A 144,179-nucleotide genomic window follows, 5' to 3' on the forward strand; every position below is an offset into this window, starting at 1 on the left:
GATCAAATCAAATGCGGCTCTGAGGTCTATGAAGACCACATAGAGATTACCCCTCCCCAGGTCAACATTCTTCCATTTTATTGACATGAATCTTAGGGCTTGGTCAACTGTACTCACTGCAGGTCTGAATCCTGCTTGTAGGTCAGACAGAGCTTCAGACTTCATAATCCATTCCTCAAGATGGAGCAGAAGATGCTTTGCATGGATTTTTTGGGAGTCAAGGAGACTAATCGGACGATAATTGGCAGGGATATTCGGATTTCCTTTTTTTAAAATGGGTACTATTTCAGCCCCTTTCCAAGTAGGTGGAGCGGGAGCCCCTGCTGCAATTGCATTGCAGATAAGGTTGAGATATGGTGCCCATATATCTGGTCTTGATTTGTATAGATCGCCTGGAATCTTATCTGGGCCAGGGGCCTTTCCCCATTTCAATGAGTCTCTTGCTGCTCTTGTTTCGGTTAGAGAGAATGCGATCGGGGTGGTCTCTTGGTTTATTGAGGCATCAGGGGCCCACAGAAATGCTTCAGATGGCCCTTCGTATAGTTGCCCAAAGTGCTCTACCCATGATGCTGAGAGAATTGAGGAGCCAGGTGCGGCAGGGGAATCACTACAGTCATCAGTTATTAGTTTCCAGAACCTAGATGTGTTGTTGGATTTAGCAGTCTCCAGAATAATAACCCATCTGGCCTCTTCCCAGCTTCTGCGTGCCTTGGAACATTCCTTCTTATAAACCTTTCTGGCTGTTCTTAACAGCCCAACATGGCCTTCTTTTATTGCTTCCAGGAGAGATAGTTGTGCTTCTCTGCAACAATTGGCAAACCAGGGAGCGCAGTGCTTTTTGTTAGGATTATTAAGAATCTTTTTTGTAAAAAGATGCTTTAAAGATTGGAACAAATCAGTGTGGGCTGCTAAAAGTCTGTCACCCTCCCCATTCTCGTTTAGCCGAATCATACACTCCATCTGGTTGGCAAGCAGGTTGTAAATAGATGCCAGGTGTTTAGGGGAAGAAATAACAGATTCCCATTTTAGGTTGCGTCTGTTATTAGTTAGGGCCAGCTGGGAGGCATGGATCTTAGAGTAGGGCACATTAAACAAAGGAAAAAGTCCTCTGGTCGATAAGATCAACGGGTCATGATCGCTCTCAATTTGCTTTTGGACCCTCATATCGAACTTGTGGCTCCACAGTCGGATGTCAAGAAATATATAATGAATACGACTGCTGTGCCCTCCGCGCCTAAAGGTAGCTTGCAAATTTGCATCCGAGCGCGAGCGACCGTTGCAGGCTCGGAGGCTATGGGCTAGTGTGATATCGGCCAGTAAGCGTGGAGATTTATTCAGCCTTGGTCTTTTGTTGGAGACTAGCTGAGGGATGCCCCAATGGGCATCCTCTTCCTTACATATTCCTTGGACTAGAGGATTAGGTTCGAAAGTGACATTAAAATCCCCTCCAATCAAAACAAAGAAGGAGGGATTATTTTTAAGAAAACTGTCCAAAATGGACAGGACATCAGAATCAGGGTGGGAGCTCACATTCCTGTTATAGATATAAATTAAAAGTAAAGGTCTCTCTTCAGAAATCATTATTAATAGGACTTGCAAATCAGGGCAACCCGCATCTATTTCTTCTATCTTGCACCTAAGAGAAGTATTGATCCACACAAGCAGCCCTCCCGATGGTCTCCCAGAAGATGACTTGCGTGCTGGAACCCAATAGCTTTTAAAGCCTAGTCTATATTTGGGTTCTAATGCCCACGTTTCTTGGAAGAGGCAGATCAGGTGATCATCAATGAAATTGCCCCACCCTGGGCTTTGTAATTTGCTTTCCAACCCTGCTATATTCCAGCTGAGTACCTTATCGAGATCCTCTGTTTTTATGGACCCTGCTTTATTCTGAGGATATTTCCTATAGGGGGAGGAACTGCTAGGAACCATGCTATTTCCCTCAGGTATATTAGGACCAGTAGCTTTCTCGCTATGTGCCTTGTAAACCTCGCTGGATGTGACCCCAGCTAAATTTAAATTTGGTAGGTTGGCCATACGGGTGGACCCCAGAATGTGTGGAACAATTGACAGGTTCGGAATACATTCCTCGCTTGCTTGGCTCGTGGTGCTTGAGGGTGATCCCTGATTAACAGGATCTGCCAAGATCGAAGGGGCAACAGAGTTAGAGATGCTGAGGGCAGTAGGGTGAATGTCCTCAGCTTCACCATTGCTCGGAGCCACTTCCGAAAGGTCATCTCCTAGTCAGTCTGTCTCAGAAAGAGATGACGAAGGGCATCTAGGGCCAAGTGCAGGGATAGACTGTGTGTGGATACTTGGGGGAGCCCCGTATAACGTTGGCAATTATCTACTCCAAGCTGGCATGGGAGGTGGATAAAACACTTGTAACCTGCAAAGAGAGGCTTTTTCAATTATAGGATAAGGTCTATTAGCGTTTAAAAAGAGCCGTTGGACAAGGTCAGGAGAATTGAAGTTGATAACTATGCAGTCCCCTGAACCGATCTTCGCTATGGAACCCACCCACTCTACCCTTCTCACCATCAGTATTGAGGGTGTCATGGAAAAAGCAAACCCCGCATTGCACCAGTACTTGGTAGACTCAGATCTGACCTCCCCCTAAGAATTAGGAAAAAAGGCAGACAAATGAGTCAGAACAAGCGTGAACAGAAAAGTTCATACAGAGGGTGACAAGGATGGCAAGAAGAAGGATGGTAAGTCTTCTTACAAGGGTGGGGGAAAGATAAAAAACATTCTGAGTCTTCATCAGGCCCACAAAAATCCTCTGGGGTTGGTGGGTCCAAATCCTCTTCCCACAATCAAAAGAAGCCATGGTGTTATTTATGTAAAAGTAAAGGCCATTGGGCAAGTGATTCCACATGTCGAAAGAAAAACACCAAGTCTCCCACTACCACAACCCCAACTGCAAACTCTAGTGTCCCTAGAAATAGCAGTGGTGGTTGGAAGTCTACTACAAATAGCCAATCAAATGGTGTAGCTGGGCTCACCATTGGTAGTGTAGGTGGGGTTGGTCTTGTTAGGGAGACCACAGAGGCTGTTTTAGTCTCTGGTGGTGGTATTGACTTTGCCACCTTGGTTGCTTGTCCCCTTAATATGGGTAGGTACAAGCAACTTCCCCTAATAAATGGTGTTGAGGTTGAGGCCTACAGGAATACAGGAGCCAGTGTCACTATGGTGATTGAGAAACTGGTTCACCCTGATCAACACCTACTTGGTCAGCAGTACCAAGTGACTGATGCTCATAACAACACTCTTAGCTACCCCATGGCTGTTGTGAATCTCAACTGGGGGGGAGGGGGTTACTGGCTGGTCCAAAGAAAGTTTGGTAGCCACTTATTCACATGTAGATTGCTTACTAGGCAATGGTTTGGAGACATCAGCTTGGGCTGAAGTGAAGTTGGAGGCTCATGCAGCAATGCTGGGCATTCCTGGGCAATACTTTGCTTTAACAAGGGCTTAAGCCAGGCCAAGAAGCAGAGAGGACAGGGACACTTGGATCCTGGAACAATGGACCAAGTGCTCCTAAAAGCTAGGGGTAGAAAAAGTAAATCCTTGCCCACTATCCCTCCCTCTCCAGAAGATTCCCCTTTTGAGGAGGAAGAGGAATCCTCTCCCTGTGCACAACCTATACCAGATGAGCTGGCAGCAGACACTGCTGAGCTTTAGGGTGCAGGGGGGCGTGCTAGGAAAGAGCTGAGGGTGGCACAGCAGACCTGTCCCACACAGAAGGTTTGATACAGCAAGCTGTCAAACAGCAGAATGGGGATGTTACTGATAGCCATAAGGTCTATTGGGAAGACAACCTCCTTTATACTGAGTCAAGGGACACTAAACCTGGAGCTGCCAGGAGATTGGTTATTCCTTTGCAGTATAGGGAGTTTCTTCTGACCTTGGCACATGACATTCCTTTGGCTGGGCATTTGGGCCAGAGTAAAACTTGGGACAGACTTGTTCCATTGTTTCACTGGCCTCACATGTCAGAGGACACTAAAGAGTTTTGTTGCTCTTGTGCGACCTGCCAAGCCAGTGGCAAGACTGGTGGCACACCTAAGGCCCTCTTAATTCCACTCCCAGTGGTTGGGGTGTCCTTTGAAAGGGGAGGTGTTGACATAGTTGGCCCCCTTGAACCTCCAACAGCTTCAGGCAATAGATTCATCCTTGTGGAAGTGGACCATGCCACTAGATATCCTGAAGCAATTCCCTTAAGGACCACTACAGCTCCTGCAGTGGCAAAGGCCCTCCTGGGAATCTTTTCCAGAGTGGGCTTCCCTAAGGAAGTGGTGTCAGACAGAGGTAGTAAATTCATGTCTGCATACCTCAAAGCTATGTGGAAGGAGTGTGGTGTAACTTATAAGTTCACTAGTCCTTATCATCCACAGACAAAAGGTCTGGTTGAGAGGTTTAATAAACCTCTCAAAGGTATGATTATGGGACTCCCTGAAAAACTCAGAAGGAGATGGGATGTCCTGTTGCCATGCCTCCTTTTTGCTTACAGGGAGGTACCCCAAAAAGGAGTGTGCTTTAGCCTCTTTGAACTCCTCTTTGGGCACCCTGTAAGAGGTCCCTTTGCACTTGTGAAGGAGGGTTGGGAACAACCTTTAAAAGCTCTAAAGCAAGACATTGTGGACTATGTACTTGGCCTAAGATCCAGAATGGCTGAGTACATGAAAAAGGCCAGTAAAAAACTTCAGGCCAGCCAAGAGATCCAAAAGCAATGGCAAGACCCCATTTCATTGTTGAGAAGAGGGGTGAGGTTACCTACTTGGTAGACCTGGGCACTGCCAGGAGTCCCATTGGGTGTTCCATGTCAATCGCCTAAAACCCTACTATGGCAGGGCTGACTTAACCCTGCTCATGGCAACTGATGAGGGACAGGAAGAAGAGAGTGACCCTCTCCCTGATCTCTTCTCTACCACTGAAGCTGATGGCTTAGTGGAGGGAGTGGTGCTTGCAGATTGCCTTACTGCTGAGCAGAAGAACAACTGTATAAATCTCCTAGGCCACTTTTCTGACTTCTTCTCACTGATACCAGGTACCATTACCTGGTGTGAGCACACAATTAATACTGAAGACAGTTTACCTGTCAAAAGTAAGATTTTTAGGCAGCCTGACCATGTCAGGGATTGCATAAAACAAGAGGTACAGAAAATGCTGGACTTAGGAGTGATTGAGCCTTCAGAAAGCCCATGGGCTGGCTCTGTGGTGCTTGTCTCACAACCTCACAGGAAGGATGGTAAAAGAGAAATGAGGTTTTGTGTTGACTACAGAGGACTCAATCAAGTAACCAAAACTGATGCTCACCCTATACCCAGGGCAGATGAGCTAATGGATACACTTGCTTCTGTCAAGTATCTAAGCACTTTTGATTTAACTGCAGGGTATTGGCAGATTAAATTATCAGAAGATGCTAAACCTAAAACTGCATTTTCCACCATTGGAGGGCACTATCAGTTCACTGTGATGCCCTTTGGTTTGAATAATGCACCTGCCACTTTTCAGAGGTTAGTGAACAGTCATGCAAGGTTTTGCAGCTTTTAGTGCAGCATATCTAGATGATATATCTGTCTTTAGCTCCACCTGGAATGAGCACCTGGTCCACCTATGTAAAGTTTTGGAGGCCCTGCAAAAGGCAGGCCTCACTATCAAGGCTTTAAAGTGCCAGATAGGGCAGGGGAAAGTGGTTTATCTAGGCCACCTGGTAGGTGGGGAACAGATTGAACCACTGCAGGGGAGGATCCAGACCACTATGGAATGAGCTCCCCATACAACTCAAACCCAGGTGAGAGCCTTTCTAGGCCTCACAGGGTACTGTAGGAGGTTCATTAAGAACCATGGCTCCATTGCAGCTTCCCTTAATGACATCCCTAGTAAGAAGATGCCTAAAAAGGTATTGTGGACAGCTAGCCGTCAAAAGGCTTTTGATGATCTAAAACAGGCCATGTGCTCTGCACCTGTCCTAAAAAGCCCTTGTTACTCCAAGAACTTCATAGTCCAGACTGATGCTGTTGACTTAGGGGTGTGGACAGTGGTATCACAGTTTAACACTGAGGGCCAGGATCAACCTGTTGCTTTCATCAGCAGGAGGTTGACTCCTAGAGAAAAGCATTGGTCTGCCATAGAGAGGGAGGCCTTTGCTGTGGTCTGGGCACTGAAAAGGTTGAGACCATACCTGTTTGGTACTCACTTTATTGTTCAGACAGACCACAAACCTCTATTATGGCTTAAACAAATGAAAGGTGAAAACCCTAAATTGTTGAGGTGGTCCATCTCCCTACAGGGAATGGACTATACAGTGGAACATAGACCTGGGAGTACCCACTCCAATGCAGATGGACTCTCCAGATATTTCCACTTAGACAATGAAGATTCATCTGGACAAGGTTAGCCTTATTGTCCCTCGTTTGGGGGGGGGGTTGTGTAGGAAAGTACCATCTTGCCTGGCATGTTACCTCCATTTTTACTTGTGTGTCAGTTTGTTTTTGCCTGTCTCACTGGGATCCTCCTAGCCAGGACCCCAGTGCTCATAGTTTGTGGCCTAAATGTGTTCACTGTGTGGTGCCTGACTCTGTCATTGAGGCTCTGCTATCCAGAACCTCAGTGCTTATGCTCTCTCTGTCTTTAAAATTGTCACTGCAGGCTAGTGACCATTTTTACCAATTCTGATTGGCACACTGGAACACCCTTATAATTCCCTAGTATATAGTACCTAGGTACCCAGGGTATTGGGGTTCCAGGAGATCCCTATGGCGTGCAGCATTTCTTTTGCCACCCATAGCGAGTGCCCATAGGTAGTGCCACTGCAGCCTGAGTGAAATAACGTCCATGTTATTTCACAGCCATTTTACACTGCGCTTACGTAACTTCTAAGTCACCTATATGTCTAACCCTCACCTGGTGAAGGTTAGGTGCAAAGTTACTAAGTGTGAGGGCACCCTGGCACTAGCCAAGGTGCTCCCACATAGTTTAGGGCAATTTACCCTGACTTTGTGAGTGTGGGAACACCATTACACATGTGTACTACAGATAGGTCAATACCTATATGTGGCTTCACAATGGTAACTCTGAATGTGGCCATGTAACATGTCTAAGATCATGGAATTGTCCACCCATCCCAAATCTGGTATTGTGGTGCCAAGCCCATGCATCCCCGGGACTCCAGCATGGACCCTGGGTGCTGCCAACCTAGCTCTCTGGGGTTTTCACTGCAGCATACCGTTGCTGCCAACGCACAGACAGACTTCTACCCTCCTGGGTGTAGGAAGGTAGCCTCTTTCTAGCCTTGTAACCCCCACTTTTGGCCTGTTTGTGAGTATATGTCTGTAGGAGGCTGGCCTGGCTTATAGTGGGTACCTTGTGGTACTTACACCTTGTGCCAGGTCCAGGTATCCCTTATTAGTAGAATAGAGGTGTTCTAGCAGCTTCGGCTGATAGAGGTAGCTATAGCAGAGCAGCTTAGACTGAACTAAGAGACATGCACAGCTCCTACTATACCACATATATCATATAGCACTATATCATAAGAAAACACAATACTCAGAGTTACTAAAAATAAAGGTACTTTATTTTAGTGACAATATGCCAAAAGTATCTCAGAGGATACACTCCCTTAGGACGTAAGTAATATACACAAATTATATGCACACAAACCAAAAACAGGTAAGTAACAGTTAGAAAAGCAGTGCAAACACTGTAGAATCACAATAGACTGCAATAGGGAGAAATAGGCCTAGGGGCAACACAAACCATATAATCCAAAAGTGGATTGCCACCCCAGACCTAGTGTAGTGTGTAGAGGGTCACTGGGAGTGTAAGAAAACACTAAGGGTGTCCAATATACCTCACCCCAAGACCCTGAAAAGTAGGAGTAAAGTTACCCTACTACCCCATAAAGACAGTAAAGTCAAGATAGGGGATTCTGCAAGGACAACAACTGCAGCAAAACACGGAAGACGGATTCCTGAACCTGATGACCGGTAAAGGAAGGGGATCAAGTCCAAGAGTCACGCAAGTGTCCAGGGAGGGCAAGAGCCCACTAAACCCCGGATGAAGGTGCAAAAGGGCTTCCTCTGGGTGGAAGAAGCCAAAGATTCTGCAACAACGGAAGGTGCAAGGAACTTCTCCTTTGGTCAGAAGATATCCCATGGCATGCTGGAGGATGCAGAGTTGTTTCCGTGCAGAAAGACCACAAACAAGCCTTGCTAGCCGCAAGAGTTGTGGTTAAGGAGTTTGGGTGCTGCTAAGGCCCAGTAAGGACCAGGAGGTCGTCCCTTGGAGGAGGAGACAGAGGGGGCACTCAGCAACGCAGAGAGCCCACACAGAAGCAGGCAGCACCTGCAGAAGTACTTGAACAGGCACTTAGAAGATCTGAGGACAGCGGTCGACTCAGAGTCCCAATAGAGGGTCCCACAACGTCGGAGTCCAACTCAGCAAGCTGGGCAATGCAGGACAGAGTGCTGGGGACCTAGGCTAGGCTGTGCACGACAGAAGTCTTGCAAAAGTGCACAGAAGCCCGAGCAGCTGCAGTTCACGCAGTACACAGGATTACTGTCTGGCGTGGGGGGGGCAAGGACTTACCTCCACCAAATTTGGACAGAAGGGCCACTGGACTGTGGGAGACACTTGGACCCAGCTCCTGTGTTCCAGGGACCACGCTCGTCAGGATGAGAGGGGACCCAGAGGACCGGTGATGCAGAAGTTTGGTGCCTGCGGTGGCAGGGGGAAGATTCCGTCGATCCACAGGAGATTTCTTCTTGGCTTCCAGTGCAGGGTGAAGGCAGACAGCCCTTAGATCATACTTTAGTTGGTTCAGTTGCTTTGGGGGTGATCCGTCAAGCAGGTGCTGAGAAAATGGGGTTCCAAAACACTTTATCCCCATTCTATGTCAAATGGATTAAAACATTTTTTAACACGACTACACCCTGCACTGCTGGACAGAATTACACCTAACTTGGTAAAAAGCTAGCTCTTCGTCCAGAGAGCATGGTTGTTGTGATTTGCTTTAAATCCGTTCAGTAGTTTTTAGAGATAATAAAGGTAAAAAATATAGCTATCTAGGGATGCAGATCCTCAGTCAATTCAACTGTCCCCGTGCTGATATCTGATTGGCTGTCAAAGGTTCATCAAGGAAGTGCCGGCATACATCTTGGGACAAGGCTTCAGTTGCGCTTCAGTTGAGTCGCAGACAAAAAAGAAAAAAAAGAAAAGGCGCCAGAGAAGGGTCACCCTGAGCCCCTAGCCTTGGTCTAGGGGTCCCTCACGGACCACGCAAAGGCTAAAAGGCATTTTTTTTTAATCTGTAGAATTTCCCAACATTTACAAAAAAAGGAGTCTCCCTCCACTTTTTTATTAAAAATGTCCCTGAATGGGCCAGGTCTTGGGGAGATTGGGGGATTGAAAGAGGAGGGGGCGCACAGAGCCCCTCTCCCAGGTCTTATATTAGCCCTGGGGACTACCACCTCCCTGGGAAAAATATTACTTTCAATTGGGGAGGCCTGTGCAGCCTCCACCACAGCCCAGGGGACCACCACCTCCCTGGGGCTAACTCTGAAGAGCATGCAGTGTGGTCCATGCAGCCCTGGAGACCGCTCCAGGGCAATTTAACTGATTGAAGGGGGGTGTTTGGTGCCCCCACAGCCTGAGAGACTGCCACCTCCCTGGGGCTGAAATGAAATAATGGAGGGGGTTCATTACTGATCCCTGGCCCCAGGCACAACCACCTTCCCGGGAAATGTATTCAATTAATGGGGGCGACATGGTGGCCCCCAGAGAGCGCCACGTCCCCAGGTCTGAAATTAAACAATGAAGGGGGTCCGTCACACATTCTTGGATGAGGAACACCAACTCCTTGGGGCTATTTAAATGTTGGAAGGGGGCCATTAGCCCCCACTTCAAGTATGCAAGAGAGGCATTCCGGCATTAGGAGTCCCAGAAAAGTGGTGGAGTGGAATCTATGAAATTCCACTGCACCATTTTCAGCATCATTTTTAAATACTGCCTAAGGTAAGTGTTTAAATGAGGCTCCCATTGTTTTCAGTGGGCCTCCTTTCACTTTGCAGGATTAGTGTCAAGTTTTTTATCAGGTCCTTTGCTGATGGGCTTAACTCAGAGATGTCCAGGTTGAAAAGCTTGATTTAAATTTGATTAAGGAAAGAGTGACATTTTCTAGCTAAAACCAATCTTTTGGTGGACCCAGCTAGGGAGGATGTCCACTTACATATTGTTTGAGTATGACTCCTCTATCATGTAAAAACATTTCTAGATAAGATATTCAGAAGACAGTCTTTGTACATTTTAAGGGACATATACAAGCTTTTGTTGGGGTTCTTCTTCATGCAAAATAGCAAGGTAAGTCAAGGTACATTTCTAGGATATAACATAACTTACCCCTAACCAGAGTCCAAATAGAATTGAACTTTTTTTCAGTGAAGAGCTTCACTATTCAGTTTTGAATGATTTGGCCAATGTAGCCCATTGACAATTAGGGGAGTGAGTGTGAAGAAATATTATAAAGTCAAATACTTATTCAACTAATAAGCATCTAAGTATAATAGGGTGTGATCTCCAGAGGGGATAGAGGGAGGACTAAGCAATCAATGTCAGGAAAGTTAAGACTGACCTTGAGGAGAGAAACAAAATGGTCACTTAAGCTGCAATTGGTATTTTATTCCTAGCAGTGAAAGAAAGTGTTGGAAGGTGATTTATTAATAAATGCAGGTAGGTACGCACAGCTAGCAATAAGGCCACAATCACATATAAGGTCCAGTCAGAGTCTCTATAAATTAATCTTTGCTCAACCCTTGGTAGCTTGGCTGCGAGGAGACAGGCTGTAAAGAATTTAAAAACACCAATACATTAAATAAGTGATACGCCACGCACGTCTTCACCATGCCGCCGCCACCCTCCGCGCTCTCAACACTGGCCGCTCTCCTGACTGCCTTCAAGCCTCCCCACAGACCACCCACGGACCCTTCTCCTGCCGGAACTGCACCTTTACCAGCCTCCACGTCAACAACCCACCCACCAAGGCAGGACGCAACCATCTCAGATGTATCCACCTCAACACCTGCTCTGTCCACAAGCACGCAGTAGAGGTATGGAATCTACTCGACTCAGCCTCCCCAGATGTTGCCTTCCTGACCGAGACCTGGATGAATCCCTTCTCAGCACCTGACATCACCATAGCCATCCCGGATGGCTACAAGATCACCCACAGGGACCGCTCCAACAAACCAGGAGGAGGCATCACCATCATCTACAAGAACACCAACGACCAACACTGAAGACACCCTCAGCACCACCAAACACCTGCACTTCCAAATCCACACTGACCCAAACACCACTGTCTGAGGGATCCTCGTCTACAGGCCACGACAGCAGTTCAGCCACTCCATTGCCGACATCATCAGCACTCACGCTCTCACATCCACTGACTACATACTCTTCGGAGACTGAAACTTCCTCCTCGAGAACACCAACGACAACAACACCGCCACCCTGCTCGACAACCTCTTCAACCTCCGCCTCAAACAGCTCGTGTCAACACCAACCCACTCCCCAGGACGCACACTCGACCCTATTTTCTCTGCCAGCTATCACGTCTCTTTCAGCCACACCACTGAACTCCACTGGACAGACCACCACTGCACCCACTTCTCCCTAAAGAAACCCACAACACACCACCACCTACAACGGATCCCCCACCGCAGTTGGAACAAGGACCAAATTATCGTGACCCTCTCCCAGAACCCACCCATCGACACCACTGACACTGATGCAGCTGCCCGCAACTTCAGGCAATGGGTCAACACCTGTGCCAATACTCTTGCCCCAATCAAGAATCCCTCCAATAGAAGCACCAACAGAAAGGCCTTCTGGTTTACTGCCGACCTCCCCGAATCTAAGCAAAGCTGCTGAAAACTCGAGAGAAAATGGCGCCAAGATCAGACTCTGGACAACCGCACAGCCTTCAAAAACGCCATCCACAGACACCACCAACTCATCCGAGCTGCCAAAAGAACCGCTTTCCAAGACCGAATCAACAACAACGCACACAGCCACAAGGAGCTCTTCAAAGTCATGAAGGAACTCTCCAACCCCAACCCCAGCTCCAATGTCAATGACATCCCACAATCCCAAGACCTCTGTGACTCTCTAGCCTCCTACTTTCACTGCAAGACTGCAGACATCCATGACAGCTTCAGCACCCAGACCCCCCCGGCAACCACCAACACCACAGATTCACCTCCGACCAACCTCCTGCTCTACTGGACTCCCATCAATGACACCGACACCATCAAAATCATGAACACCATCCACTCCGGCTCTCCATCTGACCCCTGCCCTCACCACATCCTCAACAAAGCAAGCTCCTTCATCGCACCCCAACTATGGAAGATCATCAACAGCTCTTTCGAGTCTGCCACTTTCCCGGAGAGCTGGAAACACGCTGAGATCAACGCCTTCCTCAAAAAACCCAAGACGGACCCAAAGGACCTCAAGAACGTCCGGCCTATCTCCCTCCTCCCCTTCCAGGCAAAAGTCATTGAGAAGGCCGTCAACAGACAACTCACCCGCTTCCTAGAGGAGAACCGCACCCTGAACCCTTCCCAATCCGGATTCCGCAGCAACAACAGCACCGAAACCGCCCTCATCGCCACCGCCGACGGCATCAGATCCATACTGGACAGCGGCTAAACCGGTGCCCTCATCCTCCTGGACCTCTCGGCCAGGTTCAACACCGTCTGCCACCACACCATACACTCACACCTCAGCAATGCTGGAATCTGCGACAGAGCCCTGGTTTGGGTCACCTCCTTTCTCGCGGGCAGAACCCGGAGAGTACGCATCACCCCATTCCGCTTGGAGACCACTGAAATCATCTGCGGCATACCCCAGGGTTTGTCCCTCAGCCCGACCCTCTTCAACTACTACATGGCCCCGCTCGCTAACATCGCCGATCCCACAACCTCAACATCATCTCATACGCTGATGACACCCAGCTGATCCTTTCCCTCACCAAAGACTCCGCCAAGACCTACCTCCACGAAGGAATGAAGGGCATCGCCAAATGGATGAAGAGCAGCTGCCTCAAACTCAATTCCGACAAGATGGAAGTCCTTATCTTCAGCTCCCTCCCCTCCACATGGGATGACTTCTGGTGGCCTGCCACTCTTTGAACCGCTCTGATTCCCACCGACCATGCACGGAAACTAGGATTCATCTTGGACCCCTCACTGTCCATGACCCAGCAAGTCAACGCCATATCCTCCTCCTGCTTCAACACTTTCCACATTCTCCAAAAGATCTACAAATGGATACCCACCAAAACCAGAAGAACAGTCACCCAAGCCCTCATCAGCAGCAAACTGGACTACGGCAATGCCCGCTACGCAGGAACCATGGCCAAACTCCAGAAGAGGCTGCAACGCATCCAGAATGCCTCCGCACACCTCATCCTAGACATCCGCCACCACTGCCGCATCACAGACCACCTGAAAAACTTGCACTGGCTCCCAGTCAACAAGAGAATCACCTTTAAACTCCTCACCCACGCTCACAAAGCACTGCACAGCACCTTGCCGCCAAAACGTGGAACACACTTCCCACCCACCTGCGCCAGACGAAGGACATCCTTACCTTCAGAAAACTTCTCAAGACCTGGCTGTTCGAGCAGTAGCAGCACCTCCCTCCCCCTCACCTTCTCCTCCCTCAACTCCTCAGCACCTTGAGCCCTCATGGGTGAGTAGCGCGCTTAACAAATCCCCTGATTGATTGATTGATTAATACAAACCGACACCAGTTTCTAAATATAGCTTATATTTCTATGAATAAAATGACACCAAAACAAGTCCAATGTAGGGAACTGGAGTTATGAATTTGTAAAGAATAGATCAAACAATGTGCTTTCTAGTGCCTAAAAAACAACACTGCCAACTGAGGACATCTGGCCACACTTAACTCGTACCAAGTCACAATTTGGACTCGGATATACGGAGCAGGAGGCCTCAGTCAAAGTTTTACCTTCGGACTTATTCGTTTTTCTGGAGCTCTTCCTCTCCTTTTGGGGTGAGGCTCCTCATCAGCCCAGGATTCTATACAACGTCATCGACTTGGCTAAGTGTGAGCTCCCGGTCAACTCCTGGAAGTCTCATTGTCGGGAAAAAGCTCTGGAGTTTGTGCGGGGTGAACCTGAAATTCAGCCAGGGTTGTGGCTTGCCTCTCCTCAACAGGTCCGTCACCTTATGCAGCCTTTTTCCAAAATTGCCCCACAATTCTGGGTCTCCTTCTAGAAGTTCTCCTTTGGGTCTCCAGTGGTCCACAACACCAACCCAAGGGTCTAGAAACTCTGAGATGGCCCTTGAGATGTTGGGACTACATTTCCCAGAATGCACCTGGCAAAAAGTCCACTTGAAGCTGGACAGCTGGGTCCTTGTTGGTGCAGAAGTTGCAGGTGACGGTCTTCTAAACTATTGCTTTCAGGGAGTCCACTCCTTCACTTCTGGAAGTCAGGACTTTGTCTGAGCTGTAGTTCCTCACTGTGTAGCAGGTGCAGTCAAGCAGAGTGCAGTGTTTTGTGGTTCAGACCAGGGCTCATGCAGGGCAGTCCTTCTTCCCTTTGTAGTTGCAGACAGTGATCTGAGTTACTGGGCTAGTCTCCCATACTTATTCAGTGTTACTGGGCTGACAAGCAGGGGGCACCCCTGGCCAATGGGGTGCCGGCTGCCACACTCTGGGGTAACGACTTCCTGTAAAGTGTGGCAAAAATCAATCCCGAAAGCACTATTCTTTCAAAATCCAAAATGGAGAAAGTCGTGCCTTGGCGTTAACCTATGGCTAAGCCAATCCACTGGTGTGGCCTAATTTCCGTAACGTTCCCCTTCCAGCCCCTCTGCTAATCTATTTACTGGGATCCCGTCCAGCTGGGGTGGCAGGACTTGAGAGTGATTCTGGGTCTTGTCCTAACTATGATCTCTACCCACCATATGTATCTTTGTCTCAATGCAGGCCACTTCACACCTCATTAAGGGACTGATTTAGGTCTTGTGAGAGAGAAATACTCAATCACAAACAGGACGGATATTCCGGCTGAGGTATTACAATCCCATTATCTCCTTTGAAGATCGTAATATGGTGGATGGGATATCCGTTATGTTTGTGACAGAGTATCACCTCTGCCAAGACCTAAACGAGACCTTACAGCAGCTTGGCCCAGCCTGGCAGAGGCTGGACAATCAAAGAAGAACTGCTGGAAGGCTGGATGTTGGTTCATCAGAAACGCAAGTTCTATTGCTTCTTTTCTGTGGTAGTTGTAAGAAATGTAACAGTTACAAGTTGTTGGATGTATTCTATCATTTTAAGTCTAATAATGACAGTTATAGCTCTTTCCTAGCACTAATTATACTTTAATAATGTATTCCCATTTTAAACTATGGAGCTCATGTACTACAATGGTGAAAACTAAATTGGTGTTTATTCGTTCACCAAGGCATATAAAACACATTTCATAATGTTCCTGCTCCTAGAGGAGACCTTAGGAGTGACATATATGCTGAATGAAATAAGGTAGTTTGAAACTTTGGAAGTACTTTAATTCCAAAGTCGAATTTGTATATAAATGTACTTTAAAAGCAGCCTGCTAAGCAAGGCTGGCTTTTAAAGTGACAGCAGGGCACACAGCAGTGCACACTAAGTGCATTAAATCTGCTGGGCCTCTAAACCTACACACCCTACTATATACTAGGAATGTACAGGTAGGTTGTCATGCCAGTTATAATTATGACTACTTTGCATATACCTTTAATCAGAGACCAGGCCCTGGGTCTGGTTAGCAGAGCCCAGGGAACCCTCAGAGTCAGGAAACCAGCATATAGTAGTCAAAAGTGGGGGCAAAAAGTGGGGGGACACAGCAAAAAGCTCTGTTTTCTCAAACATAGATTATGAGGTGGCCCTGGAAGAAGAGTCTAAGTGCTACCAAAAATATGTGGTCTCCCAAGTTGATGCTGGTCAGCAATCAAGCTTGTCCTGCATGATTTAGTAAAATTAAGCAAACAAAGAGAGACGGTTGGAAAGACCCAGTGAAATGTCTCAAAAGAAGCCATGAAATATGACAGGGTGGGAGTGTGTTACTAGGACAGGTAAGAATGGATGGCAAGTATGAGAATGAAGCAGAGGTATCCCGACGTGGATGAAGAGGTTGTGCAAGTAAGTAGCAGTGCAAAATAAAGTTAAAAAACAAATATATTTAATCACTAAAAAGTGAAGGAAACAGGAGCTGCCATGTGAAAGTAGTTAAATTGAGGTAAGGGAGTCTCTAAATGCCTAATCTAAGCATAAGTGCACAGGCAAATTACTTTCGTGAAATCTGTGCATTTTATATTGTCAAGTAGTCATGTTTTTCTTTTCTGGTATGATCAGAAATGCAATAATGCTTATTTCAGTTCTTGCCATAAAATCCCACATGAGAATCAATGATTTCTAAGTATGGGATTAAGCAAATGGTCAGAAGATATCCTCTTTTGTATTAATGAATGCAGTTGGTCTTTGAGGGGCACATGGTTTGCTGCTGCAGGAAATAACACTCTCATATCTTGTGACATACTATGATGTATTTAAATATGTATTGAGTAGCAGATCACAGCTATTGGGGCTTCCAATCTAGCCCTAAGGAAGGGGCAGTTTCTAAAGTAAATCCAACAAAACATATGTCACTACATCCGGCATAATTCAGACAGAATGATTGAAATAGTTTATCCAGAGAGAAGTCCTTGCTGCAAGAGACTTTTAGACACTAAGGCTGGCTAAGTGTGGTGGGTTTGGGGCAGCTAGTGAATCCTTTACAATGATTTTGCTGCAGAAAATGTATGCTTAATCCCTAACAAATAACAATCCCGGAAAGTAGAAAAACACACACCATCCCACATACATTAGCTGCTAATGCAATTGATTACTTAAGAAAACAGGGGGTAGAAAGAGAAAAATAATACCATGTCTGTTTGTTTTTAGATTTAATTCCTTCTTTGACGAATAATCTGTTATTCCTTATGCATAAGTGCTTTTTCCACAGGGAACAACAAATATAGACACGAAAGTCACACCTGAGGTTTCCTATTTGAAAAGGGAACAAAAGTGAGTGAAACAGGCACCTTTTAAATTATCCTCACTTGAGCGCATTGGCAAGATTGAATCTGATAAAGTGGTCATTTGATCTATGGTGTGATGTTCTGGGAGGACTCAGAGGCGATGCTTCCAGTATAAATGTAGGTGCCCTGCATTGATGGATTCACCAAGAGTTGGAACAGAGTATTGCTGCCAAATACTCAATATCATCTCATCTCTCAGTCATGAAGATTGCTGTGGTGTTCCTGCTGGTGGGCGTTAGCACTTGCTATGGTAACTAACTTATATTTTACAAAGTGCTTTGTAATGGTAATTAAACAATGGTCTGCATTTAATTGTCTTAATGTGTTAACTGGCACCTTCTTTCACCTCCCACGCCTGCAGTTCCTAACAGAGTAGATTTATTGAACTTCCAAGGAAGTGGCATCATGCAAGTTGAATGATGGGAATTCGAAACATAGTAAGCGGGGGATACTGAGATTCACACCACCCATAGCATTACATGTTCACCAGTACAGCTCCCTGTAGTTCAGGCTTGCTGCCAGTGTCTGGTGCACTGGGGGTGAACTGTCAAGGGTTGCGCCCAGAGAGAAAGGGTTCCACATGCTGCAGGTATTTGGAGGAGAAGGTTTGCAGTTTATTTCCCATTTCCAGGAGTTACTTTCTAAATTTCAAACAGGCAGCAGATTTTCTTGAAACCTGTCAGAAAATGACGGCACGGTATAATTGTCATAACTGCATCCAGACCGGAACAGACTGTATTAGTCCGTACTCTGCAGCGTTCTGTTTAGAGGTGACGCAATGCACCAAGAAACATATATCACAGCCTGGGAGAGTTACTCCAAGTAGACAGTTCTTTGGTGAAGTCTGTCCGAAGGTGGCAGTCAGGATTAGTATACATTTCTAAGCCCGTACAGACATTTTAAGCCTAGCTCCTTGCCCTGACGCCACCAATAGCAAATAAGAGGGAGATCAAGGGCAAAAGGTAGGATGAGAAGTCAAACGTCCGATGTCAGGGATTAGAAGGTGTGTGATGTCACTTCATATCTAGTATTTTGGTGAATTGATATCCACGAAAGGGTTGCATGTGTTCATGAAGAAAGTATGTAGTATTGAAAGGGCTAATAGCAGATTCATAACTAACTTGCATAGAAACCCAATAAACATAAGGCCCCAAAAAGGCACATATACCAATTTCTGAGCCAATAAATTTGAATCTGATTATATAACGAAAGGTCCACATGCTCCATAAAGCCATAACTTCCAATATATTGAATTGATTATTACTAATTCTATAAGGATGCTAAAGTGATCCTAGAACTGATAATGGATAGTATATCCAATGCTAAACAGCTGCTTTTATCATTAGGCTTACTTCTTACCCCTCAAGCTTGTTATTAACTCTCGCAGCCCTTGTTACACAGGATTTGACTGAAAGTGGAGTTTCCAACTGAGTTCCATGTTACCAATTTCAAACAAATTCAATAATATTTTATGGACAATAAACAGGAATAATTCCAAAAATGTTGTTGTACTTTATGGAATCAAAATGAATGATCTGCATGCACAGTGTCCATTCCCCGATAATTATGATATGAACTGCAGTTCAGAAGCAAATCACTCAAATTATCTCCTAAAGAATATGTTATCACTACAGGCTCTATAGAAGTATCACTTCTATTCAATCATGCATCCTTTTTACATTTAGAATAGCTTTAGCAGCTGACTGTTACATACATTGTTTTCAAAATAATGTTTGTGTTATAAAGAATGTTTTAAGCCGACCAACTGATGTTATGACTTGACCTCTAATGCTTTTAGAAGGATAATGCTGTTTATATTCTGGAACAATGTGTGTATATAAAGATTGATACATCAATTCTAAAAGTAAGTGAGTGAATGTGTGAAAAGAAAAATATATGTTGTTAACTACACAAATCTATTTGCGTTCGAGTATTTGAACAATACCAGTAGCAACACATTGTAGACTGAAGTCTTGTGTTTATATTTTTGTTCTAGGTTTTGTTCGCCAACATGGTGGTCATGATTATGTTAATCAAACCGAGGATAGTACAGTTCATAGCATAAAGTGTCTTGTAATAATGACTGAGGTCCTCAAAGTAAATGCATGCACTAAAAATAAAAATCTAATCAAAATCATATTAGAAGGAAGTCACTAAAATGATCTCTTACAAGTTATTGTGTCACTGTTGGTAACACAGAAGTAGCTCTGTGATCCAGTTACACGTGCTTTGTGCACTTAGAACAATGTTTTCAGCTGAATGTTAAGTCTTTAGAATAGTACATTTGGTGTTCAGTCATTCCTAAACCCATAAAGTGGAAATGGAGAGATTGAAGAATAGTGTCAGAATCCCATATTTTTTTATGTAGTGTGGGATAGTTCATAGATTTTATGTCTGGCAAATGGGGAGGCTCTGTTGTATAATTTAGGCTCATTCTATTTGGACATAACAATCTTATGGCCAATATGGCAATTACCCACTTGTCCTACTAAGTAATCTTTGGTCATTACTGGTAATGACCAAAGATTACTTAGAGGTGTGGGACTTTTATAACTTTACTGCTTCAACGTGATCTTGATATTGAACAATGTACTGTCTGTATTGTTTTAAAGTATATCCAAAGCAGTATCTGAGAGAGTGTAGGTGAAAGGAAAATATATAACGTGCTTACAAAAACTGTAATTGGCTTTATCCGACACTGCAGCATATTTCTGAGAGAGGCACTTACACGCTTTTATTATTGTTTCAGGTCATGTACGCCCACCCAGTGGTGGTAATGTCCCCAACACAAACTGTCTTGAGATAATTCTGGTAAGTTCCACCATTGAAAAGGTGTTGCTGATAGCAATACTTGAAAAAAGTGAACATTTTAAATTAGTGTATTGTGTGTTAACTAATTTGTAGCTTCTATCGGGATAAATTTTTGTGAGATTTTAAGTTCTGAACTGTTCAAGAGATCATTTTATAAGTAGCTCCATGCAAAGAGGGGAGTGTTCAGCGAAGCCTATAAAGTGCTATCACATTTGCTAAGAGTAACTTCAATGAATAACATTCACTGAAAATGAGGATATGTGTCCTAATACAACATTCTCAAAAGTGAGATTTTGATGTAGATTTCCATATAAAGTGTAAACCCTTTAAAGGTTTTAGGAAGGACGTATTTTACCTAATGTGTCACATATGCTTGCTTCATATAGGAAATGTCACTGTTTAATTTCGAATTCTGTTGTATATTGAAATTCTAATAAAAAATGTTTATGAAAAAAGGTGTAGTCGGGATATGCTACAAAGATGCACACAGAGACACTTAAGCATCATATTAACACACATTGACACATTAACTCCATCCCCAATAATGTTATTCAAACATTTATAATTTAGACATCAGAATGATGCATTAGTGATGATCCTTGGATTTAACATCAAAGACTACGTTATATAGTATGACACTATGCATCCCTATGGGACCCAGTAGAGAAATCCAGATAGACCAGATGACTAATGCATGATAAATAAACTACTTTTACATATTTTTTTAAAATTCTCTTTTAGAAAAAAGATGTGAAAAACCTTCTGGCAGCCCTACAAAACCTTTTCTGCTCATACAAAAACTGCAAGGTAAAGATATTCTCTTCTCACATTTTGATTCATAGTTACTGTTCACTATTTCCATGAACAGCTCCTCTGGAACTGTGCTGTCTCCACTCAGAGGTTTCAGTGTCTCTGGGGACATTTACATATATATTTATATATATTTATATATATATATTTAGATATATCACTGTCTCCCTGAGGAAATGCTTCCCACAGAGGAATCCACACTACATGTCATTACCTTTCTCTGTAATGGTTGTTAGTCTTCTATGATAGCCCTGTCTGGAATACCTAACTAACAATGAAAGAACCACATCAGTGCCCACTTCCTGAGTGCTCCTTCCCACATCCGGTATTCTTTCAATATTGAATAATCAAGTGTTTCTTGGTGCCTAAGTAATTCCTCTGACAATAATAATCATTATCGCAAGCTCATTAATTAGTGATGTGTTACATCACTGAGTTGATTCCTTTTCATAAAAAAATGTTGTGTGCATTTTAGTTCAACAGCTTGAATTACATCTTGTCCATTGAAACTTCTGTCATCCCAAGAGAAAAAAATGGAGTACCCTTAGCACACTGGATTCTATTACTAATTGTTATTTCAGCCCTATAAAATGCTAGACTGGCAGGATTACCAATTAGTAACAACCCTGATTAGTATAATTACCTCTGGCATTCTTTCAGCCAAAATTCCAAATCACTGCTTTCAGATGAGTTATCCTGATATCTATGCCTTATCACTTTCCACATGAACAAAATTCCACCTAGTATGCTAAAAGATTTCTTCAGTTCTATTCAATTCTACTCAACGGTGAATAATTGTCTTCACATAACTCTCCCTTGTAAAGTCTCCTTTCAAAGCACCAAGTGCTCCAAAACCATGGACTTTCATTTTAGGGGCTAGAGTCCACAAGTCTGACCTACGCTGAATTGTGTGTCACTTTGTGTAACCTCTGCCAAATTATTTTCCATGCTGTGTCCCCTATATCTCACTGTTTACCACCTGGAGTTCATTTCACCACTCTTCATCCTCTGTTCCTTTTGTGTGCCCTGAAACTCACTGCATAGCTGGGTGTGCCAGACACCTTATCGCTAACCACATTTAGTGCTTTGCATCTCAATTCTGGCCATTCTGTGTGTTCTACACCCCATTGCACACAATTCCAGTTTCCCCACAGTAGGGCGTCTCCCACTTTATGTACTCTAAAAACCAGTGCCTTAGACATGATGTACCCTAGCAGTCAAAAACAATAATTGTTTGGGCCCTACAACTCAGTGGCTGTAACTCTGTGCCCCTCTACCAGAATGTGTTTCCTGCAACTAAACATACGGATCCATTAATCTGTTTACTCTGTTCACAATGTGAACTACATTATTTAACATATGTATAGTTATTCACAAATCTGTAAAACACTGATGTTAGTGTGAATCAGATAGTATACCCTGCATATCCGAGCGAACCAATGGATGCCTGACACTTCACCATGTTAAAATCAATTTATGAATCCAATAGCAAATGTTATTATTTTTAGCTCATGAATGATAACCAACTGTGAACCCTCCTCAGAACCCAGAACTGATTAAAAAAACTCTAATTGTTTCTGTGGAGGGTTGACAAGATTTTCCCTATTAATTCATAACAGTAAAACATGTTGATGGCCTTATATAAAATGAAACAATACAAACATATTCACAACTATGATCGCTTTAAAGAATTGATGTTCAGAATTTATTGTGAATAGCCACAAAAGAACCACAGGCGCTTTGCTTTGTAATTAAATTTGCAATACTTTTGCTACAGACGAAATGATCATTCTTTAATGCGAGAAGCTGTACTAAGGGACCCCAATTCCCATCATTCTTTGCCAGGCACCTGAGGAGGTGAGCCCTCCAGCACGATATAATACAATTGACATCTCTGCAACCCATGATGTGAGAAGCTGCACAGTTGGACTCCAAGCCCCACCACCCTTTGCCAATGACTATAGTGCTATTGTGTAGGAAAGTTGCCTTGTTCTACCTTGGCCACCCCCACTTTTGGCCTGTTTGTCAGTGTGTTTGACTGTGTCTACTGGGATCCTGCTAACCAGGACCTCTGTAGTTATGCTCTCTCCCCTAAATGTAGTTGTTGGTAACTGGTATCACTGTATTTCACCCACAATTGGCACACTGGTGTCCCATTAGAATTCCCTAGTGCATGGTGCCTAGGTACCCAGGGCATTGGTGTTCCGGGGATCCCATTGGGCTACTGCATATATTTTGTCACCCATAAAGAGCCCAAGCAAAGGGTTCTGCAAGACTGCCACTGCAGCCTGCGGCCTGCGTGAAAAGGTGCAAACACCCTTTCACTGCCACTTTTCACTACACAAGGTTACTTATAAGTCACCCCTATGGCAGGCCTTCCAGCCCAGAGGGCAGGGTGCAAAGTACCTGTGTGTGAGGGTACCCCTACACTAGCAGAGATGCCCCCACGAACTCCAGGTCCATTTTCCAGGACTTCATGAGTTCCCGGACGCCACTTTACACATGTACTGTTGGAATCATACCCCAAGGCTTTTGCAAGCTTTGGTTGTATGACTCCATGCACTCTGGGAGCGCCTTAGAGGATCCCCAATATTGCCATTACAGCCTTCTGAGGGATTCCAGGCAGCCCAAGCTACTGCCGCCTCCCAGACAGGTTTCTCCCCTCCTGTTGCTTGAGAAGCTCGAGCTCAGGAAGGAAGAACAAAGGATTTCCTTTGGGAGAGGGGTGTTACACCCTTTCCCTTTGAAAATATGTGTTGCAGGCAGTGGAGGAATATCCTCCCAGGCCACTGGAAATGCTTTGAATGGCACACTTGGTGCCCTCCTTGCATAAACCAGTCTACACCGGTTCAGGGACACTGAGTCCCTGCTCTGGCGCGAAACTGGGCAAAGGAAAGGAGAGTGACCACTCCCCTGTCCATCACATCCCGGGGATGGTGCTTAGACCTTCTCCAGAGGGTCCCTGGGTTTTGTCATCTTGGAATCAAGATTGACAGGGAACTCCGGGAGCATCTGATTGGCCAGTGCCAGCAGGTGACGTCAGAGCCCCATCCTGATAGGTGGTCACTCAGCTAGGTGACCAATCCTCCTTTCAGGGCTTTTTAGGGTCTGTCCTTTGGGTGTCTTCAGATTCGGATTGCAAGACTCCAGCAGGCATCCTTTGCACCCTCTACTTCTGACTGAAGAAACTGCATCTGGACTCTTCAGGACCCTACGAGCTGCAACAAAGAAGCAAGACGCCTTCTGCAACATTGGATCTCTGGGGTCTTCCAGCAACTGCAACATTTCCCTAGTCGTGCATCCTCTGAGGACAGTTCTTCTTCAGCCTGCATCAGAAGGAATCTCCCTTGGAGTGAAGATGTCATTCCCCTGCTTCTGCAGGCACCAACTGCCATGACAACCGGCTGCCTGGATCCCCTCCCCTGCTGAGCTGCATGGATCCTGCATCACCGGTTGTAGACTGAATTGGTCCCGACCGTCCTCTATTCCAACTGTCCAACTTGGCTGAAGGTAAGCCCTTTCCTGACCACGTAGGACAGTACCCCCATGCACTGTGTCATTTGCAGCTGCCAATGCTCCTTGGTATTCTTCCTTCAAGATCTTTGTACAACTTGAAGCTCCAGCCCCAGCAATCCTTCCTGCGACACACAGCTCCCTGAGTGTTTCTCTGGCGGCGTGAGAGCCTTTTTTGTGGTGCTGCACGGGCCTCATCTGTGACTTTCTTGTCACAGTCCTGTGGGACTTCTGTGGGTGCTGCCTGGTCTTCTGTGGACTCTCTGTGTTGTTGAGGGCCCCCTCTGACTCATCTCCTGGGTGGAGTCCAACTGGTCCTTCCTGGTCCACTCACAGCAAGCTTTGAGTGTGCTAAAGCTTGTTTGCGGACTCCGATGACACAAACCTGACGGCAATCCTCCATCAGGCGTTGGACATCACCTGCAGCCTCCAGGAACCCAACTTCATCTTCTTGGGTGCAGTGCTGACTCTTCTTTTCACCAGTGGTTCACCTTTTGCCACTTCATCCAGGTTGGTACAGTCTCCTGCCCTTCCTGGACTCTCCTGTGGTTCTTGAACTTGGTCCCCCTTTTCCACAGGTCCTTTGGTCCAGGAATCCTTATTGGTGGCTTGCAGTTTCTTCTGGGTTTTGCACTATTCTTCTTTACTTCTCTGTGTGTTCTGGGAAACTGTGATTTACTCCTGTTTTCCTGGTCGCTGGGGTGGGTCGTGGTACTTACCTTTGGCCTTTCCTAGTACTCCCAGCTCCCCTCTACACACTACACTTTCCTAGGTGGGCGACTGACTTGTGCATTCCACTTTCTTAGTATATGGTTTGTGCTACCCCAGGCCCATTTCTAACTATTGTGATTTTCACTATTTGCTTTGTTTTCTAACAGTTTTTTTGGCCTATTTCTGCATACTAGTGTATATATTTGTGTATTACTTAGGAGAGTATAGACTCTATGGTATTTTTGGTATTTGTGCCACCAAAATAAAGTACCCTTATTTTTGTAACACTGGCAGGGCAAGAATGACGGAAGCACCGCTAACAGGCTGGCGGTGCTTCCTACCCCATTCTGATGGTCGCACCGCCGGGGCCGGCGGTTTCCTGCTGTTTTTACCCGGGTGGTGATAATCCGCCAGGGCAGCGCTGCCCTGGGGATTAAGACCCCCTTACCGCCAGCCTGTTTCTGGCGGTTTGCACCGCCAGGAAGAGGTTGGCGGTAAGGGGTGTCCTGGGGCCCCTGGGGGCCCCTGCACTGCCCATGCCACTGGCATGGGCAGTGCAGGGGCCCCCTAACAAGGCCCCGGCCTGCTTTTCACTGTCTGCATGGCAGACAGTGAAAAGCGCGACAGGTGCAACTGCACCCGTCGCACGGCCGCAACACCGCCGTCTCCATTAGGAGCCGGCTCCTGTGTTGCGGCCTCATTCCCGCTGGGCCGGCGGGCGCAAACTTAGTTAGCGCCCTCCGGCCCAGCGGGAATGTCAGAATGGGGCGCGTGAGTGCGGCCGCATTGACGGCCGCATGGCGGTTTCCGCCAAGGTTGGGATGACCCCCTGAATGTTCTCTTTCATGTGTGTAAGTACTAAGTGTTAAAACAGTGCTATTGCATGAGCTTTGCACGTCTCCTATATAAGGCTTGGCTGCTCATCCACAGCTACCTCTAGAGAGCCTGGTTTCTAGACACTGACTACACTACACCAATAAGGGATTTCTGGACCTGGTATAATGTGTAAATACCATAAGTACCCACTGCACACCAGGCCAGCCTCCTACACATTGATGTCCCTGCAGTACCATGGCTACACCTGTACAAAAGGCAGGGTCAAGGGCCTGCCTGCCCCTGTTAAAGCCAGGATAAGGGAGCGCATGACTACTAGTTCCCTTGGAAGTGTTATTACATCTACTTAACAATGGATGATATTTGCTCCATAAGGTACTGTTTGATTCCCCCACCTCTACTATAACAGGTTTCTTCCCCTAAATACTGTGTTCTTGGTACAGTTTCTGTGATTGTGACTGTAACTGGTTCTGCAGCTACGGTAAAAAGCAAAACAACCTTCACCCTCAGGATCTTCAGGAGCAGGAAAAAGACAAATAAACACACTGCAGAACAATCTGTAGCGGAGGTTATAGATAATTTACTCAAGGAGGCAGAATGGTTGTTGAATGAGCATTGTGTGATGGCTGACAAAGATATTTGAAAATTAGAGTCCCCAAAGCCCTTCCATCTCTACCTCTAACTAAGCAAACCTTGACAGAACTAGCCAATGACAAATGATTACAACCAGTCTACAGAGGGCCCAAAGACAATTTAATCAGATGTGGAGGATGCCTATCTCTAATCCCATACATCGTTTGTACTAACAGGTTTTCACCCTTGCAGAATGAAGAGTGCAAAAAACCCACAGTTTAGGATTCAGCCCCATGCCAAAACTACATACTCTAGTCCTCCATAGAAGTTGGAGAACTTGACAAGCCTTTAGAAAAAAAAGAGCTGACTTAAAGCAAACTATGGTGATGTTGATTGATTTATTTTGTAGTCAGACCCCAGGCTTAATATTGAATGTCCAATCTACAATTGATACCAGTAATAGCAAATGCTTTAATACTTCTGTGCCTAGTATAGATAGAGCTTTACATAGCCAGAGAATGATGCCTGAGAAAGCTAGCACAGCAGAACATGTGCTTTATACAAATGAGAGAGGAATAGTGGGTAGCATCAATACCACACATGATACTTGAATTAGATGCTAACAATGAAAAGTCTCTGGTGATGGAAATGGTAGAAATGTATCAGATATTTATGACCCCTCAGGGCTCAACTGCATTACACACCTATAAACCCATTGAAATGGCCCATGATCGCTAAGACCCATTTTTTATGCACTGATAATGAAAGGAGCTTGAGGAATGTTAACAGTTTTAATTGTTATTTATCTCCCCTCATTTGGATTCACACACCTAGAGCTAGCAATGCCTCTGAGAGTGAGGTCTATATTATTAAAGCCCTTAAGCAAGTTTAGTTGAAGAATGAGGTTTTCTATCATTTAATCGGACACAATTGGTGTGAAACACTATCCACACCCTAGTGGAGGTTGGGATTATATCAAGATGAACCTTGCCTACCCTAGATTAGCTAAGGGATTAGTCACGCGTGGCCTGAGGACCAATCCTCCAATTTAAAATGGCCACCAAAAGTGACAAACTCCCTCACCGAAGAATGCTTTGAAACCCTCCTGTCCAACTGCTGACACCGTAGAACAGGTCCCAGGTGGAGCACACTGATTTATAAGGAAGGGGATTACCACATCTAATAATGTCCATCTCTAATGTCTTAGTTGTACCGCAGTTGGGAAGTACGTACTATTGATGATTTATTTCAAGGAAATCAATCCTGTGACTCGAAAATGGTGTCTAAATTAATGGGTACCTCTTCTACACCCTTAGCATCAGATTATTGCACCCCATGCTGATGATGTGGTATGTCCAAGTTTATATTTTGAGATTAAATATATTCATAACCCCTCAATCATTAACGGTACTCCTTTTGTTCAGTCTAGTGTGGGCAACGTTGATACTGTTGATATTATGCTGGATAATAAAGTGAGCAGATTAAAATCCATAGTGGTCTCTCAATGTGTAAAACCTAGAAACATCATTATGATAAACTGGAACGTTGTCAGCTTAAAATCAAAACGGTCACATTAAGATTGAGGACATTTTACATCACTATGATAAGATGGAACATTGTCGGCTTACAATAAAAACTGTCACATAAAGATTGAGGACATTTTACAGGTAGCTTTGTTTTCTGTTTATTCTATGAACTATGAGCTACTGATAGTGCTTATAGGTTGGACTATGGAAACTTCCAAGTTGCAGATGAATATTCAAGTGCAGCCAGGTTTCTGGTGGTTTGGGCATGTGTCTGAGAAACTCCCTACATTGTGATATCTGGAAACGTTTACTGCTCTTCAGAGATACTGGGAAGAAGATAATTAATAAAGACAGTTGGATTACACAAAGAAAAGCTCTGTGGGTGGCTAAGATAATTTGGGATATACTTCATGGACAAATTGGTGCAAGAAGCCAAGGATAAAAATTCTAAGCAGTTCTTGCATCTGGACACCCATGGAGGAAAGAGGGGCATAATAAGCAAGAGGCATTTGTGCTAGCTGGTAAGCCGTTGGCTCACTTCAGAGCGCTTTACTCCAAGGAATATTAAGAATTTTCTTGCTCCATCTTCTGTGGGCAATCCTCTGATCAATCCCCATCTAACACTAAACAAATACTTAATTTTTCCCTAGGTGACAATGCAGCAGCCCTCATGGCCCACAAAACATGGTCTCACAAAGATCTAGGAAACTATCAACCCATCAGCTTAATAGACAACGTGCAAAACATACTCTGCAAGCAGGTCTGGATAAGCCTATATCCTGAATGTCTGTGTACTCAATGATAAGCCACCTCCAAGGCTTTAGATCAAAAACTAGCATGATAGACCAGGCCTTCTTAATTCAACTGATTAGGTGTAAAACCGTGAATATGGGGAAGGGTAGCCTATACATCACCTTTGTTGATTTGCAAGCGATATTTGATACAGTCCAAATGGCCAAGCTTTGGCAGGTTCATAGTGATATGGAGATTCTGCTAGACATGGTAACTAGGCGGTTATACACTGGCAACTACGCATGGGCCTATAGTGACCCTAATAGAGAACTTACAAAGAAAATAGAAATCAATCAAGGGGTCCAACAGGGTTGTGTTTTGGCATCAACAATATCCACCTCTCAAAATGACTCTACAATGATGGATGGACTGAAAATCCAAGCATTATTTTTGTTGATGATAGAATTTTGATTTCAAAAACACAGAAAGGCCTCCTTACTTTGATTGAGAGATTTAGGCAGTTTTGTGGGACTAATGGCTCTGAATTAAATGCCTTAAAAATGAAACTAATGACTTTTAATGTTAAGGATGCACGCAAGTAGATAATACGAATGGGTACTAATTTAGGAAGATTCAACAACTTTGGTTAACCAGGTATAGGACTGTCTGTTAAGGACAGGTGGGGTGAGCAAATTGAGAAAACAGGTGTTGTTTAAAGCGTAGGGCAACCGCCATTGTCAAGTTCTTTAGGGATTGTAAAAATTACCCAGACCCCCCCATACTAAAGGTTTGTAGAGCTCAGGCTGTTAGTGCTGTGATTAATTGATCTGAAATGTGGGGCCATTGTGGAGTTGAAGCTCTTTTACCACCAGAGAGTTCCTTTATGCATTCCTTATTAAGGCTCCCACAGAGCTGTCCTCTCTTCCACTTGCATTTAGACCTAGGTGTTCAGGAGATAAATGACCACACCAGATTGAAACCCGACTTGTACTGGATTTAAGTGTGGTCTATCAAAATACTAGCTCACCACAGAGCTAGACTTCGCAATGTGATCAGTAGAACCCAGGTGTTAAATATCCCCTGGCTAAAGTACATACAAAATTGGATAAATAATCTAGCCTTGAGAGAGCCATGGGAGATTCTAACCTCCATTACCCCTAGTACACGCCTAATTGTAAAAAAAATTTTTTAGAAGATGCCCTGAACAGAAGAGTGAACACTCCATCTTGGGGGAGTTTAACGGACACTTTTATAAATATGAAGGTTGATTTTTATTTTGAGGAATTCCTAGATTTGTTTTTATCATCTCTATCTAGGAAATAGCATATCCAGTTAAGGCAGGGTACACTTCCTCTGTCCTCTCTCACAAGATATTGGTTGAACCTAAAGTTTAGCAAAGGTACATGCTCTGCTTGTAATTTAGGTCAAGAAAATGTTAAACCCATTCTTTCTTTTTTTGACCTGCGTATAGCTATCGGCAGTTAAAATGTATTAAATGCTTATCGTTGTCATTTTGGCTTAAGCAGTACTGGGAGTCCTAGAGGGTTGTAGAGCAAATACAATCCCAATGATTGTGATCCATGACTTCAGCTTTTCCTATACTGCATGGTTGGTAAGAATAAAGCCCTTGGAGGCACATATTTACAACCCCCTGCTCAACCATGGAGTCACCTTTTTGGACGCTCCAGCAGCACAGACTGTAATCCATATCTATGAAGCCATGCAAAACCACTTTGCTTGGCTTTGACTGGCCTCATAGATACTGGAGTAAGGCAAGGAAGCACAAGTCACTGCTTGCCTTAATCTGCACCAGGGGGGCGTTAAATGAGCATTGCATTGTGTTTTCCCACACAACTTCCATGGGTTTTGACGCATTCCCTGATTTTACAAGGACATAAACCTGGGAATATGTCAAAATCTTCCACCTCCCCAGGGCAGGAGTAATGAGAAGATATATTTTATTTCTTGTTGTTGTTTCTTCTTTCTATGTGTGCTACATTCTGCAGCACAAAGAGAAGTGATGATTTCTTTTTGAAAAGCAAGGATGACCTTGCACTGTGATAGAGATTGGGAATGTTAGCATTGGATGTTTTTTTAATTCATTTTAATCTAGTATTTTCCACCTGTCTTTTATCTGTATCGAATTCTATGTTGCTGATGAATCTGTGAAATTCAAACTGGCAAATTAATAAATATACTGGGATCAAACTTACATTTTCTTTAAATAATATTAAACTTTTTTTCCTAATTAATATCTATTGCAGTGGTGTAGCATTAGTCCCTACAGCCTCTGCGGTTGCGGGGGGAGGCAAGATCCATCATGCCCAGGGTGTAACAAAAGCCGGTTAAGCCTGAATATTTCTAAGATATATAAGGCTAAGGGGCCCCTCATCACATTCTGCAGCGGGCTCTATCATTTTGTGTTACACCACTAATATACTGCAGAAGCATGAATAAGTATCCAGTCTCTACCTTTACGTTTGCTTGATAGATTTTTAACCTTTTTAAGCAAGTATTGTCTTATAATTATTTGGGGAGACTTCAATATGTCATTTGAACCATGTGTGCTGGTAACAGATTTAGCAAAGGATGAGGATTCCTATTGGGGCATCCTGGAATTAACTGCACCTCTGAAGACAGAACTTAACAGGTCAGCACTGCTACTTGTTGAGCTCACAATATTATATGGTCTATGGGCTTACAACGGCCATTTCCCCTCAGAGAGGCACATATAGTTGCAATATTATTTTTTACTTCTTGATGTATGCCTAAGGCAAGAAATGGTTGACATGATGGTCACATGAAAGTGGCCATAAACCTGGGTCCTCCATTTAACTGTATCTTTGATTGATGATTTATCATACACTGGGAACTCTGGAGGCAATGAATAAGTTATCACTAACAATAGAAGGTATGTAAAGTGGGTTGATATAGATGGCACCCCAATGGTCATTATATCAATCTATGAACTTGTAATTTACATTGCGTCCCTCTACCATGCTTGTGTAGGCACAATAACCTGAAATAAAGTTTTTGAAAGATATCAGAACAGGGACAGTAGTAGTTTGATTGTGACTGTTGGACAACTAAGAGCCTATTGGTTACTGCTATTAAGCAGGTGATGGGGCAAAGGTAAATAGGAAGTAACAGGAAAGGCTTACAATTTTTTTTTAAAGGAGCAATGTTCACATACATACAAAAATATGTTGAAACCTTTTGGTTCACAATAAATGCAGTGGGGGGCATAAGAATGCTATGAGATAAGAAGTTCCTATCCCGTGAAAAGAATGGGTTGTGCATCTTAAAGCTCTTTATAGTGATTATTTAGAAGCGGACATTCATAATGCTCAAATAGAATTTCTTTATGGCCAGCAAAAGAACACTTTTACCTTTGCTATTACTTTGATATGTTCTGAAATGTTATCAGTTGTTACCTTATTTAAATGCCCTCTCAAATACCATAGGAACAGGCGGTCTGGTACCACACTCATGGAAGAGTGCAAAAATAGTACTACCAATTTTTATACAAGGATGTTGTAATATACCTGGCAACTAGCAATCAATCAGTTCGTTTGATAATATGCAGTAGATATTCTTCAAGCCTGTTCTCAATAGGCTCATAACCTGGATTATTGAAAACGAGATTTTGAATCCATACTAGGCCAGATTTAGACCAAAGACAAGTATGGTTGAATAGATCTTTTGCTTCATTTTGGACTAAATGAAGGACTGTGGACATTGGCCTGAGCACCTTATATGTTGCTTCTTCGATTTACAGGCAGCTTTTAACATGGTCATGGCCCCAGAGTCAAACTATGGAGGGTACCTGCAGAGACAGAAGTTTCTTCAGACTTGTTGGATTTTGTAAGAAGGATTTACACAGACAATTATGCTCTGGTCCGGCAAAATCAATCAATCAATGAATCAATCATGACATTTGTAAAGCACAGCGATATCACCCCTAAGGGTATTAGGGTGCTGAGGGTGCCATGCCTCTGTCAAAAATCCACGTCTTGAGTCTCCTTTTGAAGTCTGCCAGGGAGGGAGCTTTTCAGAGGAGTGGGAGCAGGCTATTGCAGGACTTGGCTGCTGTGTAGGAGAAGGAGCTGCCTCTGCTGCAGCTGCAATGGATGCAGGGGGTTTGTGAGAGGTTTGGCAAGGTGGAGCTTAGTTGTCTTGCTAGGACGTAGAAGTGGTTGATGTGGGATGAATAGGTTGTGGAGATCTTTGTATGCAAGTGTAAGGATTTTAAATTGGCATCTCTTCTGGATGGGGAGCCAGTGGAGGTTCCTGAGGTGTGGGGTGATGCGTGAGTGCTTGGGGAGGTTGAGGATGAGCCTGCCTGCAGTGCTCCGAAGAGTCTGGAGTTTTAAGCAGCTGGGAGGACACTTGAGTGTAGAGAGCATTGCCATACTTGAGGTGGCTGATGACCAGGGCATGCATGACTGCCTTTTTGGTATATGTAGGGATCCATATGAAGACTCAGCGGATCATATGGAAGATGTAGAAGAAGAAGGAGGCAACTTAGTTTACTTGTCGATTCATGGATAGTTGGCAGTCGAGGATGATGTTGAGGCTTCATGCGGGGTCTGATGAAGATCGCATTGGTTGGAATTCTGCTGCCCGCCAGTTGTGGTCCCATATGGAGGTGTTCTTTACAGAGATCAGGAATTCTGTTTTGTTGGTGTTTAGTTTGAGTGAACTGTTTTTGATCCATGTTCCTACGTTGGTCATGGCATTGCGGAAGTTGGATTTGGCGCTCTGGGGGGTCTTGGATGAGTGAGATTATTGGAGTGTTGTCATAGAAGGAGACTATATTGAATCCTTAGGATCTGACTATGTCTGTGAAGGAGGTCATGTAGTTGTTGAAGAGGGTTGGGCTGAGAGAGGATCCCGGGGTACACCACAGGTGATTTATTTTGGGTGTAGAAGTGAAGGAAAGAAGGTGGATGCTCTGCATGAGGCCTGAGAGAAAAGAGGTGACCCACTTAAGGGAATTCCATTGAATGCCTATGTTGTGGAGTCTGTTGAGGAGAGTGTTGTTGGAGAGTGTATTGAACACTGCAGAGAGGTCAAGAAAGATCAGAGCTTCTGGCTCTCCTTGGTCAAGGAGGGTCCTGATATCGTCTGTGGTGTCAATCAGTGCAATCTTCGTGTTGTGGTTGGCCTTAAATCCTGATTGTGAGGTGTCGAGAAGGTGGATTCATTCGAGGTAGTCGGTCAGCTGTAGGATGATGGCTTTCTCAAGCACATTGGCCGAGAAGTGAAATAGGGAGCTCAGTCTGTAGTTTTTGAGGTTGCTGGGGTCATCAGAGGGTTTCTTTAGGATGGGACTGACTTCTGCATGCTTCCATTCGTCCGGAAAGGTTGACTTGGAGATGGAGGTGTTGAGGATAGGGGTTTGTTCCTTGCTAATAGCAATGGCTCTGAGGTTGAAAATCCATCGTGCTCTTTTTGCTGTCTTGATATGGTGGTGGTAGTTGTTGAGGGTTGCCTTGTAGGTGACTCTGTTGGAGGGGACGTTGGTCACGTGCATTGTTTCTCAAGTTGGTGGAAGTCACATGTGGAGATTTGAAGTGTACCATCTCACTGGCTTGGCTGTATTGTTGGGTTTAGTTGGTTTCATTGGGGCGACTCTGTTGGAACAGTTGGTGGTCCGAGAGGAGAGGTTTTTGACAGCCTAGTTGGGATGGAGGTATTCCATGGGCTTGGGTTTAGTGGTGCCTATGGCCTGTGCCCATCGGCTCTTAGTTACCTTGTCACAGCTTCAGTGGGGGTGCTAAGGTGCTTTGAGGTGGTGTTCTGGGAAATGGAGATGGTGAAGCAGATGATAACGTGGTCGGTCCTGGTGAGTTCAGTCACATGGGTGAAAATGATCTGTTGCTAGAAGTGAAGATGGCATCCAGTGTGTATCCGGCTTTGTGCCTGGGTTTGGTGACCAGTTGGGTGAGGTCGATGTTGCTGAGGTTCTTCATGAGGGAAGTGGAGTTGGTGTCGCTGGGATCGTTAAGCTGAAAATTGAGATCGTCCAATAGGAAGCACTGAAGGGAGTCAATGGTGAGGTAGGCAGTGAGGTTGGCAATGGAGTTGCAGAAAGCTGGGCGTGGTCCTGTCGCCTGTATGCGAGGCTGCCTCACCCCCTGGTGTTAGTATCAGTCTGCAGTTAGATCATTGTCGGTGATGGTGCATTGGATGGTTTCCTTGAAGATGATGGCGATGCTCCTGCCATGTTTGTTGGTGCGATCTCGGTGTACTATGTTATAGCCATCAGGGGTAGCAGTGGCAATGTCTGGGTCTGAGGAGAATGATTGCCATGTTTCAGTGATGAAGGCGATGTTCGGGTCGTTGGTGGTGATGGTGTCCCAAATTTACATGGTGTGTTTACATAAGGAGCAGGCTTTCAGCAGGATGAAGTGGAGTTGTGCTTGGTTGTTTGTAGTCTTCTGTGTAGGTGCAGTGCAGGCGTTAGTGAGTATAGGTGGGTCCGTGTTCCAGAAGAAACAACAAACTGTCCAAAAGGATAGATGTTAGAAGGGCTGATTTTAGCTTTTACCCATATCCTCTTCATTAGTTTACTCTCTGATGATGATTCTTTATTAATATGTAGATCCCAGAAAGGGCTTCAAATTTTGGTACAGAGGTTTGCCACTTTTAGTAGCAATGATGTCTTGCAGATTAACACACCGAAGACTACATTTAATCCCCATAGAAATTTCAGAACTAAAACGAGGCTGAGAGCGATCTTTTTGGAGAAAGTGATGGTGTTCGATTTTGTTGACATCACACTTTCCGAATCTCAAACATGGCCTGCGCAAATTTAGGAAAGCACATTGATACTGAAACATAGAGGATATGCAATAGTCATGTTTGCAAAGCACACAGCAACTTTCACTGTATTTTCGTCTCTCAAGATTATAGAGCAAAGGCAGTTAATTCTGCCATGTATCATTCATATTTATGGTGGCATAGTGCTGCAGAGTCCCTCGGGAAAACCCAAAAATTATTTTGTGAGATACTGGTTGAAACTTCCCCATAACTCCCCGCTAACTCCCCGCTATTGCCATTGTGATTAGACTGGGACTTAAAAACAATAGATAGAGATGCTAAGTTAAGGCACATTTTATATTGGTTTCAAATCTTGTGAGTGAAGAGATAGAACCATATAGGCAGCGGCTGTATGACGTCATTTCAAAACCACAAGAGCTCAAGATACTTTGGCTGATGCACATAAAAATAGTTTAGAAAATCTTGGGTTGAGTGAGTCTTCGACTTCATCTATTACATCCAGAGCCTACAACATTGTGAAAGAGAGGTTCTGGTACTTGGTCTCTGAGAAACAACAGACCTCCCTACCCCTAGGCAGATAGACTAATTGTTTTCTATCTCAGAAATGTGACTATATATTCAAAGCATTTTTGGATTATATAAATTCTTCCTCATCCAGAACTTGGTACATAAAGTTTAGATTTGGCATCCTTCTCATAGTATCCTTTATGTGTATGTTGATGCCCTCTGAATTTCAGTGTACCCTGTGTCTTGTTTTTCACCAATTTCAGAAAACAGAGGGACATGTTTTAAGGTTTTTTTGCATGGACTATACAAGACCAAGATCTAGATGGGTTAAGCCACTTTGCCTGGTGCTGGGATTTAGGAACTACCAAGATGCTATAAGAACATGTATGTGTGATCAAGTCTGTGTGCGGCTTTATTCCATCTCAAATTTTCTACATGCGGCTTGGCAAACAAGAGCCAAAGTATTACAGTTATGATAATAATTAAATATTGAACTCAATGTATAGATACTAAATTGATAATTTTGAAAATGTTTTTTCTCAGCAAATTGAATGTCATTTTATATTGAATGTAAATATGTGATTTTATATGTGTCATGTATGGATCATTCTTTGATGCTTTTCCTGTCACATATGTGTTTTACTACTGATATTATCCATTGAGTGTGCCACTGCTGGAGTCAGGGAATGATGCCCCTCTTGGAGATACTGGAACGCCTCTACCTTTAGGGTAGAGATGCAAGCAGGCAGTCAGTATTGTGGCCCTTTATGAGTAAAATATCCTAACTGCAGCCTTCTCGTCTCACTCAGACATGAACTGTATATGCTATTTGTAACCAGTTTCTGAACATTTCCCCCAGACCAAAGAATGCAGCCTGGAAGAATGGACACAACTTTTAGCTGAAGTCAAAGAAACCATGGTACAGTGTTGCTGAATTAATATTTTATTAACTGCTATATTTTTGGATGTGTTTGAGGGTAATCTTCTACTGCCAATAAAGGAACATAATTTCAGTGTATTGTAATATTGAAATAGTACATCAATGAAAGTTTTACAGTCTTTGATCTTTTAAAATCTACTCAGTAATGACAGCTTTGTATTTATTGTTTTAGTTGTTCACAACATACAGCATATAACATATGCAATTTTCCAATACTGGCTTATTTTCAATGTTTATGGTTATAAGAATATTTTGCATTGTTTTATTATTTCCAGAAAGACACTGGATGTGTGGTTGATCACCTTCTGTTAGGCGGAAATCCAACAGTGGTAAGTTCTTAATTTTTAGCTTGTGCTGTTGTCTGATTCCAGAATTACCGTTCACATCTTATCCCTGATTCAGAGATATGTTCCTAATCCAAATTGTCTGTCTTCAGTAACATCTCCCCTGAGCACCTCAGGACAATACTTAGTGGCTATCTCTGGGGATGTCTCACATCAGTACAGTTCTTGTTGTCTGTCTCTGGTTATGTCTCCCCTGAGAGTCTCAGAACAATACTTAAATGTTTGTCTCTGTGATGTCTCCAACAAGGACCTTAGTTCAAGACTTAGTGGGCATATTTGAAGGGGGGTGGGATACTCTTGAAGATTTTATCATCACTCCAGTGTAGCTCTTTGATAACACTAATGAGGCAGTACCAGCTATGTGCAGATGAAAAGCCTATCTCCCTACCCCAAAAAGTTTAACCCCAAGTTTGGATCAGCTACAACATTACTCTAGTTTCACCTCCGGGCATAACCTGATGTAATGGAGTGGGTATGATATACCAAGCAAAGTAAATGTTTACTCACACATCCTGATGAAAATGGCACAACAATCAAGCACTTTGTGCAAATATTGACCTAATTTTAGATTTTGGTGGTTGGGTTATTCTGTCACAGCGTTGACGGATATCCCTTCAACTGAAATATAAATCCCATTTATGTCCCTGAGTTTTATCTTTTGGTAGATGGGATATCCGTCACCCCTGTGATGGAGTAACCCATCCTATGAAATCTAAACCAGGACCATTGTCTGATTTTTTTCTTTTGAGCCTAGTACTGGGTAAAGTGACTACAAGGAAACTGAACATGTGCTTGATGTTCCTGGAGGTTTTTCACCTGTCTACCAAGATGGTTTCCAGTGAAAATAGCAATGTGTTGATTGTCATTAGACTTTCTTAAATCTTCTGAACACTTTCAAATAGTTCAGCAGGATCAGTATGTCATGTTGTTGTGGTCAGTGCTTAGGATCATTTAGATTTTTAGAGTGGAGGGTCTCTATGAAAGACGCCAGGCTGATACGTCTCCCTGTTTTTCATGTTAGTAAAAGCCAACATTTTGTCCATCATATTTTTTGCCATGGTTATAAGGTGAGCCCTAGCAGTGCTAAATGAAGATAGTTCTCTGCCACAGTTTATAGCTAACTGATCTGTTAAAAAGTTAAACCGCAGAAGTATTTTCCCACTTACACAGTGGTAAATGGGTGTTTGACACTGGAAATTTAAAAGAGTGTTCCGCCTTTCGCTGGAAATGTAGCAGAATGTGCTGATGTAGCTAAGCTAAACAACAAAACATAGCACAGTGGCATAACCCAAATCCAAATTGGCAACACAACTGACACATAAAGGGATCAGAACAATACAACAGTCAAAGGTGAATACAACACAGTAAAACACATCAAAAATACAATGTCATGCTAGAGGAACAAAACACAGCAGCACAAACAACAAAATAACATATCATCATCATTAGAACATGCAGCACAACAGATATGTACAAATATTCTTCTCACACAGTACCAGCAATAGAAATGTGTTTTATAAGACAGGGATAAAAGGTGTTTGCACCAAGAACTTCCAGAAATATTTTCACGGTCATGTAATAGACCAGGCCAGAAATGCTTTGTGATGCATCCCTATGTGTTTCATTTGTGAGTCTAATGCACTTTTAATCTTTTTGGATTTGAGGACAATCCAGGCTCAAATCATTAACAGTTTGTCTGTTTTCTTCTAGGAGAAAATTGCAGCCAAAGTTGGAAAGGCTCTGCAACAACTTCGTGACCCTGTCAGAAATCTTCTGGTAATGCTAATTCAGTTGGGGTGAATTTGTGTTATATGCCTTTTTCAATGTATTGTGTGACACACTCACATAAACACACCATTTCAGGACTCTTTGAAATACAAGGTCCATCTTAAGCAAACAATATACAAACAAAGTTAAAGAGAAGGCAGGCCCGTCCCTGGAAACCCATTGTAAAGGCACAGATTGTTGACTCATAATATAAATATATATAGTATATGTCTAAGGTTTCTCCAGAATGATCACGCATGGGCTGTCTACAGGACCACCTCCCTCATCACTAACCTTTTAACTTCCTAATAAAGATATATCTCCACTAAATACCAGTGCAAACATGCTAGCATTCTTGACTGTACTGTGTAAGCGAAGAAAGGCTCCCTTAAAATACCACGGTGTTCCTTGAAAATGAAACCATAAGGGTTTTGAAGTCTCATTAGAAGTCACTCAAAAATATAATACCATTAACACATGTAAAATGGAAGACATCCATAGCTCCATATTAAGGAATGCTATCAGTTCAAATACATGGCCAGATTTAGAGTTTGGCGGATGAGTACTCTGCCACAAACCTGAGGGATATCCTGTCCACTGTGTTACAATGTCCATAGGATATAATGGAATCGTAATACAGCAGAATCCTTCACGTTTGTTACGGAGTAACCCCATCTGCCAAACTCTATACCCTATGTCCTTGTCCAGACATATGTCCATACAATTGCTCCTCATAGTCTCTCTCAAGATGAAAATTCAACCCCACTGAACTCTCTTTCACTCATCCATCAAGCCAGGTAATAACCCTTATCCTTCAAGTTTTCTTCATTTGGAGTCCTCAGATTTATTGTTTTTGGGTGAAACCTTCTAAAACTGTATTTTTCACACTGATAGATACATGGTGCACATGCATGACTTTGTCTTGAGGCCTTAGTGATATGCTGTGCCTCACAAATCAGCAACAAATTAAAATGGAGTAAGTAAGCCTATGCAATTTTCCCAGAGGTGGCTGATCCTTGCAACTTTGTCCACACAAAAAAAATGGTTACTAATACAGGGTATTCTGAACCCGTTGACATGCTTGATACCATTCATGACCAATAATCAGAACCTATGGTGATCTACATATGGTGACTCTGTATTTAGAGTGGCATAGTGAACAATAATATGGTGAACTGGAATGAGCCCCAACATAATTACCAGTGGCTGAGTTTAAATCAAACATACTACTTCTTATTTTTTCGTTTCTCCAATTTAAATGTCCGACCATTTTCAGTTTTTAAAAAGTGCTCATATTTTCTGCTTGAAATAGGGCTACACAAACTAAAAAGATTTATAAGATGGAATATGACCCACCCTGTGTGTGCGCAGAAATCCTTTCCATTTCTCAGAGTTAGACAATATTAATTTCAGTGTAATTGGAGAAGTAAATGGAGAACCACAAATGGAAGATAAAATGAGGTCTGCCTGAACTGATTTATGTGGAGGTGGCCACCAAGGTGATGTAAGTCTTTGCCAACCTCCCTCAGATTTCACTTTTAAGCTATGGTTGTTGTAAGAAATTGCCTCTTTTGACCTGGCAGACCCCCATTTTATGCGTGGAGAATTATTTGATTTCAAACTGTGAGTGCCCTGGGCACCTGCTAAACAGATTCCCAAGGCCAGATTTTGTTTCCCAACATTGGACTATGCTTGACACTTGAGCCACCTTTGTAAGTCCCTTGTGAATGGTACCCCTAGTACCTAGTACATGGGACCTGAAGAGGGCCCCCCCACAGAGCTGCACCACCAATTGTGCCACTCTGAGAGGCCCCAAACCAGTCTCATACAGACTGCAATTGCAAGTGTATAACAATGTGTAACCAAAGTTGCAGACTTGACGTGGCGCTCACCAAGAGTGCCATGCCCAATAACAATGCTTGCAATATAGGTAACTCACCCCTCTGGCAGGCCTTGCAGCTCTAAAGGCAGGGTGCACTATAAAGCATATGAGGGCATATGTGTGCATGAGCAAATATGTCCCTACTGTGTCTTTGCTAATTCTTAGACATAGTAAGTGTACAGGGAAGCCATAGCAAAAATCATGTGCAGGACACTGGTCATTACAAGTTCCCCAGCTACATGATGGCATCTCTGAACCCTGGGTTTTTTGGTATCAAACAACTCAGAATAATAAACCCACACTGATGTCAGTGTTGGATGTATTATAAAATGTACCCTGAGGGCACCTTAGAGGTGCCTCCTGCAAAACCTAACAGCCCTGGCATGGTTGCTGACTGGCCCTAACTAGTCTGCCACAACCAGACATGATTTCGGACTCCTGGGATGAAAGGTTTTTGCTCTCAGGAACCAGAACACAAAGCCTTTCATGGGAGGAGGTGTTGCACCTCCTCTCCCAAGCAGGCACTCAGGCATTTTGCGGCAGCGGGCAGCTTTAAAGGCGATGCTGCATTTGAAATCTGATATCTGCCTCTGCTGCTAGTAGTAGGTGGCCACCCAATGGTTTTACCCCCACTTTAGCTTGGAAAATCAGCTGGGACCATAGCAAGAATATGAGGAGTAGCCATCCTCAGCCTGCACCACCCCTCAGGTGTGGCAGGTGAGGTGACCACTCCATTTCATTTTCCTCCATTTTGGATATCAGGAAAATATCAAATAAGGGTTAGGGATGTGACCCCCTCTCACAGGAAGTAGTCACTTAGTGGGTGTAGCAACCTTATGGTAGGTGGCCCATTGGCCACTACCAGGTACTCCCCCTAGCACACCCTAAATACATTATTAAGAGTGCATCCTTGGAGCAAGACCTCATATTTGATGGACAGAAAGAAGACCAGTACAATGAGGATCCAACGCACAAGAACTGAAGCCCTGCTGCACAAAAAAAGACACCAAACCCTGCTTGCTGCTCCAAGGACTCGACTATTGCCACTGAGGTTTCGCCTGGAAAGCAGAGGGACTCTACAAAACCCCAGAGCACCTCTAGCCTTCTAAAAATCACCAAGAACCTCGCACTGAGTGAAGGTTTCACTCCATGCACCCAGCAGGCAAGGAAACCACAAATTCCGGTTGAGTGGCCATCTTCTGCCCAATGACTCAGAGCCAGCAGCCAAGCCAAATTCCGTGCAACAGCCCTTGAGGGCAAGATCTGCCATTATGCCAAGTTTGGTGGCACTGTAACTATCCAGGGCTTTGGCATACCACCATCCGTGTTACCAGACCCCCACCATTGAACACCCAGAAGCAAAGTCCCCTCTAAACTCCCAAAAGCCCAGACGCAAGCACCAGTTGAGGAACTTCAGGACACCCAAGAACCAACCCCAAAGTGTCCCTGCTGACCTGCAGTCCACCCTCCAAGTGACCTACTCCTGACTCCAAGGACTCCAAGATTCACGACTCATTGCTGACCTATCTGCGCTGCATCTGTCTTCCCTGGCCTTTGCATCAACAAACCAGCTGTGCTGTAGGGGTCCTTAACCCCTTGTGATCTCCAGCCTCCAAGGGGACCCACTAGACTTATCTTTAAGTCCATCTTTGCAGTGGCTGCCATCTCCTTTGGGCGCCATCTCTAAGACCATTAGCCAGCTGCTGCTTCTGTTTGAAACGGGAACTGCCGGATGTTCTCTGGCTGGCCCTTTGGACACTTTGATGACCTCGACCTAAAACTAGAAGGTGATTTTTGTGAGAGCATTGCCTGATTTTCTATGCATTTTTAAAGTTGTTCCCATTGATTCCTATTGAGCTTAATTGAGCACAGAAATGCAACATTTTCTAAACTTTGAAAAATCATAACTAAAAAAGTACTTACCTTATATTGGTGTCCTTGGTCTTGAAATATTTTTAAAAACCTATATCATTTTTTAAAATTGGCCTCAAGTTATTCTTCCGAGTATGATACTGTACAACAAATGCTTAGCACATCTCCTGGATTATCCTAACTGCTCACCCATTCTACAACAAAAACAGAGCATTAGGTGGTCTGCTTTTTTGTCTCTGGATGCCAAAGTGGGGTTGCAAGGACTCTCTGCACATGTCACATCTTTTTAGTATGCTATATAGAGAGCCGGCCTCCTACAATTGTGATGTACTAGATGCCTTGATAAAGCAATGCATCTGAAGCCTGAGCAAGAACCTCTTGGAAGTTCTTGACAAGTTTTGACCAACCTGAATTGATACTATAAGGAAGTTTGAGTCCACAACTTCTCTTGGACCTTTGGTTGATGGAACAGCCTGAATAGGTGTGTGGAGTCCACAATAATGGCCACCTCAGTAGAGGTGGGACAATATGGCATGCTACACCTGGAGACTTAGAGTGGCGGGTAGGAGACTATAAAGGCTGAAGTGACTACTTTATACTTGCCGCATTAGTACAATGCTAGCAATGACTCCTGTCTTGTCCCAACATTTCTATTGTCTTTCTTATGCTCCTGCAACCTAACGGAAGAGTAAGCGCATGCCTTCCAAATGTGTCTTAATTGTTCTCTCCACTATATTTTATCTTTTCACATTATGGCTTCTTATACATAGCTCTGGTGTGTTGCCGGACCACAGTTTAGTTATATGAGTGCACTTTTATGATTCTGAAGGGGAGAAACTGGGAGGCAAAGTCATTGCTAACAGACAGGCTAGCAGCGAGGTTGATGTGTTTGCATAGGTTATAAGTATTGCAATTTCATGGTATTCATGTTTTCCAGTCCTTTATAGATGGTCCCACCCACTGACACGGGCAATACATTTCCACAGTGATACACACCACCCACTCTAGTTACCAGCATCAGCATGCAAAGAGCTGTTCCATGGTTCTATGAAGGTGTAGATGGACCCATGGCAGCACAAATTGCTGGAACAGCCCTTGTATTGAACTTCAGCAGCGATGGTTCTACTGACAAGCTTGTGCCTCATCTTTTAAGGCCTGGCATTAGCCAAAACCTTTCAAGTTTATCAAATTTATGTGCATATATAATGTAGCTTTTGTACAAAGTTGGAGTATAAATTGATGAGGGTGACTACCCACCTCAAACAAAAATTCACAATCCTTGCCAGGATGACCTGCTGGAGTCACTACATAAACCTAAGCCTAGCCCGGTGGGAACATTGTAATATGACCGGGGGGAGGTAGCCTGTATGATGGCTGCCTCCTCCCCACAGCTTTGGCGGTCGGAGCTGTAATGAGGCCCTTAGTCTCTCAAATGTAAGTCAGAAATCTTTAGTGGGGCAAGACAGCAGGATATGGACAAAAGGGGCTCCACAATGTCAGATTGCTGTTGGACGAGGTCCCAGTGAAGTGTTGACTTTTGGCTGGAAAGTTCTGAGCAGTTGTTCAGACTTAGTTTCTTTTCTTTGGACTTGGATTCCTCCAGCAGGGTAAGGCTGTAGGCTGTTGCCGAAGAGGGCCCCGCAAGGCCAGATACATTCCAATCGAGGTCCTGCTGAATCAGATTAGAGGTCAGCTTTATAACCCTAAAAGACCACATATTTGTCCTGGGTACACAAGACAGCATGTCCAGCCCTTCATTGCCCTTCTCAGGTAACAGACAGCAGGTTTAGACCCTTTCTGATATTTCCACAGGTATAGTAGTGCCTGGCAACATCTTCGTCCAGCAGTGCCTGGCAACAGTCTGTTGGTAGGGTGATTCCTGGCCCCGCCCCTAATGAATAGGGCAAACGTTCACATTGGTAAGCAACATTTCCTGTCTGCCCTCCTGCAGACAATCCCACAGTGCCCCTCTCTGCATAAATCCAAGATGGTGAAACCCTTCTCCCCTTGTGCAGAGCCTGTGTGCCCACCACATTGGTGAACAAAACCTCCTCTGTTAGCACTCTAAACCAGTTCTGAGGACAGCTCCCCTCCCCACACCCAAGGCCTTTGCCTCTGCTCTGAGGACAGTTTCCCCACATCATCAAAAGGGTATTCAACTGCTAGGTGACAGACGGAGCTCATGCAGACTTACTCCCAGAGATATTAGGCAGGGTAAAATGTAACTTTCTAAAAGTACCTTTACCTTAATAATTAATCAAAAACAATTTTACCATTAAATTGCATTTTTCATAACTATTAAAATGAGTCCTTGAATTAGATTTCTGGCTGCTTCCTAACTGAAAGCATCATTTTTAAATGTAATGTAATAAGGTTAACCACTGTTTTCCTTTGGAGTAGTCAGCCTTGCCACAGTGAAAATAGCTTTTGGGACCTTTTTATCCTTGTTTAATATTTAACTTTTACATGTAATACTTTTAATACCACAACATCTGCCTTATAAGGCTTACTAAAGGGGACATGTAAGTATTTAAAAGGAAGGTTTTGACCTGACAAACATGGTTATGTTGACAGGTCAAATTTGCAGTTTTAAAACTCTTATTTGTACTATCACTGTAGTAGATGGCACAATAGTTACAGTAGCCCAGTAGTGACATTTAACTTACAAGATATTGGTACACTTTGTACCAAATACTACAGTCTTACGGGTAAGTTAAATGTGCCAATTACGAGCATACCAATTTAATCATGTTGAATGAGGGAGCACAGGCACTAAACCACTCATTTACACGGGGTAAAGTGCACAGAGTTCTACAGCCAGAAAACACAGATAAGGCAAAAATCTGGGAAAACATGATGCAAAAGATGGTCATATAGGAGGTTTCAGTAATCTCTCATCATCTGTTCATTTTTCACATTTTTAGGGTTCCCACCAGAAGGTCAGCCAACTATAGCCATTGATTTGCCTCTCTGTGAGTGACAACATTCCAATCTTGCACAATGTGCACACACCCAAAAAGTAGTCCACTTCTACAGTATTACAAAACCATTCCTGAACATTAGCAACACCAAACATTTGGCATGTAGCACCAGACCTGCTGACTTTACCAATGCTTGCTCATTTTGTAAATTGGATGGAAGCAATGAAGCCTGTACCAGGCAACATAGAGATCCAGGGTCACCAGGTCAGTCAAAGGAAGTAGACAAAAAAAACAACCATGATCATAACTAAACAAAATGACCCAAAAACATTTTCCCTTACCTGATGTTTGACTAATGAATATTCTTAAACTGGCTTCTTTGACTTTCACAGACTTTTACCTTGTTCACTTTGTCTTGGTCATTAGTATCTCCTGAAGCCAGTATAGTTTTTTTGTTTACCTCTGTCCGTCTAAAAACATTGCTATTTTGAGTGTATGCTCTGTCTTTTTGAGCTGGCCTTATGACCCCTTGTAGGAAAGTACCATCTTGCCTGGCATGTTACCCCCATATTTCACTGTATATATGTGGTTTTAGTTGTATGTGTCACTGGGACCCTGCCAGCCAGGGCCCCAGTGCTCATAAGTGTGCCCTGTAGGTGTTCCCTGTGTGATGACTAACTGTCTCACTGAGGCTCTGCTAACCAGAACCTCAGTGGGTATGCTCTCTCTTTGCTTTCCAAATTGTCACTAACAGGCTAGTGACCAATTTCACCAATTCACATTGGCATAATGGAACACCCTTATAATTCCCTAGTATATGGTACTGAGATACCCAGGGTATTGGGGTTCCAGGAGATCCCTATGGGCTGCAGCATTTCTTTTACCACCCATAGGAAGCTCTGACAATTCTTACACAGGCCTGCCATTGCAGCCTGAGTGAAATAACGTCCACGTTATTTCACAGCCATTTACCACTGCACTTAAGTAACTTATAAGTCACTTATATGTCTAACCTTTACCTGGTAAAGGTTGGGTGCTAAGTTACTTAGTGTGTGGGCATCCTGGCACTAGCCAAGGTGCCCCCACATCGTTCAGGGCAAATTCCCCGAACTTTGTGAGTGCGGGGACACCATTACACGCGTGCACTATACATAGGTCACTACCTATGTATAGCGTCACAATGGTAACTCCGAACATGGCCATGTAACATGTCTAAGATCATGGAATTTTCACCCCAATGCCATTCTGCTAGATGATCAGCTAGAGACATTAGCTTGGGCAGAAGTGGAGTTGGAGGCTCATGCAGCAATGCTGGGCATTCCTGGGCATATTTTTGCTTTGACAAGGGCTCAGGCCAAAAAGCAAAAAGGACAGGGTGACTTGGATCCTGGAACAATGGACCAAGTGCTCCCTAAAGCTAGGGTTAGAAAAGGTAAATCCCTACCTACTATCCCTCCCTCTACAGTGGATTCAACTTCCGAGGAAGAAGAATTTCCACCCTGTGCAGAACCTTCACCAGAGGAGCTGGAAGCAGACACTGCTGAGCTTTTGGGTGGAGGGGGGCCTGCCAGGTAGGAGCTGAGTGTGGCACAGCAGACCTGTCCCACGCTAGAGGGTCTAAGACAGCAAGCTGTCAAACAGCAAAATGGGGATGTCAGTGACTCTCACAGAGTTTACTGGGAGGACAACCTCTTGTATACAGAGGCAAGGGACCCAAAACCTGGAGCTGCCAGGAGATTGGTTATTCCCCTGCAATACAGAGAGTTCCTCCTAACTCTAGCCCACGACATTCCCTTGGCTGGACATTTAGGGCAGATGAAAACATGGGACAGGCTTGTTCCCTTGTTTCATTGGCCTAGAATGTCAGAGGACACAAAGGAATTTTGTAAGTCATGTGTCACCTGTCAAGCCAGTGGCAAAACAGGTGGCACCACAAAGGCACCCCTTATTCCACTGCCTGTGGCTGGGGTTCCCTTTGAAAGGGTAGGGGTTGACATAGTTGGCCCCCTTGACCCTCCTACTGCTTCAGGAAATAGGTTTATTTTGGTGGTAGTGGACCATGCCACCAGATATCCTGAAGCAATTCCTCTAAGGACCACTACAGCTCCTGCAGTGGCAAAGGCCCTCCTGGGAATCTTTTCCAGGGTGGGATTCCCAAAAGAGGTGGTATCAGACAGCGGTAGCAACTTCATGTCTGCTTACTTAAAGGCCATGTGGAAGGAATGTGGTGTAACATACAAATTCACCACACCCTATCATCCACAAACAAATGGACTGGTTGAGAGATTTAACAAAACTCTCAAAGGAATGATAATGGGACTCCCTGAAAAACTCCGGAGGAGATGGGATGTCCTGTTACCTTGCCTCCTTTTTGTTTACTGGGAGGTACCCCAGAAAGGAGTGGACTTCAGCCCCTTTGACCTCCTATTTGGGCACCCTGTAAGAGGTCCTCTAACACTTGTAAAGGAGGGTTGGGAACAACCTTTAGAAGCTCCTTAGCAAGACATAGTGAACCATGTACTTGGCCTAAGATACAGAATGGCTGAGTATATGAAAAAGGCCAGCAAAAACCTTCAGGCCAGCCAAGAGCTCCAAAAGCAATGGCATGACCAGAAGGCTGTTCTGATTCAGAACCAACAAGGACAGAAGGTGTGGGTCTTGGAGCCTGTGGCCCCGAGAGCACTCCAAGACAAATGGAGTGGTCCCCACATTATTGTTGAGAAAAAGGGAGAAGTCACCTACTTGGTTGACTTGGGCACTGCCAGGAGTCCCCTTAGGGTGCACCATGTCAATCGCCTAAAGCCCTACTATGACAGGGCTGATCTCACCCTGCTCATGGCAACAGATGAAGGACAGGAAGAAGAGAGTGACCCTCTCCCTGATCTCTTCACTTCCACAGAACAAGATGCTCTAGTGGAAGGTGTAGTTCTGGCAGATTGTCTTACTGCTTAGCAGAAAGACCACTGCATAAATCTCCTGGGTCAGTTTTCTGAACTCTTTTCTACTGTGCAAGGCACCACTTCTTGGTGTGAGCACACTATAGCTACTGGAGACAGCATACCTGCCAAAAGTAAGATCTATAAGCAGCCTGACCATGTCAGAGACTGCATAAAACAAGAAGTTCAGAAAATGCTTGAACTGGGAGTGGTTGAGCACTCTGAAAGTCCATGGGCCTCTCCTGTGGTACTTGTACCAAAGCCTAATTCCAAAGATGGGAAAAGGGAAATGAGATTTTGTGTAGACTACAGAGGTCTCAACCAGGTAACTAAAACTGATGCTCACCCTATACCCAGGGCAGATGAGCTAATAGACACACTGGCATCTGCCAACTATCTAAGCACCTTTGATTTGACTGCAGGGTATTGGCAGATCAAGTTATCAGAGGATGCTAAAGCAAAAACTGCATTTTCCACCATTGGAGGGCACTACCAATTCACAGTAATGCCCTTTGGTTTGAAAAATGCACCTGCCACTTTTCAGAGGTTGGTGAATACAGTCCTGCAAGGGTTGGAGGCTTTTAGTGCAGCATAACTAGATGATATAGCTGTCTTTAGCTCCACCTGGGATGATCACCTGGTCCACCTGTGGAAAGTTTTGGAGGCCCTGCAAAAGGCAGGCCTCAATATCAAGGCTTCAAAGTGCCAGATAGGGCAGGGGAAGGTGGTTTATCTGGGACACCTTGTAGGTGGAGAACAGATTGCACCACTTCAGGGGAAAATCCAAACTATCATAGATTGGGTTCCCCCTACAGCTCAGACCCAGGTGAGAGCCTTCTTAGGCCTCACTGGGTATTACAGGAGGTTCATAAAGAACTATGGCTCCATAGCAGCCCCTCTTAATGACCTCACTTTAAAGAAAATGCCTAAAAAGGTATTGTGGACAGCTAGCTGAAACAGGCCATGTGCTCTGCACCTGTCCTAAAAAGCCCCTGTTACTCCAAAAAATTAACTGTCCAAACTGATGCATCTGAATTAGGGGAAGAGACAGTCTTATCACAACTTAATTCTGAGGGCCAGGATCAACCTGTTGCTTTTATCAGCAGGAGGTTGACCCCTATAGAAAAGCGGTGGTCTGCCATAGAGAGGGATGCCTTTGCTGTGGTCTGGGCACTGAAGACGTTGAGGCCATACCTGTTTGGCACTCACTTCATTGTTCAGTCAGACCACAAACCTCTACTTTGGCTAAAACAAATGAAAGGTGAAAACCCTAAATTGTTGAGGTGGTCCATATCTCTACAGGGAATGGACTATACAGTGGAACATAGACCTGGGAGTACCCACTCCAATGCAGATGGACTCTCCAGATATTTCCACTTAGACAATCATCAGGTCATAGCTAGTCTTATTGTCCTTCGTTTGGGGGGGGGGGTTGTGTAGGAAAGTACCATCTTGCCTGGCATGTTACCTCCATATTTCACTGTATATATGTTGTTTTAGTTGTATGTGTCACTGGGACCCTGCCAGCCAGGGCCCCAGTGCTCATAAGTGTGCCCTGTATGTGTTCCCTGTGCGATGACTAACTGTCTCACTGAGGCTCTGTTAACCAGAACCTCAGTGGTTATGCTCTCTCTTTGCTTTCCAAATTGTCACTAACAGGCTAGTGACCAATTTCACCAATTCACATTGGCATACTGGAACACCCTTATAATTCCCTAGTATATGGTACTGAGGTACCCAGGGTATTGGGGTTCCAGGAGATCCCTATGGGCTGCAGCATTTCTTTTTCCACCCATAGGGAGTTCTGACAATTCTTACACAGGCCTGCCATTGCAGCCTGAGTGGAATAACGTCCACGTAATTTCACAGCCATTTGCCACTGCACTTAAGTAACTTATAAGTCACCTATATGTCTAACCTTTGCCTGGTAAAGGTTGGGTGCTAAGTTACTTAGTATGTGGGCACCCTGGCACTAGCCAAGGTGCCCCCACATCGTTCAGGGCAAATTCACCGGACTTTGTGAGTGCGGGGACACCATTACACGCATGCACTATACATAGGTCACTACCTATGTATAGCGTCACAATGGTAACTCCGAACATGGCCATGTAACATGTCTAAGATCATGGAATTGTCACCCCAATGCCATTCGGGCATTGGGAAGACAATTCCATGATCCCCCAAGTCTCTAGCACAGATCCAGGTACTGCCAAACTGCCTTTCCCGGGGTTTCACTGCAGCTGCTGCTGCTGCCAACCCCTCAGACAGGTTTCCGCCCTCCTGGGGTCCAGCCAGGCTTGGCCCAGGAAGGCAGAACAAAAGACTTCCTCAGAGAGAGGGTGTTACACCCTCTCCCTTTGGAAAAAGGGATCAGGGCTGGGGAGGAGTAGCCTCCCCCAGCCTCTAGAAATGCTTTGATAGGCACAGATGGTGCCCATCTCTGCATAAGCCAGTCTACACCGGTACAGGGATCCCCCAGCCCTGCTCTGGCGCGAAACTGGACAAAGGAAAGGGGAGTGACCACTCCCCTGACCTGCACCGCCCCTTGGAGGTGCCCAGAGCTCCTCCAGTGTGCTCCAGACCTCTGCCATCTTGGAAACAGAGGTGCTGCTGGCACACTGGACTGCTCTGAGTGGCCAGTGCCAGCAGGTGACGTCAGAGGCTCCTTCTGATAGGCTCTTACCTGTGTTGCTAGCCGATCCTCCTTCCTAGGTAGCCAAACCTCCTTTTCTGGCTAGTTAGGGTCTCTGCTTTGGGGAATTCTTTAGATAACGAATGCAAGAGCTCATCAGAGTTCCTCTGCATCTCTCTCTTCACCTTCTGCCAAGGAATCGACCGCTGACTGCTCTGGACGCCTGCAAAACTGCAACAAAGTAGCAAAGACGACTACTGCAACCTTGTATCGCTGATCCGGCCACCTTCTCAACTGTTTTCCTGGTGGTGCATGCTGTGGGGGTAGTCTGCCTCCTCTCTGCACTAGAAGCTCCGAAGAAATCTTCCCCCTGCAACCGCAGGCACCAAAAGACTGCATCACCGGTCCCCTGGGTCCCCTCTCAGCATGACGAGCGTGGTCCCTGGAACTCAGCAACTCTGTCCAAGTGACTCCCACAGTCCAGTGACTCTTCAGTCCAAGTTTGGTGGAGGTAAGTCCTTGCCTCCCCATGCTAGACTGCATTGCTGGGTACAGCGTGATTTGCAGCTGCTCCGGCTCCTGTGTACTCTTCCAGGATTTCCTTTGTGCACAGCCATGCCTGGGTCCCCGACACTCAAACTGCAGTGCACGACCTCCTGAGTTGTCCTCAGGCGTCATGGGATCTTCTTTTGTGATTTCGGGTGAGCTCCGGTTCACTCCTCTCCGTAGTGCCTGTTCCGGCACTTCTGCAGGTGCTGCCTGCTTCTGAGAGGGCTCCTTGTCTTGCTGGGCACCCCCTCTGTCTCCTCACACAATTGGCGACATCCTGGTCCCTCCTTGGCCACAGCAGCACCCAAAAACCCTAATCGCGACCCTTGCAGCTAGCAAGGCTTGTTTGCGGTGTTTCTGCATGGGAACACCTCTGCAAGCTTCTTCACGATATGGGACATCAATCCTCCAAAGGGGAAGTTCCTAGTCCTCTTTGTTCTTGCAGAAACCACAGCTTCTACCATCCGGTGGCAGCTTCTTTGCAACCTCAGCTGGCATTTCCTGGGCATCTGCCCACTCCCGACTTGATCGTGACTCTTGGACTTGGTCCCCTTGTTCCACAGGTACTCTCGTCTGGAAATCCATCCTTGTTGCATTGCTGGTGTTGGTCTTCCTTGCAGAATTCCCCTATCACGACTTCTATGCTCTCTGGGGAACTTAGGTGCACTTTACACCTACTTTTCAGGGTTTTGGGGTGGGCTATTTTTCTAACCCTCACTGTTTTCTTACAGTCCCAGCGACCCTCTACAAGCTCACATAGGTTTGGGGTCCATTTGTGGTTCGCATTCCACTTCTAGAGTATATGGTTTGTGTTGCCCCTAAAGCTATGTGCTCTCATTGCAATCTATTGTGACTGTACATTGCTTGCATTGCTTTCTATTGCTATTACTGCATATTTTTGGCATTGTGTACATATATCTTGTGTATATTTGCTATCCTCATACTGAGGGTACTCACTGAGATACTTTTGGCATATTGTCATAAAAATAAAGTACCTTTATTTTTAGTATATCTGTGTATTGTGTTTTCTTATGATATTGTGCTTATGACACCAGTGGTATAGTGGGAGCTTTGCATGTCTCCTAGTTCAGCCTAAGCTGCTCTGCTAAGCCACCCTTTTCTATCAGCCAAAGCTGCTAGACACCTCTTCTACACTAATAAGGGATACCTGGACCTGGTGCAGAGTGTAAGTACCCCTTGGTACTCACTGCAAACCAGGCCAGCCTCTTACACCCCTCCTCCCCACTAGCTCTGATTCAGTATATAAAGTTATGTAGGATTCTTAATGTGTTCCAACTTGAGATTTGGGATATTTCCCATTACTCACATTGAATATTTCACAAACTAGACTATTTTCAGGCTAAACCAGTTCTACCACTCAAACACGCTGCTATGGAACTATGGAAAACTCCCAACTACTGATGAAACTTTGAATTGTATGCTGCCCAGTGCATTTTTTGGGCACCACATTTTCTACTCTTGTCCTTCTGTCTCCCTTCTACCTCCACCTGCATAGATCATGTGGCATATAGAGCGGTATCCTGTCTATGCCAGCAGTGGCACGTCATGTTTACAGCTCTGCAATTTATAGCTCATATGTTTTTTTTGCGTTCGACCGTCTGATATTTGATATTGCTTCCATCTTAATATCATCTTGCCATTTTCTAATAGTTCAAACTTAAACTGCTTTGGAATACTGACAAAAAGCAAGATGCATTATTTTGAAATAATTTCTTGAGAACTTTGAATTAAATGAAAGGTTTTCCAATTTTTTGTTAAAAATCATTTCTCCCATTTACAAAATGAAACATTATATGATCATTTTTTATTAAAAAAATTAATTCCAGGTGAGAACTTAAAGACTGCAACCCCGTAGAAAACAGGGTACTCTTTGAAGGGATGGCCTCTAAGACTGTGCTGTATACTTACTGCACATTCAGAAATAATTGACCTGACAATCTCTACCCCCCCAGGTTCAAGATGGGGGCTGAACTGGGACCGATGAAAGACAAAGACCGGGAAGCAGTCCTAATGCGTCATCAGGAAGTGATAATAGAAAATATCGTGAGACTTAGGCTACTGAGGTTCTGCACAGAGTCTATTATCACAAACACTGGTTGTGTAAGATGGGGAGGGCACAGGCTCCAAATTATTTATAATGTAAGAATGGAAGGGGTAATTTTATCTTACCGTTGGGGAATGCTGCCGTAATAAATCATACTGGAAGACATTAACCTCAATGTTGACCTGCGTTGTGGGGATACAGGTCCCTCACACCTCCCACTTCCTTATATTATGTATACCCAATGCTGTGGACCTACCCAGGATACAGCATCTTTTCAGCACACTAGGTTTTTGCCCTGGCAAAATGAGACATAGCCAGAAGATGGGGTAGGACATCTCTTTCACTGACTTAGTGAGCAATGGGCATGAGACAATATACAACACACTATATAGAGATGGAGACAGCAGTCTATAGTGCATCAAGCTTCCAGAATAAAACGGTGTGGGGACCCTGGAGAGCTATTTTTATCTAGACTAGTATTCCAAAACATATCGAAATACCCTGATGGGGAGCGATATCCCCCTATGGGAGGAAGACCCCTCGGTGCCTCTCGGACAATGACTTGAAGATTGCTGTGGATGGAGCAGGAGAGGAGGGCCTGTCGTCGGCTAGACCATATCCTTTTGTCACTGTCTATTGAGGCTATATATTACTTCAAAGCAGGATTGCTTCTGTACTTTTATCCAATGTGTGATGATTGTACAAGTCATGGTGTTTAAGTTTTTACTGTTGTAACAAGGCAAAAACCAAATAAAACAGATTAAAACAATAAATGGTTGGAAAGCAATGCATTTTGGCATTCTGTCAAAAACACATCTCACTGTGATTGCCTTTCTACTTTTCAGAAAAACCTTAAAATTGAGGAACCAGTTTTTGATCTGCTGTGTGAACTACTGGTAAGTCGCTCCTCTTTTGGTTTATCTGATGGTTTCCTAAAAGGAAAGAACATTGGCCTGTCACTTACTTTATATCAGATACCTAGGATGTCTGTTTCATCAGCGATAAGGGTTCTGAACTCCTCTGGCCTATTTATTGTAGTCCTTCTGGTTCAAAACGTTCTGCAGCAGCTAAAGTTTGTGTTTCTGTGCTGGGAAGCCACCTTAAAATAAATTACAGTTAAACCACTCACCTACTTGTCTGGCTTTGTATTACAAGTGAATGATGGAATGTCCTCTGACACACACTAAAGACAGTAGTACTTAACTATGATTGTACTTTAGTAAATAATGCATTATCTTATGATAGCACCAAGTCTCATTGCACTCAGCACGGAAGAAAAACCAAGGGCTAGTAAGGCATGCCCTTCATCACAAGGAGCTCTATCCGAAGTCAAAACAGAGTAATTCCACTATATGTGTTATGTATTATATGAACAACAGTAAATTTCGGCCGCCACAGGACTAATCACACTATATCATGTGAAGAAGGCTTACATCTTCTAGCCAATAAAGAAGGCATGTGTTAAGGTCTAGGCGAGAGATCTGATGCATCAGACAATTAATTGTCTTCATGATAAATGATTATTTTGTTGTCAAGCTACGGATACGTTATCAAAAGGAGGTTTCTTGGAGTCATGACTGCAGAAATATTGGGTGAATATTTGTGCCCATGTTCCAAGACAATGAACAGCTCACTAGTTCTGATCTTCTTGTAGACAATGACCCTTATTGACAAAACATCCAACTTGGAAGCTGTAGCCATCATGTTGTCTTTTTGATCTATGACCTGGGATAATTTGTTGTATTGTATGCATTCCTCTCCTTTAGAACATTTTCTGCAACACATTTTCTCCCATCATTAATCACCCTTGCATGCTTTAGACATGTGGAGGTCTTTGCTGGATTTTGGACACATAGTGGAATATAGTTTTTTTTGAGTGGGCATTCTGTACCTACAATACAGCATACATCATTTTAGTTGGCAATTACATTATTAATCAACATTTTATGGCAAGACCCAGAAGCTAACATTATGCAAGTTTAATGCTTTTCTAATAAACAACTTGCTACAGTCACAACTGGTTTTAAGTAAAATGTCCTAAAAGTCACATAATTTGACCAATTAACACCATGCAGAATATCTTGCAATGAAACTCCCATCATGAAAGCCATAGAAACAGCCTCTTCTCTCACTGAGTGTGCATCAAACACACTAATGGCCACGACTTGCTCTACTCATTATCTGTTTCACCGATTTTGCAAGCATTGGAGAAGAAACTGCTTTAAGTAACTCATACACTCCATGCGGTCTCATCTGCACCCTTCTCTTTCATACTTCTTTACACACTTAATCACATATAAAGTCTCTTCGTCTTCAAAAAAAGGATGTGATATTGAATATTAATTTATTTTTATTCTTTTAGTTAGATAGTAACACATACCCTCCGGTGAATAAATTCTACTTGTTATATCAAGCACTTTCACATCAGTAAGCCTTTTAAATGAAACCAAGCACAACAAAATTGTCAATTACGTGGATACATCTTTTAGGGGCAACAACTCATTTGACTCACAACCAATCAGAAATTCAAAAATTTTAGACACATCTCATACTGAGTTATACTGATAAACTGGAGGCTTTGCTAGTCTTATACTTCTCATCAACTTACGTACTACTATATCTTGTCCTACAGAAGATCCATTAACCAACTGATGCCCTGCAGCAATTGATGATCTAAACACATTCACTGTTCTATGAGACAAGCCATCCTCAAGCTTCTCAGCCAAACAGTTTAGCACCTCCACTGAAGACACTTAATTGGGATCACAGTCTCTCTCCATGCTCCAGCAAACCTATTTTGGTATTCCAATCTATATATCATTCTTGTACCAGGAGCCCATGATTCCTTAGTAAGTGATGAAACCTGGTCTGAAAGACATGGCACCACCCATACTCTCCGGAAATTCTCCATGACATTAACCTCAACTGATGTGAGATTACCAGCTCACAAAACCCTCCTGCAGGACCCTTTAGGAGGGCTGGAAAGCACAGTAACATATTTAGAACATCCACTGACACCTCCAGCAGAATAGGGTACCATACCTGAGCTCTCCAGAGTGGAGTTATGTAAGCAATATTCTTCTAGTAGAAAAGAAAGGCAAAGCATGATACCAGTTATAAATCTGAGATATCTGAATGATTGGGTAGAGTACCATCATTTCAAGATGGAAGGGATGCATATGCTGAGAGATGTTTTACAGACAGGAGATTGGCTGACTCGTCTGGGTCTGAAGGATGCTTATCTGACAGTCCCAATTTGGAACCACATAAAAAATGACTACCGTTCAAGTGGAATGGAAAGATTTGAAAGTTTGTCAATCTTCCTTTTGGGCTATCTTCTACTCCATGGTCTTTTACAAAGGTGCTTTGCTCCCTGGTGACGTACTTAAGAGAATGAAGTGTGCATCTGCTGATTTATTTGGACAACATTTTAATAATGGATCAGGACAGGTTAAACGTGGAAGTCAAGTGAGGATGGCTGTGCAGTTGTTGGAGGATCTAGGTTTGCAGTGAACAAACAGAAGGCATGTCTGACCATGAACCAGGAATCACTGTTTTTATGATTTTTGGTGGGTACAGTCGAGGGTCAGTTGAATCTACCCAAGGAAAAATTAAAAAAAATAAGAAAAGAGATTCCAAAAGTGTTCAGTTTGGATATGATTTCATGAGAAATGTTAGTGAGAATGGTAGGTCGGTTGTCTTCCATGATTCAAGCTATTTTTCCTGGACCATATCTGTAGAGGCATCCTCTATCCCTGGAGAACTCAACTTTGGGTGTTTCTCCATGGATTGCAGTGGGCCGTATTGAGGTATGTTAGATCGTCAGCTATATTAGTGGGTGCACAAAGAGACCCTGTATTGTTTTTCAGACCATTTCCCCTCTGGTGAGTGAAGCCCAGTCCTGGACAATTTAACTATCAACTTAAGAACGTTAAGGGTTGAACTTGCCTTGTTGGAGAATAAACATTGGGCAGGGAATGAAAAGGTACATTTTTTGCCATGAGGAGTTATCTCTGTAAAGGCCATTACCAGCTCTGCGACCACTCTGAAAATTGCTCTACCGTTCCATGCCTCCATATTTTTCAACTACCATCTGAGCACATCCCTCACCTCTGATTTCATTCCCTTTCTTAAATGTACCACTTATAATTTCTTAAGAGCGCAGTAATTCAAAGGAGCAGGTTAAATAGCCTGAATTGTAGATAACAAAAGGTCATCCTCACAAGCCTACATCCTCAAAAAAATCTAATCATGTTTTAAAACGTTCTGAATTTCTTTCCTTATCCTTTTTTAGCTTTTCTTTTAGTAACTTCAAAACCATTTCCACAACATTCACTGGAAATTCTGGAAACTGAGGTGGTCATTTTGAATTTTGTGGGTGGTGGAGGCAGCCCGCCAAACTCAACCCACCACCTGACTGCTAGTGCTGCCGGGACACCGCCTGCCCTATTCCAAGTTCACCACAGGGACGGCAGACGTGAAAACAGTGTTTACGGCCACCGCCCCTGCGGTGAAGTGGGGTGGCACTAATGTGGCAGTGCAGGGGGTGCAGCAGCACCCGTCGCGCATTTCACTGCCAGTAATTCGGGTATTGAAATGCACAATGGGGTTGTGCATGCAGGGCCCTGCACTTCCCATGCCAAGTGCATGGGCAGTGCAGGGACCCGTAGGGGCCCCAGGCACTCCCATTCCACCAGCTTTTCCACTGCAATGTAAACCGCCATGGAAAGGTTGGTGGCTGGGGACTCGAAATTCAGAGCAGTGCTGCCCTGGGGGATTACAACCTTCGGAAACGCCAGACTGACTGCAATCTGTTGGTGTCGGCAGTTGAACAGCGGCAGCTCAGCCTCGGTCAGAATAGGGCAGACCGGACCGCCATGGTCTCAGGTCCGCCAGACCCGGAATGACTCCCTGAGTCTCCTGTCATGGTACTAAACAAGATTTTTTCCTGTTGACCACAAAATCTAATGATTCTAGAAACTGACAGCCATCTGCGCAGCCATCTGAGTATGTTCCTTCACATTGCTCTGATCCATGATCAAAATATCTTTTAGATACATAATCAATCAAATCCCTCTCTCAGATAAGATGCTTCAAGACATAACATCATTATGAAACACCACTGGGCAGACAATAGACCAAACAAAGGCAAACTAATTTCCAAGTCTTTCCACCTGAACATAAGGTACTTCTGGTGAAGTTCCCAAATCAGAACCATCCAATAAGCATATTTCAGATCCAGTCGTGTCATCCAATCTGCTTGTAGAATGTCCCTTAACATATGCATCCCTTCGATTGGTGATTTCACCACTCAGTCGTTGGGACTGCTCAAGTTTATCACCAGTTTCATTCCCTTGTCTTTCTTTTCCACTAAGAAAATATTGCTTACAAAACCTCCATGTTTCTGGCTCAGCTCAACCCTACCTGTTCTGGACTGAACTGAACTTCCTTGGGAACCCAACTTTGAACTGGTTCCTCTGAAAATCCATGCAATAACCTTGCACCATAAGTAACACCCTTGGGTCTTTGGTCACTCAAAATCAGTTGTGATAAAACTGGGCACGTCTGCTGACCAATTTTACAGAGATAACAGTAAGGGCTAACCTTACCTGATCCTCTGTTCCGATGATAGCTATCCCCTCCACATCCTCTTGGATGCTGACATTGTGGGTAGAAGGTTGATTTCCAAGAACAATTTATGGGTCCATATCCAGAGGTAAATGATGCTCTCATATTTCGCAATCCTCAGTTCAAAAACAACCCCTTGTTCTTCCAGCCCCACTAAAAAACATAATCCTGAAATACTTTCTTAACAGCCCTCTGTGACTTTTGGATAGAGGAATAGGCTCCTACAAACTTAGACATAGCTTTAATGAATTTCTCTCCAAATAAAAGCCCCTTTGCTGAACGACCTGCCTCATTATTCACCAAACCTACCAATTTGGGTTCTATAAGCAGTATGCCTTTCCTACATTCCATAGAGAGGGCAGTATTTTCGTTTCCTAAAACACATACCACCCCCTAAGACCGATTGAGGAAGATCCTCAATGTCCACCATTGGATTTTTAATATGTGCCTCTTCAACAATATCAAAAATCTTTGTCAGTGGTCCAACAACATCTGAAAGGCAGTGCTGGCACATTTTCAGTCCTTTATCTTAACCCCAAATGCAGGTTACGCCCCTCTTTGCCAAAAAAAGCCAAGATTTTGGGATCCAATGTAGGAGTCACCAAAACTTTATCCTCTAAACAAGGTCTAGGACGTTCCAAACTTAACCTGACCTCATTAGGAATTTTTTTTCTCATTCAAGCATGCAGATAGTTTCCAACATGTTCCAGAGAGGACCACTCTGGTGAAGGAGGATGCCTTATAAGGAAAGGAACAAAGATTGAATCAAACATGAGATTGAATAAACCGTCACTAGAAGCATCTTTCCCCGTTTTCATTTGTCTCCTTAATTGTAACTACATATCACTCTCTGACTCAACTGATTCAAAATTAGAAGAGCAGCTTATTTCAACTTCGGCACTACCCGAAGATTTGTCACAATGTACCATCTTATGTTTATGACCTTTCTTCTTATTTTTAGTTTCTCTGCTTGGGCCTTTATATTGCCTCCTGTGTGTGTCCTCAACACTCTCTTGGCTCATGTAAGCACAACTTCCATGTTCTGCCAACATAGTTTTCCTTTTTTAAGATTATGAAAACTCTTCAAACAGGTGCTTTCTCTTTCTTGACACCTTTCCTTGCTTAATACTGTGGGTGGTCTTACCCGCAGACCAACATTTTTCCACTTGAGGGGTGACTTTATAACATGACATCATAGCCTCAATTTTTTTCTTCATTTCTGAACTTATGTCTAAGGAGACTTTCTCTAAAGCAATCTTTAACTTGTCTTTCGGCATTGTCTCCTCATCTGCCTAAAACCTGTCCTCACTCATAATGCCAAATTCAAATTATTCTAATAATAACTTTAATCTAATATCTAAATATCTCTGCAAGCATAATATCAGCTTTTCTCAAATCTATTGACTTCAAATCCTGAACACCCACTGGCAGTTCTACTAGATGCAACAGATCTCATTCCATTAGTAGTAACTGCCATTTATAAATGTCATCTTAAAACTCCATGTTTTTCCAGAAAGACATCCAGAGTTTCCTAATCTTTAAATATGGCTGCCCTAAATGATCTTCAGCCAATGAAATGGAATCTACTCTAATAGATTTCACTTTCAGAATCTAAACATTTAGTTTGAGTGCATTAAAGAAAAAGTGTGGGATGCAACTCATAATGGCTTTTGAAATCTACTCACTAACATCCTAGCGGCAAAACTCTCACTCAACATCCAAGCGGCAAGAGAAGGAAAATGCCAACTGCACTTTCTTCCCAGTCATAACCAACCATGAGGAATAGTGCATATAAATATTTGCGGCGAGATTCAAGAGCCACAGAAACCTACGTGGCTTGCAGGAGGACAGAATTCAAGAGACATTGTCATAAGTCAAGAGTCCCCTCTGCAAGCTCTCAACATGGCAAAGACAGCACAGTCAGCACCTATTTAGCATAACACTGGTCTGCGTGAGGTCACTCCACAATGAACCGTCCCAACGGATAAAACATGAAACACAGTAAATATCAGAAAACGTCAGCACTTTAGAAACATAGAAACAAATAAAACATCCTAAATGTCCATGCCTATATAAATCGAGAAACATTTATAAAACATACAATGAACCATTTAAAAGGATTAAATGAATTCTGTGATGAAATGACTGCACCTTGAACATAATACTAAAAAAACATAACATATAGATAGAAAATATTAATTAAGTAATCACTCAATCCATTTACCATTCACACCCCACTCATAGTACTTAACTGCAGGAGCAGCAGCAAAAAAGAAAACTGAGGATTGGGGGGTTCTCTGGCTTTGTTATATTGGAATTCTAAGTTCTATATTCTCTGAAGGAGCTGCTGTGAGTGGTGGCAATAGAGAAATATGCATAATGTTAGCCTCCGGGTCTTGCCATAAAATTGTCATTCAAATGTTGCTTCTGTCCACCACAGACTAACGCTTGGGGTAAGAGATCAGCCCAATTGAGTAACTGGCTTTACTTTATGCAAGCGATGACAATTTACTTGTGAACCATGGGCATATCTGCCATACAAATAGCACCTTTCAGTTCTAGGGCCAGTTGGAAAATGTGTACTTTCCTTTCTAAAATATTTTTTCTTTTAAAATATTTACTTCTTTTATTTATTTTTTTGATGACCTGGAAGCTCCACAGACATTCCTAACAGGCTCTCACTGCCTCTTTCAGTGCACACACCCATTTACTACTTCTGGATGTGAGCATCAAAGCACATACCTTTCCGCTATTTCTTGAAAGTAAAGTATTTAAAAATTAAAGTCAGAAATCTTTGAATGTTTTTTTCCATATAGTACAGTAAAAACCATTCCAAGAAGTGTTCCCCTAAGAGCAGATGCAACAAACATTTGCTGCCTTCTTTCAATGTTTTTGACATACTTTATTATTTTATACGATTCCACGATGGCCAATGCCGTGCTTCCAATGCATCGGACATCTTCAAACAATAAAGTAATAATAAAGTAATGACATGGAACAAGTATCTGAACAGGACTTCTCCATGATGCTTAACAATAAAAAGTGGCCTGCGTGAAATTAATGTTAATGTTAATGTGACATATTCAAAGCATCTTGAACATACTCTGTAGTACGCTGCAGTAAGTCCATCTAGCATGTAACAAACATGTATAGCTGTTTTAATCAATCACTTTCCATTTAAGTGAATGGTCTCCTGGACTTTCTCTCACAATTATATGAGTGTCTTTCCATTAATGATGTTATTTATACAGTGGTTTTAACATTTCCACAGCAAAGCTCAAAACCAAAGTTTTAAAACATTCCATTACTCATAGAAAGCCTACATAATGTATTTCTGCTATAGATGTTTTTCCATCTTAGTGATGTCTAGTTGAGCCATATATAGGGGGGAGTTTAGAATTATTCATATTTGATGTGTTCATCAGAATTCGAATGCTGTGTGGTTGCCTTAATCATGACAATTTGCATTTCTAACTATATTGTAACTGCATTTTCCTCTCCAGGGTGATCTTTTGTTAAAGGTTGGAGAGCTTCTGGTAAGGCCAAGTGAACTGTAATTTTGGTACATGCACAATATCTTGGATAATATGTATTCTGTACAAGTGAAGAATTTGCAAAGTTACCTCCTGAATACAATGTACAACAAAAATATCAGAGTTGCTTTTTTTTTCCAAAGCAAGACGTCATATGATTCTGTAAGACATAATTGTACAAATACAGTTGCATTACATAAACAATACATGTGATCATTGGATGTTACAGAACATTTTTCTTCTTTTCAGTACAGTCACAATGTAATTGTTTTTTTTAGACCAACCTCACTGACGAGCTAAATCTCGGGGTAAGTCATTTAACTTGTTTCTCATGTTGCATGGTTACCTCAAATAAAAATAAAATACAGGCTTTCATTGTAATCAAAATATCAGCTCATTTACTTATAATGAGCTTTCCAGACTGACAACAGTCTGGAAAGATAGGGGTGACACACACAGTGGGTCCTCTGACTTGAGACAGTGCTAAAGACATCTCATTGCCTCTCTCCCTCTGTCATCTTGCATTCTCCAGTCTCATCTTCCCTCCATCACAGTTTCTATATCTCTCCCCCATGAACCTCCCCTTCCTCTAGTGTTTAATACTTTCTCACTCAGTGTGCTCGTTCTCTACAGTCTCATCTTCCCAGCTAGACAAACTTTATCTGGCCTTTATTTCAATTCTCAAATATCTTTACAAGGTAGAAGTGATATTTAAGTGACTGAATGTCTTATTTTTATGAAGTAACTAGCCTCAAATATAAAATTATATTACCCATGTTTACCTTTTGTGCTATCAATCTAAATAGTAGGTCACCTTTTTGATGTTAAACTAAAATCTATAGGATTTGTACATATTTTCCTTAAATAATAACATTGATTATCATAATGAAGATGAGGATGATGCTATAATTATTCATATTTTCTGACTTCATATTTAATGATTGACTTTCTCCTTGTCAACACGATGGACCCAGTATTTTAGAGACTATTGTGAAACATTCTTAAGCAAGACATATTTCCTTGCTGCAGAAAGTCCTATAACTCTTTTAAGCTTATAAAAAACTTTATAAACCCTTGTTACTTCTTCTAAAACGTGATATTCTAAAGAGGTCTTCATGGGATCTGAATCTGACTGTGTTGCTAAGGTTATATTTACACTTTAATGGTGAGGAAGTGCCTCAGGTAGTAGAACACTCTAATGATGAGTGTATATACAACAATACTTGATTAATGACCAACTTCTCCGATGACAGATCTCTAACTCTTCTCCATACAGATTGTAAGTGTTGTTTGAAGGCAGTGGACAAGTGTTGTATTTGATGAGGAGTACAACACTATCCACCATCAATTCTATCATCTCTACAATGAGGTACTCGCTCTGTAAATAATTAGTCAGATTCTCACACTAACATAGCCAGGATTAGTAACACTCAATACAAAAACAATTCAAACCCCAGCAGCACTGAATCATTCTTTCATTTTTTCAAGCTCATTACTATTGAGCTGGATACTTACCAAATCTAATATTCAAACACATTAAGACATTTCACAATGGAGGTGTCTTTATCATCATTATTATACTGAATTTCACCTCTATTTGAGTAGTCAGTCACACACACTACACCATAGTATTCAACTAAAACACACAGCTGGATCTCAGCTTTCACATTGTGAATTATTATGAATGAGAACCAGGATGATTTCACCCTCAGCTGGTTGATAATGTTTTGTTTTCATGTATTGCATTTTGCTGAAAAATACTTCTCTTTAATAATAAGGCATTTTCTTTTCAATACAAGGGCATCACTGGTGGCCTTCTCGGTAGTGGTGGCATTCTCAGTGGCGGTGGCCTTCTTGGCAAATGAATCAAGGTAACGCCAACCTCTGGTTTCTATACATTCATCCTTCATGATGATGTCAACCCTGCAACGCACCTCTTACCACAGGGGCTGTCACAGTTCAACTCCTTTGTGTGATGAACAGGTGGTACAAAAAAAGGCATCAGCTTAAGCCATGGACCTAATATAAATGCAAATCTTCAGGAAATACTGTACTTTTCTTCAGTAATTCCAAAGACAATAATAGGAATGTCTTCACATCACCACCTTCAAATAAGGAGACTCAGAGACTAAAAACAAATACAAGGGTTTTAAAAAGAGGGTCTCTAGTTGGCAGAGGTATGCACCCTGTCTGCGTAGGGAACACAATCCTAGTCTGGGTAAGTCACAACACAACCTAAATTATCCTGTGCTTACCCTCCGATAGCTTGGAACAGAGCAGGCATGCTTAACTTAGAAGGCATTGTGTGAAGTATTTGTGGAATAACTCATTCAGTAACACAGTGAAAACACCTCAAAAAGTACTCCAAACAATAGATAATATTTATCTAAATAAAATAAGACCAGAACGACAATAATTCAATATGCATAAGTCAAGATATCACTTTCTGAAGGTTTAGATGAGCCTCAGTTCTTAAGAATCAGTGGGTGTATCCTTTTAACACAAAGTACCTGGAATGCATCTAAAACTATGACGCGGAGGGCTACAGAGGAGGAGATGTGTCGGAAAGTTAATAGATGCGTTGGTTCTTCCGGCACTGTGAAGGTGATGCGTCATTTCTATTCACGCAGCGAGATAATGCGCCGATTTCTGGGAGGTCAGCCTGGGTTCCTCACTGCAATAACGGGATATTTTGACCCACAGTGGCGATGCTTGGAAAATCCAACATGTGCTGTGGATGAGTAACAGGTGCTGCATCGATCTGGCAGGCGATGCAGCGATTTTTCAGCTGCAAGACAGACGCTGTGCCAATTCTGCAGGTGTTGCCTTAAATTTTGCTGGTGTTGCATCAGTTTTTCCGGCACTGTGAAATTTCTCCTTCAGATGAAGTATTTGATGGTCCTGGGACTTTAGATAAATGGGGCAAGCTCAGTCCAGGCCCTTGTGGAACACTTGTGGGAGGAAGGCAGAGCCAGCTGCCAGCAGGCAGCAGGGTAACAAGCAGCAGAGTAATCCTTCCAGAAAAGCAGTCCAATAAGGCCTTTGGGCAGCACGGCAGTCCCTATGACAGAGACAAGTTGTAAGTCCAGAAGTGGATGATTTTAGGGGGTCACAGACCCTGTATATATACCCAAAGGTGCCTTTGAAGTGGAGGAGATTTCAAAGAGTGGTTCTGAAGTGCACAAGTTCCCCTTTCAACCCAGTCCTGTCTGCCAGGTTATCTGTGGGGGGTTATTAGTCCTTTGTGTGTTGTCAGGCCACTAGAGTTTAAAGTGCAATTGAGAGCCCCTCCACCCTTCCTGCCTTAGAAGACCCATCCGTATGCAGTTAAGAGCAGATGCAGATGAGTGGCTGCGTTTATGGCTGACTGAGTGGAATGCACAAGGGGGGCTGTCAACCAGCACAGACCAGGCGTGGATTGGAGATAGGCAGTAAGGCACAGAGAGCAGTATGTGCAGAGAAATGCCTACTTCGTAAAAGTGGCATTTCTAAAATAGTAATGTTAAATCCACCATCACCAGTCCGCAGGATTTCTGACTGCCATTCCAACCATACCAAACATGACAATGCCACTCCTTTCAAATCAGAAATTACAACTTAAAAGTATATAAGGAAATTTACAAGCTGTCCCATGAGAGGAGCAGGTTTCACAGTAGTGAAATCTGATTTTTGTAGCATTTCACTACCTGGACAAGTAAAACTTCCAAGTACATGTTCTGCCTTTACTTAAATAACACTCTGCCATTTGGGCTTCCTAGGGCCTACCGTAGGTGTGATTTGTATGTAATAAAAAGGGAGTTTCAGGCTTGGAAAGTAGTTTTAAAAACCAAATCAAAGAGACAGTGAAACTGCACACAAATCCCTTATAATGGCAGGCCTGTGGCATGGTTAAGGGGCTACTAAAGTAGGCTGGCACAATCAGTGCTGTAGGCCCACTAGCAGCATTTAATTTACAGGCCCTGGGCACATGTAGTACACTGTACTAGGGACTTACAAGTAAAGTAAATATGCCAACTGCATATGAGTCATTGTGACCAAGTTTTAGGGAGAGAGCACATCCACTTTAGCACTGGATAGCAGTGGTAAAGTCCCCTGAGTTATGAAGCCAACAAAAATGATGTCAGAAAAAGAGGAGGAGGAAGGCAAAAATGTTGGGGTGACCCTTCAGAGAGGGCCATTTTCTGACAAAGGGCACCCCATGTAATTGCTCCATCTACAAATGCACGTGATATCTTTATGAACCCTTTATAAACCCAGGTAATGGTGCCAGGGCCACATGTAGAAACAATGGTGTACTTCCTGAGTACTCACTGCCTAATTAGCAGAGCAGTTTACAACAAAACATAATTTATGCAATATGTAAATCTGTGCAGAAATTCTAAAACATTTAATTTGGCACCTAACCTATGCTTGTGGCACTTATGCAGTGCGTCAATACCTACCTTTGGCTTGAACATAGACAGTTGACAAACTAATTTCTATAATCCTCCAAGCATTTGACTTACAAAATGTTTTAATTAGCACTGTGTTGAATTATAATATTTATAACATATAACACAGAGAACAACACAATTCTTTCAAATTTCTAATCAGTCAGTATGTGCATTTCTTTAACAACTCTCTTACCCAGGCATAAAAGTTACTTTCACTTGGACAAAGCGTTGTTCATTAGCCCTCTCACTGGTACTGCTATACCTGGTTAGCCTTTCCTTCAATACAGATTAGGATCATGCTGTTCAGGGGTTCTTAGCATGTGCCTGCACCACACCTTATAGCTTCAGCATGTACAGGCTCGAAGGTTGCAAGTCACAGTGTTGCATCACCATACCGTGGCATGCAGGGAAGTGAAGTTGTTTTCTCCTCAGTGAAAGATTACTTAGTGGTCTCTAGATAGGCAGACCCAAATGACAGTCCTTGGAAAACATTAAGGCCCATATTTAAGAAAAAGTGGTGCATCAGATCAGATACACCACGTTTACCGCGCCCCCCTATCAGCACCTAATGACACCATGGTTGAGCAGTATTTAATATATGCTGCACCATGGAGATCATTAGCGCAATAGCATCAACATTTTTGACACTATTGTGGCGCTTTGCTACATTAGCGTAATTTTTTTTTAATCTAGTTTGGCAAAGTGCAAGGAGGCCCGTAAGTTTCTATGGGAGCATCATTTTAACACCTGCTCTGAGCAGGTGTTAAAAATGACGTTAAAAGTGACGCAGTGAAGTCCATAAAACTTTGCTGTGCCATTTTTGCATGCCTTCTAGCTCAGGAAGGCCCCTTAAATTCTATGAGGTGCTGGATGCAAAATACATGTTGGGATTAACCAAGCCATGAAAATCAAGATGAGTAAGGATATGCATGTTATTTTAGTAGTGCTGTCTTGCGTTACCCAGCATCGGGGAGGCTTTACATTGGTACAGCATGGACATTCCTGTCCATCTGCCCATGTATTCTGATGGACACCTATGTTTACTTAGCTCAGTAAACATGGGTTTGAAGCAATATAGTACACCTGCCTGTGGCTGCCGTAATGAGGAGAAACATCTTTATTTGCACTTGTTACTTCCTCTTTGAATATGTGCAAATGTGTTCTGGCACATAAGCCTCCAACAATAGCTTTTATGCAATAAGGTATACCTTGTTACATACAACTACACTGACTACAACTCAGGTACTCTTGCTTCATTGCACTAAGCAGTGCACCAGCATCATAGAAAAGCAGAAATATGCTATATCTTAGTAGACATTGCACATTCCTGCTCTCTTTCTCTTGTGACAGGCCTCTTTGAAGTTAATAAAGTTCCTGAGCGTCCCCTAACTGTCTTCCTGCAGGGAAAATAAAAACACCGCTAGGCACCCATGCCAGTGTCTCTCCTCTATGAGAAGTTTTCACACCACATTCAGGCCAAGTACAATCTGTACAATTGAACATATGTAATGACATTTTACTTCGCCATTAGATTGGATTTTTATTAAATATACAAAATAATCTTTGAACGTCTTTGAATGTAGTTTATAGCTACAGTAAACATATTTAGAGATCCAAACTAGAAGGGTAAACTTCCACTGAAAAAAGTTTTTTTGTTAAAAAAACCCTCACCGACCAAGGTTACCCCATGGTGGCATGCTTCATCATTGGGTTTCCTCCCCTTCTGCTGCAGAAAGAGGTGCGCTGTGAGCGATGGAATATGTGGGAGCACTGTTGGTATCAACAAGGTGAAATGCTAGGAAAGGAAAGAGTGGTGGGACCTTGGCAAGTTAAAAATACTACCCTCTGGATGATACTACTAATTTAATATGTCTCACAGTATTGTTAGGAGGGTGGGTATATTATGTACCTGTCCTCCTCAGTGGTCTACATGTTTCGGAGTTTACCCCTAAACTCCTCATCAGGACCAAAGTGATCTCCCCAGTATCACTCCTTGTGAGCCTACCACTAATGGAAGTACTATTACTATTCACTTTGGTAAGGTGATATATACAATTAAATTAAGTACTACCTATCAGCGTCAATGTTCTGCTGGGCAAATCTGTGGAAGAAAGAGGGAAAAATAAAATACGTAAATGCATCTCTCATGGGTGTGGTGCCCTTGTCACCATCATCCAGCCAAATGGCACCAGTAAATATACATAAAAACTAATAACAAGACGTACTACATAACACTACAAAACACTTAAAACATGTGAGGCACATCTAAGAAAACACACGTGCATGTGTGACCTACTTTCAATGTTTATGGTAATGGCATCATAGGTCCTCCGGGAGAGGGGATGTGCTTGTAGTCACACACAGGAAAATATATATAAATACAAATAAATTAATATGCGGTGAAAGTCAGACCCAACAAGCGTGTTGCTACCACTGTAGGTGTTCTAGAGCATAGTACACACTTACTTCTTCAAAGCGATACTATCGCCAATAACTTACTTCTCACCTCACTGCGGCCTGAATTCTACCGCAATCCCTGTAGGGATCCAGTATTTGTAATGGAGAACTACTTGTGCGTCCAGGCTTGTCGGCGTGTAAAAGACTAGACCGACGACCTTCAAAGATGGCGGTCGTCTGTGGCCTAAGGAAGGACTGCGAGGGCCCTGAAATATGGGTGCCCCTCCAGATGCCTGCATTGATATGGCATCAGTTAACTTAAAAAAGGTCACACAACAAGGCCAGAAAAAAAGGGGGGGTGGGGGCAGGGGAGAGGGTATGTGGGAAAGGAAAGAAAAATGAAGGAAAATTACAGAAAGAAAAAGGGAGAAAAAAGGGAAAAAAGAGGAGAGAGGGAAAAAAGAGAAAGGGGAAGGGAGAAAAGAGTGAGGGAGAAAGAGGGAGGATTATACAACATAAGAAAAATATACATGCAAGAAAAGAATTGCTCTAGTTAGGGCTGAATAAAAGGGTCGAGAAGTGTCTTAATGGTAATTGAGGAATCCAAATGAGTTAAGTCCACATATGGTGTTGGACATCTAGGTGTCTTGCTCAAGTAGGGGGAACAGTTATTAATGTTGCATTAGTTGTCCCCATGGGATGTTTTCATTGAGACCATGTTAATGAGTGCGCGTAGTTTGAAGACCCAGCGTTGTTCCATTTTAACATGGAAGGACTTACACTTATACACCTATCCTCTTTCTTGAGTATTTTGGTATTTAGTCTGTTATAAATATACATCATACTCATTGATGGATTGATTGAGCTCCTCTAAGGGTTATTTGAGAGCCCCTGTTGACATAGATGCTTTCAGGCGAACCTCAATGGTGAGGATTTCGCTTTTTAGCTCCTCTGCAAGACGCGTGGCCGTTTTTATAATCAAAATCAACCAATTGCGAGCGCAATGCCATGATATAAGTGACCAATCACCAAATGGGGTTGATGATGCTAGGATCCTCTCAACCTGAAATTCACCCTAACGAAGAGCAAAGAACAACTGGTTTTCCTTGACCTAAACATTATAGCAACGAATGGCACTCTAAAAACCACTAACCATGAGAAACCAACAGCCAAGAACTATTTGCTACTATTTGACAGTGCATACCCACGCCATCTGAGAGAGAATCTCCCATTTGGCCAGTTCATCAGACTCAGAGAAACTGTTCCAAGGTATCCGATTACAAACAGCAAGCTCAGAACCTGGCATCCAAATTGGAGTCTAGGAGCTACCCCCCAAGAATCATCAGCCATGCTATGAAACAAGCATGCAACAACAACAGGCAGGTCCTTTTGGACACCCCCCCTTCGAAAGAGAAAGGAGAAATGCCCATATGTATCACCACATTTAATCTAGCCTCCAATCTGGTACATAAGATTATTAACAAACATTGGCGCATTCGGAACAGCGGCCGCCTGAACCTTCCCAAACCTATGTTTTCCCAAAGACATGGCAAAATCATAAAGGACATTCTGGTACACACCCAACTATGCCAACCCAAGAGAGGGTTGAATACCACCAACCTCCTACTACCACCCACAGGACATTATCCATGTGGCAACTGTAGTGTATGCCGTTTGACACGTGCAACCAAGAGGGTCACTTTCAATAAAGACTCCACATGGGATATCAGAGGTTTTAACAATTGATACACCCAAGGAGTAGTTTCTATGATTACATGCCCATGCAATATGCATTACATTGGAATGACTACCTGCAAAGAAAAGATTCGCATAGGGGAACATCGCAGTAACTTAAGGTGTGGCCGCGCTATGACAAAAATGTCCTCCCATTACATCGCTAGCGCCCACACAGTAGATGATTACCAATGGGTCATCCTCGACATCACAAGGAGGTTACGTCTGAGTCCTTCCTTCTTGAAAGGGAACAACGCTGGGTCTTCAAATGACGCACTCATCAACATGGTCTCAACAAAAACATCCCATGGGGACAACTAATGCAACATTAATAACTGTTCCCCCTACTTGAGGAAGACAAATAAATGTCGAATACTATATTTGGACTTAACTCATTTGGACTCCTCAATCACCATTAAGACACTTCCCTACCCTTTTTTTCAGCCCTAACTATAGCCATTTTTTTCTTGCATATATATTTTTCTTATGTTGGGTAATCCTCCCTCTTTATCCTCACTCTTTTTCCCCCTTCTCTTTTTTTGACCTCTCCTTTTTTTCCCTGTATTTATTCTTCCGTAATTTTCCTTCATTTTTCTTTCCTTTCCCACATACCCTCTCCCCTGCCCCCCCTTTTTTTCCTGCCTCGGTGAGGAGTAGGTTACTGGCGGGAGTGTTGCTTTGAAGAAGTAAGAGTGCACTATGCTCTAGACCACCTGCAGTGGTAACAATCTGCTCGTTGGGTTTGACTTCCATTGCATATTTATTTATTTTTATTGATATATATTTTCCAGTGTGTGACTACAAGAACCCCCCACCCTCCGGAGGACCTAGGATGCCATTAGCATAAACACTGAAAGTAGGTCATGCATGCACAACGTGTGTTTTATTAGAGGGGCCTCATGTTTTTTCAGTGTTTGTAGTGTTTCTTATATGTAGTACGTCTTGTATTCGTTTTTATGTATAGTTACTGGTGGCATTCGGCTGGGTGATGGTGACAACGGCACCACACCCCAGAGAGATGCAATTACGTCTTTTATTTTTCCCTCTTTCTTCCACAGATGTGCCCAGCAGAACATTGACACTGATGGGTAGTATTTAATTTCATTGTATATGTCACCTTACCACAGTGAATAGTAATAGTACTTCCATTAGTGGTAGGCGCACAAGGAGTGATACTAGGGAGATCACTTTGGTCCTGATGAGGAGTTTAGGGGTAAACTCTGAAACATGTAGACCACTAAGGAGGACAGGTACATAATATACCCACTCTCTTAACACCCGTTTTTAATCATACCGCCCCTGTGAGACATATTAAATTAATGGTATCATCCAGAGGGTAGTATTTTTGACTTACCAAGGACCCACCACTCCTATCTTTTTCTAGCATTTCACATCGTTCATACCAACAGTGCTCCCACGTATTCTGTCGCTCGCAGCATGCCTCGTTCTGCAGCAGAATGGGAGGAAACCCAATGATGAAGCATGCCACCAAGGGTAACTCTGGTGGGTCAGGTTTTTTCTAACAAAAAAACTTTTTTTCTATGGAAATTTACCCTTCTGGGTTGGGTCTCTAAATATGTTTAATGTCAGTTTTAGGCCTAGTCAGTGGTAGAACATGCCATTACTACTGTGTCAGAATTTTCGCCATTAACTATTATGCACCCTACCTTGTGAGCAGCAAGGTTTGCTCAGGAGTAATTTGTTTAATATTTGATATCAGGTTTTCCTAACCTGTCAAAATGGTTATTTATTTCACAGACTAGACTCCCCTACTCTACTCCAGTTGCTTCCAGATTTCTAGAAAAGCTTTACATATTTGTCAATCAAGATATGGACAGATAACCAGTGCTTCTTTGAAAATAATTGGGCATGGGCATTTGTACAATTTAAGGGTGATTATAAACACATTTTGAAAAGCTCCTCTTTTTCAACACTTGACAAACAGAATTACATAAAATAATATTGTTTTTACATTTCTATATATACTTCAGAATACATTGTCTGGGATGTTTACTTGAGCCCAACCACAATTCTCTGTACTCTGTGGGGTAGAGGTCCATATAGGATCTCCTTTGTGATGCTGAGTAGAAGAACGTAAGATTACGGCAGGGCCTTACCAGTTAGGCACGCTTAGTAGTGTGCATCCAAGTTGATGGTAGTGAACAATAGTCATTCTCAACACAACATGAACCCTCTCTCTTGTTCAACTGACACTCATTAGGTGACAACGGATATTTAAATGCCATATATGGTAAAAAGATGGTGGTCCATAATCACTGCCCACACACCAGTGGTTTGGATTGGGAAATGGAAATGGTCAAATTAGAATGAACAATATTCCAACTAGTAACTAGTTCAGCCTATTCAACCTTAAAGACATGGAAGCATGTGGGAAGTGGGACATGTATAGGATCTCCAAACTCAAAGATGTTTGTGCTAGTCATCTATGATTTTATTTAATCAACTATGCAATTTATTAGTGCTACTCAAGTCCCCAGCAATTAGGTAACTGCAGCTAGGACATGCTTTGAGAAAGTGTACTCATTGAAATAGCAACATCCCAAATACGTTCTTAACGCAAATATGGTGTTGGCTGACAACAAAGGAAATGTCCTAGATATACAAACTGCTAGTTCATAACTCACCCCACAAAATAAGTCTCCTGAGGACTCAGTGACAGAAAGGCCTGACCAATTTAAATATGCAAAGGGGAGTGGCACAATTTTACCCAAGTGATGTAGCAATCGAACGTGGACTCAGACAGGTGCAACAGAAAATTGTTCATAGGGATTTACTGCACACTCACACAGATATGTTTGGGAAGACAAATGATGATCTATGCTCTAAGGTTAGGTGAGCATTTTTTTGTCAAAATTTGGTAGTACTATAGGAGTAAGGTGTTTTGTGGTAAAGTGAAAAAAACACCTTCCAATCAAACCCCACAAAAATATATTCAACTGTTGTGTGATAGGACCGTTGGTTGCATATTGAGGCATTGTCAAGATAACAACTAGAATTGAATTAAAATGTTTTGATAAAACATGGCTGCTACGGAACAAATACAATTGATTAGCATATAGAGGTGTTACTGATGTTTGGGTGAACTCTCACCGCTGTAATTGGAATTAATGTGAGAGATGCTTTATCACTGTTGCATTTGATACTGTATGCTGTTCTCTGATTGCCTACATTGATAGGACTTAATGTAACTTATTGGTATATGCCTGACCTTATATTGAATACTTACTTGATCATTATTGTATTCATAACAACAGAAACCAATAACAATAAAAAATCATTCCTAGGTACTAGGTAATGTACAAGGTATATCAGACAGGTTCAAGCAAATAGATTATACTAAAAAACTGTCAACTACTTAACTTTACTACAAGCACCTATATCTGATGGCTGTTTAGACCTTCACTACCTGTCATTTCGATGACTGGAAATGGTAAGCAATTCTCTAGTAAAGTGAGAGCCTAATAGGATTGTTCATAAGAATGGCCTAAGGATGAACTATTTAACTCAGCATCATACTAACTCAGATGATTCCTTGATTAACTACTCAATTCTTTATCATAAACATAGATCCTTCATTTATTGTAACCTGGTTAAATTCCAAAACTCCAACTCATTTAGCAACACAACCACATGCATGCAGTTTGTACAATTATACAAACTATAAAGCAGTTACTTTAATACATGAGTGAAGGTTTGTGAACTCTCATCATCAGCCTCAGTTCAACTTCATTTTCACTCAGTAACTGAACTATCTTCACTATCCTCAGTGAACTGCTCAGTATTTATGGTTGTTTTCTCTTTCCAGGGAGCACAGTCTCTGGTCTGTGCACCAGTAGAAGGATTCTGATGATGGCTGCCTGATCCTTCTCTCTTCTACATTTCTATTCAAGAGATTGCCTTCTATTCAAGTGCACATCATGCATATTGTTCACTTTGAATTTTGTATTATCCTGCTGTGTTTTGTGCCAATACTTCAATAAAGTAGCAAAAGCATACTAAATACTGTCTCATCCAAGTTACTGTGCCCCCTCTACAAAGGTTACAATGTTCATTAATTAGGTCAGAAGAATACTGTCTTAAGTAGAAAAGAGTTTTGGAGTGCATTGGTAACACTTCTATTTACAGCACATATAAAATGAATGTGTGGTATGAAGATCTACAGGAAGAACAATTTTTATTACATTATTATTTTTATTGCTGATAGCTGTAGGCTGTAATATTCTGACTCACTTCAAACCTTCCCTTAATGAGTTGCTTTGGCCGTAAGATGACATCTTTATCATAGGATTGGAGATCCTTCTTGGCAAGTATGACACTTTTAATTTCAGTAGGTAAATGCCAAATCTGTTAATTGTGTGTGTATTTTTGCAAGTACATCACACATAAGGCCTGATGTCCGATACTCTTTTGCTGTCTGAAGACATGGAACCCACAAACTCATAGGCTCTGTGAGCAGAAAACAAAAGTATGGAAGGTATCTTAGAGCTCGTTCATTCAGTTTTGCTTCTCATTTTGAATTATAAAGAGGTGGGGATACAAAAGAATACCAATCCTCCTTTGGAATCCCAGTGAAATGTATCAATAGTTTCTAACAGGGAGGAAGCAACAGTAGGGGAAGTAGGTAGTGGTTGGGATGACTACAGCCTGCTCCCCCTAAAGTGTTCCCAAATGGGAAACAGTTTTTTTTAAATCAATACATGTCATTTTAGTAGACAAATGTCACATTAAAAATGTTTCATATGTTAAAGAAGTCTCTTGCAGGCCACCATCCCTACATTCACATGGCTTTACAGGTGGCTGAAATTGTGATCTTCCTGGTTAATATGGTGTTTGCAATGTGACTTCTTTGTTCATTGGTCACTTGTCAAATTGCTTTGCAGTTCACAAACCAGCTGGCTTACAATTTGGACATCCTGGTTCGCAAATAGGGATTAGCACATTAGGCACGTAGGGACAAACAAAGAAGCATCTCTGGCAGTGATTTCTTTTGACAGCGAAGCAAAATCGAATATTAGGTCCAATGTTAAACAAGTCATTCAGAAATACTTGGGAGGACCCACCTTAAAAAAGCATAAATGGACTGATGGGTTTTGAGGACTGCCTCAATTATACTAAACCAACAGACAACATGTACCTAGGAAATGGGTGCCATCCACTGAGTAGCTGGATCCTTTTTCTATGAAAACGGAGATAAGAGAAATTTTAAAACCCTAAAGATAGGAAACAAAACAATGCGTATTAGTAACTTAGCGAACTATTTTGTTTCTCACACAGACTGTAAGAAAACTAGGAAGGCATTTAAAGTTGAAATAAAATACCTTTGACACTACCCTGGGAAAATATTAGATAAGGCACAAATGGAATCTTCAGAAGAGCTTAAATTGCAATAACAATACACAAGAACCTTACATATAGTTCCATGAACTGTCACACTTTAAAGGAAGGAATGATTGATGCCTTCTGACATTAAAACACATCCCTGTGTTGTACTTTAATTTCCTTTACCTATTTCTTTCTCTCTTTGTCTTTCTTGCACTCTCTCTTTCTTTCTCTCTTTCTCTCACATGTGCTCTTATAAACCTCACAAATATGTTCTCTATATCATAGAGAGTGAATATGTTGTGGCAATTTGACATCAAAGGACCAGATTCATTAGATCTAGATGTGGGGCCACTCATGACAAAATTCAATCCGGATAACAGTAGAGCACAAAACAACAACTGTACGTCTGAGTAGGAGAAAATGGCTTTGAAGCAGCAACTATCATCGTACATGTCTAAACAACTGTCAGCATCCACTGTTCAAATGTTTTGTTGGGATAGTTAGATAAAGCTATGAAATATGAGGTTGTAGCCATTAAGATGACCTATATGTACTGAGGGGTGTAGGCCCTGGCCCTACTTTCCTCAACAGAGGTGTAGCACAGCTAATGTGACTCATGGTGATGAACTAAAACCTAATCACCAGTAATACAATGACAAACAATTGAGACACTTATTAGAGCATTGTCACTAAGATACTTAGATCATACTTTACATCAATCTATCAAGTCAATTCCTGCACATATTTATCTCAGGTTTTGACTAGTCTGCAGCCACAAGTGGGGGACAAACCTAGTACCATTTCAGAGCAATATACTTTTGTAATAGCTGTAGGCTCCACCAAGTAGGTATCACTCACTTTCTTACTTAATCATAGCACTGCCCACATTTATTTATGTATTTAGACATTATAGGGGTCATTACAAATGTGGTGGTCAGACCGCCAGGGAACTGCCAGCACCACAAGGATCTTGGATCCCGGCAGTCTGGAGGTGGCAGAGATCCAAAACCTCTAGGGCAGCGCTGCCCTGGGGATTATGACCTCGTTCTCTGCCAGCCTTTCCATGGCAGTAACACCGCCATGAAAAGGCTGATGGGGAGCAGGTACAGGGGCCCCCCTGCCAAGCACCATTGCAGTGTTCACTGTCTGCTGTATAGACAGTTAACATAGTGAGGGTACTGCTGCACCTGGCTTGGTACAGTATTGCCGCTGGCTTGATCATGAGCCAGTGACAATGCTGTTGTCTGTGCCCCACTAGGCCAGTGGGTGGATACGTAGGTTTCTGCCCTCCGACCTAGCAGGAATCTCTTAATGACTACGACGGAGAGGTCACCGCGTAGGTGGCAGCCACTCCGTTGGGAGTTTGGTGGACTGGCTTTTCTGTCCGTCAAACTCGTAATGACCCCCATATGTTAATGATATGTGAGTAATTAATTTGAATATTTATATCACAACTTAATAACTGACTCCTCATCTAAGTAAGCCTAGCTAATTAAAGTAGAAATATATTAATTTACTATTGTAGGGAGAGATTGCAATTAACTACTAAGTCCAAATTGTGGGTAAAGAGGACATTGCTTATAATGGCCACACACTAGAAAGGCATATGAATAATCTTCATTTGTCGTAATGTTTGTCTGCTGAAATTGGCCATCGAAGTAGAAAGGGATTTGGCACCCCACATTGGTCAGCTATCATTGAATATGATCTGGATATTACTCAAAACTGGTTTTGTATGAAGAATATGAACACGTAGAGCTCACCTTCCATTGATGATATACCACATTCTTCTGAATCAACATGGCACAAGGTTTCTTGTTGAAATCCTCTGATGCTGTAAGTGATGCAGAACACTGAGAAATGTGAATTTGACAAGCATGAGCTTAGGTTTGTTTGCCATTTCCTTTCCTAGCAAGGAATACAGGTGGAGCCATGAGACACGTGGAAATACCTCTTCATCAGTAGATGAGTTAGACCTCAGATCATTTCTGGGTATGGCAAGCTATTTTTCTCACCACATGAACTCTGTTCACACCCTAAACAAGACATAGCATTCAACAGGTCATGCAAATGTTAACTGGCATCAGAAGACCTGAGATGGTCTTCTCGCAGGCTATGTATTAAAATTTGACTCTCATCTTTGCACAGAACTCATAGAAAATGTCAGTGCAGTGGGTTTAGTTACCAACGTTTTTCAACGCATGCCCAGTGAGGAGTGAGTAAGGAAAGTGATGTTGTATCCGGTCAGTTAAAATGTTTATTCGTGGTCATCCCCATTAAACAATCACATAATACATAATTTGTACATTTTTATATAAAATTAAAGTACTATTGATGTTACACAATTCCCTATTAACTGCTGCTCTGTTTAAACAATCAGAGGCAGACAACTGGTGATGCTTCCACAGACGCACATCTCTGCATTCAGGTTGAGAAATTATATCGAATTTTTTTATCTTTCTAGCATATGCTAGAATAATGAAATCCATTATGAACTAATAAATACTACTAAACAAATAGAATGTAATTGATAAAACGGTTATGCTGTGACATAGACATAAGAAATTTGGGCAAGCCAACAACAATGGTTTCACTAGAATCTCAAAATTCTAAAGCAGGTGCATATTGTAGCACCTCAATCTGACTTCATAGAGGGACAACTGATTTTCTGCTCTAGATTTTAAACTGTACAGAAAAACAATACATGTTCTACAGCCCCAATTATATTTCTTCACACTAGATTTTAATCGATGATAGAGTCTTCTGTAGGCTCTTTGCTATGAAATCCATTTAAGGAAAGAATTCCATCCCTAAATTTAGCATATAGCTATTTAGCCAAGGGTGGGTGGTGGTACAAAGTCCAGGTATTGTGGATTTAAACTCTGAGAATGTAAAAGTAAAACTTCCTGACTAGGAGAAACACAGCACAAACCGGTCCCCAAAACATGAAGCCAATATTTATATTTTATGAGATCATTTGCTATCTGTGTAGCTTCCATTGGGGTTGTATATAAGGCTGCCAGACCTAAAATGCTTATCCGTGCTTTGACAAATTTCTACCCAGGAACTTTGTAAGTGGAATTCACAGCAATGACCTCCTCTAATGCCATTCCATAAGAAAAAATAATTCTGTGTACCAGATTCACCTCCAGTAGAGCTGAGGTCTCCCATATCCATCTGAAGAGGTATGAGGTACTCTGGTCAAATCAACCATAGACCTGAGAAATGTTTTTTCTATTTTTACCAGATTATGCACCTTAGAGTGCCCCCTGAGCTCTACATCATATAAGGTCTACCCCCAATGCTTGTACATCCTATAGCTGTAGTAGAACTGAGACTGATTTTGCTAGGGTAATTTTAGGAGGTCTTACAGTCCGCCATCTATGTTGTTGCAATATAGGCATGATCTCGCTAATCCAAGACATTGTATCACTAACTCTTTCGAACTATACCCCTTCATGTTTTAGTTTGAGGGTGTCCCAAGATTTTCTTCTGTGTGTGGAAGACCATGAATTTGGTCTTAGCTGTGTTCACTTCAAACCCTCAATGCCTGCAGAAGTCTTTATATCAATGTAAAAAGACCTGTAAAACCAATACTTGGAGATCAATAGTGTATCATCTGCAAATAGGAATGCACGAGTATTATGAAGGGTACAATTTTGTCAGAGAAACCTATCTCCTTTAAAACTAGCCAAAATGTTTCTTGCTGTATCAGGTCAAAAGCAAACCTAAGGCGTCCTTTGCCATGTACCACAGTTTTACAGTATAACAGCATAAATCTAAACATTTGATCAAACATGTTTTTTTCTAAAACCAGTTCGTAGGTCTGACAGGATGCCATACTCGTCTGTCCAGTCTCATAGTTTATCTAGTATTTGTCTACAAAAAGACTTTGGAGACTATTTATAAACCTGGGAAGTCAATATTTGCCTGGACTGTTCCTCTGTCCCTTTTCATAATTAGAATAATCTCTGCACCTAGACCATGTGGTAGGAAGTTTAGTACTATTTAATGTTCTATTAGACAATGTGTTCACCTAAGTGCTTCATATTTATATGTCTGAAGGAAAGAAATATCCTGGTATCTTATCAAGACCAGGTGCCAATGCCTTTGATTGCTTGTAGGGTATCTGCTAGGGTTATTTCCAAAGGTTTTCTTTGTTTAGAGACATAAGATCAACTTGAGTCATTTGTCACTACCTGGGTGATCATTTGAAAGATATAGACTAGTAAAATGGTCAAGGCTCTTTCAGTCACTATGTGCTACTTAGTGCAAAGATAGCTTGTTTTTGTGTCCTTGGCTGCATTTACCCTATTATTATGATCCAATTCCCTTTTTGCTGTCATCAAAGTGTTTTCATTTAGATAACTTGCATTTATGAAACAGTCACCATTTGTTATCCAAATTGCAGCCGTCTTATATATCATCATATCCAGATCTGCATTCCTTACCTTTCTAAGAGATTATTTTAGAAAAGGTAGTATTCTACTTCATCTCACTACTGTATAAGAAAAGTTCCGTAAGGAGAAGAAGATTTCTTCATGAACCTTAATAACCATATCATGACCAGACTGTTTTTGCCACAATTTGTCTAGGCCCTCCTTTTGTACATCCTAGATATTGTTTCTGGATAAAGGCCCCCCAATTGATTTCTAATCTGTTATTTGAGATACAGAGTGCCCTTTCTAGCATTATAGTGTCTGAGATTTTCCTGTGCAGAAGAGTGCCTTTAATAGTCAGACTAAGGACATTCTGGTCGCTATCATGTGGCTCGATAATAGCCATATCATTATGGCCAGCAAAAGGTAGTCTAACTCACTAGTATGGCTAGATCTATTATAAGTATGTTTTCCAACAGTGTCAGAGCAGCTTTGACTATTGAAAGGCCTAAGTCCCTACAAAAGTGTTAGGGCATTTAGCTGAATGGCAGGTGGTGACCATTGTTTATTAAAAGGGATTTGTAGTTCGGGAATCCTCCTCTGCAGTGTTTGAGAAGTCTCCAGTTTCCAGTGGATTATAAGCTTTATTGAAATCTCCGGCTACAATCAGTAAGTCCTAGCGTTAATATTATCAGCGCGTGTTTCTTGCTGACTGATTGTTACAAAGCTTTTGTTACCCCTAGCCGAGCGACTATATAAACTAGAAATGTAGTATATTTGGACATCACATGTATTGGTACTGATGCCCAGGATGTCATATGAATCAAAGTCTGAAGATCTGATTAATTCTAGCAATGCAACGCTAGCTAATATATTTTGGTCCCAATAAGACGCATCCCTTAAAAAGGGTGTTTCTGCTATAGTTCCTAAATGCAGAGCGAAATATTAAAAAAATCACTTTGAGATACCAGGAAAATGCATAAATCAAATTTGTCAATAAAATGAGATCATTCAGCGTTAGACAGATCCAATTGTAATCCTGCTAAATTCCAAGATAATATCTACCCTTGGTGTAATTCACTAGAAAAAAAATCAAGCAGTTCAGCTACATAACTAGAACCTAACTTATTACATTCTGGACCTAGATCAACAATCAAATAGATATTATCTTCAGCACTACAGCTAATTGTAGAAACTTTACTTGTGCTTCTAGGCACCTCTTTATCTGTCATTTTCAATTGATGTCCTACGTTTTCCATGGCTTCTCCAGCAAGTCAATCGACATCCTTAAAAACAGAGTCCTAACTTAATGAATATTTTTCTGTAGAGCCACAGACGTTTGTCAAGGGGAGCACATACTGCTCCAAGGGTGGATAACTTTACTTAAATTGGCGGGCGGTGTCCATTACAGGGAGCGTGAAAGGTCTAGGACACCAGATCATCAATTGTTTCTCATCTGTTGACAACAAATCAATGTAATGGTACTCACCTTGTAAAATATGTTGATTTCTTTTCAAAATATTAAACCACACCTCCGAGTGACAGTGACCAACATTCCTTTTGCTAGCTTAGGGACATTAATCATGCGCAATGGTCTACTGCTGGCACCACCATTCTTTTGATAAAGTCAGTTATAAATGCATGGGTTTTCCCTTGGTACTTTTGCACCCCTCCGCACTCCCTCCTGTAGGGAAGTACCATCTTTCTTGGCATGTTACCCCCATTTGTACCTGTATTTCAGTATATTTTTTGCCTGTCTCACTGGGATCCTGCTAGTCAGGATCCCAATGTGCATAGTTTATGGCCTAATGCGTGTGTCTGTATAGTGCGTAACTGTATCACTAAGGCTCTGCTAATCCGAAACTCAGTGCTTATGCTCTCTCTGCTTTTAAATGTGTCAGTGTAGGCTAGTGACTTCATCTACCAATTTCAATTGGCACACTGGACCCCCTTATAAGTCCCTAGCATATGGTACCTTTATACCCAGGGCATTGGGGTTCCAGGAGATCCTCATGGGCTGCAGCATTTCTTTTGCCACCCATAAGGAGCTCAGACAAACCCTTTCACAGGACTGCCACTGCATCCTGTGTGAAATAACACACACGTTATTTCACAACCATTTTCACTGCACTAATGTAACTTATAAGTCACCTATATGTCTAACCGTCACTTGATGAAGGTTAGGTGCAAAGTTATTAAGTGTGAGGGCACCCTTGCACTAGCAAAGGTACTCCCACATAGTTCAGGGCCATTTCCCGGGACTTTGTGAGTGCGGCAAGCCATTACACGCGTGCACTACATATAGGTCAATACCTATATGTAGCTTCACAATGGTAACGCCGAGTATGGGCATGTAAGGTGTCTAAGATCATGGAATTGTCCCACAATTCCAAATCCGGTATCGGGGAGCCAATTCCATGCATCCTGGGAGTTCCACTATGGACCCCCAGTACTGCCATTCCAGCTGAGGCTTGCACTGCAGCTACAGCTGCTGCCACCTCACAGACAGGGTTCTGCCCTCCTAGGGTCTGAGCAGCTCAGTCCCTGGAAGGCAGAACAAAGCATTTCCTTTGGGAGCAGGGTGTTACACCCTCTCCCTTTGGAAATAGGTGTTACAGGCTGGGGAGGGGTAGCCTCCCCCAGCCTCTGGAAATGCTTTGAAGGGCACAGATGGTACCCTCCTTGCATAAGCCTGTCTACACTGGTTCAGGGACCCCTTGTCCCCTGCTCTGGTGTGAAGCTGGACAAAGGAAAGGGGAGGGACAACTCCCCTGTCCATCACCACCCTAGGTGTGGTGCCCAGAGCTCCTCCAGTGTGTCCCAGACTTCAATCATCTTGCTTTGCAAGGTGTGGGGGCACTCTAGTGGGCTCTGAGTGGTCAGTAGCCAATCCCCCTCTCAGGGCTATTTAGGGTCTCTCCTGTGGGTTCTCCAAAGATTCTACTTTCCAGCAGGAATCCTCTGCAACTACTACTTCAACCTCGGATTGACTGCAGACTGCTCCAGGAACCGCTGTAACAGCAATAAAGTATCCACAAGGGATACTTTTCTTCTTCAACTTCAGCTCCAGGCAGCAACTGCAACAGTTTCCATGGTGTGCATGCTCTGAGGATTCCCTGTCTTAACCCTGCACCAGAAGGACCGAAGAAATCTCCGGTGGGGTGACGGAGTCACTCCCCTACTTCCACAGGCACCTTCTAAGTCGACGACTGGTTCTCTTGGACTCCTCTCACAGTGACGAGCATTCTCCTTGGAACACAGTGGGTAGACCCCATCGCCACAGACTGTCCTGAGGTCCTGCTGATGTAATTTGGAGGCGGTAAGACCTTGCCTTCCCTGTGAACGACAGTACCCCATGCACTGTGTCTTCTTCTCCTCCTGAGGCCTCTGTGCACTATTTGCAAACTTCCTTCATGCACAGCCTGGTCCAGGTCCCCAGCACTCTATCCTGTGACACTCAACTTGCTGAGTTGACCTCAGGCGGCATGGGACCCTTCTTTGCAGTGCTGCACCACCTGCGTTTTGTACCTCCTTTGTCCCCGTGTCCTGGGACTCCTGTGGTCTCCGCTGTCTGGTGTCCTAAGGGCTCTCTAATGTGCTGAGAGCCTCCTCTTCCTCCTCACAGAGTTGAGGCCTCCAAGGTCCCTCCTGGGTCCAGCAAGCGCCATTTTGACGCAGGAACCCGGTGGTATCTTCCTAGGGTGCATTTCTGCAGTCTTTATCGAACCGGGGACTCTTCTTTTGTACCCTCTTCTGGGTTCAAAGGGGCTCCTGCCCTTCCTGGAACTTCTTTCGACTTCTGGACTTGGTCCCCTTCTTTTGCAGGTCTTCAGGTCCAGGAATCCAGCAGTTGTTGTTTGCAGACTTGGTTGGTTATTGCAATAATTCCAATCACGAGGGGTAGTGTGTCCTAAGGAAACTTGCAGTATTTTACTCCTGCTTTTTGGGCTCTGGGGTGGGGTAATTTAATTACCTTTACTGTCTTCTTACTCTCCCAGTGAGTCTGCACACACTACACTTTTCTAGGGGGGAATTCGTGGTTCGCATTCCATTTTATTAGTATATGGGTTGTGTTGCCCCTAGACATATTTTCTCCCTTTGCATTCTATAGCATTTCCTATTCTTTGCACTATCTTATGTCTAATTACTTACCTTATTTTTGGTATCTAGTGTATATATTGTGTATAATACTTACCGCCAGAAGGAGTATTGCCTCTAAGGTATTTGTGGTACTGTGTCACCCAAATAAACTACCTTTATTTCTGGTAACACTGAGTATTGTCTTCACTTGTGTATCAGTACTGTGTAACTATAATAGTATTGCATGAGCTTTGCATGTCTCCTAGTTCAGCCTAAGCTGCTCTGCTACAGCTACCTCTATCAGCCTAAACTGCTAGAACCCTACTACTTCAATAATAGGGGATAACTGGACCTGGTATAAGTTGTAAGTACCCAAGGTACCCACTACAAACTGGACGAGGTTCCTACACCTCCCCCCCACACACACGCAAACATACACAGGTTAGATTATACCATTTTCAGGGGCATACATTATACGAGAAGCAGGGAGCATGAGAGGGGCCTAGGGGCAGTGTAAAAGAAGAGGAATGCGGATTGAGTTCTAACTGAAAAACACAATATTTTGTTAAATAACCAATATGTTCGAGGACTTTCAAAACAGAGAGGAAGGCATGTGTGCGTTTTTGTCTGTGTGTATGTACAAATTTGTGGTGAACTTCGACAAACATCTCACTATACCCAACTGAAAGCACTTGTACCCAACTATTCAGAAAATACATTTATTAGGGAGGTGTAACAACCCAAATGCCCTCCTGATCATTTGTAGCTATTTCTATTATTCCGCATGGAGTCTTCTTGGCCCGGTCTTGCTATTGTCTTCATGGGGGTGTTTTGCCTCGGGTTGGCTGATTCCGTACGTCAACATACCTTTATTGCATCTCTCCCACAAACTCCTACCTTGATTGTTTTTGGTCATCTGAAAATTCCATTTGTTATCCGGAGCTTAATGAAGGGAGAGAGAGCCTACTCTAACCCCATCGCCTGCTTCCATGCAGTAGGTTTTTCACAATTATACTTTACAATCAAGCTCTACTAGTGATTTACAATCTCTCCAAAGCCGAAATGCCGCCACCAATAAAAGGAAGGAAATATTACTGTAAGAGTATGGTTTCAATTGTTTTTACAAATTGTGATGGGACATATTCATGCTGATTGCATACTCTGATACTCCTTGCATCTGAAAACCTTACATTCTTGATTATCAGAGGAATACCTTAATATTGTGGCACAACTGGGGATCCCAGCAAAAATATTGACAGCAAAAGGTATAGTACAGACAACAAAAGATCACACATTCCAGAAGGTATGCCAAGTAACGAGTTAAAGAGACAAAGATGTGCCATTGAAGTCAAATTATCAAGTGTTCAGTCAAAAGAACTGAAATCTTTCAGATTACTACTGTTATCAATATTTGATGGGGTCAGTCTTACTATGGATGACATTGGCAGCAAGTCATTTTCATTTAGCACAGAAGAGTGATTGCTACTCAATCAATCAATCAGAGAATTTGTAAAGCGCACTACCTACCCGTGAGGGTATCAAGGCACTAAAAAACAAAAACAAAATAAAGACATGCTTGATTTGCCACAGGTCTAGCAAGCACCAGTATCCAAAGCCACTGAAAATGTCCCTACGTTCATGTACTGCTTACATGTCTCTGGCAACTGACTCCCATGGACCTCTCCACTCAGAAAATTACTTTCTTGTAATTTCTTTGATCCTTCTAGTGCTATTTCCAGGTTATTTCTTTCACAAACATTGTTTCTCCTATCATCTTAAACTCCCTACTCTACAATAACAAATCTGAGGAATAATTACCAACATTCCAGTCACCCTTCTCTCAATTGGCACGCTGAGAAGAAAGAGATATTACAACAACAGCAATGTGTTTCTCTAGAAAGTATTACTAGCTAGAAAAAAGTGATGACGAACAGTGGTGGACATAACTCATGTCGTTTTTCTGTGGCATAACTGCTGAATAAAGTACTGCAAAGACTATGGAAGATTACTCAGAATTATGCAAGGAGCATAACCCAGCATTTAGAGCTATTGTTAGTGCAAAATGCATTGTTGCATCCAAAATTGACTCAGGGATACATTTTGCACCAAGAAAATAGAGCTAAATGCAACAAAACATGAACAGCGGCAGCCCGAGGTTGCTGGTGATCTATTTCTGCACTCTTGTGTTAGTCAATTATGCCCCAATTTACCCTGAATGACAAGAACGGATGTAATCATGTCAGAGTAATGCAAAATCACCCAAATTACTCAATACTCTGACATAATTAAAAATCGTCCAGGCATCAAGACGACTTTTAGAATGCAGACGCCAAAAATGTAACCCTATACTTCGCTCTACATCCCCTGGTCTCTATTTTATCACCACTTCAACAACAATACCCCACAACCTACCCTGACAACACAGCCATATCCAGACACTGTCACTCATATTGTGTTCTATCCCACCCGCCATACTAACCTTCCACTTAATTCTACAACTAAAATGATCATATCTAAAACTTGATCCCTGTTTCAAATATATACTCCAATATCCAAGCCTCTAAACCAGTACCTACCATTTTAATTGTTTACATGAAAGAATCCATATTTTCCGCCTTAAGCCTGCTTGCAAATTAATTGTCCCTGTCATAGAACGTGAATCTTCTTCCCACATCTCAAGAGAGTGAAAAAATAGATTAGACCTTTGCTCCTGCTATTGACCACGATTCTAGACTATTTTGCTTCCTAGCATTCATTCCTACCTCTTAGTTGTCATTTTTTCTTAAGGATGGGCAATGACTCTGAGGCAAAGCTTCCCATCATCCAAGGAAACACGCAGCCACCTGGTTAGGATATGGAGGAAAGCCTGCATCCCAGGAAAAAGAGGGAATAGACAAAACATGTCAAGTACCATGTTTAAGTCTGGTGATGCAGCTTCTCGGGAAAGAATAGGCAGGCAGTAACAAAGAATGACTCACACAGAACTCTTGATTAGGACAAAATCACACATTATACTAAAAGAGTGTATAAACATACACAATTTATGCTCATTGGTGAATTACCGAAGAAAATGGTAAACCTATGGCGAAAACTTCAATAAGGGTGAAGGAGGCTAGATGATGTAGAATGAATGCCACATGTAAATAGTGGCAGGACTGGAGATTTTAGCCAAAACAATCTAAACATCTAAAATCTGAAACAAAAGTATAAGTAAACGCAATATCAAGAATAAACTAAAACATAAGAGACATGACCAAGCAATGAAAACACAAATTTCATTAACAAAAATATTGCTACCCATCATTTAAAACAAATTTTGAAAAAATAGCTGCTTCTTTCTTACTCTAAACAATATGTATATATATATATATATATATATATATATATATATATATATATATATATATGTATCTAGATACAGATATATATATATATATATAACTGCAAAGTGCTCACTACCGGGCTCCTAAAGGCCTGAGAGGGGTGGTGCGTCATAAACCGGCAGAGCACTCCGGTTGAAAAATATAAACAATACAAAAAGCTTCCACAGAAGGACGCACACTCAGGAATTCACAAAAAAGTATATAGATTATTTATTAGCACAACGCGTTTCGGCTGTCAAGCAGCCTTGATCACGTGTATAGTTCCACCAATGTACACCTAGTTTAAATACCCACCAGATACAAACATAGAAATAGTACTACATATTGTATTGTCTTTCAAAAAGTAAGAATAAAATGGGAATAAATCGATAGAAAAATTACCAAATACAGCTCATTCAGAATAAATAAATAACTAAGTTGATACTTTTCCATATATTAAATATTAAAAAACACATTATTTCCATAAATGACAAGTTAAGGAATTATAAGATCATAAACACCCAATTAGACATGCTGAAATTTCTTGACTGGCTATTAATCAATACCCATATAGATATATAAATATAAATATAAAATACATGATTATAAAATACATGGTTATAAAACTTTAATGCACCTTATACTTATTCGTTTAGATGAATTCAATATTCTTTTTAACAAGTATAAATATCTAAAAAAATGCAAAAACAATTTTTTTTACCATACCCAATTGTATATAAATATATAAATATTTAAATATAAGTAGAAACCAGTCTTTCAATTTTAGATTTTAAATTGTAAGTTTTAAATTTCATTTCTCCCACTTAAGACATTAGAATTCACTTAGTCAATATATTTTTTCTGAAATCCATATTCAACTATCCCTATATTTCTCCCTGATATGACTAAAGACCTATTTCCCCTCCGGATCTATACAACACCAACATGTCCTACACAATTTCTAAGTATCCGGTATCCTTGACACCCCGTGAGTCAACAACAACTGTGTATTCCGGAATCCGGAATCCATCCGGACTCCTCCATTCTGAAAAAATAATAGTGTGAGTGTTTAATAGTGTGTTTTTACTGTCTCACTGGGATCTTGCTAGCCAGGACCCTAGTGCTCATAGCTTAAAACCTATTTGTCAGTGTGTTTTGCCTGTCTCACTGAGATCCTGCTAGCCAGGACCCCAGTGCTCATAGTTTGTGGCCTATGTGTGTTGTCAGTATGCTTGACTGCGTCACTGAAGTTCTGCTAATCAGAATTCCAGTGCTTATATTCTCTCTACTTACCAAATTTGTCACTACAGTTTAGCAACTCCATTATCCAATTCTGATTGGCACACTGGACCCCCATTATAAGTCCCTAGTATATGGTGGCTAGGTACCCAGGGCATTGGGGTTCCAGGAGATCCTTATTGGCTGCAGCATTTCTTTTGCCACCCATAAGGAGCTCATACAAACCTTTCATCAGGACTGCCACTGCAACCTGAAAGAAATAGTGCACACACTATTTCACAGCCATTTTTCACTGCACCAGGTAACTCATAAGTCACCTGCATGTCTAACCTTCATTTACTGAAGGATAGGTCAATGTTACTGTGTGAGGTCACCCTTTCACTAGCAAAGGTGCCCCCACGCAATCCAGGGCTAATTCCCCGGACTTCATGAGTGTGGAGACACCATTATAAGTGTGTACTACATATATGTCAATATTTATATGTAGCTTCACAATGGTGACTCTGAATTTGGCCATGCGAGGTGTCTAAGATCATGGAATTCACCCCCCAGTACAAATATGGTATTAGGGGCCAATCCCATACATCCTGAGGGCTCCACCATAGACCCCCAGTACTGTCAAACCAGCTCTCCGAGGTTTCCACTGCAGCCCTAAATGATGCCCCTTCACAGACTTGTTTCTGCTCTCCTGGGGATTGAGGAGCTCAATCCCAGGAAGGCAGAACAATGCACTTCCTTTAGGAGAGGGGTGTTACACCCTCTCCCACTGGAAATAGGTGTTACAGGCATGGGAGAGGTATCCTCCCAGAGCCTCTGGAAATGCTTCGATGGGCACACACAGGTTCAGGGACCCCCAATCCCCACTCTGACATGAAACTGGACAAACAAAAGTGGAGTGACCACTCCCCTGTCCATCATTGTAAGTTGCAGTCCTGGTTTGTAGTGGGTACCAGAGGTACTTACACCTTACACCAGGTCCAGTGATCCACCTAAGTGAAATTTAGGCAGTCTCTAGCAGCTTAGGCTGTCTAGCGGTAGCTGTAGCAGAGCAGCCAAGGCTGAACTAGGAGACATGCAAAGCTCTTGCAATATCACTATAGCCACACAGCACTTATACACAAGAAAAGACAATACTCAGTGTTACCAAACATAAAGCTACTTTATTTTAGTGACACAAGGCCCAAAATCTCTTAGAGGCAATACTCCTTCTGGAGGTAAGTATTATACACAATAGATGCACTAGTAACCAAAATCAGGTAAGTAAACAGTCATAGAATAGTGCACACAGTAGAAAATACAGTAGATTGCAATGAGCATAGGGGCAACACAAACCATATACTAAAATAGTGGAATATGAATCACAAATCCCCCCCTAGGCAAGTGTAGTGTGTAAAGGGGGGCTGGGAGTGCCAGAAAACACCAAAGGTAAGTAATGTGCCCTAACCCAGAGCTGAAGAAAGCAGGAGTAAAGTAAAGTAAGTTTCCTCAGGTCACACTACAAGTCATGATAAGAGATTTTGCAAAAACAAAGCAAGACTGCAAACAGCAAACAATGGATTCCTGGCCTGAAGGCCTGTGAAGAGAGGAGACCAAGTTCAGAAGTTGAAGAAGAGTCCAGGAAGGACAGAAGCCCCTGCCAACCTAGAAGATGGTGCAAAAGTGGATACTCCGGTAAGAAGAAGAGTATAGAAGAGCACCAAAGAAGATGGCTGCAGGTTCCTGCTTTGTGCAGGTGATGTCCCAAGTTTAGTTGTTGGATGCAGGCTACGTCCCTAGATTCCGCCAACAAGCTTTGGTTCACTCAAGTACACGGTTTGCGTCAAAATGGAGCGACATGGACCCAGGAGGGACCTGGGGGCCTCAACCCAGACTGAGGAGACCGATGGGGCTCTCAGCACTTCAGAGAGCCCACAAAAGACCAGGCAGCACCCATGGTAGTCTAAGAACACGGGACAAGGACGATGCAAAGTGCTGTCATCACAGCGCTAAAAAGGAAGGTCCCACGCTGCCAGAGAACAACTCAGCGAGTTGTGCATCGCAGGATGGTGTGCTGGGGATCTAGGCTACACTGTGCATGAAGGATTTTTGGAAGATGTGCACAGAAGTCCAAGGAACTGGAGAAGCTGCGATACACAAGGGTACTGTCTCAGCACGGGGAGACAAGCTCTTACCTCCACCAAATTTGGACATTTGGACCTTAGAACAGTCTGGGTTACGTCTGTCTAGAACCTGTGTCGTCGCAGAGTGAAGACAGGCAGTCCTCAGAGTGTGCACACCTTGGAAACTGTTGCAAATGCTGTCTGGAACTGAAGTTGCAGGTCACAGGAGTCGTCCTGGATACTTTGTTGCAGTTACAGCAGTTCCTGGAGCAGTCCGCGGTTGATCCGACGGTCAGAAGCTGAAGCAGAGGATGCATAGGAGTCCTGGAGGAATTTTGCAAACCGAATCTGAGGAAACACCCAGGGGAGAGACCCTAAGTAGCCCGGAGAGGGGGATTGGCTAACTACCCAGGTGTGCACCTATCAGGAGGGGTCTCTGATGTCACTTGCTGGCACTGGCCACTCAGAGGTCTCCAGAGGGTCCCCACACCTTGGAATCCAAGATGCCAAATGCCAGGGACACTCTGGAGGAGCTCTGGGCACCACCCCTGAGGTGGTGATGGACAGGGGAGTGGTCGCTCCCCCTTCCTATGTCCAGTTTCGCACCAGAGCAGGGACTGCTGATCCCTGAACTGGTGTAGACTGTCTTATGCAAGGAGGGCACCATCTGTGCCCTTCAAAGCATTTCTAGAGGCTCTGGTAGGCCACACCCACCCAAGCCTGCAACACCTATTTCCAAAGAGAGAGGATGTAACACCCTCATCGAAAAAGGAAATGCATTGTTCTGCCTTCCTGGGATTGAGCTACTGGGCAGAAACTTGTCTGTGAGGGGCAGCAACTGGGGCTGCAGTGGAAACTTCAGAAATCTGGTTTGGCACTACTGGGGTTCCAGGGTGGAGCCCCAAGGGTGTATGGGATTTACCCCCCTAATACCAGATTTGGAATGAGGGGTCAATTCAATTATCTTAGACACCTCACATGGCCATATTCAGAGTTACCATTTTGAAGCTACATATATGTATTGACAGATATGTAGTGCACGCGTATAATGGTATCCGAGCACTCACAAAGTCAGGGGAATTGGCCCTGGACAATGTGGGGGCACCTTTGATAGTGCAAGGGTGCCCTCATACACAGCAACATTGCACCTAGCCTTCATTACATGAAGGTTAGACATACTGGTGACTTATAAGTTACTCAGGTGCAGTGAACATGGCTGTGAAATAGTGTGTGCACTATTTCACTCACGCTGCAGTGGCAGCCCCGAAGAAAGGTTTGTCTCAGCTCCTTATGGCTGGCAAAAGACATGCTGCAGCCCATAAGGATCTCCTGAAACCCCAATGCCCTTGGTACCTAGGAACCATATCCTAGGGACTCATAAGGGGGGGGGGTCCAGTGTGCCAATGAGAATTGGAATATGGAGTTACTAAAGTGTAGTGACTAATTTGGAGTAGAAAGAGCAGAAGCACTGGAGTTCTGGTTAGCAGAACTTCAGTGGCACAGTTAAGCATACTGACAACATACACATAGGCCACAAACTATGAACACTGGGGTCCTGGCTAGCAGGATTCCAGTGAGACAGGCAAATCACACTGACAAATAAGTTTTGAACTATGAGCACTGGGGTCCTGGCTAGCAGGATCCCAGTGAGACAGTAAAAACACACTGACAAACACTCACAAACAGGCCACAAATTGGGGTAACCATGCTAGAAAGAGGCTACTTTCTCACACTACATGAGAGAGGACTCTCAGTAGACAAAAAGCCCTCTTCTCTACTAGCATATTCAGGTATGGGGGATGGTGTCTTCCCAGGGGTCCTAACACTGCTGTGCTCTTTTATAGTACTTTACTGGCGTAGGTAGAAATTCCAACACTTAGCATTCTGACACTATTGTGGGACTTTTCTTATGTTTCACTTTCTTTGTCACTGCTCAGCTATTCTTATGTTTCATTATCCCTATTACTGAAGTACATGTTTTTTATCAAGAACGCAGTTGATTCAATAAAATACATTGAACCAATTCCTGCTTCTGTCTGTCTTTTATGTGAGATGAATGTAACTGAGAGAAAAGGATACGATCTGTTCCACCATGATTTCCCTGAGAAATGAGAATGTCATGTGCACAGGTGCCACCAATCACCGCCACTTTCAGGTGCTAGTGAGATAATGGCAGCTGTCCGAAAGGGTTAGTCTGACGCTTGTCACACGGTGTGGGATTGGACTTGCCCACAATCCAGCAGTTTCATTGGTACAATGAGAGCCAACATGACAAAGGTTCTCCCTTTTTCCCTCTCCTCCACACGCTCAAATCTTTTGTTCTGATACCACCAATTGTTTTCATTTTATAAATCAAGGGCAGCTATGATGAAGCAGTCTTTGGAATTCTAAAATGTACAATGTACTGCTGCAACTATTTGGCATTGTTAATTCAATAAAAAGCATCACAGTGTCATGGGCCTAGCAAGAGAGGCGTAAATGAGGAGTGGAAGGAGTTATGAGTTTCTAAAAAAAACTAAAGAGGTTTTGGCCCAGGAGTTCCTGGAAGGCATGATTTAGATCAATATTAACACAGTCCAGCATCTTAATAAGCAATCATAAATCCACAAACATATGTGTGTTTAATTTGAAAAATAAATGGCCATGTGCTTGATCTCCTATGCCATCTTCATTAGTTGCCTGTGCATAAACAGATTATTTTTAGACTTTAGTTGCTGCTGTCTGTAGGCCACACCTTTTATTTCCAATATACACATTGGCCCAGTTTTACTTACACTGCACAAGGTTAATGTTACTTTTTAAATGCAACCCTGGCACCATGTTTTAGGGTGATAATTGATTTCCAACACAAATCAGGATTTTATTTGGGAAGTTGGACAAAGTAATGCAAAGTAGTGCGTTGCTCAGCTATACCACTACTTTGCATCAAAGGGGGCATTCCATCCATACTTCAATGCAACAACCTATGGGTTTTCATGCAATTATCTATCTACTAACAATTGTAGACAGGTATTTGCATAAAAAACATACATCTCCTCTGACAGGTTTAACAGGAGATCAATGTTTTAATTTCTCTTTACTTTTCAAACTTTGCATGTGTGCTGAATTGTACAGCACAAATTGGGAAAAGCATATTATTTTTGTGCTGGAAGGCTCAGATGCAAGTAGAAAACCTATGCTTGACAGAAAGCACACACCTTTGCACTATGATGCATGGCAGTATGGGAACCTAAAGTAGTAGATACAGGGGGTTATTTCAACTTTGGAGGAGGTGTTAATCTGTCCCAAAAGTGACGGAAAAGTGACGGATTTACCACCAGCCGTATTACGAGTCCATTATATCCTATGGAACTCGTAATACGGCTGGTGGTATATCCGTCACTTTACCGTCACTTTTGGGACGGATTAACACTCCTCCAAAGTTAGAATAACCCCCACAGTGTTGTATTTCTCCTTCCCTTTGACTCAATGCAACTTTGGTTGCTGTTATGGTTTGCTTCAAAAGTTAGTAATATACCCCCACGTTTCGATGTCTTTGTTATTTATTTCAGGGATGTGCTCATGATTCACTTTCATCCCTTTTCTTGTGTCTGTCCCGCTCAGAAGCATTTTGGTCTCAGACCCTTCTAACTGGATGAGTTGTATTGTTCCACTTCTCATAGTGAGGACACTACATTTTTCATACGCATTTAGCATACCATGAGAGTTGATGAGTGTTCCTGCTCTCCCACCTGTTTTCATTGACTGCACTCTCGGGCAACAGCTTTTTTCTCTCTCTATTTCCATTCACTTTTCACCCACTACCCCACCCCCACTGCCCACTGTTCTTTACCTTGTTGATAGATGATGTTGACAGATATGCACTCTTCACTTTCTTTTTATTGTAATTTTTGATCTTTATCTCACCTTGCATCAAAGGAAGGATAGATGTCCCATGCAGCGAATACCGAAACAAGTCCTTTTAACATGTTGCATGATTGATATGAAATATGCAGAGGCTGCTTCTTGGTGTTTTTTTCTGACGATTATGTGTTATTTTGCCTTCTTCATATAATTCAGATTGTATAGTTTCTAAGGCCCAAATGTATCAAAGGGTTTTGCCCATTCTGTGTCAATGAGAAAATCAGACTCCTTATCTTTCTGGCTCTGAAACCAAATAAGTAGACATATACACAACTGACTGGAAAGGCAATTAAGACATGAACATTTTAGTTATGTGAGAATGTTTACCAAAAACAAGAAGAGATATGAATCGCCAGTAGGTAGTTAGAGCTAGGACCATTTGTGTCTATAGCTAGAGCGTTTGTTTTTTTTAAAAAAAAAACGTTGTCGCTGCTAAGGCGTCCTTCTATGTCAATTATATACACATTAGGACTCATTTTAGGCCAATGAATCTTGTGACCCAATGGTGAGACACCGTAGGATGAGACAACTGATCAATATATCAAGCAATATATCAATAATGTCATCAATATTCACCACCACAATGCACTTTACTTTGGTTAAAGACATTAATCAAATTGTCAACTCAATCATGACCTTTCAGCCATAAATAACCACACCTCTTGTTAGAATTTTATGAATTTTATTCCCTATTAATTACAATCTACGAGCAGAAGAGTTAATCTCAATGCCAAGAAGCATAAGAGTATAGTCACAATATGGCAACTATGATAAGATTTCACCAATGCAAGAATCACAAATATAAGAATATAACACAGTGTGAACATAGATTAGAATACAACAAATATCATGTAAGTCTCAGTTCAGCACGGCACAATGTCATTCATTTGTCAATGTGCGTCAGTCAAAGTGAGCTCCTATCCTATCCACAGATTAGCATCGGCATGTTGGGCTTCATGCAAAACAATTTAGAACACCAATTTGGAAAACATCTAGCTATGGTCTCTAACAAAACAAGCAGTTGGTACCTAGAAAGGAAAAGCAAACAGACAAATTATAAATTTCATTGTCATAATTACCCTCCAAGGATTGGGTCAGCACACAGGATCAGTCTTCGTCTTCAGGACATCAGTTAACTCGCCATCAGTCAAACTTGCCAAAAGGACAGGGGACACTTTTCTCATAAGGAAGAGAAGTGTAAAGGGCAATCTATGGGTGAGGATGATTTATTAAGTCTCAAAGTCACCAAACAGAGTGACAGAGTTTCTGGATAAAATCAATAGCATTCCCTACCTAGTTAACTCGACCATTCTTTGACATGGGTTTTTATCCCTTTTTTGTAATACCTTCTCCCAGAATTCTATTGGAAATTTGTTATACCCCACTATCTTTAACCTATCAAATTATACATTAAGTAATCCCAATTGTCACCCCACGATAATTCATAATACTCTGATTGGTCTTCGTAATTGACGTCTTCAGAGGGGGCACATCCGGCGATTTCTTCATCATATTGGCACGTCTTCTGGGGTCATGAGTTCCTTTTGTCCATGGTTAAAGGTCCTTGTACATTTCATTAGTCTACATTTGTTTCAATTTACTACATAAAATCTATACTAAAGCAGTAGGCATGCGGATGGGAACGGAATCATAAAAGATACATGCATCTACCGAGTTGGAAGAAAAGAACAATTGCAGGGTCATGGCCCTTTAATATGAGAGCTAGGCAGCCGAGTCTACAACTTACGCTAACTTAAGGCCTATGAAGTTTTATTAATGTAAATGCAATATCGTAATTGTTAATGTAACTCGAATAATCATAGCATTAATGATTTTATTTATTTGTTTGCATATACATTGGTTACCACATACATTATAATCATAATTCAAATGCACGTTTAAGCAAAAGTCACTATTATTGTTGTTTTCTATGCAGCATTGTCACACATTAATATAGATTTTCTACTCTAATATAGGTTATATAAATCTACGTTCTCTCAATCCCTCCTCTGATGACGCTCGTCATCACATAACGTTTTCTTTGACCTTTCATTTTTAATTTTTCACTTTGCGCATAATGCGCGTTTCAACATCTTGTCCTTTGTGTGAACCTTCCCAAATTTCATTGAACATTTTCTCTCTTTCACTTTCTTTGTTTCTTCTGGTCCTTTTAGTCCAATTTTTCTTAATTTTATCATTTATTTTAGATGCTCCCCATAATCCTAATAAACAGGCCAGAACAGTTAAAAGACCTATTCATATTTTTGCAAGTACCCCATTCCAAATATTGGTAAACCAGCTCCCTACGCTGGCAATTCCCTTTCCAAATTTCTCCCAAACTCCAGGTTCCTTCAAGTCCTTCAAATCTGTACTATCTCTAGTAAGGTTAGTAAGCATACTCCTAATCTTTTTACTATTATCTGGAATGAACGAGCAACAATGACGCTCATTGAGGATCTTGCAGACCCCTCCACTCTTTGCTAAAAGAATGTATAAAGCAAGCCGATTTTGAAGAGTCATAGCTCTTTCTGCAGCAAGTTCAGTATCCATCAGGAGTATAGCCCCTGTAACATTTGTCAGCATGTTATCCACAACAGAAGACAACTTTTGAATCTTCATAGAATTCAAAATAACCCCTACTGAAGGGATTATAGCTCCAAATATGTCACCAATGACAGCAGCCACTGATTCTTGTTTTTGTCTAGGATGTTGTAATTCAGACGTTTTAGGTATTTGTTTTAAGTCATCAATCTGGTAAATCTTTGTGAAAACTATTCCCAAGTAACATGTCCCATGCCATCCCGTAGGGAGACGGTAATAGGCATTGAGCCCACAGATGTAGTAGATCCCAGGGATCGCTGGATCCTGTCCATTCAACGTAAATGTCCATTTACTCTGAAACAAAAACACATGTCTGCATTCACTCGTTCCCACAAACAAATTGTCCTGCTCAGATTTTGGCCTATATACAAAGTCTACCTACATGGAATGCGTCTATAGCTAGTTTGCTTTGTGTCTTGATTGCAGTGTAAGCATAATCATTTGCATATGTGCGTTTTTCTAGCCCTTTTTCTAGTCTTTCTTTCAATGCTTTGCGTCTATCATCAGTGTGATCTAAAAAGCTTTTCTCTACATGTGATAGCTGGCAAGTCAAATTATTGCGATGTGCATAAGCAGTTCCAAATGTGAGCGTCGGCTCAAAGAATCCTCTAACTATTTTTATATCATGTTCTTTAGCCAGTTTGTTTAAATATTCAATCACAGGCACAAAAGAAAACACAACATCCAGATTTGAATAAAAGTATTGCACGTGCTCTTGATTATAGAACCTTGTTAGTAGCAAGCTGCAACTAATCCCATATGTTAGAGGGAGGCTATGATAAGTAACTCCCTCCTGCACAGATGAAGGAATTTTAGTGCACACATAACAGTCTTTCGCATCCATGGTCTCCACATACTCATTCAGTAAGCGATAGAAGACATTAGTAGAAAGCTCGCCTTTAGAATTAGTTTCCTCATGCAAGTGTCTTGCATCCTGCTCAAATCTCTCCCACGGTGTTAGTGTTGAAGTTTCAGCCTTTAAAGTAGCGTTAATAGTCTCTTTCTCTATCCATGGCATTCCCACAATCACTCCCACAATTATGATTGCACACACAATACCTACTATAAGACCAAACCAACCACACACCTTACTTCCCTTATTACTACTTCTATTGTAAGCCATGTCTATATAGAATCAGATAGCAGAATAACAATCAACTAGAGGACGATTGAAACTTCTCTTTTTTTATTTTATTTTTTTGCGTGTATTTATAGCGTTTTCACTCGCACGAGGATCCCTTTTGTGAAATCAGGTTAGCAGCTTGTCGTAGTCAGGTTTCTCAAAGTCAAATCCGGTTTAATGTCACATTCAGTAATTTATAAGTTTCTCTTTTCAGTTTTCAATTTCGATTTTGACCAAGTTTTCCTTTAGATCAGTTCAAGTACCGTAGTATTGACCTGGTACTTCTCAGTCAAAACAGAATGCTAGGAATTCTTGTTGCCACTCAGATGTTGTAGCATATGCCCATTCGGGACCTGTATATCTTCTGTTTGCAACTCGTTTTCTTTTCAATCTCCGTTCACCTTGCTGTTCTCCTTCACTTAGGTCTTCCACTCGGGATGTATTGTTCTCCTCTAATATTGTTTCATTTGGTGTGTCTCTTATCCTGAAAAGTGGTTTATCTGGCCAATTATCATCTTTATGCGTCTTTTCTCGATGTGTCTTTTCAGAACGCTGGACAGCACCCTCCTCTTGTGATATGGTGTTTTCTCTTGATGTACCTGCAGCTGGCTCAGGAGATGCTGGCACACTCTGATCCTTTTCTATTATTTCTCCTTCTTCTTCTGGATCTGTACCGGGTTCAAGCTCTAACCCGTATCTGTCTACTTCTGGGAGAACCTCTCCTTGATTTAGTTCTCCTGCTACCTCTACTGAGATAGGCGCTCTGTCACCTCTCTCGAATCCATTCACTGTTTGAGGGACGAGGCTGTTCTCAGCGGGACCTCCAGCAGTCTCAGTTCCTTCTTGACTGTTTTATAATTCTGAGAATTCTCTTCCTGGAGCTGTTGTGCCGGAAGCTTCAAGTTCCTAGTCAACAGGACACGTTACCTTCTTTGTGTGACTGGCATGTATCCAGTTTGGAACCCCGGCACACTTCACGGCAATAGTGGTTGTCAGGATCACTTGTTACGGATCTTTCCAATGTGGCTCCAGACACGATTTCCTTACGTGCTTCTTTACAACCACCCAGTCACCAGCTTGCAAGGTGTGACCTGGATCTACGATCGGTGGTAATGTGTTAGCTTCCACCTGGTGAGAGAAAGAGCGAACCACATCAGCTAAACCTTTGCAGTAATCCAACACCATATCATCTGTGATATTTACTAAAGTATTTGCAGGTACAGCTGGTAATGTCATAGCCCTGCCCATGAGGATTTCATGGGGAGACAATCCTGTTTTCTTGTCAGGGGTGTTTCTCATGGACATCAGCACTAAGGGCAATGCATCTGGCCATTTCATATTGGTAGCTGCGCACATTTTGGCCATTCTTGATTTCAGACTACCATTCATTTGCTCTACCAGCCCTGAAGCTTCGGGTGGTAGCTACAATGCAGCTTCTGCTCAATGTCGAGTGCGGCACACAGGAGTTTAATCACCTCATTGTCGAAGTGTCTGCCCCTATCTGACTCTATAGAGACCGGAAACCCGAACCTCGGTATCAGTTCCCTAAGTAGCAGCTTTGCAACTGTAAGACTGTCATTTCTACGTGTGGGGTAAGCTTCAATCCAGTGTCTGAAAACACACACAATCACCAACACGTACTTCAATCCTCCACAAACAGGCATTTCAATGAAATCCATTTGCATTTTGCTAAATGGACCGCCAGCTCTCCCTATGTGGCTCAATGTTACCACGGTTCCTTTCCCGGCATTCATCTGCTGACAGATGATGCACCTGTGGCAAATAACCTCTGCAGCATGACTGAATTTCGGGTTGAACCAGTCTATTTCAAATGACCTGATCATTGCATCTCTCCCGAGATGAGCCTGTCCGTGGTACAGCCTGGCGAACTGGGATAGAAGGCTATTTGGCAGGACTAGTTTCCCTTCCTCTGAGACCCACAAATCATCAGCCCTTTGTACACATTGCATTCTCTGCCAGGAACGTTTTTCCTCTTTGCTTGCACAACTTTGTAAGGTTTTTAACTCATCTAGTGTGTCAACCACCCATAATGCAAGGTTCAAACATGTGTCATTTTCAGTTTGCGGTAATAATTCCCACTGTTCCTTGAACGATATACTGTTCAATGCACAAAACCTTGCGACTTGATCGGCAAAACCGTTTCCATGGACACAAAGTCTTGTGATTTGACATGAGCATTGCATTTCACCACGGCAACTTCAAGAGGTAACTGAATTGCATGTAACAAATCCTTTATTTGGTCACTATTTTTCACAAGAGAACCAGAAGAGGTCATAAAACCCCTCTGTGACCAAAGTTGCCAAAATCATGTACGATTCTGAATCCGTATCTGCTGTCAGTATAAATAGTGACTCTCAGATTCACAGCTGCGTGGCATGCTTTGGTAAGGGCAATTAATTCTGCCACTTGTGCAGAGAACACTTTCTCGAGCCTGGAAGCTTCGATGATACCAGCTATGGTACATACAGCATATCCAGCTCTCAGTGTTCCAACCAAGTCTCTTAAACAGGACCCATCAACAAACATGATACAATCATTTTCCTTTAACTGTGTGTCCTGAATGTCTGGACGTGGTTTGGTACATAGTTCGGTTACCTCAAGACAGTCATGTTCAAACTCTTCCTCATTGTTAATTTCAGCGTTTTCAACAGGAAGTAAAGTTGCCGGGTTCAATATAGTACATCGCTTAAGGGATACATTCGGTGACCCCAGTATAATTGTCTCATACTTAGTTAGTCGAGCATTTGTCATGTGCTGAGTTTTAGTTCGAGTCAGCAGAATTTCAACTGAATGCGGAACCATTACTGTTAGGGGGTATCCCATGACTATGCCTTCGCATTGTGTAAGGCTCTGACCAACTGCTGCAACTGCGCACAAACAACCCGGTAAGGCTTCTGCGACAGGGTCCAAAGTAGCTGAAAAATATGCTACAGGGTGATTTGCATCTCCATGGACCTGTGTTAAGACAGACAAAGAACAGGCATCACGTTCATGACAAAACAGTAGAAAAGGCTTCGTATAATCAGGCATGCCTAACGCTGGTGCCCTGCACATGCATTCTTTTAATTCCATGAATGACTCAAGCTCCTCTTTGGACAAAGGTATGGTATATGGCTCATCCTTGATTTCTTTTCCTGTCAGCCTTATTAAGGGTTTCGAGATGATTTAGAAGTTGGGTATCCACTGACAACAGTAGCCCACCATTCCCAAAAACATCCTGACATCTCTTTTTGTTGTTGGAGGGTTCATTTGCAAAATGGCTGTGACTCTCTCTTTTGATATTCTCCTGGACCCCTTTTTGATTAAATGCCCTAGATAGTTCACCTCTTTTTGACTGTATTGCAGCTTCTTGGGTGATACCTTATGTCCGTTCTTTCCCAAATGATTCGGTAAGGCAATGGTATCGTATTTACAGTTGTCTCTGGTTTTAGATGCAATTAGCAAATCACCGATATACTGCACTAGAGTCGAGTTAAAAGGGAGTATTAAGGCTTCCAAATCCTTTTTCAATATCTGATTAAAGATGGACGGTGATTCAGAAAACCCTTGTGGAATTCTGCACCAAGTGTACACCTTATCCAGAAATTTGAAACTGAACAAAAATTGGCTGTCCTCATGAAGAGGTATTGAAAAGAAAGCTTGTGACAGGTCTATAACGGTAAACCACTCGGCATCACAGGGAACCTGAAACATAATTACTGCTGGATTGGGTACTATGGGGTAACACTTTACCACAATCTTGTTTATTTTTCTCAAATCCTGCACAATTCGAACCTTTCCAAAGGGCTTCTTTAAACCCATTATGGGGGAGTTACATGGACTACTCAAAACTTCCTTCAGGACTCCCTGCCTCAGAAAATCTGCAATTATTTGTGAGACTTCAATAAGAACATCTTGTGCCATATGATATTGAGGCAGCTGGGGAAACACCGTATTTGGCTTTACCTGGATCCTAACTGGTTCCACTCCTTTTATTAGTCCCACTTCCTTTCCTGTCAGGTCCCACACTTTCTCTGTTACTGTTCCCTGCAATTCGACAGGTAGATCAATCATGGTAAGCATTGGAAACAGGGTAATTAAAGGGTAATCCTAATTTTTTGTTCCTGTGTCCTCTTCTAAAAACTGACCTTCATCTCCTTCATCATCACTATTTGTCTGCACTTCGATTCCTTCATTGGAACAGGTAATCGAGCATTTTGTCTTGCACAATAAGTCCCTTCCCAGTAGGGATACCGGACTTGAATCACAGACCACCCCTGGAAATTTCCGATCTCAACTTGCACCGGATCTGTAATTGGATTTGTCAGATATTGATTTGCTACTCCAACTACCCTTATGGTACGCCCTGAAAGTGTTAGTTTTGGAACCTCTGCACTGGTTGCATTTGCACTGGCTGAAAACGAGGCATTTGCATCTGCTGCATGGGCTGTACCCCTTGCATTTGAACCAAATTGTTCTGAAAATTCGGGTTGTGATGTCTTATTTTTGGGCCTCTTACATTTTGCAATGTACCAACATTATTGCCTTGCTGAACAACACCACCCTGCACCATATTCGGGCACTCCCGTTTCCAGTGCCCCACGCCCTGGCACACATGACATGGTGACATCCTTATTGCACCTTGTACGTCATTTTGAACCACAACACTATTCAAATCTGAACCGCGATTTACAAACCCTTGGCCTCGACCTCTCGGCTGTGTTTGAAACGCACCATTCATTTGCGGTTGTTGCTGTATCATCTGTTGAACTCCATTTCCCTGTATTCCTGCCTGTGCAGCCCTAATCTGCATCACCATCACTTACCTCTTTTAGCTTCTTCTGCTTCAGCTCAATCTCATCACTACAGTATTTAGCATACTGCAACACTTCATCAATCGGTTTTGCTTGCCAACAAATCAAATGATTATTAATCATCTGGCTAACCTCTGGTCTCAACCCTTTGATAGATCTGAACACAAGGTGGTTTATGTCTTTCGGTTCAATAGTCTCAGTACCACTGTAGTGTTTGAATGCCTTTAACAATCTCTCATAGTAAGCATGTATTGACTCCTTAAGCTCTTGAGAAGTCCGGTCGATCTTCTGCCAATCAGTCACCTTTGGTGACACCTTCTGTTTCAAAAACTCAATCACCTTATGATAGTACTTCATCACCTCTTCAGAAGGTGCCCCGGTCACCTTATCCCTTGCCGGCTCCTTCGTTGGCCAGTCTACTCCCCTCTTACACTCAAGCCACAAATCAGGCGGAACAATAATCTCAAACAAGGTATTCAAGTCTTCCCAAAGACACTTTGCTAGTTTCGCAAACCTATCTGTTTGCTGATACCACTAGATCGGTTTCTCTCTCAATCTGGGATAATCATTAGTGAAAGACAGAATGTCTCCTCTGGACCACGGTACATGAACTAAGACACCACCAGCTGTTTCTCTCATGGGTAATATTTTTACTGAATCCACATCAGGGGAGGCCTTAGCTTGGTTAGACCCTGGGCTGTCACACTTTTCTTTGCCTCTCTTCTTTGCCCACCTGCCTTCCCATTTTTCAAATGCTCCCCAAATTTGCGTACTTTGCAAAAATTCTTTCAAATGTGCCTTCATCCCCGCAGATCTCATGTGTTCAAAGTCTTTAGAGTCAAAATCCAACCTGTAACTTCTTTTCAGGTGTTTAGTGTTGCCGACATCAATATTGTATTTATCTGCCAGGTTCACTAATCTCTGATGCACCTTGCCCACTCCCTTGGTAATCTTGGGGCACAAGAATCTTAATTCTGCTTCTGTGTACAACTCCAATCTATTTACTCCCATCGTACCCTCCACTAATTCACCAGCTTCTGCACCTAACCTTACAAAATTTAGGTACTCATCTTGCCTTTCCTTTTCTGGTTTGACTGTAGTGATTGTAGCCTTTTGTGGAGTATATGTCTTTTCGAGCCATTCGTTCAGCTGTTGAACTGTGAAACCCTGCAGTGCGACGTTCCTTGCATGTATCATTGGTGACTGTGAAGTGTTTGTACTTATTGTCTGCGGAGGCAAAACCCCTAGCCCTGCTTGACGCATTGCTTCTATGGGTGCTCCCACTGGACTAAGGTCTATTAAAGACCTCAGCTTTTCAACCGCTTGCTCTCCTGGGGCCATTATCTGGGGAGTTCCCATAGACCCTCCTCTTATTGCATCTTGAATCATTATTCCCTGGTCACATATACCTGTTTTGCCTTGGGCATATAATGGTACTGGTGGACCCACAGTAATCGGTAAGGATATATCGGCGGGTGTCTGACCTAGTCCCAGACTTTGTGGAGCAGCAACTCCATAGGTCTGTTCCAGAGTACTCGGAACAGGCACTAATGTCGGATGAGCTACTGGGTTGTACCCTGGTATCAGTTGGGGCTGTGGCTGAGACAGCAACTTCGGAGTTTAGACCATTACACGCTCTCGAGACTACGTGAAGCGCTTCGCTACTCTTCTTTCCAGGTTATGACTACAGGCGTATCAGCACCTCCTATACCTGTTTTACTATACGTGCTCTTTACCTTACGCACCTGCAGCTGCTTGGGCAGCCATACTACTTTCAGGTCTACTACTCTAAAAAAGATCATCCTTCTAACTTTCTCAAGCCCACTCAACTGATCACAGGGCATCTTCGCTACTCACCACCACCACCTACCTACATTGACTGGCTGGCCAAGCCTTGATGAAGTCACCTGTGTGATGAAACACGTGTTGGCTGTATCTCCATGATGACACAATGATCTCTAACACCTACAAATAAAGACACCATCTGCAAACAAGACTTGAGACTCTTTTCAACTTCATCCTTCCTCTAACCTGCAACACGACATCAGGAATATCTATTCTTGCTATACTGTTTGACATTACATTCTGTGTGCTGTGGCCATCTTGTCCCAACTTCGGAGTTGACTCAATCGCACAAATTTTGATTTTGTATATATCGGGTCTGGCGGCACTATTAGATTTGTAGTAGTCTCAAGTACTGGAACGTCTGGATAGATTCTCTGTATCTGCAGTGGAGGTTGCAATTGTATCGGTATGTCTGGTGCAGTGGGTACACTGACACCATTCTGTATCAAAACCGTATCACTAGTCTGCACTGTATCAGCAAACCCCTTGCGTCTGGTTCCCAGGATCCATGCTAGTGCTTGGAGCACTATCGCTCACCGCATAAGGTGGCGGACGATCATGTAATAATCTGTCCATAAATTCCTCATCGTCTGAATCATCATCCTCTTCCCATGGTCTCTTATTCTCTTTAGAATTGTTCGAGTCCTTATCTGTCTTACAGGAGGCTTTCTTTCCCTGTGTTTATTCTCCCTGTGCTATTGCTGGAAACAATTTTATTCCATCAACAATTCCTCTTCTCCACATTTTACTCTCGTTATCCCATCTAGCCTCGGCATAAGATTTTTCTGCCCTTCTCAGTCTTCTCTGAAACTTTTCTTGCCTCTGTTTAAGAGCCATTAGATCCCAAACCGCTAAAGCCTCGTATTGTGCTGGCCTTGGAGGTGGTTTCTGTGTACTTAACATCCACCTCAAATTTTCTAGGACCCTCGTATTGAAGGTCCCATGTTCTGGGAATGCTAAACATCCCTCTTTCTCTGTTAATTTGCACCACTGTTTCATCCATAAACAAGGCACGACACCCTTTTCTTCCATAACTATATAAGCTGGAGTACCCTCAGGTGGTGTAGGCTCCCCCTCAGTCGCTACAATGTATATGTCTCCCTTCAGAGCGCTTTTGAATGCTTTTACAAAATTCATTTTTGCGATTTTTGTATTTTAATCAGAAGTGACTTAGTTCCCGGGACACTCTTCACCCGCCTTTCTCAACCTATTGCCTCTTACGGACGGCAGCCAATCCGTGCGTGACCCCTCTCGACAACTGACCTATCTCAGCGCGGCACCACTGACGTCACACTCACACACACACTGCAGCTGACAAAGTCTTGCGGCTCGTCCGCTCCCACTTAACTCACACAATCTAATGCAATTATTCCGAGCACCTTAAATGACAACACAAATCTGCCAGTTTACTACAGGAAGGTAACACATTCGCTTTAGAACTTTACGGAGATTTCACTTGAAGCCTCAGCCGCTACTCTCTCTTTCTCAGTCCCCGCATACACAAGCAGAATTCGACCCGCAAACTCTACTCTCGACTTGTCAATGGCTCGTCCTAGTGCACTTTAGAACTTGCCAAATCTCCATCGAAGGTTTTACACATATATTTCAATTCAAACTTGATTTGTCAACCACGCCCGATTGACCTATTAAACCGCAGAGATTACAACATAAATCCAAGTGTCTCCTACACTTGTCAACATACTCCGGAGTCTTAGACCTCGACAGGTCCGTACATAAACAACCAACCACGTGGATAATTTTTGAGCACTAAGCGCCACACTCATGTGAAGTACGCCGACTTCTCTACTTTCATACTGCGGAGTATGCCCACTCCTACTAATTTAACATTCAATTGGCCTAGATACACACAGATTTTCACAAGCACCTGCAAAAGGCATAAGCTAAGCAAGCGCAAAACCCTAACCCACACACATTATGGCGCCAAGAACATTCCCAACTCACTTAGGCAGGCTCCGAGATCCCGGGAAAGTCATGGTGAACTTAGAAACCCATCATACCTTCAATTTACATTATTACAGAAAAACAAAGTAAACAATGACTCTCCGTCCTAGGGCCACCAAGGGCCAAACCGTCGCTCTGCTACCAGAACTGCTAACGCAACCTTCTATGTCAATTTTATACACATTAGGACTCGTTTTAGGCCAATGAATCTTGTGACCCAGTGGTGAGACACCGTAGGACGAGACAACTGATCAATATATCAAGCAATATATCAATAATATCATCAATATTCACCACCGCAATGCACTTTACTTTGGTTAAAGACATTAATCAAATTGTCGACGCAATCATGACCTTTCAGCCATAAATAACCACACCTCTTGTTAGAATTTTATGAATTTTATTCTCTATTAATTACAATCTACGAGCAGAAGAGTTAATCTCAATACCAAGAAGCATAAGAGTATAGTCACAATATGGCAACTATGATAAGATTTCACCAATGCAAGAATCACAAACATAAGAATATAACACGGTGTGAACATAGATTAGAATACAACAAATATCACGTAAGTCTCAGTTCAGCATGGCACAATGTCAGTCATTTGTCAATGTGCGTCCGTCAAAGTGAGCTCCTATCCTATCCACAGATTAGCATCTGCATGTTGGGCTTCATGCAAAACAATTTAGAACACCAATTTGGAAAACATCTAGCTATGGTCTCTAACAAAACAAGCAGTTGGTACCTAGAAAGGAAAAGCACACAGACAAATTATAAATTTCATTGTCATAATTACCCTCCAAGGATTGGGTCAGCACATAGGATCAGTCTTCGTCTTCAGGACATCAGTTAACTCGCCATCAGTCAAACTTGCCAAAAGGACAGGGGACACTTTCCTCATAAGGAGGAGAAGTGTAAAGGGCAATCTATGGGTGAGGATGATTTAATAAGTCTCAAAGTCACCAATCAGAGTGACAGAGTTTCTGGATAAAATCAATAGCATTCCCTACCTAGTTCCCTCGACCCTTCTATGACATGGGTTTTTATCCCTTTTTTGTAATACCTTCCCCCAGAATTCTATTGGACATTTGTTATACCCCACTATCTTTAACCTATCAAATTATACATTAAGTAATCCCAATTGTCACCCCACGATAATTCATAATACTCTGATTGGTCTTCGTAATTGACGTCTTCGGAGGGGGCACATCCGGCGATTTCTTCATCATCTTGGCACGTCTTCTCGGGTCATGAGTTCCTTTGTCCATGGTTAAAGGTCCTTGTACATTTCATTAGTCTACATTTGTTTCAATTTACTACATAAAATTTATACTAAAGCAGTAGGCATGTGGATGGGAACGGAATCATAAAAGATACATGCATCTACCGAGTTGGAAGAAAAGAACATTTGCAGGGTCATGGCCCTTTGTAAGTCAGCACACTGAAAAACAGAGAAAAATGCTTTAATATGAGAGATAGGCTGCTGAGCCTACAACTTACACTAACTTAAGGCCTATGAAGTTTTATTAATGTAAATGCAATATCGTAATTGTTAATGTAACTCGAATAATCATAGCATTAATGATTCTATTTATTTGTTCGCGTATACATTGGTTACCACACACATTATAATCATAATTCAAATGCACGTTTAAACAAAAGTCACTATTATTGTTGTTTTCTATGCAGCATTGTCACACATTAATATAGATTTTCTACTCTAATATAGGTTATATAAATCTACGCTCTCTCAACGCCACTTGACGAATCGTTGTGAGATTTTCAAAACTTTCGTTGGTTTAGTTGCTTTGGGGGTGACCTGTCAATCAAGGGCCGAGAAAATGGGGTTCCAACAACACTTTACCCCATTCTATGTCAAAGGGATTTAATTTTTTTTAAGCACATCTACAACCTGAACTGCTGGACGGAATTACACCAAATTTGGTAAAAAGCTAGCTCTTGGTCCAGAGAGCATACCTTTTGTGATTTTCTGTAAATCTGTTAAGTAGTTTTAGAGATATTGAAGACAAAAAAATATGGCGATCTAGGGATGGAGATCCTCAGTGAATCCAACTGTCCCCGTGCTGATATCTGATTGGCTGCCAAAGGTTGAACAAGGAAGTGCCGGCATACATCTTGGGACTAAGCTTCAGTTGAGTCCCAGACAAAACGTAAAAAAAAGAAAGGCACCAGAGGAGGGTCACCTTGAGTCCCTAGCCTTGGTCTACAGGTCCCTCACAGACACCGCAAAGGCTAAAAGGCATTTTTTTTTATGTCAGGAAAATCTGTAGAATTTCCCAATATGTACACAAAAAGGCAAGTCTCTCGTCCCTTTTTAATAAAAATGTCCCTGAATGGGCTAGGTCTTGAAGAGATTGGGGGATTGAAAGAGGAGGGGGTACACGGGCCCCTTTCCCATGTCTTATATTAGCCCTGGGGACGACCACCTCCCTGGGGAAAAATATTAATTTCAATTGGGGAGCCCTGTTCAGCCTCCACCAAAGCCGAGGGGACCACCACCTCCCTGGGGCTAACTTTTGTTGTGTTGAGACGACTGCCATGCTCTGATTTCTTGAATGCCTGTTCAAGTGCTTCTCTGGGTGCTTCCTGCTTCTGCATGGGCTCTCTCTGTTGCTGAATGGCCCCTCTGTCTCCTTCTTCAAGGGGCGACATCCTGGTCCTTCCTGGGCCCTGGCAGCACCCATTATCTTTAACCATGACTCTTGCAGCTAGCAAGGCTTGTTTGCGGTCTTTCTGCATGGAAACAACTCTGCATCCTCCAGCACGCTGTGGGACATCCTCTGACCAAAGGAGAAGTTCCTGTCACCTTCCATTGTTGCAGAATCTTTGGCTTCTTCCACACAGAGGCAGCCCTTTTGCACCTTCATTTGGGGTTTTGTGGGCTCCTGCCCCCCCCCCGGACACTGGCGTGACTCTTGGACTTGGTCCCCTTCCTTTGCAGGTCCTCAGGTCCAGGAATCCATCTTTAGTGCTTTGCAGTCAGTTGTTGCCTTTGCAGAATACCCTATCTCGACTTTACTGTCTTTCTGGAGTAGTAGGGTAACTTTACTCCTACTTTTCAGGGTCTTGGGGTGGTGTATCTTGGACACCCATAGTGTTTTCTTACACTCCCAGTGAACCTCTACACACTACACTAGGCCTGGGGTCCATTCATGGGTCTCATTCCACTTTTTGAGATTATGGTTTGTGTTGCCCCTAGGCCTATTGTCTCCTATTGCATCCTATTGTATTCTACAATGTTTGCACTACTTTTCTAACTGTTTAATTACCTGATTTTGGTTTGTGTGTATATTTTGTGTATTTTACTTACCTCCTAAGGGAGTATATCCTCTGAGATATTTTTGGCAGATTGTCACTAAACTAAAGTACCTTTATTTTTAGTAACCCTGAGTATTGTGATTCTTATGATATAGTGCTAAATGATATAAGTGGTATAGTAGGAGCTTTGCATGTCTTCTAGTTCAGCCTAGGCTGCTCTGCTACAGGCTACCTCTATCAGCCTAAACTGCTAGAACACTACTAATCCAATAATAAGGAATAACTGGGCCTGGCACAAGGTGTAAGTACCATTAGGTACCCACTATAAGTCAGGCCAGCCTCCTAAAAGCATGCAGGGGGTCCATGCAGCCCTGGAGACTGCCACCTCTCCAGAGCAATTTAATCAATTGAAGGGGGGGGGGGGGCGTTTGATGCCCCCACAGCCCCGAGACTGCCACCTCCCTGGGGCTGAAATTAAATAAAGAAGGGGGTTCATCACTGATCCCTGGCTCCACAACCACCTTCCTGGGAAAATGTATTCAATTAATGGGGGCTTCATGGTAGCCCCATAGTCCCAGAGAGCTCCACGTCCACAGGGCTGAAATTAAACAATGAAGGGGGTCTGTCACACATCCCCAGCCCCAGGACCACCACCTCCTTGGGGCTATTTAAATGTTGGACAAGGGCCATTAGCATCCCCCCCTTCAAGTATGCAAGGGAGGCGTTCTGGCATTAGGAGGCCCAGAAAAGTGGTGGAGTGGTATCTATGAAATTCCACTGCACCATTTCCAGCATCATTTTTAACGACAGCCGCCTAAGCTAGTTGTGTAAATGAGGCTACCATTGTTTTCAGTGGGCCTTTTTTCACTTTGCAGGATTAGCGTCAATCTTTTTTATCAGATCCTTTGCGGATGGGCTCAACTCAGAGATGTCCAGGTTGAAAAGCTTGATTTAAATTTGATTAAGGAAAGAGTGACATTGTCATCTGAAACCAATCTTTTGGTGGACCCAGCTAGGGAGGATGTCCACTTACATATTCTTTGAGTATGACTCCTCCTCCATGTAAGAACATTTCTAGATAAGATATTCAGGAGAAAGTCTTTGTACATTGTAAGGGATATATACAGGCTTTTGTTGGGGTTCTTCTTCATGCAAAATAGAAAGGTAAGTGAATGTACATTTCTGGGATAGAACAGAACTTACCACTAAACAAATAGAGTTCAACTTTGTTTCAGTGAAGAGTTTCACTATTCAGTTTTAAATGATTTGGCCAATGTAGCCCGTTGATAATAAGGGGAGTGAGTGTGGAGAAATAATATGAAGTCAAATACTTATTCAACCACAAGCATTTAAGGCTCATGGGGCATGATCTCCAGAGGGGATAGAGGGAGGACTAAGCAATCAATGTCAGGAAAGTTAAGACTGACCTTGAGGAGAGAAACAAAGTGGTCACTGAAGAAGCAATTGCTATTTTATTCCTGGCAGTGAAAGATAGTTTTGGAAGGTGGTTTATTAGTAAATGCAGGTAGGAACGCACAGCTATCAATAAGCCCACAATCACATATAAGGTCCAGTCAGCATCTCTATAACTGAATCCTTGCTCATCCATTGGTAGCTTGCCTGTGTGGAGACAGGCTGTAAAGCCTTTAAAAACACCAATAGATTAAATAAGTGACACAGCACTCACGTCTTCACTACGATGCCGCCACCCTCCGCGTCCTCAACACCGGTCATGCTCCTGCCTGCCTTCAAGACTCCCTGCAGACCACCTGTGGACCCTTCTCCTGCCAGAACTACACCTTCCCCAGCCTCCACACCAACGACCCACCCACCAAGGCAGGAGGCAACCATCCCAGATGTATCCTCCTCAACACCAGCTCAGTCCACAAGCACACAGTAGAGGTATGCAATCTACTCGACTCACCCTCCCCAGACATTGCCTTCCTGACCGAGACCTGGATGAACCCCTCCTCAGTGCCTGACATTGCCATAGCCATCCCGGACCGCTACAAGATCAGCCACAGGGACCGCTCCAACAAACCAGGAGGAGGCATCATCATTATTCACAAGAACACCCTCAGGATCACGACCAACACCGAAGACACCCTCAGCACCGCCAAACTCCTGCACTTCCAAATCCACACTGACCTCAACACCACCCTCCGAAAAACCCCCGTCTACAGGCCCCCCGGCAAACACCAGCAGTTCAGCGACACCATTACCAACATCATCAGCACACACGCTCTCGCATCCACCGACTACATACTCCTCGGAGACTTAAACTTCCATCTCAAGAATACCAACAGCAACAATACTGCCATCCTGCTTGACAACCTCTCCACCCTCAGCCTCAAACAGCTCGTCACAGCACCAACCCACTCCCCAGGACATATACTCAACCCTGTCTTCTCGGCCAGCAATCACGTCTCTTTCAGCCACACCACGGAACTCCACTAGACAGAAAACCGCTGCATCCACGTCTCCTTCAAGAAACCCACAATGCCACCACCTACAACTGATCCCCCACTGCAGTTGGAACAAGGTCACCGAAGACCAACTTATTGCGACCCTCTCACAGAGCCCACCCATTGACACCACCGACACTGATGCAGCTGCCCGCAACTTCAGGCAATGGGTCAACACCTGTGCCAATACTCTCACCCCAATCAAGAATCTTTCCAATAGACGCACTGACAGAAAGGCCTTCTGGTTTACCGCTGACCTCCATGAATCTAAGCAAAGCTGCCGAAGACTCGAAAGAAAGTGGCGCCAAGATCAGACTCTGGACAACCACACAGCCTTCAAGAACGCCATCTGCAGACACCACCAACTAATCCGAGCCACCAAAAGAACCACCTTCAAAGAGCTAATCAACAACAATGCACACAGCCACAAAGAGCTCTTCAAAGTCGTGAAGGAACTCTCCAACCCCAGTTCAAACGTCAATGACATCCCGCCATCCCAAGACCTCTTCAACTCCATAGCCTCCTACTTCCACTGCAAGATTGCAGATATCCACAACAGCTTTAGCACCCAGATCCCCCCGGCAACCACCAACACCACAGATTCACCTCCGACCAACCTCATGCTCTCCTGGACTTCCGTCAACAACAACTACACCACCGAAATCATGAACACCATCCACCCCGGCTCTCCATCAGACCCCTGCCCTCACCACATCCTCAACAAAGCAAGTTTCATCATAGCACCCCTACTACGGAAGATCATCAACAGCTCCTTTGAGTCCGCCACCTTCCCGGAGAGCTGGAAACACGTTGATATCAACGCCCTCCTCAAAAAACCCAAGGTGAACCCAAAGGACCTCAAGAACTTCTGGCCTATCTCCCTGCTCCCCTTCCCGGCAAAAGTCATCGAGAAGGCCGTCAACAGACAACTGACCCGCTTCCAAGAGGAGAACCGCACCCTGGACCCTTCCGAATCCGGATTCCGCCACAACCACAGCACCAAAACCACCCTCATTGACATCAGATCCATACTGGACAGCGGCAAAACTATGGTCCTCATCCTCCTGGACCTCTCGGCTGCCGTCGACACCGTCTGCCACCATAACCTACGCTCATGCCTCAACAATGCTGGAATCTACGACAGAGCCCTGGACTGTGTCACCTCCTTTCTCACCGGCAGAACCCAGAGAGTCCGCCTCCCCCATTCCACTCAGAGGCCACCAAAATCATCTGCAGCATACCCCAGGGTTCGTCCCTCCGCCCGACCCTCTTCAACGTCTACATGGCCTCATTCGCTACCATCGCACAATCCTACAACCTCAACCTCATCTCATATTCCGACAACACCCAGCTGATCCTCTCCCTCACCAAGGACTCCAACAAGACCTACCTCCGCGAAGGAATGAAGGGCATCGCCGAACGGATGAAGAACAGCTGCCTTAAACTCAATTCTGAGAAGATGGAAGTCCTCATCTTCGGCTCCACCCCCTCCACATGGGATGACTTCTGGTGGCCTGCCACTCTCGGAACCGCTCAGACGCAAGCAAGCAAGCAAGCATTCATCTTGGACCCCTCACTATCCATGACCCAACAAGTCAACGCCATCTCCTCCTCCTGCTTCAACACCCTCCGCATCCTCCGAAAGGTCTACAAATGGATACCCACCGAAACCAGAAGAACAGTCACCCAAGCCCTCGTAAGCAGCAAACTGGCTACGGCAATGCCCTCTACACAGGAACCACGGCCAAACTCCAGAAGAGGCTCCAACACATCTAGAACGCCTCTGCACGCCTCATCCTGGACATCCCCCGCCACTGCCACATCACAGACCACCTGAAAAACCTGCACTGGCTCCCAGTCAACAAGAGAATCACCTTCAAACTCCTCACCCACGCTCACAAATCACTACACAACACCGGACCAGAATACCTCAACAGACGCCTCTCCTTCTACACCCCAACCCTGCATCTCTGCTCCGCCGACCTCGCAACCGTCCCACGCACCCGCAGAACTACAAACGGTGGTAGGTCATTCTCGCACCTCACTTCCAAAACGTGGAACACTCTTCCTACCCACCTGCGCCAGACCAAAGACCTCCTTACCTTCAGGAAACTTCTCAAGACCTGGCTGTTCGAGCAGTAGCAGCTCCTTCCTCCCCCTCACTTTCTCCCCCCTCACCTCCTCAGCGCCTTGAGACCCTCACGGGTGAGTAGTGCGCTTTACAAATCCCCTGATTGATTGATTGAGTATTACAAACCCACTCCAGGTTACACAAATAGCTTATATTTCTATGAATAAAAGGACATCAAAAAAACACAAATTCAATGTAGGGAAATGGAGTTATGAATTTGTAAAGAATAGATCAAACAATGTGCTTTCTGTTGCCTAAAAAACAATAACGCCAACTGAGGATATCTGGCCACACTTGACCAGTACCAAGACACAATTTGAGACTGACCACAATGGGGCCCAACTCGGATATACCGAGCAGGAGGCCTCAGTCAAAGTTTTACCTTGGGACTTATTCATTTTTCTGGAGCTCTTCCTCTCCTTTTCGGGTGAGGCTCCTCATCAGCCCAGGATTCTATACAATGTCATCAACTTGGCTCAGCATGAGCTCCCGGTCAACTCCTGGAAGTCTCATTTTCTGGGAAAAGCTCTGGAGTTTCAGCGGCATGCACCTGAAATTCAGGCAGGGTTGGGGTTGAAAGTCGGTGGCTTGACTCTCCTCAACAGGTCGGTCACCTTATGCAGCTTTTTTCCAAAATTGCCCCACACTTCTGGGTCTCCTTCTAGAAGTTGGGTCTACAGTGGTCCACAACACCAATCCAAGGGTCTAGAAATTCTGAGATGGCCCTTGAGATGTTAGGACTACATTTTCCAGAATGCACCTGGCAAATCCTTAAAAGTCAAGTTGAAGCTGGTCAGCTGGGTCCTTCTTGGTGGGGATGTTGCAAATGACGCTCTTTTAGGGAGTCCACTCCTTCACTTCTGGAAGTCAGGACATTGCCTGAGCTGTAGTTCCCCAGTGTGTAGAAGGTGCAGTCAAGCAGAGTGCAGTGTTTTGTGGTTCAGACCAGGGTTCCAGCAGGGCAGTCCTTCTTCCCTTTGTAGTTGCAGACAGTGATCTGAGTTACTGGGCTACTCTCCCATATTTATTCAGTGTTATTGTGCTGACAAGCAAGGGGCACCCCTGACCAATGGGATGCAGGCTGCCATACTCTGGGGTGACCACTTCCTGTTAAGTGTGGCAAAAATCTGTCCCAGAAAACACTATTCTTTCAAAAAATGAAATTGGCGAAAGTCTTGCCTTCGCGTTAACCTCTGGCTAAGCCAATCCACTGGTGTGCCCTGATTTCCTTAACATTCCCCTTCCAGCCCCTCTGCTAATCTAATTACTAGGTTCCCGTCCAGCTGGGGTGACAGGACTTGGGGGATGAGCCTGGGTCTTGTCCTAACTGTTATCTCTACCCACCAGATGTATCTTTGTCTCAATGCAGGCCACTTCACACCTCATTAAGGGAATGGTTTAGGTCTTGGCAGAGAAAAATACTCCATCACAAACATGACGGATATCCCAGCTGCCGTATTACAATCCCATTATCTCCTTAGAAGATCGTAATATGGTGGATGGGATATCCGTCATGTTTGTGACAGAGTAGTACCTCCACCAAGACCTAAATGAGACCTTAAGTCAGCTTGGCCCAGCCTGGCAGAGGATGGCCAATGAAAGAAGAGCTGCTGGAATGCTGGTTGTTGGCTCATCAGATAAGCAAGTTCTATTGCTTCTTTTCTGTGGTAGTTGTAAGAAATCTAACAGTTACACGTTGTTGGATGTATTCTATCATTTTAAGTCTAATAGTGACAGTTGTAACTCTTTCCTAGCACTAATCATACTTTAATAATGTATTCCCATGTTAAACTATGGAGCTCATGTACTACAATGGGGAAACGAAATTGGTGTTTTTTCCTTCACCAGGGCATATAAAACATATTTTATAATGCACCTGCTTATTGTTACAAGGCACCCTGCCCCTGGTGCACCAAGAGTAGACCTTAGGTGTGACATATATGCTGAAATAAGGTAGTTTGACACTTTGGAAGTACTTTAATTCCAAAGTCAAATTTGTATATAAATGTACTTTAAAAGCAGCCTGCTAAGCAGGGCTGGCTTTTAAAGTGATAGCAGGGCTTTAAATCTGCTGGGCCTCTAAACCTACATGCCCTACTATATACTAGGAATGTACAGGTAGGTTGTCATGCCAATATTAATTATGACTACTTTGCATATACGTTTATTCAGAGACCAGGCACTGGGTCTGGTTAGCAGAGCCCAGGGCATCCTCAGAGTCAGGAAACCAGCATCTAGTAGTCAAAAGTGGGGGCACAAAGTGGGGGGGCACTGCAAAATGCCCTGGTTTCTCACACATAGATTATGAGGTGGCCCTGGAGGAAGAGACTAAGGCCCAGATGTAGCAACCGGTTTGCATGTCGCAAACTGCCATCGCAATGCAGATTTACATTTTGCGAGTCGGTACCGACTCGCAAAATGTGAATCCGACTCGCAAATAGGAAGGGGTGTTCCCTTCCTATTTGCGACTGCATCGCCATGCTGAGTTGCTTTGTGACCGCGAAAGCGGTCGCAAACCAACTCGCAGTTACCACCCACTTGAAGTGGGTGGTAACGCATTCGCAAACGGGAAGGGGTCCCCATGGGACTCCTTCCCCTTTGTGAATGTCGCAGAAAATATTTTTTCAGAGCAGGCAGTGGTCCAATGGACCACTGCCACTCTGAAAAAATTAAACCAAATGGTTTCATTATTCTTTTGAATTGCAACTAATGTTCCTTTAAGGAAAACGGGCTGCAATTCAAAAACAAAAAACTGCTTTATTAAAAAAAGCAGTCACAGACATGCAGGCCACCATCCCTGTGAGTGCAGGGACTCGCTATGGGGTCGCAATTTGCAACCCACCTCATTAATATTCATGAGGTGGGTCTTTGCGACCCCATAGCGAGTCGCAGAAGGTGTCTGAGACACCTTTCTGCATACTATTTTGCGAGTTGCAATTTGCGAGTCGGTATGACTCGCAATTTGCAAGTCGCATTTTTTATTTTTGCTATGTCTGGCCCTAAGTGCTACCAAAAATATGTGGTCTCCCAAGTTGATGCTGGTCAGCAATCAAGCCTGTCCTGCATGTTATAGTGGAACTCAGCAAACAAAGAGAGAAGGTTGGAAAGACCCAGTGATATGTCTCAAAAGAAGCCATGAAAGATGGCAGGGTGGGAGTGTGTTGCTTGTACAGGTAAGAAAGAGGTTGTGCAAGTAGGTAGCAGTGCAAAATAAAGTTAAAAAACAAATATATTTATTCACTAAAAAGTAAAGGAAATAGGAGCTGCCATGTAAACTTAGTTAAAGTAAGGTAAGGGAGTCTCTAAATGCCTGATCTAAGCATAAGTGCACAGACAAATTAGTTTAGTGAAAACTGTGCATTTTCTATTGTCAATTAGGAATGTTTTTTTTTTCTGGTACGATGAGAAATGCAATAATGCTTATTTCAGTTCTTGCCATAAAATCCCACATGAGAATCAATGATTTCTAAGTATGAGATTAGGGAAATGGTCAGAAGGTATGCTGTTTTGTATTAATGAATGCAGTTGATCTTTGAAGGGCCCATGGTTTGCTGCTGCAGAAATAACACTCTCATATCTTGTGACATACTAAGATGTCGAGCCCTAAGGAAGGGGCAGTTTCTAAAGTAAATCCAACAAAACACATGTCACCACATCTGCCATAATTCAGACAGAATGATTGAAAGATGTTATCCAGAAAGAAGTCCTTGCTGCAAGAGACTTTTAGACACTAAGGCTGGTTAAGTGTGGCGGGTTTGGGGCAGCTAGCAAATACTTTCCAATGATTTTGCTGCAGAAAATGTATGCTTAATCCCTAACAAATAACAATCCCAGAAAGTATAAAAACACACACCATCCCACATACAATAGCATGATATGTGTGCACTAAACAATAAACTTGCATCACTATTGTTGATTCCACCCGATGTGACCCCCCTCATCAACCCAGAGTTAGAAATACGTGGACAAGCATGACCTGATACCTAAGCAATTGATTACTTAAGAACACAGTGGGTTAGAAAGAGAAAAATAATACCATGTCTGTTTGTTTTTAGATTTAATGCCCTCTTTGACGAATAATCTGTTATTCCTTATGCAGAAGTGCTCTTTCCACAATGAACAACAAATATAGACCCGAAAGTCACACCTAAGGTTTCCTAGTTGAAAAGGGAACGAAAGTGAGTGAAACACGCACCTTTTAAGTTATCCTCACTTGAGCGCATTGGCAAGATTGAATCTGATAAAGTGGTCATTTGATCTGTGTTGTGATGTCCTGGGAGGACTCCGATGCGATGCTCCCAGTATTAATGTAGGTGCCCTGCATTGATGGATTTACCAAGAGTTGGAACAGAGTATTGCTGCCAAATACTCAATACCATCCCAACTCTCAGTCATGAAGGTCGCTGTGGTGTTCCTGCTGGTGGGTGTTAGCACTTGCTATGGTAACTAACTTATATTTTACAGAGTGCTTTGGAATGTTAATTAAAGGATGGTCTGCATTTAATTGTCTGTTAATGTGTTAACTGGCACCTTCTTTCACCTCCCACGTGTGCAGCTCCTAACAGAGTAGATTATTTGATCTCCCAAGGAAGTGGCATCATGCAAATTGAATGATGGCAATTCCAAACATAGTAAGTGGGGGATACCGAGATTCACACCACCCATAACATTACATTTTCACCAGTACAGCTCCCTGTAGTTCAGGCTTGCTGCCAGTGTCTGGTGCACTGGGGGTGCACTGTTGAGGGTTGCGCCCGAGAGAAAGAGTTCCACGTGCTGCAGGTATTTGGAGGAGAAGGTTTGCAGTTTGCTTCCCATTTCCAGGAGTTACTTTCTAAATTTCAAACAGGCAGCAGAGTTTCTTGAAACCTGTCAGAAAATGATGGCACGGTATAATTATCATAACAGCATCCAGACCGGAACAGACTGTGTAATTCCGTACTCAGCAGCATTCTGTTTATAGGTGATGCAATGCACCAAGAAACGTATATCACAGCCTGGGGAGAGTTAGTCCAAGTAAACAGTTCTATGGTGAAGTCTATCCGAAGGTTGCAGTCAGGATTAGTATACATTGCTAAGCCCGTACAGACATGTTAAGCCTAGCTCCTTGCCCTGACGCCACCAATAGCAAAGAAGAGGGAGATCAAGAACAAAAGGTAGGATGAGAAGTCAAAACTCCAATGTCAGGAATTAGAAGGTGTGTGATGTCACTTAACATCTAGTATTTTGGTGAATCGATATCCACTAAGGGGTTGCATGTGTTCATGAAGAAATTATATAGTGCGGGTCTGGAGTATTGAAAGGGCTAATGGCAGATTCATAACTAACTAGCATAGAAACCCAATAAACATGAGGCCCCAAAAAGGCACATATACCAATTTCTGACCAAATAAATTTGAATGGGATTATATGAAGAAGGGTCCACGTGCTCTATGAAGCTATTGCTTGCAATATATTAAATTGATTATTACTAATACTATAAGGATGCTATGGTAGTCCTAGAACTGATAATGGATAGTATATCCATGGCGAGCAGCTGCTTTTATCATTAGGCTTACTTCTTACCCCTCAAGCTTGTTATTAACTCTCTCAACCCTCGTTACACCGGATTTCACTGAAAGTGGGTTTTCCAACTGAGTTCCTTGTTACCAATTTCAAACAAATTCAGTAATATGTAATGGACAATAAACAGGAATAATTCCCAAAATGTCGTTGTACTTTATGGAATCAAAACAAATGATCTGCATGCACAGCGCCCATTTCCCAACAATTATGATATGAATTGTAGTTCAGAAGCAAATCAATCAAATGATTCAAATGATCTCCTACAGAATATGTTATCACTACAGGCTGTATAGAAGTATCACTTCTGTTCAATCATGCATCCTTTTTGTATTTTGAATAGTTTTTAGCAGCTAGCTGTTACATTCATTGTCTTCAAAATAATGTTTGTGTTATAAAGAATGTTTTAAGCCTACCAAATGAAGTTATGACTTTACCTTTAATGATTTTAGAAGGATAATGCCATTGCTTTTGGAGCTCTTGGCTGGCCTGAAGGTTTTTACTGGCCTTTTTCATGTGCTCAGCCATTCTGGATCTTAGACCAAGTACATAGTCCACAATGTCTTGCTTTGGAGCTTTTAAAGGTTGTTCCCAACCCTCCTTTACAAGAGCAAGGGGACCTCTTACAGGGTGCCCAAAGAGAAGTTCAAAGTGGCTAAAGCCCACTCCTTTTTGGGGTACCTCCCTACAAGTAAAAAGGAGGCATGACAATAGGACATCCCATGTCCTTCTGAGTTTTTCAGGGAGTCACATAATCATACCTTTGAGAGGTTTATTAAACCTCTCAACCAGAGCATTTGTCTGTGGATGATAGGGAGTAGTGAACTTTTAAGTTACACCATACTCCTTCCACATAGCTTTGAGGTATGCAGACATGAAGTTACTACCTCTGTCTGACACCACTTCCTTAGGAAAACCCACTCTGGAAAAGATTCCCAGGAGGGCTTTTGCCACTGCAGGAGCTGTAGTGGTCCTTAAGGGAATTGCTTCAGGATACCTAGTGACATGGTCTACTACCATAAGGATGGACCTACTGCCTGAAGCTGTTGGATGGTCAAGGGGGCCAACTATGTCAACCCTTACCCTTTCAAATGTCACCCCAACCATTGGCAGTGGAATTAAGGGGGCCTTAGGTGTCCCACCAGTCTTACCACTGGGTTGGCAGGTCACACAGGAGCGACAAAACTCCTTAGTGTCCTCTGACATGTGTGGCCAGTGAAACAATGCAACAAGTCTGTCCCAAGTTTTACTCTGGCCTAACTGCCCAGCCAAAGGAATATCATGTGCCAAGGTCAGAAGAAACTCCCTATACTGCAAAGGGATGATCAATCTCCTGGCAGCTCCAGGTTTAGGGTCTCTTGACTCAGTGTAGATGACGTTATCTTCCCAATAGACCCTATGTCTATCAGTGATATCCCCATTCTGCTGTGTGACAGCTTGCTGTCTTAACCCCTCCAGTGTGGGACAGGTCTGCTGTGCCACACTCAGCTCTTCCCTAGCAGGCCCCCCTGCACCCAAAAGCTCAGCAGTGTCTGCTGCCAGCTCATCTGGTGTAGGTTCGGCACAGGGAGAGGATTCCTCTTCCTCAAAAGGGGAATCTTCTGGAGAGGGAGGGATAGTGGGAAGGATTTACCCTTTCTACCCCTAGCTTTTGGGAGCACTTGGTCCATTGTTCCAGAATCCAAACCTCCCTGTCCTCTTTGCTTCTGGGCCTGAGCCCTTGTGATATACCCTGGCATGCCCAGCATTGCTCCAACTCCACTTCAGCCCAAGCTGATGTCTCAAAATCAGTGAGTAATAAGCAGTCTACAGGTACATCAGTGGCTACCACAATTTCCTTTGGACCAGTACCCCCCCACCCCAGTTGAGATTCACAACATCCATGTGGTGGCTAAGAGAGTTGTTATGAGCATCAGTCACTTGGTACTGCTGATCAAGTAGGTGTTGATCAGGGTGAACACATTTCTCAATCACCATAGTGACACTGGCTCCTGTATCCCTGCAGGCCTCAAACTCAACACAATGTATTAGGGGAAGTTGCTTGTACTTACCCATATTAAGGGGACAAGCAACCAAGGTGGCAAAGTCAATACCACCATCAGAGACTAAAATAGCGTCTGTGGTCTCCCTAACAAGACCAACCCCAACTACATTACCAATTGTGAGCCCAGCTACACCTTTTGATTGGCTATTTGTAGTAGACTTCCCACCACCTCTGCTATTACTAGGGGCACTAGAGGACGCAGTTGAGGTTGTGGTAGTGGGAGCCTTGGTGTTTTTCTTTGGGCAGGTGGAATCACTAGCCCAATGGCCTTTACTCTTACATAAATAACACCATGGCTTCTTTGGATTGTGGGAAGAGGATTTGGACCCACCTCCCCCACAGGATATTTGTGGGCCTAATGAAGACTAACAATGTATTTTTATCTTTGTCCCCACCCTTGTCAGAAGACTTACCATCCTTCTTCTTGCCATCCATGTCACCAACTGTATGAACTTTTCTGTTCACTCTTGTTCTGGTCCATTTGTTTGCCTTCTTTCCCTATTCTTGGGGAGAGGTCAGATCTGAGTCTACCAAGTACTGATGTTACAAGTCAGACATACAATTATTCAAAATATGCTCTCTCAGGATAAGATTATATAGGCTTTCATAGTCAGTCACCCTACTGCCATGTAACCATCTCTCCCAGGCCTTCACTGAACAGTCTACAAAGTCTGTCCAGTTTTGAGAGGACTCTTTTCTAGTATCTCTCAACTTTACCCTGTACTGTTCAGTGGTTAAGCCAAATCCATCTAAGAGTGCATCTTTCAAAACTTTGTAGTTGTTGGCATCACTTTCTCTGACAGCAAGGAGTCTATCTCTACCCTTACCAGTGAAAGGCAACCACAAGATAGCAGCTCACTGCCTTTGAGGGACCAACTGTACCATACAGGCCCTCTCAAGTGCAACAAACCACGTGTTTATGTCATCCCCTCCTTGTAAGGGGGACAGTTTTGTGCAGATTTCTTGAATCTTGTTGTTTTACAGGATCACTATCAAGAAGACTGCTGATGCCACCATGGGGAACTAACCCCAATTTCTGCCTTTCCCTCTCTACATCTAGTGATTGCCTGTCTAAGACCAACTGCTGCTGTCTCAGCTTCAGTCTGGCCTCTTCCAACCTCAGCTTTCTGTGTTCCCTCTCTAGGGTGTTGTCCTCAGGGTGGGAGGCTTGGGAATTCTGAGACATAGTGGAAATATGGGAATGTGCAGAAGTGGACCTGTCTCTAACTACCTGAACCCTAGTTACTGGCCTTTTGGAGTGAAAGGTGCCCTACTAGTGTGTGACCCCTCTCACTACCAGTGTTATTAGGTGGTTTGTCAGCTGACAGGTCTTTGGAGGACCCCTCCCCAGAGTCCTCAGGGCCCTCCGCTGAATCTTGCTGGTACCCTCCTTCTCTACCTCCAGATCCTGGGATGGGCCAGACTGGTTCTGGTCACTTTCTAGGAGAAGGCTAAGGAGAAGATATTTGGTAGGGTTATTACCAATGCTTAAACCTCTTTCTATGCAGAGACCCCTCAAACTTTTAAAATTTAAACTACCATAGGTTGCCTGAACAACTGTGGGAGTGAGCTCTACTGCAGACATAGTTGTAAGAAAGAGTTTAACATAGAGAGAAAAACGTTGTTAGAAACTTTTCCAGAAAAGAGGAAAACCTTTCAAACTTTTCAAAACTTTTCAAAGCTTTTTAGAAGTTTTTTTGAAAGTTTTTTGAAAGAGAGTTAAGCTGTTAAGGTTAACTGTGTATATTTTTAAGTATTTGCAATATGTTTTTCCTATGAAAAGCACTAATGACAAAGTGGTAAAGCAGTTACAAGTATGTATCCCACCGCTGCACCACCAATGTCGGAGGCTAGCCTGGCTTATAGTGGGTACCTGATGGTACTTACACCTTGCACCATGTCCAGTTATCCCTTATTAGTAGATTAGGAGTGTTCTAGTAGCTTAGGCTGATAGAGGTGGCTCTCCTAGTTCAGCTTAGGCTGAACTAGGAGACATGCAAAGCTCCTACTATCCACTTATACCAATATATAAGAAGAATCACAATACTCAGAGTTACTAAAAATAAAGGTACTTTGTCTTAGTGACAATGTGACAAAAATATCTCAGAGAATATACCCCCTTAGGAGGTAAGTACTATACACAAAATATACACACAAACCAAAATCAGGTAAGTAAACAGTTAGAAAAGTAGCGCAAACACTGTAGAATACAAGAGGATGCAATAGGCCTAGGGGCGTCACAAAGCATATACTAAGAAAGTGGAATGCAAACCACTTAGGGACCCAAGGCCTAGTGTAGTGTGTAGATGGTCGCTGGAAGTGTAAGAAAACACTAAGGGTGTCCAAGATACCCCATCCCAAGACCCTGAAAAGTAGGAGTAAAGTGACCCTACTTCCCCAGAAACACACTAAAGTCGTGATAGGAGATTCTGCAAAGACCACAATTGACTGCAAAGCACTGCAGACAGATTCCTGGACCTGAGGACCTGTAAAGGAAGGGGACCAAGTCCAAGAGTCTCGAAAGTGTCCTGGGTGGGGGGGGCAGGAGCCCACTAAACCCAGGATGAAGGTGCAAAATGGCTGCCTCCAGGTGGAAGAAGCTGAAGATTCTGCAACAGTGGAAGATGCCAGAAACTTCTCCTTTGCACAGAAGATGTCCCACGGAGTGCTGGAGGATACAGAGTTGTTTCTTTGCGGAAAGACTGCAAACAAGCCTTGTTAGCTGCAAAGGTCACAGTTGAAGAAAAAGGGTGCTGTCTGGGCCCAGGAAGGACCAGGAGGTCGCCACTTGGACGAGAAGACAGAGGGTTCCCTCAGCAACACAGAGAGCCCACAGACAAGAAGGCAGCACCTGCAGAAGTACTTGAGCATGGGTTCATGAAAACTGAGCACAGTGGTCATCTCATCAGTACAAAAGAGGGTCCCTCAAAGCCAGTGCTCAACTCAGCAAGTTGAGAAATGCAGGATGGAGTGCTGGGGACCTGGGCTAGAATGTGCACGAAGGATTCCTTGCAAAAGTGCACAGAAGCCCTAGCAGCTGCAGTTTCCGTAGTTCACAGGACTACTGTCTGGCGAGGGGAGGCAAGGACTTACCTCCTCCAAATTTGGACAGATAGACCACTGGACTATCAGGGTCACTTGGATCCACCACCTGTGTTCCAGGGACCACGCTTGTCATGATGAGAGGGGACCCAGAGGACCGGTGTAGCTGAAGTTTGGTGCCTGCATTAGCAGGGGGAAGATTCCGTCGACCCATGGGATATTTCTTCTAGGCTTCCAGTGCAGGGTGAAGGCAGACAGCCCCCAGAGCATGCACCACCAGGAAACAGTCAAGAAAGCCGGCAGGATTAGGGTCTACAATGTCGCTAGTAGTCTTCTTGCTACTTTGTTGCAGTTTTGCAGGCGTCCTAGAGCAGTCAGAAGCCGATCATTGGCAGAAGTCAAAGAGGGAGATGCAGAGGAACTCTGGTGAATTCTTGCACATAGTTATCTGAGGAAAAGACCACAGGAGAGACCCTAAATAGCCCTCAGAGGGGAATGGCCACTTAGTCAGGTAAGCACCTATCAGGACGGCTCTCTGATGTCACCTTGCGGCACTGCCCACACAGAAGCCTCCATTGTGCCAGCACAACTCTGGATTCAGGATTTCAGAGGTCTGGGACACACTGGAAGAGCTCTGGGCACCACCCCTGGGGTGGTGATGGACAGGGGAGTGGTCACACCCCTTCCTTTGTCCAGTTTCGTGCCAGAGCAGGGACTAGGGGCTCCCTGAACCGGTGTAGGCTGGCTTATGCAAGGAGGGCACCATCTGTGCCCTTCAAAGCATTTCCAGAAGCTGGGGGAGGCTACTTCTCCCAGTCCTTAAAACCTATTTCCAAAGGGAGAGGGTGTAACACCCTCTCTCAGAGGACATTCTATGTTTTGCCTTCCTGGGACTTGGTTACCCAGACCCCAGGAGGGCAGAAGCCTGTCTGTGGGTTGGCAGCAGCAGTAGCTGCAGTGAAAACCCCAGAGAGCTGGTTTGGCAGTACCCAGGGTCCATGGTGGAGCCTCGGGGATGCATGGGATTGAAACCCCAATACACGATTTGGCATGGGGGGGTCAATTTCATGATCTTAGACATGTTACATGGTAATATTCAGAGTTACCATTGTGAAGCTACATATAGGTAGTGACCCATACGTAGTGCACACGTGTAATGGTGTCCCCGCATTCACAAAGTCCGGGGAAATTGCCCTGAACTAAGTGGGGGCACCTTGGCTAATGCCAGGGTGCTTCACACTTAGTAACTTTGCACCTATCCTTCAACAAGTGAGGGTTAGACATTTAGGTGACTTATAAGTTACTTAAGTGCAGTGTAAAATGGCTGTGAAATAACGTGGCTGCAGTGGCAGTCCTGTGTAAGAATTGTCTGAGCTCCCTATGGGTGGCAAAAGAAATGCTGCAGCCCATAGGGATCTCCTGGAACCCCAATACCCTGGGTACCTAGGTACCATATACTTGGGAATTATAAGGGTGTTCCAGTGTGCCAATTAGAATTGGTGAAAATGGTCACTAGCCTACAGTGACAATTTTAAAGGCAGAGAGAGCATAGGCACTGAGGTTTTGATTAGCAGAGCCTCAGTGACACAGTTAATCACTACAGAGGGACATACATTCAGGCCACAAACTCTGAGCACTGAGGTCCTGGCTAGCACGATCCCAGTGAGACAGGCAAAAACAAACTTACATACATGTGAAAAATGGTGGTAGCATGCCAGGCAAGATGGTACTTTACTACAGTCACTGACTACACAAATCTATTTGCGTTTGAGTATTTGAACAATACCAGTAGCTACATATTGCAGACTGAAGTCTTTATGTTTTTGTTTTAGGTTTTGTTCGCCAACATGGTGGTCATGATCCTCAAACCAAGGATTGTACAGTTCATAGCATAAAGTGTCGTGTAATAATGGCTAAGGTCCTCAAATTAAATGTATGCATTAAAAATCAAAATGTAATCAAAATCAAATTAGAGTCAAATCACTGAAATGATCTCTTACAAGTTATTGTTTCACTGTTGGTAACACAGAAAAAGCTCTGTGATCCAGTTACACGTGCTTTGTGCACTTAGTACAATTTTTTGCCTAAATGTGAAGTCTTTAGAATGATACATTTGTTGTACAGTCATTCCTAAACCCATAAAATGGAAATGGAGAGATTGAAGAATAGTGTCAGAATCCCATATTTTTAATGTAGTGTGGGAAAGTTCATAGAATTTAGATGTTCTGTTGTATGATTTAGGTTCCTTCTATTTGGACATAGCAGTCTTATGACCAATATGGTAATTACTTACTTGCTTCTTTCATGTATTCTTCCATTGACCATATTACGAAGCATACAAACAGCTAAATGATACAACCTGTTATAGAAGGATCGACATGAAATATGTGGAGGATGTAAAGGTTAAGTTTGATTAGAAACTTGAGCAATGGAAAGAGAGAGCATTAATCAATGATCACGAGTACAGATTTTTAAGGGTTGATTTTCCCAAGCTCCCGGTATTTTATTTGATACCTAAGATCCATAAGGATGCCTTAAAGCCACCAGGCAGGCCTATAGTATCAATTAAAGGAAGTTTATTTGAGTTTGTATCGCAATATATTGATTCCTTCTTACAGCCTCTCGTAATGAACTTAACTTCTTATCTAAAGGACAGTACTGACTTTTTGAGAAGGATTTTTGATGTCACATGGGAAAGTGAATTTTTGTTGATAACATTGGATGTTACGTATTTGTTTACGAGTATACCACACAAGTTAGGGGTGAAGGCTGTAGAGCATTTTTTACGTGCTAGACCAATCAAGTTTTACCAACACAGCAGAATGTTAATCGAAATGATAGAATGGTGCCTAGAGCATAATATGTTTTTTTTCAATCAGGAGATTTTTGAGCAGCAACAGGACCACAACGGGAACCGCAATGGGAACTTGCTTTGCACCAAGTTACGCCAACTTGTACATGGGGTGGTGGGAAGAACTAGTATTAAATAGTCCCCCACTGGATAAATGGAATGATAACATAACCATGTGGGTAAGATACATAGACGATATTTTTATAATTTGGAAGGGAGACTCAGACACTGCTTCAAAGTTCATTGAAGAGATCAATGTGAACGGTTGTAATCTAAGATTCACAGGGAAAACTGATCACCAAGATATCGAATTTCTAGACGTGAGAGTAATGACTATTAACAACAAAATAGAGACAACTTTAATCAGAAAACCAACGGCAGGTAATAGTATTTTGCATGCCACGAGCTATCATCCCCAACCATTGATTAGTAATATTCCGTTTGGGGAGTTACTAAGGGCTAAAAGAATCTGTAGCACGGAAAAAAGTTTTAAGAAGAAATGATAGATAGATTGCACATCAGAGGATATTCCAAAGCCTCATTAGACAGAGCTATTAGAAAAGTAGAATCACGTACTAGAGATGCACTTTTATTTTCCAAATATGGAAGAGATTATAATAAGAGTAGGTTAAAATCAAGTAGAGTTCCAGGCACAGCGAGGTTTATAACAACATATAATACTGCTCATTTTGAAGTGAGAAAATTGTTTAAAAAAACACTGGCACATGCTGAGAAGCGACCCAGTGATAGGAGAGCAAATATCCACCAAAATCTTTAATCACATACAGGAAAGGAACCTCTATGAATGATATCTTGGTTAAGAGTAACATAAAACAGGAAGTGTCTAATAAGAATTGGATTCAAACACAAGATGGCTTTTACAGATGTTTTAAATGCAAAGCTTTCAGGAATGGAGAAAATATCAAATTTGTTGAAATAGATGAGAAAATTGTTCATCGTATCAAAGGTAAATACAATTGTAAAAGTGATTTTGTAGTCTATATCTTAAAATGCAGTTGTCCTAAAATGTATGTGGGCAGTACGAAATTGCAAGTACACAGGAGAATTTTGCAGCATTTGAGGGCAATTCTGAATAAAGATGATTTGTACCCAGTAGCCAGACATGTACATGAAGTACATGGAGGCAGAATAGAGGATATTACAGTGTTATAGATGGAATCAAGAAAGACATTCAAGGAGGAGACAGAGAAAAGAAGTTGAGAAAATTGGAATCTAAATATATATTGACATTTGATACCAAAGAACCGAAGGGGTTAAACAGTAGTGAGGAGATGTATATTCATTTATATTGATTTATTAGGGTACTTTATTGATAGCATGACTATCATACTTAGGTGTTGTGGCAACATAACTGTCAATTAATTGCTAAGTTTGAGATAAGAAGGTTTGGTAAAAAAATTTAAAATTTAAAAATGGGCAATTTCATAATAAATGAATTCAACAATATTTAAAAATTGAAGATAAAAAATTGAAGATGAATTTTGAATTGTGTGTCACACACGTTGAGCTAAAACAGGGTGTATTGAACAAAGGATACGTATCAGACAACCCATTTGTATCGTTAGGTATAAGACGTCAATAGTTAATAATGTTCAAAAATGTTAAATCACAAATTCAATGTATTTTTTTATGATAAGATCTGGTAATTAATTACGTTTTTCTTGATTATCTAGGGTATGCATTTTATAACGGCCACAAACGCGGTTCTTTCAAAGTGTATGTTGGTTGGTTGGAAGTATTACCATGGGAGTATTTAAACTGAGCCAATATGGCGATCGACAGGTTGAAGAAGGCGGCAACGCCGCAACGCGTCCCTGTAGGCGATTAAAATAACAAACTTGCTGTACTCGTTGAGTGCTGTCTTTCCTCATAAGTGTGGGAGAAATGTGCCGATATATATATATATATATATGTATATATATTTACATATAAATGTCCCCAGAGACACTGAAACCTCTGAGTGGAGACAGCACAGTTCCAGAGGAGCTGTTGTTGGGAAATAGTGAACAGTAATTCTAAATCAAAATATGAGAACAGAATATATGTTACCTTGCAGTTTTTTGTATGAGCAGAAAAGGTTTTGTAGGGCAGCCAGAAGGTTTTTCACACCCTTTTTCTAAAAGAGAATTAAAAAACAATTATGTAAAAGTTGTTTATTCATCATACATTAGTCACCTGGTCCATCTGGATTTCTTTTATGGGTCCAATAGGGATGCATAGTGCCACACTTAAGAATGTAGTCTTTGATGTTTAATCCAAGGATCACCACTAATCCATCATTCTGATGCCTAACCCATAAATGTCTGAATACATTATTGGGGATGGAGTTAATGTGTTAATGTGCATTAATATGATGCTTTAGTGTCTCTGTTTATATCTTTGTAGCTTATCCCAACTACACCACTTTTTATTAGAATTTTAATATACAACAGAACCCAAAATTAAACAGCAACACTTCCTATATGAAGCAAGGCTATATGACAAAACATTAGTTAACATGCATCCTTCCTAAGACCTTTAAAGGGTTTACACTCTATATTGACAATTTTCTTTTTTACTCATGATTCGCTGCCTGAGGGATGCCTTTGGCACTTTTTTGATCTAAATGTGTATGTAAATGCTCTTTGCTCACCGCGCCTTGCCTTTTGGAGGTTTCTGTCCAGCTTTATTTTGTTTTTATTTTTGTTCTATTGTCTTTTCTGAAGTGAACTCTTGCCTCATAAAGTATATGTTTTACTACATTTTGAGCAGAATTATATATATTTTCCTATGGGCAGATCCAAGAACCTTCAATTGACCACTAATAAAGTACAGAACAATAAAAGTTCTGATAATATTCCTTTGTCAATCTCTTTTGCTCCTTTGTCAAATATGGAGAGTACAGGAGCTACTTCTCTGGATGCTACACCTTCAACACCTGTTTCTCCTCCTATTCTTGTTAATAAAGTTTTGTTCATGCTTCCGGTAACGGTTTCAACATCCACGAATAAAAGAGCTAAAAAGGATCCTCCTTCTCCTATTAAAGTTGTTGATACCATTTTTATGGAGTTACTCGTTTGAGGAAATAAGGGTGCTTAAACCCTATATGGAAGATACAAATAAGCAATTACAAATATTGGATGACAAATGGTCTCTTGCGGAGAACATAGTCTCTCGTTTGGAATGAAGAGTGGAAGTGCTTGAGATTCAGTTGCAGCTCTTCAATCTTTACAATCTGAAGTTACTATGTTGAAAAAGCATGCAGAGTATATTGAAAATGGGAACTGTAGGAATAACCTACATATTTATGGTCTACCTAAAGGAACTGAATGTTCGGACTCTTTATCTTTCTTTCAAGCATTTTTGCCCACGATTCTAGACCTGCCTACTTCTCCTGCTTTGAATATACAAAGAGCGCACAGACTTGGTCATCCTTCACATTTGGCTTCGACATCAAAGAAACCAAGAGGAATAATACTTTATTTTCTGGAGTATGTGGACTTGCTGAAGGTTCTCAGAGCAGCGAGAGCTAAAGGTCGGATGACATGGTCAGGTTCCAGTCTCTTTTTTGCTCAGGATTATGCTAAGTTGACAACGATCAAACGAAATAAATTTCTGGATATGCGTCCGGCATTAAAATCGCTTAATGGGCCGTATGGTCTCTTTCATCCATGTTTGTTCAAGGTGACTTATAATAATAAGACCACAACATATGAAGATCCAGTATTACTTCAGCGATTTATTGAGTCTTGTAGAGGTGAAACAATGGACACTTCCAAAATATCAGAGACTTGACTATTGTATTGATTTTTTGTTTTTCTCTTTTGATCTTATTTAATGGATATGCCCATTTTTTTTTTGGTTCATGTATTCTTAAGGGTGTTCAATTATCTAAAGGTTTTGAATGTTTCCTCTGTTCCTCTCTTTTTAGATCTTCATGCATTAACGTACCCGTCTTTTCTAGTAGCAACCTATGTGGCCAGGTCCCTCTTCCCTACCGTATCTGCAGTCGTGTAGTGAAGGTTAAGTCGTCTTCCCTTTGTGGTTTCACCACCCTGACGTTGTTTTTGTCCTATAGGTGTGTTTTTATTAGTCTTTCTGTGTTTTCTTCTGTAGTTTTCATGTTTCCTTCTCTAGTCTGTTATGTTTGTTTTCTTTATCTTCATCTCCTCTGCTTTTACTATTCTTTCCTCCTTTTCTTCTCTTCTTTCCATTTTCCCATGTTCATAGTTCTATTTTTCTTTTTCCGTACATCAAAATGTTTTCTTTTGGTTTAATTTCTTCATATTAATATGTGGTTTATATGCATTAATTTCATGGCCATATTACATATTCTCTATATTAAATGACGATTAGATTTCTTTCATGGAAGGTTTGGGGTCCCCAGTAAAGCATCAAAGAGTTTTAACACATATTTGAAAATTTAAAGTTGATTTTGCTCTGTTGCAAGAGATTCATATAACAGGTGATGAGGTAGCTAAACTTAAAAGACAATGGGTAGGTCATGTTTTTGCATCTCCAGGTACGGGGACAACAAATGGGGTTACTATACTGTGTCATAAGGCTTTGAACATTTCTGATTTTTCTCAAGATTCTGATGAGCAGGGTAGATGGGTTATAGTTTTAATGAATATTAATAAAGTACCTTTAACTATATTTAATGTTTGTGGTCCAACCCAACCTGATAAATCCTTTTGGAATGAAATTTTAGCTAAGTTGATGACTCTTTCAGATGAACATTAGATTTTTGGAGGAGATTGTAATATGGTAATGGATCCCTTTCTTGATCGCAAATCCAATTCTATATTTGTTTCATCCACCATATTTTCACAGTTTACCTCCTTGATTCAACAAAGAGTATTAACGGATGTTTGGAGATTGTGTATCCACACATTACAGGAATTTTCCTTTTTTTCCCCAGTACATTCTTCCCAATCGAGGATTGATTATGTGTTTGTCTCACAACCTCTTGTACAACACGTTTTGGGTTCGGAGATTGGTTCCTATTAATCTCGGATCATGCTCCTGTGAGCATGGACCTTAATCTTATTGCACATAATCAGCCAAGTAATAGGTGGAGATTTAATAATTCATTACTTTTTGACACTAATTTTACTCAACTTTTTGAGACGTTTGTCACACAGTTCCTTTAGATATCTGTTCAAATTGTCTGGGATACATTCAAAGCGGCCTCTAGGGATTTTATTATATCTTATGTTGCCATCAAAAAGAAAACGGCAAATAAAAAATTATGTAGTTTAATAAATCACATCAAACAATTAGAAAACCTTTACTACTCTTCCAAATCTGCAAGTTGTCTTAATGACTTACTTCAAGCTAAATTTACCTTCAATAAAAATTTGACTGATATTACTAAATCTTATCTTCTTAAGTCTAGTGCTAAGTATTATGGGGGCCAAAATAAATCAGGAAAACTTTTAGCAAATTATCTTAAAATCAAAAAAGATAAAACAAAGATAGAATCTATTTATAACTCCGCCAATGTTCTATTACATAAGAACAAAGACATTTTGGATGAATTTGTTCACTTCTTCACACAATTGTATACTCCTGATTCTGTTCCCGCACAGGGTCTTATTGATCAATACTTGTCTACCATTAATCCACCTGTACCTCACTCTTCTGATTTTTCTGAGCTTGACAATGATATTTCTAGTGATGACATTTTCAGTGCATTAAATCTTATTAAGAAAGGTAAAGCCGAAGGCCCCGATGGCTTTACTATTGAATTCTATTTACATTTTTCTAAATTATTAGTTCCAAGATTATTTAAGCTTTTCACCCATTTTGTTGAAGCAAAATCCTCTGGAGGGTCTTTTCAAGAAGCCTTAATAGTTCTTATACCAAAAGATAACAAAGATCCAAAGTTTTGTAAGAATTATAGACCTATATCTCTAGTAAATTTGGATTAATACATTTTTGCTCAAATTATTGCTATGCATTTGGAATTGATTCTGCCTAAGTTAATTGGTAAAGAGCAGTCTGGTTTTATTAAAGGATGCTTATTATCAGACAACACACGCCTATTTTTTAATATTTTAAGTAAGTATGTGACATATAAGGATTCTCTGTCTGCAATAGCTCTACATGCTGAAAAAGCTTTTGATCGTGTTAATTGGTCTTTTATTTTTTTCAACACTTTCTTGGTTTGGCTTTAGAGCTAAATTCATAAATTTAATCTTGTTATTGTATTCTTCTCCTAAAGCCGCTATTTTTCTAAATGGTCTTATTCCTCCCTCATTCTCACTTCATAGAGGAGTTTGTCAGGGATGTCTTTTGTCACCGCTTTTGTTTGTTCTTGCCTTGGAACCTTTTTTTATTAAAACTTAGAGCTGATCCAAATTTACATGGCTTCCAATATGGGGAAAGACAGAAAAAATTTCCGCTTATGCTGATGACATCTTACTTTTTATGTCAAATCCGAAATCTTCAATTCCTTCTTCTCTATCTGAAGTACAGAATCTTGCTTCTATTTCAGGGTACAAGTTAAATAAAGACAAGTGTGAAATACTTCCATTAAATAAATTCTGCTTTCCTGAAGATTTTAAATCCTCAAATTTTCATTGGAATAATGAGAAAATTAAATATCTAGGACTGTGGTTTAAACCCTCTTTTAAAGATACCATTTCTTGTATTTTTTGCAATTATTTTCTGTTCTTGATTCTCCTATTTCTAAATGGAACCCTTTATTTTTATTCTGGTGGGGTAGATTGGATTGTCTCAAAATGATGTTAGTCCCAGTAATCCTTTTTTATTTATCAAATATTCCAATTGGTATCACATGTTTTTATTTTAAGAAGCTGAACTCTATTTTAATTAAATTCTTATGGAATATTAAGAAACCCAGAATGTCACTCCAAAAGTTAATGAGACCTAAATGCAGCGGAGGGGTTAACTTTCGGAATCTCTGCTCTTACCATATGTCTTTCTCTCTTAAGCAAGCTTCTTGATTACTCAAAGATGATGATTCAGCTTTTTTACCCTCATGGGTTGAAGTTGAAAAGTCTTTCATTGTTCTCTTTACATTTTCGGAGGTATTGACTCTGTCAAAGAAACCAAATTTTTCTCCCTTACGATTTTCAGCAACTCTTGTAGAATTGTGCTGCCTGTTTTTGCTTCATACAGTGATAATAAGGTGCAGTTTCTAAACTTGTCAATTTTGTACAATAAGCTCATTAGGGTGAATAATAAAACCAGGTTGAATAATAAAACCATCTTTTGGAAATCGTGGCATTTGAAGGGGTTAAGATGGGTGCATCAATTATTTAAAAATGTTTCCCCTCTTTCTTTTCTACAGGCACAGTCTCTTTTTTCATTTCTCTCCTCTTGTCATAAAAAATATGACGCTTTAATACATGTTATAAATGGTTTATATCAATATTTTCCAGTTCAGCAAACACCTTTGGCCTGCCCTCTTCAAATTAAGAGTTTGTTATTACAGTCTGCATCAGCTTCTTGTCTTTACCAAACTTTTACAGCTCTTCCTGCAGATAGACCTAAATCAGCAATAGAAATACAGTGGGAGAAGGATTTGGATATTTCACTTTCATCTTCTTTATGGACTAAAGTGTGGATTAAAATACGGAAATCCTCTAGAGCAGCTAACACAATTCAAACTTTATTTTTGATATATAATAGGTTATTAATTACACCGTCTTCTTTACATAAAATGAATTCTAACCTTTTGTCCTCTTGTTGATCCTGTAGTGAGCCCGTCTACGGACTTAAACACATGCTTTTTGAATGTTCATACACCTTTCAATTTTGGGTTAAAGTATGGAGTCAAATTAATAATATTTTTAAAACTCAAATTCCCTTGAGCTTTGTAAATATATTTCCAGGTAGGCTTGCAGCTGATTGGTTTCGTCTTCCAAAGAATTAAATTTTAATATTGGATTTATTGTTGACTGTTGTCTTTCAACAAATTCCGAAAAATTGGAAGGACTCCTCTCAATTACCCTTTCAGGCTTGGTGGTATGGTTTATGTTATAACCATAGGCTGGATAGAGCTTAAGTCTCCCCCGAATCTCTTGCTATTAAAAGAGACATGTTATGGTTATCTTTTACAAATTACATAAACTCTTTGGCTTACTCTTCATGCACTCATTTTCCTAGAACTGAGGAGGCCTCTAAACCACCATGAATTGTGTTTCTCTCCCTATCTTAGTGTCCTTCCTTATATTTAACTTTCTCTTATAATATTTTATTATATGCATTTATGTTTATGTTTTTATAGTATGAATATATTTAAGGTATTTCTTCTAATACGCGTTTCTCATGAAAATGAACTGCTATTGTATTATCTTATTCCTGTTATGAAATGTACTTTATGTTTTTTGTGTATTATATGATTTTTTTTTTCAATAAACTTTCACTTTAAACTAAAAAAAGATTTAATCTTGCCAATGCGCTCAAGTGAGGATAACTTAAAAGGTGCCTGTTTCACTGACTTTCATTCCCTTTTCAACTAGGAAACCTCAGATGTGACTTTTGTGTCTATATTTGTTGTTCCCTGTGGAAAGAACACTTATGCATAAGAAATAGCAGATTATTCATCTGGCATTAAATCTAAAAACAAACAGATATGGTATTATTTTTCTCTTTCTACCCCCCCTGTTTTCTTAAGAAATCAATTGTATTAGGAGCTAATGTATGTGGATGATGTGTGTTTTTCTACTTTCCGGGATTGTTATTTGTTAGGGATTAAGCATACATTTTTCTGCAGCAAAGTAATTGGAAAGGATTTGATAGCTGCCCCAAACCCACCACACTTAACCAGCCTTAGTGTCTAAAAGTCTCTTGCAGCAAGGATTTCTCTCTGGATATCCTCTTTCAATCATTCTGTCTGAATTATGCCAGATGTAGTGAAATATCTTTTGTTGGAGTTACTTTAGAAACTACCCCTTCCTTAGGGCTAGATTGGAAGCCTCAATAGCTGTGATCTTCTACTCAATACATCATAGAATGTCACAAGATCTGAGAGTGTTATTTCCTGTAGCAGCAAACCATGTACCCCTCAAAGACCAACTGCATTCATTAATACAAAAGAGGATACCTTCTGACCATTTGCTTAGTCGCATTCTTAGAAATAGTTGATTCTCATGTGGAATTTTATGGCAAGAACTGAAATAAGCATTATTGCATTTCTCATCATAGCAGAAAAGAAAACCATTCCTAATTAACAACATAAAATGGACAATTTTCACTAAAGTAATTTGTCTGTGCACCTATGCTTAAATCAGGCATTTAGAGACTCCCTTACCTTACTTTAACTAAGTTTACATGGTAGCTCCTATTTCCTTCACTTTTTAGTAAATAAATATATTTGTTTTTTGACTTTATTTTGTACTGCTACCTTCTTGCACAACCTCTTTATCCACGCCTGGATACCTCTGCTTCATTCTCATACTTGCCATCCATTCTTTCCTGTCCTAGTAGCACACTCCCACCCTGCCATCTTTCATGGCTTCTTTTGAGACATTTCAACCTCCTCTCTTTGTTTGCTGAGTTGCACTACAGCATGCAAGACAAGCTCGATTGCTGACAAGCATCAACTTGGGAGACCACATATTTTTTGTGGCACTTAGACCCTTTTTCCAGGACCACCTCATAATCTATGTGTGAGAAACCAGGGCTTTTTGCACTGTCCCCCCACTTTTTGCCTCCACTTTTGACTACTAGATGCTGGTTTTCTGACTCAGAGGGTGCCCTGGGGTCTGCTAACCAGACCCAGGGCCTGGTCTCTGATTAAAAGTATATGCAAAGTAGGCATAATTATAATTAGGATGACAACCTACCTGTCTGTTCCTAGTATATAGTGGGGCATGTTGGTTTAGAGGCCCAGCAGATTTAGTGCACTTAGTGTGCACTGCTGTGTGCCCTGCTATCACTTTAAAAGCCAGCTTCTTTTAAAGTAAATTAAATACAAATTTGACTTTGGAATGAAAGTACTTCCAAAGTCTCAAACTGCCTTATTTCAGCATATATGTCACCCCTAAGGTCTCCCCTCGGTGCCCCAGGGGTATGGTACCTTGTAACAATAAGCAGAAACATTATAAAATATATTTTATATGCCTTGGTGAAGAAAAAACAGCCAATTTCGTTTTCCCCATTGTAGTACATGAGCTTCATAGTTTAACACAGGAATACTTTATTAAAGTATATTTATTGCTAGGAAAGAACTAAAACTGTCATTATTAGACTCAAAATGATAGAATACATCCAACAACTTGTAACTGTTAGGGGCCATATGTACGAAAGCTTTTTCCCAGAGACACAGAATGGGTAAAATCCTTTGGTACATCTGGCCCTAGATTTCTTACAACTACCACAGAAAAGAAGCAATAGAACTCGCTTTTCTGATGAGCAAACATCCAGCCTTCCAGCAGCTCTTCTTTGATTGTCCAGCCTCTGCCAGGCTGGGCCAAGCTGCCTTAAGGTCTCATTTAGATCTTGGAGGAGGTAATACTCTGTCACAAACATGCCCGATATCCCATCCGCCATATTACGATCTTCAAAGGAGATAGTGGGATTGTTATCCAGTGGCGGGGATATCTGTCATGTTTGCGATGGAGTATTTCTCTCAGCCAAGACCTAAATCAGTCCCTTAATAAGGTGTGAAGTGGCCTGTATTGAGACAAAGATACATCTGGTGGGCAGAGATCACAGTTAGGACAAGACCCAGGCTCACCACCAAGTCCTGCCACCCCAGCTGGATGGGATCCCAGTAATTAGATTAGCAGAGGGGCTGGAAGGGGAATGTTAAGGAAATTTGGCCACACCAGTGGAATGGCTTAGCCCGAGGTTAACGCCAAGGCAAGACTTTCTCCATTTTGGATTTTGAAACAATAGTGCTTTCTGAGATTGATTTTCACCACACTTCACAGGAAGTGGTCACCCCGGAGTGTGGCAGCCTGCACCCCATTGGTCAGGGGTGCCCCCCTGCTTGCTAGCCCAAGAACACTGAATAAATATGGAAGAGTAGCCCAGTAACTCAGATCACTATCTTCTACTACAAAGGGAAGAAGGACTGCCCTGCTGGAATCCCGGTCTGAACCAGAAAACACTGCACTCTGCTTGACTGCCCCTGCTACACACTGAAGAACTACAGCTCAAGCAATGTCCTGACTTCCAGAAGTGAAGGAGTGGACTCCCTGAAAGCTACAGGTTAATAGAGTGTCACCTGCATCCTCCCCACTAAGAAGGACCCAGCTGACCATCTTCAACTTGACTTGCCCTGTGTATTCTGGGAAATGTAGTCCCAACATCTCAAGGGCCATCTCAAAGTTTCTAGACCCTTGGATTGGTGTTGTGGACCACTGGAGACCAAAAAGGAGAACTTCTAGAAGGAGACCCAGAGGTGTGGGTCTGTAGGAAAATACCATCTTCCTTAGCATGTTACCCATTTTTACCTGTATGTCAGTATGTCTTCCTGTATCACTGGGATCCTGCTGGTCAAGACCCCATTGCTCATAATTTATGGCCTAATGTGCATGCCTGAGTATTGTCTGACTGTGTCACTGAGGCTCTGCTAACCAGAACCTCAGTGCTTATGCGCTCTATGCTTTTAAATGTGTCACTGTAGGCCAGTGACTTTATTTACCAATTTTAATTGACATACTGGACCCCCTTATAAGTCCCTAGTATATGGTACCTAGGTACCCAAGGCATTGGGGTTCCAGGAGATCCATATGGGCTGCAGCATTTATTTTGCCACCCATAGGGAACTCAGACAAACCCTTGCACAGGACTGCCACTGCAGCCTGCGTGAAATAGTGCACTCACTATTTCACAGCCATTTTAACTGCACTTAAGTAACTTATAAGTCACCTATATATCTAACCTTCATTTACTGAAGGTTAGGTGCAAAGTTACTAAGTGTGAGGGGACCCGTGCACTAACAAAGGTGCCTCCACATCGTTCAGGGCAAATTCCCTGGTATTTGTGAGTGCGGGGACGCCATTACACGGGTGCACTACATATAGGTCAATACCTATATATAGCTTCACAATGGTAACTCTGAATATGGCCATGTAAGGTGTGTAAGATCATGGAATTGTCCCACCATTCCAAATCTGGTATTGGGGAGCCAATTACATGCATCCTGGGGCTCCCAAATGTACCCCCAATACTTCCAAACCAGCTCTCTGAGGCTTGCAATGCAGCTACAGCTGCTGCCACTCCACAGACAGTGTTCTGCCCTCCTGTGGTTTGAGCAGCTCAGTGCCAGAAAGGCAGAACAAAGCATTTCCTTTGGGAGCAGTGTGTTACACCCTCTCCCTTTGGTTGGAAATAGGTGTTACAGGCTGGGGAGGGGTAGCCTCCCCAGCCTCTGGAAATGCTTTGAAGGGCACAGAAGGTGCCCTCCTTGCATAAGCCAGTCTACCGCAGTTCAGGGACCCCCAGACCCTGTTTTGGTACGAAACTGGACAAAGGAAAGGGGAGTGACCACTCCGCTGTCCATCAAAACCACAGGGGAGGCACCCAGAGCTCCTCCATTGTGTCCCACTCTTCGACCGTCTTGTTTTCTATGGTGTGTGGCCAGTGCCAGCAGGTGATGTCAGAGACCCATCCTGATAGGTCCATACCTGATGAGATAGCCAATCCCCCTCTCAGGGCTATTTAGGGTCTCTCCTGTGGGTTCTATTCAGATTCTACTTGCACGTTTCCAGCAGGAAGCCTCTGCTACTACTACTTCATCCTCTGACCTCGAATTGACCGCAGACTGCTCCAGGAGCCGCTGTAACAGCAACAAAGAATCCAGAGGGCTACTTTTCCTGTGCAACTTCAGCTCCAGCCAGCAACTGCAACAGTTTCCATGGTGTGCACGCTCTGGGGACTACCTGTCTTCATCCTGCACCAGAAGGACAGAAGAAATCTCCTGACAGAGTCACTCCCCTGCTCAAGCAGGCATCTTCTAAGTTGAGGTCCAGTTCTCTTGGACTCCTTTTCTACTGACGAGCGTGCTCCTTGGACCACAGAGGGTGGACCCCTTCAACAGACTGTCCTGAGGTCCTGCTGTCCCAATTTGGAGGAGGTAGAACCTTGCTTTCCCTGAGAACGACAGTACCCTTTTGCACTGTGCCTTCTTCGCCTCCTGAGGCCGCTGTGCACTATTTCCAAAATTCCTTTGTGCACAGCCTGGCCCTCTATCCTGTGACGCTCAACTCGCTGAGTTGACCTCCGGCAGCTTGGGCCCTCCTTTGTAGTGCTGCACCAACTGTGTTTTGCACCTCCTTTGTCCCTCCTGGTTCATCCGGTGCCATTTTGACGCAAAACACACTTTTGTCGTAGCCAAGGCTTGTTGTCAACTTGCAACACAAAATCACATCTGCAACGATCTTCACGCTGTGGGACATCTTTTGCATTATGCAGGAACCCGCTGGCATCTTCCTAGGGTGCATTTCTGTAGTCTTCGTCCAACCAGGGTCTCTTCTTTTGCACCGTCTTCTGGGTTGGCAGGGGCTCCTGTCCTTCCTGGAACTTCTTTCGACTTCTGGACTTGGTCTCCTTCCATTGCAGGTCTTCAGGTCCAGGAATCCACCATTTGCAGTACTTGGGGTCATTTTCTTACATTTGATGAATTTTTACTCTCCCAGTGATTCTCTACACACTACACTTGTCTAGTGGGGAATTTGTGATTTGCATTCCACTTTATATGGTTTGTGTTGCCCTAGACCTATTTACTCCCATTGCATTCTATAGCATTTCCTATTGTTTGCACTATCCTATGTCTAATTGCTTACCTTATTTCGGTGTCTAATGTATACATTGTGTATAATACCTCCAGAAGGAGTATTGCCTCTAGGATATTTTTGGCCTTGTGTCACCCAAATAAACTACCTTTCGTTTTGGTAACACTGAGTATTGTCTTACTTGTGTATAAATACTGTGCAACTGTAAGTGGTATTGCAGTTGCTTTGCATGTCTCCTAGTTTAGCCTGAGCTGCTCTGCTATAGTTACCTCTATCAGCCTAAGCCGCTAGAATACTACAACATTTCACAAATAAGGGATAACTGGACCTGGTGTAAGGTGTAAGTACCCAAGGTACCCACTACAAACCAGGCCAGCCTCCTACAGGGGCAATTTTGGAAAAAGGCTGCATAAGGTGACCGACCTGTTGACGAGAGTCAAGCCACCGACTTTGAACCACAACCCTGCCTGAATTTCAGGTTCACCCTGCTGAAACTCCAGAGCTCTTTCCCCGACAATGAGACTTCCAGGAGTTGACCGGGAGCTCACGCTGAGCCAAGTTGATGACATTGTATAAAATTGTGTGCTGATGAGGAGCCTCACCCCACAAGGAGAGGTAGAGCTCCAGAAAAATGAATAAGTTTGAAGGTAAAACTTTAACTGAGGCCTCCTGCTCGGTATTTCTGAGTTGGGCTCCTTTTCGGTCAGCGGTCAGCCTCTAATTGCGAATTGGCCCCGGTCAAGTGTG

At 42.7% G+C, this 144,179-nt stretch overlaps 1 protein-coding gene across 1 annotated transcript; it reads left to right on the forward strand.

Moving 5' to 3' along the window:
• Positions 1–17,254: 17,254 nt before the first annotated feature.
• LOC138260830 (ranaspumin-like) lies at positions 17,255–75,613 on the forward strand. The gene is made up of 11 exons (XM_069209255.1): positions 17,255–17,406; positions 19,906–19,967; positions 20,709–20,774; positions 36,819–36,878; positions 37,175–37,228; positions 38,954–39,019; positions 54,713–54,763; positions 62,999–63,031; positions 63,307–63,336; positions 64,828–64,899; positions 75,419–75,613. Exons 1-10 carry the CDS (start codon positions 17,358–17,360, stop codon positions 64,891–64,893), a joined length of 537 nt encoding a protein of 178 aa, XP_069065356.1. The 5' UTR covers positions 17,255–17,357; the 3' UTR covers positions 64,894–64,899; positions 75,419–75,613.
• The last annotated feature ends 68,566 nt before the right edge of the window (positions 75,614–144,179 follow it).

Source organism: Pleurodeles waltl, chromosome 10 (assembly GCF_031143425.1).
Source record: "Pleurodeles waltl isolate 20211129_DDA chromosome 10, aPleWal1.hap1.20221129, whole genome shotgun sequence".
In the NCBI taxonomy this organism is placed as follows: Eukaryota; Metazoa; Chordata; class Amphibia; order Caudata; family Salamandridae; genus Pleurodeles; species Pleurodeles waltl.

What these genes read in the sequence shown, in the direction of transcription:
- LOC138260830 (XM_069209255.1), top strand. Translation starts at nt 17,358, where the DNA reads ATGAAGATTGCTGTGGTGTTCCTGCTGGTGGGCGTTAGCACTTGCTAT. An exon ending in CTGAAGTCAAAGAAACCATG is followed by an intron (nt 36,879 to 37,174) that starts GTACAGTGTTGC and finishes TATTATTTCCAG; the next exon opens with AAAGACACTGGATGTGTGGT. An exon ending in TAGGCGGAAATCCAACAGTG is followed by an intron (nt 37,229 to 38,953) that starts GTAAGTTCTTAA and finishes GTTTTCTTCTAG; the next exon opens with GAGAAAATTGCAGCCAAAGT.